This window comes from Leptopilina heterotoma, unplaced genomic scaffold, assembly GCF_015476425.1.
Source record: "Leptopilina heterotoma isolate Lh14 unplaced genomic scaffold, ASM1547642v1 Lhet_15, whole genome shotgun sequence".
In the NCBI taxonomy this organism is placed as follows: Eukaryota; Metazoa; Arthropoda; class Insecta; order Hymenoptera; family Figitidae; genus Leptopilina; species Leptopilina heterotoma.
The window spans coordinates 87,822-200,307 of NW_025110867.1; the positions used below are offsets into that span (position 1 = coordinate 87,822).

Below are 112,486 nucleotides of genomic sequence, written 5' to 3' on the forward strand. Positions count from 1 at the left end.
CAAGAATGTTTAAACATTGAAAAACAGAGGTTTCTACTCTCTAAACCCGGTTTTTAGCTCTGTTTACGAGAAAATTCATTTTTTCAATGTTTAAACATTCTTGTCCCACTTTTTCATTTATATGTCCTTTTAGGAAAAAACCTCAGCTTTCGTTTAAAAAAAAAAAAAATGGGACCTTTTTTCCAAAAAATTAAAATTTATTTTTAATTTTGATTTTTTTGGGTCAAAATTTTTTTTTTTTTAAATGCTTATTTTCAATCGAAAGAGCATGAAAAAACCTTTCTAAAATGTACCTTGCCAAATTTTTATGTTTAATAGTTTATGAGTAAAAAATTATCGAAATAAGCATTGTACTGAAAAACCCAAAAATTTAACCCCCTCCCCCTCGGAAAATATTGGACTAGGTAAAAAAATATTTTCACGATAAATTACTATCTTATAGTACTACAAAAGCCCCAAGTTTTGCTACGATTGGAGAAAAATTTTTCTCCACCCGGATCACTTGACATGGAATGCCTCATATATATAATGGAACATTATTAATTATTATTAATTTAATATATTAAATATAATATTGCATCTAAAATAAATAATATTTAAGGTAAGTATTGAAATACGATTTATTCTTATAATAAATGCATAACAAACAAACAAATATATAAATGTCACTTTATTTTAATCACAAACACACATATACACATGGTACTATTATTTATTAAAAATTGTAATTTTTATTATTTTTATTATAAGTGAAAAAACACAAACGCACAATAAAAACACTTGTAGATTTTTCAACAGCTAAATAAAAACGACAAATAACGCGAATCACATGTAACTGTAAGAATTTTTTTATTATTTTTATTATAAGAGAAAAAACACAAAAACACAAACGCGCAATAAAAACACTTGTAGATTTTTCAACAGCTAAATAAAAACGACAAATAACTCGAATCACATGTAACTGTAAGCACTGTTGTAAAAAAGGTTGGGTCTATACCCAGATAACAATAGTGCGTCGCACATAAGTGTCACGAAATGAGTTTCATTTTGTGCATGCATAAAATCTGCTTAAATGCATGAAAATAAACTACACATGACTAGCACGATATGCGTCTCATTTTCTGCGTGCGAAAATTATGTTTAATGCCATTTTTTAATGCGAGTACATTGTCGCACGATGGTTGCACGTATGTGATGGTAATGCGAGGCATTTTGTGTGTTCGAAAGAGCACCTTAAAGTTTTACATTACGTGACTTACGACAATTTGCGTTTTGTGCGTGAAAAAGTGCACCTTTAATGAGCGTTCTTCACACTATTGGGACTATTCACCCATTATCGATCTAGCTGTCGATGTATCAACACGTCCTCGTGGTCGTTGTTGTTATTTAGTTTGGTGATAGTGGTGTTAACTGAATATTTGGATTACAAGAAGTTTGTCAAAAAGGTAAGTACTACAACAAAATAATACATTTTTGTCCTTTAAATTTTAATTAGTAAAAATATTGTTGTAAAATTTTTTATTTTTTACTGTGTACCAAGAAGTTTAATACAAAACCTTCAAAAGATTTTTCTAGTTTACGAAAACATTCAATTATTTTCATCGCTTAATTTCAAATACTTTTAATGCAATATTAAATAAATTCCTCGAAAAATACAATTAATTTTAAGAAACATTAAATTATTCAATAAAATTAGTTGCAATAATTCAATTATTTTCATAAATAACTTTTAATTCAATTAGCTTGATAAACAACTAAATTTCTTCCCATAAAATCAATTACTTTAAGGAATTTTAATAAAATTTTTTCCAAAATTCAATTATTTTTATAAATATCAATATTCATCACAAGAATTCAATTCTTAAGAAAAATAATAAAATACTTTGCAGAAATTAAACTATTTTCAAAATTATATTAAAAATTCTTGTCAAGAATTAAATTATTGTCAAAAATTTTAATAAAATTGAATCCAATTCAGGGTGTCTACTAACTAATTCCGGGAAAAATTTTAATTATGCTGTAAAGCAGTTAATGACTGACGAACTTGTCAGTCAATTTTCCTGGCCCGGAAGCAAAAAAAGTGAGAAATTCGGAGACACTAAGATTTCCAATCTTCTGTTCGGTAAGTTTAACTTTTAATAGAGATTCATTATTTGATCTACTTAATGGATTGATTTTGCAATATTACATAAATTTTTTGTAGAATCTAGGAAAAATTAATTACTATGTTTATCATTAAAAAATACGTAAACTAAAATTTGTTCTTTAACATTAATTAAGTAGGTATATTTTAATGTTTTTATAATTGAATGTATTAATCTTCATATTCTTTCATTAATTCTGTCCGCAGTTAGAAGTTACTTTTTCTGTATGCTTTTGTTTTTTTTTTCTTTAAAAAATATTATTTGACAAATCGAAAATATGCGGGTATTTCTTCATGACTTATAATAAAATAATATTACAAATTAGAAATTTTTTGAAAACTTATGATAACAAATAAAAAATATACCCATTTTGTTTGTTGTATGCTTTTTTATATAACAAATTTCGTTTGACTCATCTAAATTATTATGCAAATTATTCTCCTTTTTATTTTTAAAAAATGCTAGAAAATTATTCATTGTTAAAAAATTTTGATTAAAAAGTAGGAAACATACCCATTTTATGCATAATTTTTATCTCTCAATAACAATATTGTTTACAAAATGATTTTTTTTCTTTTGTTAAGAAAAACATTAGATATTCCCGTTTCTTAATATTTTTGTAGAAAATTCTAACTTTCATAAGGAAATAATTTGCATCAATTTTATTTAATAATTTTAATTGTTTTAAGTTTTAATAAAATTTAAAGTTTTTAAAAATAAAGGAAAAAATATTTATGAAATAGAGTTGTCAATTAGAAAATTTAATTGAAAAAGAAACTGAAAATTTTTTTAATTTTTAGAAAAGAAAGAAAAAATTTTATTGAAAGAAATGTTCCAAAACAATAATTTCTTTTTTAAATATTTAATTATTATTATTTTCACATAGGAATTAAGATAGGTGTGCAATATTCGAATCGAGAGAAAATTCGATTCGAACTTGACAATTCGAAATTCGAATTGCGCAACATACAGCATACACATTATAGCACATTAATTCGATTTTCGTCTAACTTGGTTTTTCGAATTGGCCGACTTGATTCGAAAATCGAGTAGAGTCGAGTAATTCGAAAGACGAAACTTCGATTTTCTAATTGTCCGATTCGAATCGAAAGTAGACCGAGTCGAGTTGTGCAATTCGAAACGACGATTTTCGAATTGTCTTGTTCTAATCGAATTATCTCCGATTTGAATTTTCTGTTGTCGAGTCGATCAATGTTCGGTTCAACTCAATTAAGGGGTATCATCACCCAGAGCCTATACAAAATATGGTCTATTTCAATTAATTATTTTAAGAAAACGGTCCAGTACAATGTTGCTGGGTTTTCTCCAACGTTAAACACATGGGTTAAACTTAATTTAAAAATAAAACAAAAAAAATTTTTTTCAAAATGGCGCCTTTACACATCCAACAGTGAAAAAATTGTAAAAAAAACTGTCCGGAAGGATTTCTCCAACATTTTTTGACGGATTCAATTAAAATTTAGACTGTAGCTTTAAAACAACATTCTTTATCGAAGTACATAGGATTTTTTAGATCGGTTAATGCGTTTCCGTTTTATAACCATTTTTACCTTGATTTTTTAACAAAAAATAACATTTTTGTCATCGAAGTCATACCATTTTGCGAAAAATTGATATTTTTAAAATATCCTATGTACTTTTCTAGTAAATGTCATCCTCTTTCATAATTCGTTTGAATTTTTTGCCTAGGTGCAAAACGCAAAACGTTGTTTTAAAAAACGTGAACTACGTTGAACTGTTGTGAAAGCGCCATTTTGAAAACAAAAAATTTTTTTTTTATTTTTAAATTAAGTTTAATTCATGTGTTTAACGTTGCAGAAAACCTAGCAACATTGTACTGAACCGTTTTCTTAAAATAATTAATTGAAATAGACCGTATTTTGTATAGGCTCTGGGTGATGTTACCCCTTAAATGCACACCTCTAAATTAAGATTTTCAAAAATTTCAAATTCAAAGATTTTTGAAATTAATCAACTTTAAAAATGTTGTTATAAAACATACAGATAGCTATTACTCCGAGTTGTCGACTCGGAGTGATCGATTTCTTCATGTTTTCTAATATAATTAAAGATGATCGAGAGATAAAATCATTATTTTATATTATAAGAATAAGAATATTGTTACTGTAACGTCATCAAAATTATTTTTATATTCTATTATTATTTAAAAATTAAACTAAAATTTATTTTCAAATCAATTTTTATTAGAAAATTCTACGAGAATTAATTGAAGTTTTTAAAATAGTTACATTTTCCAAGGAATTCGATTAAAATTGAAATTCTACAACGCTCTAATACTTTTAATATTCAATTATTATTTAAAATTTTAAATAAAAATTTATTTTAAAATCAAGTTTTACTAGAAAATTCTACGAAAATTCAATTATTTAAATACAAAAAAAATTAAAAATAATGAAATTTCAGTAAAATTTTTATTATTTATGAGAATAACAGAATGTTTGCGTATAATTTTATTAAAATAGTAGATATTGAAAATTTTTTTAAGTAATTGAAAATTTGAGACGAATTTGATTAAATTTTTTGAAAATAATTGAATTTTGAAGAATTATTTAATTTATAAATAAAGATAATAAATAGTATTTTGTCGAGATATTCTTGTAAATTTTAAACATAATTGAATTTTGCGATAAAAATTTTATTACCTTTGAAAATAATTGAGTTTCTGCAATCATTTGTAACTTCTTAAAAATTGAAATTTTAGATCTTAATTGTAACTTAATCATTTAATTGTTTTTTCAGAATCAGCGAGACAGTGTACTTTTTTTGTTGGGCCTCACAGTATTTCTGAATTTAAAAACGAGATGCTCGAAGTGCTCCGAATTACCAAACAAAGATACAGGAATAGGAATAATAACAAGAAACAAGAAGAAAATTTTGAAGAAATGGATTCGGAGGATATATTAGAAGAAATTAAGCGGTTACAGGAATTGGATCAGGTCAATGATGTAGATGATATTTCTGCAAATGACGGGGACGACGAGATAGTCTCTGATGACACAGTATAATGTGAGTTCCCAAAATTTGGTTGGTACAAATTTTTAAAATTGTACCCTTATTTTAAAAAAAATTGTTTTATTTAATTTGTAAAATTCGTCATCTAATGATGACAGTTATAATTGTTTGATAGTCTCTGACGACACAGTATAATGTGAGTTCCCAAAATTTGGTTGGTACAAATTTTTAAAATTGTACCCTTACACTGAAAAAAAAGTTCATTGAATCAAGCAAATGCATTTTCTTAACCTAATTTACTTGAAACAAACCCATATTTTCTTATTGGAAGAAATTTATTTTCTTGTGTCAAGTAATTTTGAGCATTGATCGAAGTTATTGGAATAAGAAAATATGGGTTTGACATAAGTAAATATCTTACTGTTTCAAACGAACTGTTTTACATGCGCCAAGTCTCGAAAAAGTATTGAATCAAGAATATCATGTTCTCACGTCAAGTAATTTACCTTGAGTCAAATAATTTTTTTATTTCCTTTAAAGCAACTATTTATTTCATTCAACACCCATAGTCTTGAGCCAAGAAAATGGGAAGATTAATACAAGTTAATAATTGTTTCAACTCAATTAAAAATTATTTTGTTTCAAAGAAATATTAATTAATCTAAGCATTTCTTTTACTTGAAGCATTTCTATATTCTCATGTTTCAAAATCATTAATTTCTTGTGAGAATGTTATATTTTCTGGAATGAAATATTTTATTTATTCAATTCAATTAAGTGTAAGATCTTGAATTAAATCATTCTTTTGTTTCCTTTAAAAAAGTTTTTACTTAATTCAACGCTCATATAATCCTGATTCAAGAAAATACGAAGGTTAATATAAGTAAATATTTGTTTCAAGTTGATTACAAATTATATTCAATTAATCCCATATTTATTTGAAGAAAGAAATTCATTTTCTTGTGTCAAGTAATTATTAGCATTGAACAGAATTCTTGAATTAACAATTTAGTATTTGGCAGAACTCAATATGTAATTATTTCAACCAAATATTTTACTTTTCCGAAGTACCAAAAAGTATTGAATCTAGAATATCATGTTCTTAAGCGAAATAATAAAGTATTGTGTGGAGAATTCATGTTTCTTGAATCGAATCATTTTATTTATATGCTTTGAAACTTTTTTTTACTTAACACAATGCCAGTGTTCTTGATCCAAGAAAATATTTTTCTTCAAATGTATATGCAACTTAAATATCAGTTTTTGAAAACTGTCCATAAGGCTAACGCAGAATAGATCTGTAACCGGAACCGCAATCGTAACCGTAAGCGTAAGAATGAGTTAGAGAAGGATAAACAATATACCTATCCTTCTTTAACTCATTCTTACGGTTACGCTTACGATTGCGGTTCCGGTTACAGATCTATTCTGCGTTGGCCTTTACAGTTACATGTGATTCGAGTTATTTGTCGTTTTTATTTAGCTGTTGAAAAATCTACAAGTGTTTTTATTGTGCGTTTGTGTTTTTGCGTTTTTTCTCTTATAATAAAAATAATAAAAAAATTCTTACAGTTACATGTGATTCGCGTTATTTGTCGTTTTTATTTAGCTGTTGAAAAATCTACAAGTGTTTTTATTGTGCGTTTGTGTTTTTTCTCTTATAATAAAAATAATAAAAATTACAATTTTTAATAAATAATTGTACCATGTGTATATGTGCGTTTGTGATTAAAATAAAGTGACATTTATATATTTGTTTGTTTGTTCTGCATTTATTATAAGAATAAATCGTATTTCAATACTTACCTTAAATATTATTTATTTTAGTTGCAATATTATATTTAATATATTAAATTAATAATGTTCCATTGTATATATATCCCCACAGCACCGAAACTTTCCTAAAAAATTTATTAAATATTTACTTGCAATGTGCGGAATATGTAATTGCAATGTTTATTGAAAGTTGTGTAAAGAACAATTTTCACTAAACATTTCAGTTAAATATGCCGAATATTACAAGTAAATATTCAATAAATTGTTAGAAAAGTTTCGGTGCTGTGAGGGTATATATATATATTTATTTAAAAATGGTATTCACATATGACCGTAAATACGACCCTAAATACGGGCAAAAATACGGCTGTATTTGCTGTTTTAATTACACTACCCTTCTAAGGCCCGTATTTAGGGTCGTATTCACAGTCATATTTACGCTCGTATTTACAGTCGTTCTTTTTCAGTAGGGTACCCATATCAAAATTTAATCGGAGCCTTGTTATATTTATCGGTAACTACAAGGCCGGATATCACCTTCGCAGTTAATTATTTAAGTCAATTTAATTCAAATTACAATAGCGAACATTGGAAAGCCGCGAAAAGAATCTTACGCTACCTCAAACACACTAGTAATTTTGGTCTAATGTACGAGAAAAACGACCTTAACTTATTCGGTGTAGTTGACGCGGATTGGAGTTCTGACGTGGTTGACAGAAAATCATATTCCGGTTTCGCTTTCATATTTGCAGGCTCACCAATCAGTTGGGAAGCGCGAAAACAGAAAAGTGTAGCACTTTCGAGTACCGAGGCTGAATATATCGCTATATTCGAAGCTACGAAAGAGGCAATGTACTTACGCGGAATTTTGAGCAATATATATACAGAAAATGAATGTACTATATTATTCAACGATAATCAAAGCGCCGTGAAACTTATTCAAAACAACTCTTTCCACGCTAAAATAAAACACATAGACGTGAGGTATCATTTCGTTCGAGATATTTATGATTGCGGAATGATTGATGTCCAATATCTTTGCAGCGAAAAAATGCCAGCCGACATGCTGACTAAAGGTTTGAGTGGTCCCAAACATTACGAATGCATCGACAATTTAGGAATGACATTTATGTACGATTAAAAAAAGGGGAAAAGTGAAAACCAACTGCTCATATTTTTTTGAGAGGGGATGTTGGAAATAAGCCAAAATAAAATGAGCCCATATCTCATGAATCATCCTTATTATCTTGCCCTTTCCATAATACGCGTCGATGTATTGTTCAGTAGTTAACAAGACCTCTCGAGTTAACTGTCGTGAGACATATATGTATCGCATTTTCTTATTAAATAAAAGTTACTTATGAATTATATAAAATAAATTATCGCCTATTTATTTCACCATAAACCAACAAATAACAATGATTTTTTTTCAAAAAATGCTTCAAAAATAATAAAAATAATTTTTTTCATGTGGCAATTTTTTTGTGAATACAAAAACATATTTTCTACAAAAATGGTTTTTCGTTTCCGGTATCGTTTCGGTGTACACGCGTTTGGAAAGAGTTAAGATTTTTTTGAGAAATTTAAAGGTTTTAAAAAAGGGTGGGTAGTGTAGAGTATTGAGTGTGTAGTGTAATATTTGCGGTAGTGTAAAGGAAAGGCATGTTTGTATAGAGTAGTCAATGTATGAGTGATAAAAAAGGTAAAAAAGAGAAGTGTGTTTTGTGAGGTTAGGTTGCTTGAAGTGAGAGAGAAGAGAGAGAGAGACAGTGGAAAAATTTTGAGCATTTGAGTGATGAGGTAGATTTCTGGAATGGCTGAGTTTGACTCAAGTAGTGTTAGCGAGAATGATAAAAAGTCGCGAGTATTTGAAAGGGGGATAGGAAAGAATGGGAAAAAGATTACGTGTAAGGATTGCATGGATTTGTTAAAATTAGTATGGATGTTGAAGGATAGGGGGAAAATTAAATAGGGGTTGGAGAAATTGCAGGAAATGTGGAATGAATGGGATAGTAAGTGGAAAAGAGAAAAGGAAAGCATGTGGAGAAGAATGAATGGATTGGGAAAATTTATAAAGACGTACTTTAGACGTCCTTTCTTATGTCTTTTAGATGTCTTTTGGACCAGACATAGAACGTCTTTTAGTTGTCTTTTTGATGACTCAGAGAAATTATCATCATTGTCCCCGAATTGTCTGCGGACAAAAAGGGACGTCTTTAAGACATCTTTTAGACTTCCCTGTGCTCACTGGGCAGGAATTGGCTGAGAATAAGGTGAGAAGATTTTGCTTGGATGGATGGATGGATGGGTAAAAGTGGATGACTGGAGGGTGTAAGAGAGGTGAGAAAGGAGTAGAAGGTTTTTGAAAAAGGGTGGGGTGGGCGAATTTAGTCGAAGCCAGCATGGGCATAGAAGAAACTGGAAACGGAAGCCCGGCACTGGCGAATTGTAAGGTTGAGAGCGTTGTATGAAGAGAATGTTTAGTTGTAAGGATTTTTGTAAATATAGGTTAAGATTATTATGTATGTATTTGGGGGTCTCGAACCCTACCTACTGTAGGGAGAGTAAATAAACTACTAATAATAATAATATTTTCTACAAAATTACGAATAAATTGTAAAATTATTAATTTTTAAGAAAAATAAAAATCCAAAAAGGGTCAGATTATTTTCTGACCATTGGTTTCGTCTTTATTTATTTATTTGTTTATACACCCGTCTTAAGCCTACAATCTTGGCTATACAAGTGTTTTTACAACCGTAGAACATTCCTTACAAACATTTCTTAATACTAAATTTTTGCGCCTACAGAGCGACTTGAAAATTAGGAGTACTCGCATTTGCCTTGTACTCTCCGAGTACAACCGGTTTATCGACAGTCGAATTCTAATGGTGTGTACCGGACAATAATCGACGGTGCACATCATTATACTTCGACGTCACGGTTTCGTCTTTAAAAATTACTATAAAAATAATTTTACGGAAGTAAAATTGATCCGAAAAATCGGATCGACTTTAACATTCCCTTGAGAAATATTATTTATTTTAAGTTATGTTACCTAAATCATTTCTAGGCAGAAAATTGTAATTTTTATTCTTTTGAAATAATTAATGAAACCGCTGCCAATTAAGTTCAAAGACGAATTTATTGTGTTCATTTCGTGATCACGTTGCTTTCTCACGGAGATTTTTTCTTTAATTTAATTTAATTTTTTTTTATTATTTCATAAATTTTATTACATGTCTTTAAACAAAAAAAATTTTTTAAATTATATTTTTCATATAATTTGTGATTTTTAAAATAACAATAATTTCGTATTTCTGATCGAATTATTCTGCATTTCTTAACAAAATTTTTAAAGTCTTATTTTTCAAAATTTTAAATGTTTAAAAGTTTAATATATCCGGCTAATATGGACGAAAAATGTTCAAATGAGGATTCAAACGATAAGTCTATTAAAACTCTACAAAATTAGAGAAAAACATTTATAGGTATGGTAACATTCTTTTAAAGTTATGTGCAAAAAACGTTTTTTTTTTGCAAAATTCAAAATAAAAAAAAATTATAGTTAAACTTTATTAATCTATCTGAAAGTAATCTCATTTTATGTTCGCACGTGAAGAAAAAGAAAAAATCTTTAAATATAATCTCTAAATCTGAATTAGTAGTTTTCTATACTAATTTAGTTAGCTTACTAATTTGAAATAGTAAAAAATACGACTTACTAATGAATTAGTACTTTTTCAACTAGGAATTATAGTAGAAAACTACTAAAAATTAGTCAAAATTGTTACTTTTATGGCCATCCATAAACTATACGTTACCAATTTAGGGGGAGAGGGTATGAAAAGTATGAAAAATTGGTAACGTAATTTATTGGTAAACTATTTCTGCGGTACTAAGGAAAAACTTACATAACTAACAATTTTGTAAAATTTTAGTTTTTGGTATCAATCAACTCGGAAAGAAAAACTGCATTTAACTGTGTTAATAAAAATCAAATATAATAATTAATGACTGCAAAAAACGATAATTAAAAATCGAAGAATATGAAGAAAATTAAGAAATACTTGATAAAAAGTGATACGAAGTACTTTGCGTGCTCTGAAAATCGTACGAATCATCGAACTCGAGTATCAAATCCGTAGGAAAAACTTACACAAAGTGATATATTATGTTATTTTTCAATCGAACACATGGTCGAGCACGACGGTCGCGTACGAAATGAAAACCACGCATCTGCATTACTCGAAACATGTGTAAGTTCTTCTATCCTAAAGTTGGCCGAGGCACCACGTTACTGCACTTCGGTTACATTCAGCATTATTTGTCGGGTATGGTCGGAGAGGTACAATGGTATAACTACTCCCCACCAAGCGACATAGAAAATGTGTAAGTTTTTAATTCTGATCGTCGTGCCTAGCTCGAGTGCCCGTGCGAGAGAAACAACGCAAGTGACGATGTGTAAGTTTTTCCTTCGTATTTTCAAAAAGTAGACATCGTAAGTCACATTTTGCATAGAATTTGTTTAAATAATCAATTTTCTTTTGCAAAATTAGAATCAGCACATACATCACTTTCATTAGAGAAGTGCCATTTAATTATTAAATTTTTATTTCTAAAACGGAGTTCTTGAAGCAAACAGTTTTTCTCTATTTTCTCAGTTTGACAGGGATTGTACTTATGTAAGTTTTTCCTTAGTACGGCAGATTTTACAAATAGCTATAAAGCAGAAAAAAACGATGCGTGGAACATTTTTTATGACATTTTAATGTTAAGATAAAATCAGTTTTCAAAACCGTCTGATGCATGTGTTGCTTTTTTAATGGCTAACAGTACATAAATTTTAGAAATTTAATGAAAAATAATATATTCATGATAAACGCAAAACTTTGCCATGTAGTGAAAAATTTCTAAAAGACGGCTTCGTTTCTCAATACGTGGCATTGCAACTGGATAAAAGATAAAGAGGATTCTTTAATACAATAAATTGCTTTCTTTTGTAAAAGAAATTCAAAAATGAGATTCATATCTTTCATGTAAAAATTAATTTATTTAAAGAAAAGTTGCTGCCTATTTTTAAATTTAATTCTCTTAATCAGTTAAAATGTTTTTATAGATTGACACTCTTGGTCTTACTGGGGTTTCCATCTGGATTTGTATTATGGAAGAAATTACAGGTAGATTGTTAATTTTTTAGAATATAAAATTTGATATTATTAAATTATATTAACTGTTTTTGTAGCCCGACCAGGAAAATAATAGCAATTCAACAGTAACTAAGGTTGGAGTTTTTTATCTTTAATATATGAATTATTAATTTGTTAATTATAAATTGTTCCTTTTTTTCCTTTATTACCCTGGCAGATTTGATTAACCGAAAGTGAACCTAGCTGGGTGCACTTTCGGTGCACTTTTGGTTCTTTCATAAATACTTGTTAATTTGAGTAGAAAAGTACGAAATATGCATAAATATGATGAAATAGATAGATACAGAGTAGATTTATACAATAGTTATAATAAATAAAGCAATAAACAAAAAATAACAATCATAAAAGTGTAGTGATGCGTGTCACTTTTTTTTCTTCAATTTTAGTCAATTTTTAAAGTAAATAAATATAAGGGTGATTCTCCGCGTAGCGCACGATTTGGTTTATGAAATTAAAAAAAAAAAATTTTATCGTTATGGTTATTATCAATATATTTTTTTGAAGATAAAGGCTTTAAAAAGAAAAATCCATAGCGGGCCGGAAAAATTATTTATAATTTTTGTTGTAAACAAGTGTGGTAATTAACTAATTCACTGTTTGGATACATTCTGTCAAAAAAAATTTTGAAATTTTTTTTTAAAATCAATTTTTCTATTTGTTGATTAAGTTAATCAAAATGGAGAAAATATTAAACTTTAAAAACCATAAAATGTAGTCACACCCTCTGAAGGAAAAATTGATGTTTTAGACCAATTAAAAAAAAATTTAAACTCCTCCTTTCTAATAAAAGTTATTTTTATTCGTGGGTTCAATAGAACAAAATGGAAAAAATATTAAACTTTAAAAAAATATGAAATTTTACCACAACCCTTTCCGAATAAATAGGAGGAGTTTCAATCTATTTTTTTATTGTTCAGTAGATTTTATTTTTTCTTTTGGAGGTTGGAATTATATGTTTTATTTCTTAAATATTAATTTCTTCTCCATTTTGTTTAACTTAACCAACAAATAGAAAAATTGATTTTGAAAATGGGAGAAGTTTGTTTCTTATTTTTATTCGTCTAAATTGTTCATTTTTTCTTAGGGGGTTAGGATTATATGTTTTATTTTTCAAATATTAATTAGTTTCTCCATTTTGTTTAACTCAACCAATGAATTAAAACTTGGAGGAGTTTGAATCTGTTTTTATTGCCTAATAGCAGTCTATTTTTTCGTGAGGGGTAGAGACTAAATTTTATATTTTTTAAAGTTTAATATTTTCTTCTATTGAACCCACGAATAAAAATAGCTTCCATGGGGTTGGGACAAGTCACACCCAGAAAGTCTCCCCCGGACAAGTTCTCCCAGGACAAGTCTCCACAGAGACATAACTCCCCATGGGACAAGTCTCCCCAGGACAAGTCTCCCCGGGACATCTCTCCCCAGTAAAAATTATTTATTTAAATGGTGGCACATTCAGGACAAGTCTCCCCGGGACATCACTCCCCAGTTAAAAAATGTTTATTAAAACAGTGGCAAATTCAGGACAAGTCTCCCCGGGACATCACTCCCCAGTTAAAAAATGTTTATTAAAACAGTGGCAAATTCAGGACAAGTCTCCCCGGGACATCTCTCATGTTTTTGAGGTCGCTCATTGTTTAAATTTACTCGATTCGTTTGAATTTTGTTACTCAGGGGCAGGGACCGTCACGGAATCAAAACAAAATTAAAAAATACTTTTGTTTTGATTCGGATATGGGTATCAGAATCAAAATTCCACTCTATTTAGTTCTGATTCCAATATCAAAATCAAAATTCCACTCTATTTCGTTTTAGTTCTAATATCAAATCAAAATTCCACTCTATTTTGTTTTGGTTCCAATATCAAAATCAAAATTCTATTCTATTTAGTTTTGATTCCAATATCAAAATTCTTTTTTGTTTTAATTTTGATAAAATACAACTGCGCATATGTATAAGTCTCATTGAACCTAAATTTTGTTGCAAATGTCAAATATATCAAAAGATAATATCGTTTTTACATATGAAATCTGAAGTAGAATTCGAATCGACTTCTGTTTCTATAAGAAAACCGAATTGCAGTATTACAGTATCAGAATCAAAATAGGAAGTAAATTTTGTTTCGTTACAGTATCAGAATCAAAATAGAAAGTGAATTTTGTATCGAAATCATAGTAGAAAGTAAATTTTGTTTCTTTACAGTATCAGAATCAAAATAGGAAGTAAATTTTGTTTTGTTACCGAATCAAAATCAAAATACATTAATAATTTCGTTTTGTTTTGAAATATCGTAACGAAATAAAAGTTTGATTTCCGTGACAGTCCCTGCTCAGGGGTTTTTGGGGTAACAGATTATGAATTTGCAATTGGATTTTCAAAATTCAAAATGGCGGATCCAATTTGGCGGACAATGATTATTTAAATTTACTAGATTCGCTTGAAACTTGTTTCACAGGGGTTTTTTAAGTCGCTGATAATGAATCTGCAATTGTATTTTTAAAATACAAAATGGCAGATCCAATATGACGGACAAAAATTATTTAAATTTACTAGATACGCTTGAAGATTTCCTATCTGTCATCTCAAATTGTTTCATCAACACACGGAGAAAAATGGATAGTTAAAAGTAGATAGTTAAAAAATATATAATCAAATTTATTATCTGTATAGTTAGAAATATTATCTTCCTGAAATATTATATATTCCCGTTTAGTATATCTAGATAATCAAATTTATTATCCTGGATAGTCAACTTGCCGAGCGCTTGCGCAGAAGTTTGATTACCGATCACACGCAAAAAAACGGCAATGCCTGTTTCAAATGACGTGAAATTGGTAAACATTCATTTTCTAACAAATTTTTCTCTGTTCACAGGCACTTTTTACAGAATCTGACAACGTACATTTGTCACAAATGTTTTTAATTGTCTGATTCAAAAGTTTTTGTTAATCCATGCAGAAACGCAATTGCAGGATTGGAAATACAAAAGGAATTTAATGACAGGTGGCTATACATATGTTGCAGCCACTTTGCCATTAGAGGGCAGAAGCATACAGGGAGCGTAAAGGATCAGCTGTCAAAATGATTCGCATTACATTGCTATGGTAATTCCAATCCTGCAACCGCGTTTCTACAGTAATTGTCAAAATCTTTTGAATTCAGACAATTAAAAACATTTGTGACAAATGTACGTTGTCATATTTTGTAAAAAGTGTCTGTGAACAGAAGGAAATTTGTTAGAAAATGAATGTTTACCAATTTCACGTCATTTAAACCGGTCAGTGCCGTATTTGTTGGGTGATAACTGTTGGTCGCACATTATCGAGAAATTTGAGAGACCATCGAACACCGTTAAGTAGTTTTATATTATTCGAAATTTAAAAACATTGTCAAGTTTTTTTATACTGAATTTCAGATATAATATTGCTTAAAAAATATATAAAACTTACGATTAGCAACATAACCTTTAAACCTGTCAAAAGGATTTAAACATTTCAAGGGTACCGTTAAATTAATGTATTTTGTTCTTTAAAATTTTCAGATTTTCCATAAAAAATTATTTATCTAGGAAAAATGTTCACTAATTTCTTAAAAAATTAACTTTTATCATCAAATATTTCTTATTGCCAATAGACTTTAATCGGTCCAATATCGGTCCAATATTGGTTGCCGTGCTGGGCGCCGATTGACTCCCAATATTGGACCAATATGGGCTGATGCTTGGGATGTAACGGGTTCGCCAAGCATCGGTTGTTAATATTGGTCCAATATTGGCCGAATATTGGCAACCAAGAGAAAAAAATTTTTTAAATAAATTTTTTAATTAAATAGTAATAATAAAAAATTAATGTTTATAATTTTTGTTGAATATATTTATTTTTTTAATTATTTATTTTTAATAATTCATGTAAATAATAAATAATTTATTATTTATAAATTATAATTATTTAAAAATGCAGCAGCTATTAGGAAATAGCATTCTGCAAAAAAATTCTATCATTGAAAAATCAATGATAGGCGAGAGATATCTGCGTCATTAAATAGATTCGCAGATATACTCTGGTCTCGCGACGAAACTCTCGATACTTATATACACTGGAGTCGCCGTGTCAGTTGCGAGAACGGTTACAGCGTCCCTCTTGCAGCAGAGATAAGAATTGTCACGTAAACTGCTAAATCGCTTTACCAACGCCTTATTATACCCGCAGTTTACGTGACAATTCTTATCTCTGCCGAAAGAGGGACGCTGTAACCGTTCTCGCAACTGACACGGCGACTCCAGTGTATATAAGTATCGAGAGATTCGTCGTGAGACCAGAGTAAGGTAAATGCGTCAGTGCTCGGCAGCTTAAGGAATTTTTCAATTTTAAAATGACTAATTAGCAGTTTCAAAGACAATTTTTCCAAATGAAACAAATTTTATTTATTAAAGGGGATTATAAAGAAGAGTAATTAATATCACTTTTTATGAAATTACATACTATATGTAATATTTATTTGCATTTAAAGTCGAAAATATGCAAATGCGTTAGTGATCGGCAGGTACGAAAACTGACTGTGTCAGTAATCGGCAGCTGTTTGCGTTAGTTACCGGCAGTGCGCTGATTGGTTGGTTCAGTGGTCGTCACTTCTGTGCCTTAGTTACCGTCAGCTACATTATAATGCTGTTTTGTCAAACCGTTTTTATCTGCCGAACACTAAAACATTAGTCTTTTTTATTCAATTGCTTTAGTTATCGGCAGCAAATTTAAATATACTTTATTTTTATTTATCAATGAGATTTTGCCTGACGAATACTAAAATTTACGACCATTAATATATAAAGAATTTAATATTGCAAAGAAAAAAGTCTTATTAACGTTATGTTATTAGAATATGCAATTAATTTGGCCCATGTCGATTTTTAGTGTTCGTCAGTCGTGCCGATTTCACAAGCAAGCTGAAAATTTTGCTTTAGTCACCGTCATTGCTATTTTATATAAAATTGTAAAAATAAAAATAGTAAAATAAATAATTAAATAATACTAAAAATAATAATAAATACAATAAACACAAACTTATCTTTCGAAATGCGAAAAGTTGTCAAAGGCAATGTTTTTAGTTTTTCGTCGTTTCTTAACCTCAAACTTAAGGTTTTTGCTACATTCTATCGCGTTCGCGTACCTATCACGAAAATATTTTCAATTTTCAATTAAAATGAAATAATGACTCAAAACAATTGTTGTTATCCGATGTCGCGATATTGAAACTTACCAGAAATATTGTTTATTCATGCATAAAATGACTGTGTGTCTTATTTTTTGGTTAAGTTGTGACAACCTGCCGACGACTAAAGCACTGACGAGCACTGACGCATTTACCTTATATCTGCGAATCTATTTAATGACGCGGATATCTCTCGCCTATCATTGATTTTTCAATGATAGAATTTTTTTGCAGAATGCTATTTCGATTATTTCCTAATAGTTGCTGCATTTTTAAATAATTATAATTTATAAATAATAAATTATTTATTATTTACATGAATTATTAAAAATAAATAATTAAACAAATAAATATATTAAACAAAAATTATAAACATTAATTTTTTATTATTATTATTTAATTAAAAAAATTTATTTAAAAAAATTTTTTTTTCTTGGTTGCCAATATTCGGCCAATATTGGACCAATATTAACAACCGATGCTTGGCGAACCCGTTACATCCCAAGCATCAGCCCATATTGGTCCAATATTGAGAGCCTTTATTGGACCGATGATTGGTCTCTTGGCTCCCAATATTGGACCGATATTGGACCGGTAAGAAATTTCTCACTGGGTATTCACTTATGGCGGCGCAAGTTTCGTTTCAAATCACTCTACAGGTCACAATTCTTTACCAAAACGCTTTTTCTTTTTTTCTAAATCTTCGTAATTAAATTCTCTATCGATCTCTCGAGCCTTATTTTTGAATTTTTGTTTTTAAACATTTTTTAAATAACAATAAGTATTAAAATAATCAAAAAATCGTAAAATATATTTTCCTTAGTTTTATTGATTAAGAAAACTATTTAAAAAACCTATTAAAATAATGTTTAATTGATAAAAAATAAAAAATTATTTAGTTAAAAATTGTTATACAATAAAAAGTTATTATTTTGTTATAAACTGTACTTAGGCCTAGAAATTACTAGTTTCTTCTCAATTGTACAATTTTTCGTGAGTAATACATCTACTGATGATAAAAAAACAATTATTTATTAAAACATTGTTTAAACAATTAATTGTTACTATTTTTTACATAAAATATTTATACTTAGGGTAAGAAATTTATATTTGTTTCTTATGTAATTTTTTTAATTTTTTCATAAGTTTCATTTGGGTTAGAAATTTCTAATTTTTTCTAAACAATTAATTAAAAAGTTGAAAACTATAAACTGTTTAAACAAGGGTTAAATAATTAATTTTTAGTTTTTCTTTTATACTTGAATACTTTACTTATGAAAAATTGCACAATTCAGAAAAAATATAAATTTTTAACCCTAAGTACCGTTTATAACAAAATAATAACTTTTTATTGTATAACAATTTTTAACTAAATAATTTTTTATATTTTATCAATAAAACATTATTTTAATAGGTTTTTTAAATAGTTTTCTTAATCAATAAAACTAAGAAAAATATATTTTACGATTTTATGATTTTTTTAATACTTATTGTTATTTAAAAAATGTTTAAAAACAAAAATTCAAAAATAAGGCTCGAGAGATCGATAGAGAATTTAATTACGAAGATTTAGAAAAAAAGAAAAAGCGTTTTGGTAAAGAATTGTGACCTGTAGAGTGATTTGAAACGAAACTTGCGCCGCCATAAGTGAATACATGCACAAGTCTCAGCACGCCGCGCTGGACACTTTATTTTTTTTCTCGTAAAGTTATTGTTGTCCCATAATTAAATTTACAGGAAGTATTCTTTACTTTATTGACAATATTTACAAAAAAAAAAATTTCAAATCGAAGATATATTTTTTTCAAAATTTGAATTCAAAAAATTTTTTGAAATTTTTTTCGGGCAAAAAAAATTTTTTTTTAAATTTTTATTTTTTTCTTTAAAGTACTTCTTATTATGAGTATTTTCCAAAAAAAATATCTTAATCGGTTAACAAGAAAAAAAGTTATGTGCCTTTTTTGAAAAACCGACCAAAATTTTTAGTAAGAGGTAACTCAAAAAATTTTGAAAATTTTGAAAAAACTTTTATACACTTTTATTCCATGTATAAAAAGGAACAAATTCTGAAAGTATTTTTAATATTGCTAAAATCATCGAAAATTCTTATGATCACTTGGCGTGGAATTGCTCAGTTTAAAAATATTAAGTCTTATGATAGAACAGTGTTAAAAGAATTTTTCAAAGCTAAGCTAATTAGATTTGGAACAACAATTTCTTGATTGCTGTGTACTTCTGATAGATTTTCTTTGTATTTTGCTTTATTCTGACTATTCTGCCTAATAGATGGTAATCATTTTCAAATTTCAGGCGACTAGAATTGATTAAATAATTTTTGTCCGCTAAATTGGATCCGCCATTTTGTGTTTAGAAAATCCAATTGCAAATTCATAATCTGCGACCCCAAAAACCCTTGGAGTAACAAAATTCAAGCGAATCGAGTAAATTTAAAATAATTTGTCGGCCATATTGTATCCGCCATTTTGAATTTTGTAAATCCGATAGCAGATTCATAATTTGCGACCACAAAAACCCCTGAGTAACAAAAATTAAGTGAATCGAGTAAATTTTAGAAAAATTTGTCGGAGATATTGGATCCGCCATTTTGAATTTTGAAAATCCAATTATATGTTTGTCATAAGCGACCTCAAAAACATATAAACACTAAGTTCTGTTAGATTTCATAGCCATGGTAAATATCGATGCACCATAAAAAGAATTGAATAATTTTTTCCTAAAATTAGCGCCATTTTGGAGCAGCCATTCTGTTTTTTAATTTCCGCTTTTGGATATTTTGAAAGTTCAATAAGTTTGTGCCAAATTGTGACACTTGTATTCATGTGAAACAAATATTTTCAGTAAGAAATAATTATTTTTAAAAAATTTTTTTATTTTCTTTTTGCAATTTGCTGCACACAATTCGCCCTATTTTGTTTTTTTTTGGTTAAGATCACCCAGACGTGAGATTACATGTACACCGTTTGTGCACCTAAAAAAGGACGAAATTGCGCTTGAAGGAGTGCCACCACGGCAATTTTAAATATTTAGACTTAAATTTTTTTGTATCCTACATGCACAAAAATGGCGCTTTTAGATAGCTGAAGACAGGGAGTAAAGTCACTCCTTTGTTCGACCATATAAAAATGGCGTCCATTTTCTCCCATGTGCAAACATAACCGCTGACCCATGCGTTATTTTTGCCCAAGGGAGAAAACGGTTGCCATTTTCATATAAGTCGAATAAGTGAATGACTTTTACTCCCTGTCGTCTGCTATCTAAATTCGCCACTTTTGTGCATTAGAAATAAAAAATATCGTACGTAACATGAGAATAAAGGCAGCCAATTTGTTTACGATGATTTTTGTGACACGAGTTTTTTACAAATACTTGAATATATAATATAGGACGGTTTAATTTAATTTAATATCGAAGTCGTATTTTGCTAGAAAAAAAATCGGCCTATTCTTTCCCTTGTCACAGTAGACTTCCCCCTTAATCCTAAATGAGCCACGGTTTTAATAAGTAATTTTTACTGGGAAGAGATGTCCCGAGGATACTTGACCTCGGGAGACTTGTCTTGAATTTGTCACTGTTTTAATAAACATTTTTTAACTGGGGAGTGATGTCCCAGGGAGATTTGTCCTGAATTTGTCACTGTTTTAATAAACATTTTTTAAGTGGGGAGTGATGTCCCGGGGAGACTTGTCCTGGGGAGACTTGTCCTGAATGTGCCACCATTTAAATAAATAATTTTTATTGGGGAGAGATGACCCGGGGAGACTTGACCTGGAAAGACTTGACCTACATGTGCCACCGTTTAAATAAATAATCTTTACTGGGCAGAGATGTCCCGAGGAAACTTGACTTCGGGAGTCTTGTCTTGAATTTGTCACTGTTTTAATAAACATTTTTTAACTGGGGAGTGATGTCCCGGGGAGTGATGTCCCAGGGAGATTGGTCCTGAATTTGTCACTGTTTTAATAAACATTTTTTAACTGAGGAGTGATGTCTCGGGGAGACTTGTCCTGGGGAGACTTGTCCTGAATGTCCTACCGTTTAAATAAATGATTTTTACTAGGGAGAGATGTCCCGGGGAGACTTGTCTTAAATTTGCCATTGTTTGATTAAACATTTTTTAAATGGGGAGTGATGTCCCGGGGAGACTTGTCCTGAATGTGCCACCATTTAAATAAATAATTTTTACTGGGGAGAGATGTCCTTGGGAGACTTGTCCTGAATGTGCTACCATTTAAATAAATAATTTTTACTGGGAAGAGATGTCCCGGGGAGACATATCCTGGGGAGACTTGTCCTTAATGCTCCACTATTTAAATAAACAATTTTTATTGGGGAGAGATGTCCCGGGGAGTCTTGTCCTCGGGAGACTTGTCCTGAATGTGCCACCGTTTAAATAAATAATCTTTACTGGGGAGAGATGTCCCTAGGAGACTTGTCCTGGGGAGACTTGTCCTGAACTTGCCATTGTTTTAATAAACATTTTTTAACTGGGGAGTGATGTCCCGGGGAGACTTGTCCTGGGAAGACTTGTCCTGAATGTGCCACCGTTTAAATAAATAATCTTTACTGGGGAGAGATGTCCCTAGGAGACTTGTCCTGGGGAGACTTGTCCTGAATTTGCCATTGTTTTAATAAACATTTTTTAACTTGGGAGTGATGTCCCGGGGAGACTTGTCCTGGGGAGACTTGTCCTGAATGTGCCACCATTTAAAGAAATAATTTTTACTGGGGAGAGATGTTCCGGGGAGACTTGTCCTGAATTTGTCACTGTTTTAATAAACATTTTTTAACTGGGAAGTGATGTCCCGGGGAGACTTGTCCTGGGGAGACTCTTGTGTCCGTAGCCAAATCGTGTCCCCCACCCCTAGCGGCTAAACTATTTGACCTAAAGAGCTCAAATTTGGTACAGATATGTATTTTCACTCGTAGATTACAGGAAAAATATAGCGAATGTGATTGGACGTGATGGGCATAGCGTTGTCAAGGAAATAACAAGATTTTTGGCCAAAAATACATAAAAAGTGACTATTCCCCCCCTTAACTTCTAAACTATTCGACATGGAGAGCTGAAATTTTTCATGGTGGTGTATTTTTACTCGAATATTACAGGAAAAATATAGATAACTTGATATGTAATGATGGCCATAGCGTTGTCAAGGAAAAACTAAAAAAATGTTTTAAAAAAATTGTTTTTTCCTAACTTTTACATTATTTGACCTAATGAGCTGAAAATTGGTATCCTAGTGTATTATTACAGTCTGACGACAAAAAATTTATTTAAGAAACTTTTTGAAAAAAATCAAAAAAAATTTTTTTAAATTTTTTTTAGTTTAAACACGTGGCATTAAATATTTTAAGGAAGAGTGAAATTTTAAGAGAATAAATGAGAGATTGTTTTCTGACTTTAATTTCTTAACTAAAAGTAAAAAAAAATTGGACAAGTGCGAGTTGTACTCGCACTGCAATGGCGGGTTCCGTACACAAATATTAAGGGGGGACCCCACCTTAATTTTGACCCCTTTAAAATAAAATTATTAAAGGAGGTAATATTTTTCTTCTTGCATCATTTTTAACCTGAAAACATATAAGATTGTCAAAAATATTTAATTTTAATTTTTGAAGAGGTTAGAATTTTTTTCTTCTGACCTATTGCATATTATTGCAAATCCATGCGAAAAGTTGTTTAGAATGCATAAAATATATATGCATGGAAAAAAATTTTCGTTAAAAAATATTAAAAACTGTAAGAGAAGATCGATTTTTAATATTCACATCTTTAAATTTTGCCGAAATTTCGAAAGCCGTAAATCTTTAATTTTTTTCCAAATTGTGTATATTTACGTAATTTGATGCTACTATTAAAAAAACATTGTTAAAATTTATATTTAGCTCATTTTCGTGGTAAATTCCATAAAAATCATAGTTCGAAGATTTTGGTATACTTTATATATACCGAAATAAATGCAAAAAGGCATGATTTTTATAGTTTTTACCATGAAAATAAGCTAATCGTCAAATTTAACAATGTTTTTCCGACTCAGAGCATCAAATTGGAAAAAATAAAGGTTCAGGACTTCCGAAATTTCGGCAAAATTTAAAGATTTGAATATTAAAAATCGATCTTCTCTTACAGTTTTTAATATTTTTTTACGAAATTTTTTTCCATGCATATTTTACCATTCTAAACAACTTCTCGCATGGATTTGCAATAATATGCAATAGGTCAGAAGAAAAAAATTCTAACCTCTTCAAAAATTAAATATTTTTGACCATCTTATATGTTTTCAGGTTAAAAATGATGCAAGAAAAAAAATATTACCTCGTTTAATAATTTTATTTTAAAGGGGTATATTAGATATACAATACTTTAATTTTTTTTTAGTTATTTTTTTTATCAAATGATTTTAATATATTTTTTTAATTGTTTATTTTAATTCTACCAATTACCGATAAATTTTGCAAGTATTGTTTTAATATTTGTGTACGGAACCAGCCATTGCAGTGCGAGTACAACTCGCACTTGTCCAATTTTTGCTTTTAATTCATAAAAGTATTTTGAGATTTTTGGACCTTTTGACTTTTGACAGCTCTATTGTCATCGGAAATGAAAATTTGCAAAAAACGCCCAACGGCATCTTAAAGTACATGAATGTAGAAATCTTTTAAGCCATAGAACGTTTAAATCCATCAAAGCAATTTTTGTTTAGAGCTCTGTCCGTGTTGACGTGGAATTTCCCTTATTTATATCAAATATGGGTAGTTCTACAAACGAAGGACGAAAATGAAGAAAATTTTGGCACAATATTTTTTTTACGTTCAGGTTTTAAAAAGTAGGTTAAATTCAAGTTAAAAATATTATCAAAGTTACCTAAAAGTGGCCAGTCAAAAAAATAAAAATGGTAAATTTTACATCTTAAGCACATGTGAATTCTGTCAGAAAGTGCCAGGAAACTGAGAATTTGGTCATTTTTCGTTTAAAAAATTGAAAAATAACGCTTAATAACAAAATAAAGCATACTGGTCAACAGGGAATAAGGTTCTACGACACCTCGAGCAACAAAAGTATAAAAACATAAAATATTTTTTTTTTAAATACGTGCCAGGAAACTGAGAATTTGTCTGACCAAATGGGCATTTCGGTCACAAAGTACACAATTTTATTTAATTGAACTGTAAGTTAAATAAGATGCAAGCGATATCATATTTAGTTAACCTTTACTAAGCACTGTGAAAAATGGTGAATTAATCGGAATGAAAATTCTTAATATTTTTAACGTTTTTTATGATGCCAGGAAACTGAGAATTAATTCGATGGACAAAATTCAAGATAATATCTTTTAAATAAAATATCCAGTAATGTAACAATTATTTTAATCTTTGTAAAGTACAACTATTTGAAATTATTATCCAAGTGTAAATTTTCATTTAATCGCTTAAAAATAATATTTATATAATTTATTAACTTTCATTTTCACATTGGGACATGCCAGGAAACTGAGAATTTAGCACTTGAATGCTTATTTTTTGCAAAAAATATTTTTTGAAACCGGGTAACGTTTTGTGGCATAATAGTAATCATTAAGCACTACAGTTTCCATTGAAAATAATTTTATTTTTTTCAAAATTAATGTAAAAAACAACCTTGGACATAATATATTCCCTCGTTTGTAGAACTACCCATATGCAATTATTTTTCATAATTAATTATTTTAATTTAGACCAATATCTCTTTAATTGCGTCAAATAATTATTTATGAAGTCCTTATACTAAAATTATAATAAATAAATTAATGTTCTTCCATTTGCACACGTAAAAGTATTAGCACACAAAAAAAAATTATCTCATTCAAATAATTTTTTTTATCTATATATTTATTTGATTCAAATAACTTGAATTATGCGAATATACGAAACTTAATATTTTTATTTTATTTATTTGGTTTATACACCCGTCTTAAGCTTATCTAGCTATACAAGTGTGTTTACATTTTCTCTTACATAATATTTCTTATATACATTTTCCTAATACTAAGTTTTGCGCCTACAGAGCGACTTGAAAATTAGGAGTACTCGCATTTGCCTGGACCACCCGTCTAATGGGTTTTCTCGCCAGTGGAGAGGGAAACGGTAGAAAACCTCTCCTGAGTACAACCGGTTTATCGACAGTCGAGTTCTAATGGTGTGTACCGGACAATAATCGACGGTGCACATCATTATACCTCGACGTCAAACCTCCCGCTCAGATTGTCTCACGTCCGGAAAAATACCAAGCCAAATGGGCGCGAACCAAGGGTACTATACCCTTGGTCCTTAAACGACCGCCAAGCGAGGCATCTATCCGACTGAGCTAATCTGTCGGTTTACGAAACTTAATAAATTAATGTTCTTCCATTTGCATACGTAAAAGTATTAGCACACTAAAAAAATTATCTCATTCAAATAATTTTTTTTATCTATATACTTATTTGATTCAAATAACTTGAATTATGCGAATACTTTTTTCTTAGAAAATGCAGGTTGGCAAACTTAGACTAAAAGAATTTAAAAAATTTGAAACAATCTTATAAACCCCTTCGCTGTTTGGAAAAATAATCATATGATTGGCCCAAAATGTTCAGCAAAATCTGGTAGATGAATTTTTATGAAACTTAGTATACAAGGGTTTTTGTCAAAAAAAATTCAAAATGGTGGATCCAATATATCGAACAAAATTTTTAAATTTTAAACAGATATTATAAACAAAAAAAAACAAAAAATATGCCTGACATTGACAGAACACTACTGCGGAGACGCATGCTTATTCCCGAAATCTTTTTTGACCAAATAGTTATTTGATATAAAACTACTTAACTTAAAATTCACATAATATGGACATTATTTGACATAAATTTCATTGCACACAAAAACCATTTAACATAAATATCATTTGTCATAGAATTCATTAAACAGAAATATTATGTTACATAAAACTCAGATAACTTAATTCCCATTTGACATAAAAATTATGTAACATAAATTTCTATTGACATAAAAATCATTTAACAGAAATTTCTTTTAACCTAAAACTCATTTAAAGTAAATTTTATTTGTTATAAAATTCATTTGACATCAATTTCATTTGGCATAAATGTCATTTAACGTAATTCTCAATTGACATAAATATCATTAGACATAAAATTAGCTTGACATAAATTTCATTTGACGTGAATATCATTTAACATAATTTTGATTTGACATAAAGTTCATTTGATATAAAAGACATTTAACACAATTCTCATTTGTCATAAAAGTCATTTAACAAAATTCTCATTTGACATAAAAATCATTTCACACAAATTACATTTTACATAAAAATATCGGTGCCAATATTTAAAAGTAACCAATTAGATATTATCAACAACATTGTGATTCGCCAATTTTGAAATTCGCGCCTATATTTCTAGTTCAAATGATCTTTATGTAAAATGAAATCTATGACACCTGAATTTTATGTCAAATGAGAATTATGTGTAATGACTTAACCGTCAAATGAAATTGATATCAAGTGAACTTTATGTCAAATGAATATTATGTTAAATGGGATTTATACCAAATGAAATTTATGTCAAGTATATTTTATGTCAAATGAGAATTATGTTAAATGGAATATATGCTAAATGAAATTTATATAATTTTAATTTTACGTTAAATAATAATTATGTTAAATGATATTCACATCAAATGAAATTTATGTCAAGCTAATTTTATGTCTAATGATATTTATGTCAAATGAGAATTACGTTAAATGACATTTGTGCCAAATGAAATTCATGTCAAATGAATTTTATAAGAAATAAAATTTACGTTAAATGAGTTTTATGTCAAAAGAAATTTATGTTAAATGATTTTTATGTCAATAGAAATTTATGTTACATAATTTTTATGTCAAATGGGAATTAAGTTATCTGAGTTTTATGTAACATAATATTTCTGTTTAATGAATTCTATGACAAATGATATTTATGTTAAATGGTTTTTGTGTGCAATGAAATTTATATCAAATAATGTGCATATTATGTAAATTTTAAGTTAAGTAGTTTTATATCAAATAACTATTTGGTTAAAAAAGATTTCGGGAATAAGCATGCGTCTCCTATTGCGCATGTCTGACATTGACAGAAAACTGCTGCGCATGCTTGATACTAATAGAACACTACTGCGCATGCGTAACATTGTCCGAACACTACTGAGCATGCCTGACATTGACAGAACACTACTGTGCATGCCTGATATTCATAGAACACTACTGCACATGCCTGACATTGGTACAACACTACTGCATATGCCTGACATTGACAGAACACTACTACGCATGCCTGACATTGACAGAACACTACTGCGCATGCTTGATATTCATAGAACACTACTGCGCATTCTTGATACTAATAGAACACTACTGCACATGCGTTATAGTAATAGAACACTACTGCGCATGCGTAATATTGACAGAACACTACTGCGCATGCGTAACATTGTCCAAACACTACTGCGCATGTGTAACATTGTCCGAACACTACTGTGCAATGCTGACATTGACAGAACACTACTGTGCATGCCTGATATTCATAGAACACTACTGCACATGCGTATATGTATGTACAATGAGTATATTATGTATATACGATACTATGAATAAATGATAAAAGTCGAACGACCGAACGATGAAGTACGGAAGTAGACGAACGACGGACGACAAAACGACGACGAATATGTTAATATTATAGGAGATTATAGGAGATTGTAGATTTCGGTTTCCATTTTAAAAAAGAGATAATTCATCAAAATAAAATATTATTGTTAATACACTATTATTGAAAATCTACAATTATATATTACCACATGAGGAGTATTGAGAGTGGATAATGAAGTGTTTCTCTTTATCAGAATCCTCACTTCTTTACCAAAATGAATTCCAAGTACAGCATTGCACTGTCAGTTAAAAAGTGATATTTTAATCTTGTTCTTGAAATCTTGTTTCTTGAAATCTTGTTCTTTTTCCTCACTCGAGGTATTTTTATATCTAATTTTTATGTATTTATCTGGAATTAAGAATTCTCTAAAGTTTCTGTAACATTTCAGTACTTTTTTTCTTAATTCAGCAGTCTTTTAGCCACGAAAAACATTTGGAATGATTGGACCTAATGCATTGGATAATTGAGCAACCAGTCCAATTGTCCAAATGCCGTTTGGACAATTGAGCGCAGACGGCTTGCTCAATCGTCCAAAATGCTATGTTAAAAAATCCTTTTTTACTGCAGCTAGGTTCACTTTCGGTTAATCAAATCTGCCAGGGTTTGCAAGAAGTTAAATTTTATACTATTTTTATTTTAAATAATAGAAATCTAATATCTAGATGTTTATTATGAAAAAAATTAAAAGTAAATTGTGCATTTTTTAGAATCAAAAAATTTCATACTATATATAATTATATTAACTGTTTTTGTAGTCTGACAAGGAAAATTCTACCAAATTAACAGCACCCAATGGAAAATTAACCATTGGCGCAATAATGGTCCTATATTGGGAGCCAGCAGTACCAATAATGGTGCAATAATAGCAACCAATATTGGGCCACTATTGCCAGAGTCTTGGGATGATCACGACTTTGCCAAGCATTGGCAGCCAATATTGGATCAATATTGGCTGCCAAGACAAATGCCGGACTTTCCAAGCGTTGGATATTCATTGGCAACAAATATTGGAATATTGGAAACTGTGGCGCACCCTGGTGGCACTTATCCAAAGTAATTTCGAGCATATACTTTGAAGCAGCGCGGGACATTTCAAAATCGAACACCAGGGTGCGCCAGAGCTTCTTTCACTCACCAGCAAGTTGTGTTACCACTTCTATATAAGAAGAGACACTTGCATTCTCAAACTTAGACGAATTTTGTCTTTGTCTGATTTTTATCACATTCTGTTTTTAACAGAGTGTTCTAATTAAATTAATTATTTTTTTTCTTTAGATTAGTAATTTAATTTTTTTTTTTTTTTTTTTTTTGAAAAATTTTTGCTATGTGTTGGTATTTGTAAAATATTGATTTCAAACGTTGGTTCAGTATTGGTAACCAATAAATAACCAAGCATTAATTTAAAGCATTGGTAATTAATTGGTCACTAATATTGATCCAATATTTGTTGCCAATGAATATCCAACGCTTGGAAAGTCCGGCATTTGTCTTGGCAGCCAATATTGATCCAATATTGGCTGCCAATGCTTGGCAAAGTCGTGATCATCCCAAGAGTCTGGCAATAGTGACCCAATATTGGTTGCCAATGTTTGACCAAGAAAAAACTGTTGGCAGACAATATTGGTCCATTATTTAGCCAATGGTGAGCATTGTCAATTTCCCATTGGGCAACTGAGGTTGGAATTTTTTAACTGTATAATATATGAATTATTATTTTTCTAAATTGCTTTTATTTTATTGCTTTCGAATAAGTAAGTTTTACAAAAAATTAGTAGAAATTACTATTTATTAGTAAAATTTACTAAATTCAAAGCAAAAAGTCAGTCACTTATTTAAATTAGTACACATTTATAATAATTCAAATTTAGAGAGTATTTTTAAATTTTACAAAAATCCCTGCCACAAACGATTTTTTATATTTCACTAGATCGGCGCAGGAAATATTACTAACTCAACAGAAAATAATGTTGGAACTTTTTATCTTTAATATATGAATTATTATGTTGCTTATTTTAGAAATCATGAAACATCAAGAGAATTTTTTTTTCTGAAAATTTATAGCATCATATGAATATATTGTTCTTTGTCTTTAAAAAGCCTTTTGGGATTTGAAAAAATGTTTATCTGATTCAGCTATAAATCCATTAAAATACAATTGAATGTCCGTCTTTTGGATTTTGCATTTCTGATTATTTTAAAATTTTACAATAATCCCTTTTGTACAAAAGCCTTTCTATATTTTCTTATAGATAGTCACAAAAGGAAATAATGATCTTCTACGTAAAAGAAAGGTTGGAATTTTTTAGAATTATATGATTTGCTGATTATGGGTTACAAAAAAATGGTCATATCGTGTTTATTCAAAGTTTCCTGTGTTTATTGAAAGTTTAGGTGTCACTGAATAAGAATATACCAGTAAAACATTTTTTCATTCGGTCATTCCCTTAAAAAAACGAGTTTAAAGTGTCAAAAACCGTATTTTTAGCACTTATTGAGGCAGCGTAACAAGAAAACGCAACATGATAAAAATCTCTACAAGAGCTTAAATAAAAGCTTAAACCTTCAACTTTGAGGCTCAGAACTGAAAAGTACTTAAATAATCAATGAAAACCTCCTTAATTAAGCAGTCGCTACCTGAAATTGTCAAAAAAAGCTAGAACAGGAAGCAATTGGTAAAAATCGATTTCCTTAAGCGGATTCGGTTGCAACTTGTTATTTGAAGTTTTTTGAGGTTTCTAATGACGAATTGGAACTTAGATTTAAAAATTTCAAAATGGCGGACTGAAAATAATGAATTCACTCAATTTTTCAAAATTTGCGTTAATAATTTTAAAAAATTGAGTCCGCCACTTTGAAATTTTTCAAATCTAAGTTCCAATTCGTCATTAGAAACCTCAAAAACCTAAAATAACAATTTGCAACCGAATCCGGTTAGGGAAATTGATTTTTACCAAGTGCTACCTAACCCAGCTTTTTTGATAATTTCAGATAGTGACTGCAGGTTTTCAGTGCTTATTTAAGTACTTTTCAGTTCTGAGCCTTAAAGTTGAAGGTTTAAGCTTTTATTTAAGCTTTTGTAGAGATTTTTATCATGTTGCGTTTTCTTGTTACGCTGCCTCAAAAAGTGCTAAAAATACGGTTTTTTGAGACTTTAAACTCGTTTTTTAAGGGAATGACCGAATGAAAAAAAGTTTTTCTGGTATATTCTTATTCTGTGACACCTAAACTTTCAATAAACACAGTAAATTTTAAATAAACACGACATGACCATTTTTTTGTAACCCAGTGATTATAAATTCTTCCTTTTTTATTGTTATTTTTATTTTTAATTGTAAAGTTAAATTGTATATTCCCCAGTAGCACGTAATGTTCTAGTGACATTAACAACATTAAGACAATATTGGTAATTTTAAGGCAGTGTTCTCAATATTGCTGTAATATTACTTGCTACTGGGGTTATATTTATGTTAAATAATAGAAATTGTAAAACATTTTACAAGGTACGTCCTGAGGCACCATCTCTGAACAACTTTGAGTTTTATCAATACGATGGCGATATTTTGATTGCTTTAATAAATGAATCCCATCTAGACCCAGATGAAATGTATCCTGTTCACCTTATAAAAACCGATAGTAATATAAACATAATTATTAATAATATGACACAATCCAACAGAAGAACTGATTATTATATTAATGACACGGTTGGAAGTAAATACTATATCGAAATTAAGGCTTGTAACGAAGCAGGATGTTCTGATCCTTTAAAAATCGCAGAATTTGTTATTAATTATGAAAAAGGTGCGAATCACCTTTGAAATAAGTATATTTTTCATAAATAAAGAAAATTCTAAAATTTATATTTAAAAATTTTTAAAGAATGAATGACTTTGTAAAATTGAAAAATTTAATTATGGATGGAAGAAAGTGTGATTACTTTTCTATAATTCAGGTCAAACGGTGTAATAATAATCGTTACACATTAGGCTATAGTTACAGTTTTTTTGTATCTGTTATAAATATTTACAAATTTATACTTATCTACTAAACGGTTTTAAAACCTTATAGAAACGCCCAAATCACTACAGGGTAGGATTAGACAGAAAACTGCTACGAATCATACATGCATTTTATTATGGGATTTACCAAAAACTACTGCAAGTCTCATTAAATATTATATGATGGTGTATGATGGAAAAAACTTTCTAAAGAATGAATCACTTATTGTTCCACGCGATATTCAAAGTGGTCATGATTTTACGGGACTCCAACCTCGGACCACATATCATATTCAAGTTTATCGACAAAATAGCCAAGGTTTATCTGAACATCCAATCATAGGAACATGCACGACAACATCATAGGTATGCATTAAATTTAATATTTTTTCATTCTTTTTAAAAATCAAGAAACTCTAAATTTAATGTGCTTCTCATTAAAATATTGCATTATTTCTCACTATTAACATGTAAATAATGCAAATAATACTTAATAGCATATCATTTTTAAGTTAACAAACATTTCTGCTATACAAACACTTGTCTACACAACCGGTCAAAATTAAGAGACCACCCATTTTTAGATGATTGAAAAACATTTTTAAAACCTAAAATGTATGGGAACTAAATTTTTTTTCTTTTTATTTTTTTAAAGACGTTAAAATTATGAAAAGAACAAGATCTTTTAGAAGTCATTTGGCCAATATTTTATTTAGATATTTTTAATAAATCGTCATTTTTAATGTTTTACAAAAATTTGAATAACTTCTAAAATAATAAACGCTTTTTAAAGATCTTAGGCTTATTTCACAGGTGATTTATTACACTAGAAGAATTACTTATAGGCATTAATGTGTACCCAACGGGAAGTTGCCAATGTTAACGATTGGTTCAATAATGGGCCATGCTTGGTACCCAATGGTTTTTTCTTGGCAAAACAATTGGCAACCATCATTGGACCACCAATGGTTTAAACTTAGGATGATCACGCTACTGCCAATGATCGGTAGCCAAGCATCGGGCCAATATTATTTGCCAAGGAATTGCCAAGGAGACAAAATCGATTTTCAAAAGCTTGATTTTTTATTGGCAGCCAACAAAAAACCAAGGTTTTGAAAATTGATTTTTTTTAATTATTAATTAAAATTTATTTTTAAAAAATATATTTTTCAAAAAATTATTTAAAAAAAAATATATTTTTTAAAAATATATATTTTTTTAAATTAATAGAACATATTAATTTAATTTGTCACCTCTGGTAAAACAAAGATGAAAGACTGATAAATTCCCTCACTTTATATCTTACAGTGGAGGGATAACTGTGAATGTCTTTGCGAGAGAGGAGCAGGTACTTATATAGAGCCAGTGAGAAAGGTCACAAGCGAGAACAAATCACTAGCATGCACTCTGGCGGCGCTTGTCGGAAGTGGCGCAACGTTGGTTGCCAAGCGCTGTGTCGATAATGTCAGGATATGCATGCGCGCCAGAAAACAGTTCCGACAAGCGCCGCCAGAGTGCATGCTAGTGATTTCTTCTCGCTTGTGACCTGTTTCACTGGCTCTATATAAGTACCTGCTCCTCTCTCGCAAAGACATTCACAGTTATCCCTCCACTGTAAGATATAAAGTGAGGGAATTTATCAGTCTTTCATCTTTGTTTTACCAGAGGTGACAAATTAAATTAATATGTTCTATTAATTTAAAAAAATATATATTTTTAAAAAATATATTTTTTTTTTAAATAATTTTTTGAAAAATATATTTTTTAAAAATAAATTTTAATTAATAATTAAAAAAATCAATTTTTAAAACCTTGGTTTTTGTTGGCTGCCAATAAAAAATCAAGCTTTTAAAAATCGATTTTGTTTCCTTGGGAACTAATATTGGCCCGATGCTTGGCTACCGATCATTGTCAGTAGCGTGATCATCCCAAGCTAAAACAAATGGTGGTCCAATGATGGTTGCCATTAATGTTCCAATAATGGAACGGAGTTCGCCAAGCATGGCCCATTATTGAACCAATCGTTTACTTCCCATTGGGTAATTTTTTCTTAAAAAATGCAGGCCGTCAAGCTTGGACCAAAAAAATTCAAAAAATATTTGGAACAATTTTTCTGTACTAAACACTATTCTAGAAAATATATAAAACATCATATGGTGTAGATTTTTCAAGAAAATTTAATAAAAAACATATATGTTTGAATTTTAAACATTATTTTTCTGTTAATAAGAATGTTCCAAATTTCTTAAATTTTTTTGGTCCAAGCTTGACGGCCTGAATTTTCTAAGAAAAAAATTACACGTTAATGCCTATAAGTAATTCTTATAGTGTAACAAATGACCTTTAGAATAAGCCTAAGACCATTAAAAAGCGTTCATTATTATTTAAGAAGTTATTCAAATTTTTGTAAAACACATTGAAAATGACGATTTTTTAAAAATATCTAAATGAATTATTGGCCAAACGATTTCTGAAATATCTTGTTCTTTTCAAAATTTTATCACCTATCAACAAATGAACAGAAAAAAATTTTAGTTTCAATAAATCTTATGTTTTAAAACCTTTTTTATTCGCCTGAAAATTGGTGGTCTCTCAATTTTGACCGGTAGTGTATATTTAAATTTTATTATATTAACAATAGTTTATATTAGTGTTTTACAATTTACAAGAATAACATTATCAGGGTTCTTACAAAAATCTTTGTTCAAAATTCCAAGTTTTCCAGGTCATTTTTCAGACAATTTTGTTATTAATTGTCACTTCATTTAAATCAATTTCAAATTTATAATGCAGTAGTACCTCCTACAAGAAACAAAAATGAGATTTTACTGTTTTGCACAAAATTTAAAACATTGTACAAAAAAGTTTAAGAATTTAAAAAGAAAAATGATTCTGAGTAATTTTGAAATTATCAAAGAGAAAAAAAGAGAAAAATGATGTTTAAACTTATTAAAATTTTAGGCCTTTTTTATGATTTTTAAATAAATTTTTAAAATTCCATTACCTTTCCATAATTCCTAGGTGATGTAAAAACTCTGATTATTTAGTTTTGTAGTTACGTAAATAATACATAAAATTCATAGGTAGGGGGGAGTGGGGCAAAGGCGCTATGCGGGGCAAAGACGTTTTTTAAAATATCTCCTTTATTTTATATTATTTATTATTATATATTATATCAAATATTTTAAGAAATATAACAAAAAAATTGTTTTGCAAAAATAAAATGATAATTTTACTGAACAAACTTTTATTTTTTAAAACATAAGTTTAAGTATTTAATTTTTAAAAACGTAACATGTAAATAAATTAAATATTTCTCTACACAACTGGCGTGGTGTTATAGTTTAATTTTGTATCCAAATATTTTAAATTTAAAGTAAAAAAAAGTTTTTTATGTGGGGCAAAGGCAACATTGAACATAATTTGGTTAAAAACAATTGAATATTCGAATTTTCTATGTATTAATTCACAATATAAGGTTAAAATAACTAAAAGTTTTTATTTTTTATTTAAATAGTTTAATTCTTTTAAGGGGGTATTCTGGTCTAGAGACCTCAATTTTAAGGCGTTTTTACGAGTGGGATAAAAAAGAAAGTTTAACATTTTTAATATTTACTTTTTTTGCAAGTTGTTTATTAATGTTCAAAGAATACAGAAAAAAATTAGGAAAAAAATAATCAAAAATTTTAAAAGTTATGAACTGGTGAAGTGGGAATTGAAAAAAAATTCTTGTTGACACGATAACTCAAAATCTACTAAACCGATTTACTTCAAATTTTGCAGAAATGTTCTTTGTATATCTCTTTATGGTCGGAACCTTGGATTTTGAAAAATATTTTTTTTTACTATTTTTAAAAAATTCAAAAAAGTTAAAAAACAGAATCAGAAAACACCATTTTTTTTAAATCGTCGCCATTTTGCTAAAAAATGTTATTTTTTCTTTTCCAAGGTACCGACCATAGCGAAGCCTTTAATAATCAAGAATTTCTTTGAGTTTCTTGTTTTAGAACATTACAAAAGTCTCCACACTGTCAACCAGTACGCACTTTCTTTTTTTCAGTCCCCACTTCATCAGTTTATAACTTTTAAATTTTTTTATTATTTTGTTTCCTAATTTTTTTCTGTACTCTTTAAACATTAATAAACAACTTGCAAGAAAAGTAAATACTAAAAATGTTAAACTTTCTTTTTTATTCTACTCGGAAAAACGCCTGAAATTGAGGCCTATAGACCAGAATACTCCCTTAATAATATGTTGTTAACCTTAGGTTTCGTAAATATTATACTAATAAATATCACTTGTTAATTTTTTTACGGCTTATAAATGCTTTCTTTTAGAAATATAAGCGAAAACGTCGCTGCCCCAGCGTGTGGGGCAAAGGCATTTTTTAAATTGTTTTTAAATTTCATTAAATAATTTATTTATAATTATAGGTAATATACTAAATAACGACTATTAAAATTTCTTGTTGATTAGTTTTAGAATAATGAAAAACAAAGCCGCATAAATTAATTGCTTAATTTAAAAAATATACATCGATATAAATGTAAACCTAGCGCCTTTGCCTCACTCTCCCCTATTAAAAACGATATTTAAAGAAAATCGATAAAAACTATGACTTATTCTTATGTTTTATCCAGGTTCATAAACCAAAAATAAAGTGAGCAAGAAAATAGCAAAAAAGAAATACGTATCACGTAATTTTTATATAAAAGTTTTCATAAAACAAGATGTGTTTTAAAATTCTGGGAAAACTTCTAACACCAGGCTGCCTCTAAAGGCAGATGGTTCTACTTTATAAAATAATTTTGTTAAAACATGTAACGTTGATTTTTAAATAATCACGTTATAAAGACCAAATTAAAACCACATTAAAGTTGAATTCAATAAAAGTAATATAAACAATAGAAAGATGTTTCATTTCTTCAAAGTAAAAGTAAATAATATTAATTTAAGTGATTACTCTGCGATTGTGATTGGTGATACACATACAGTAAGAAAAGCTATAACCATATAATAAACTAGCTGTCGGACCCGTCTTCGACGGGTTTTACTTTGATAGGGTGTCTACCAACCGGGAAATAGGCGGGAATTAAATTTTACTGTGAAAAACTAATAATTAGTTACCATTAACTATTTCGTTAGGAAAATATCACTATTTGAATCAGTGACAGACTTTTTTCTATCAAATTTGTTATTCAGGAACAGTATTTGTCAACTTGTAGTACTGTAATTAATGTATTAAAAATTAATCCTAAATTCTGTGGAAGAAAGGCATAACAGCATAACTGACATTTTTATCAAATTTGAGATAACATCAGATTTGTATATATTTAATATTGCTCTTCAAAGTTCAATAGCTGAAAAATCATTAAAATGGTTATTAATGTAGAAAATAATGGAAAACATAATCGCATAATTGCGTTTTTGACAAAAGGAGACCAGCATAATAACATAACTGCATTCAGCTTAAAAAACAATTGACATAATTAAAAATGAAAATAACCTTTATGAATAAAAACAATAAGAATTTTGTAATAAAATGTTTTCAGTAAAATACATTTTTCGTACTTTAAATTAAATATATTTATTTTAATAAAACTGGAACAAATTTTTTATAGCATAAATTGTGCATTTAATTATGTACTAATTTTTAAGGGTATTTCTATTCTAAAAAATTTTGGAAAGTATTTAAAAAAATAAATTGAAAAATTCTTCAAGTTGAACAGTAAAGTAAATTTTTTCTTCGTTTCAATAAATTAAAAACATTTTATAAAAAATAAATTTTATAACTAAATAAACTCTTATAATTTTTTCTAACGAATTAATAGTTTAATTTGTCTTTGTATGAACAATTTTTTATTATGAAAAATCAAACCAAAATAAATTGTGACATTAAAAGTGTCTGAAGTTGGACTCATATACAATCTGAACTTGCATAACCGCATAAGTGCAATAAAACTCATGATTTCGATGAAAAATTATCAAAATTTATATCAAATCGTGTGTTTTATTAAATGTTATAAAAGAATTTTGAAAATATATTAAATAATAATACTAAATGCAAAAGACCGAACAAATCTGTTAATTTTCTGAATTGACAGAAGTGAGAGAACATTAAAATTAATTTATCTCGAAATCATGACAAATGCAGTTATGCTGTTATGCCTTTCTTCCACAGAATTTACACCAGCTTTTGGAGTCAAAGTAGAGTCCCTACGTTATACGATTGCTAAAACCTAAATAAAATCTATATGTTTAAGCTAAAAGTAGGGCTTAAATTTTGACTGGGGTCTGTTTACATAAATATTACATCAATAAAAATTAAAGTAAAAAGCAGTTTTTTAAAACAAATTAATAGAATAAAATTTTTTAATTTGGTAAGAAAATTCCCGGTTTTTCCTGGTCAAATTAAATACCCGGCTATTTATCCCACAGCAAAATGTGTCTCATTGAGGAAGCACGGTGTGACTCGCACGTCATGTGCCTAAAGTGCAACAAAATCAGAACGAGTGACAGCTAAATGCGTCTCATTATGCACGCACCGCGTGACTCGCATGTCCTGTGCCCGAAGTGCGACGCATGATTGTTATCTGGGAAGATGTTGTACTCAATTATAGAAAGTTTGAAAGCATTTTTTAAAAAAATGTAAAATTTGAAAATTTTTGATTTTTTTTATTTGTAAAAAACAGTCCACGGTATGGAACCATTAATAATACAAAATTGGTAGAAATACAGCGTAGAAAGTACAGTTACTATTTTTACATTATTGAACTGCTTTTAAGGGGACATTCCAGTTCAAAACAGGCAAAAAGAAGGCTTTTTTAGTATATATTATTAAAATTACTATGACATTTATTTAAAAAATTTCTGTTACATGTAATAAATAATTTATTTAAGAAGTTGTAAAAAATTTTTTTTTCATTTTTATTTCAAAATGGCAGCGATATACGCCATTTGATGATATACGCATGATGACGCTGAATCAAAAGCCGTTTGATTTTTTAAAATCGCTTCAGAAGAACTCGAGATATCACTCTCACCAGATCAAAAAAAGACATTTTGAGAAAAACGCATTTAAAGTTTTTGTTCATAAGTTTCGAAATTTTTTTTAAAAATCATCGGATTCGCTTGAAAATTGTTACTCAAGAGGTTTTTGAGGTCGCTAATTACGAATATGGAATCAGATTTTTAAAATTCAAAATGGCGGATCCAATATGGGGGACATTTTTTTTCAAAATCATTGGATTTGCTTGAAAATCGTTAGGGGGGGGTTTTTGGGGTCGCTGATTACGTATATGACATCATTTTTTCAAAATTATAAATGGCGGATGCAATAGGGTGGACGAAAAAAAAATTAAACGAAAAAAAAATTAAAATAAAAAAATTTTCTTTTCCGACATATTGGATCCACCATTCTGAATTTCGAAAATTTGATATCTAATTTGTGATCAGCAAAACCACCCAGTGAGAAATTTCTCACCGGTCCAATATCGGTCCAATATTGGGAGCCAAGAGACCGATCATCGGTCCAATAAAGGCTCCCAATATTGGACCAATATGGGCTGATGCTTGGGATGTAACGGCATCGCCAATCATCGGTTGTCAATATTGGTCCAATATTGGCCGAATATTGGCAACCAAGAGAAAAAAATTTTTTTAAATAAATTTTTTTTAATTAAATAATAATAATAAAAAATTAATGTTTATAATTTTTGTTGAATATATTTATTTTTTTAATTATTTATTTTTAATAATTCATGTAAATAATAAATAATTTATTATTTATAAATTATAATTATTTAAAAATGCAGCAGCTATTAGGAAATAGCATTCTGCAAAAAAATTCTATCATTGAAAAATCAATGATAGGCGAGAGATATCTGCGTCATTAAATAGATTCGCAGATATACTCTGGTCTCGCGACGAAACTCTCGATACTTATATACACTGGAGTCGCCGTGTCAGTTGCGAGAACGGTTACAGCGTCCCTCTTGCGGCAGAGATAAGAATTGTCACGTAAACTGCTAAATCGCTTTACCGACCGCCTTATTATACCCGCACTTTACGTGACAATTCTTATCTCCGCCGAAAGAGGGACGCTGTAACCGTTCTCGCAACTGACACGGCGACTCCAGTGTATATAAGTATCGAGAGATTCGTCGCGAGACCAGAGTATATTTGCGAATCCGTTTAATGACGCGGATATCTCTTGTCTATCATCTGCGAATCTATTTAAAGACGCGGATTTCTCTCGCCTATCATTGATTTTTCAATGATAGAATTTTTTTGCAGAATGCTATTTTCTAATAGCTGCTGCATTTTTAAATAATTATAATTTATAAATAATAAATTATTTATTATTTACATGAATTATTAAAAATAAATAATTAAACAAATAAATATATTAAACAAAAATTATAAACATTAATTTTTTATTATTATTATTTAATTAAAAAAAATTTATTTAAAAAAATTTTTTTCTCTTGGTTGCCAATATTCGGCCAATATTGGACCAATATTGACAACCGATGATTGGCGATGCCGTTACATCCCAAGCATCAGCCCATATTGGTCCAATATTGGGAGTCAATCGGCGCCCAGCACGGCAACCAATATTGGACCGATATTGGACCGATTAAAGTCTATTGGCAATTTCTCACTGGGCAAATACATTTTTGTTTGTCTTTTTTAAAAAATGCAAATGAGAAAACATTTAAATCATTCGATTGCTTATCCGCATACAAAAACATCTTTGACATGGCGAAGAATAAGGATGTATAACTTTTGTTTTACTTCGAATTTTGCAATAATATTTTAGGAGAGTATACTAGACACTATAAGAAATCCGAAAATAAAAACAAAAAAAAATCGATTTTTTTGACATTTTGAACTGGAATGTCCCCTTAATATCAAAATACAGTCAACTCTACGAATAGTGCCGCTATCAATAGTGCCACTTCTCCTCTTTCTCGCTCGAGCTCTATCCCCACTTTAGCGACTCAGCACGGCTTCTGAATTTCGAGTTTCCCCTAAGAGAGAAATATACAAACAGTGGGGGTACTACAGTTCCAAGAAAAGTCGTAAACGCTGTGCAATTTTGCGGCACTATTCATAGAGTTGACTGTAAGTGAAAAAACCAAAGATTGATATTTATCATCGGGTATGAATGTACAAGAAATTGTAGAAAGGTCATATTGCATATAATTCGGATTATTAAAAATCACCTAAAGAAATTAAATGTTGTGAAAAAATTTGAGCATGAGAATTTATACAATCAAAAAATTGAACAGATATATTAAGTAGGGGATGTTATTGGAATTTCACAAACATGTAATGTACCTTTGACCGCTACTTTAATTTTTTGAAAAAATTCAATATCTCCTGTTCTAATTAATATTTTTTAAATCTGTAAATTTATAAACCTTCCTTGGGACAAGGTCTAAGAACGTTCTGCCAAATTTGGTTTCAAACGGTTTAGCCGTTTTTAAGTGATGCGCGAACAAAGATTCTGTGACATAAATACACACACATACAAGAAATTTTTTATTAGTATATTTAGAATCCTTGATGCTCAAAACGAATAATTATGTGCAAAATTTAAAGTTCTGAGCAATGTACAGACAAAAGTCTGATTTTATATATATAGATTAGTTTTGGGTCCAAGTCGATTTTTCTATAAGTTTTTGAATTGAATAGTTTTCTATACAGACTTAAGGGGTTACACCACTGTAGACATTAAAAAAAATTTTTTATTTTTTTATTAGCTTAAAAAATTTTTTGAACCTTCTAGAATAAGGAAAAAAAGGATTTATACATGTCTGAAATCGATTTTATTGAAATTTCAAGCTTTTTTACCGGAGAAGAATTTTAACTTACATAAAACATGCATTACAAAAATGGCTCCAGTGCGGACATTTTGGAATATTTATTAATTAAAATTTGTAATTTTTAAGTTGAATATATAAGTTAATAACTACTTAAAATATTGTTACTGTATTTCCTTTCCTTACACTAAAAAAAAATTATTGAACAAATGCTTCTTACAGCCCGCTGTAGTAGTGTTGCTCTTTTAACGCGTTTTTCTCAAAACACAGTTTTTGAAATCTGCAAGCAGTATAACTCAAACAATTTTCAATATTTTCAATCGGGTTTCTTTATTACATTTCTAAAATTAAATTTTGAACAGAAATACGTAGGGGTTTTTTGATAAGTTAATTTACACAATTGTTATAAACAATTAAGTGTCGTTTTTTTTGGTCGAAAAATGAGTTTATATGCGATTAGATTTAGAATTCCTTTTTTTCGTACTTTCTTTAAAAAAATTTTGATTTTTAGCGTTGTTTTGAGCTTTTGAGTTTTTTTGACCGCATGTAAGGGGGCAGTTTGGGTCTTTTGCATGTACTTTGAAGAATTTTTTTTCATAGTGTTTAAATTTTTACATAAAATTTCTTTCTATATTTTTTGTTGTTAATAGCGAAAAAATGGTGACTGTAAAAAAATCTCGAAAATCTGGTTGACATGATATCTCCAGTCAGAACAGACGGAATCAAAAAAATTCAAACGGATTATTAAAATATAGGTAAGTGGTGTGACACGGCTATTCTACACGGAAAGAAAAAGTCCGTCAACCATTAATGGATTAGTATATTACTTTGAGACGGGACTCTTTTTCCGTTGATGGTTACTTAACTTTACTTAACGATTGAAAACGAGTCATGGATTGATTAGAATGCCAGTATGTGACCAATTGTTTTAGATTTAATGCTGAATTGTTATCAATGGCTGTTTGAATGTTTACGAATCATTAGTGAAAGTTTGTGAAACGTTAGTTGACTCGTATTCTAAATCGGCGCTCTTCACTAGCGCATTGTTGCGCAGTGTACCGATGCGCATTTCTTCCGGTTTCTCTATAGTCCATGTGTTTTTGCTGTCTGCTATACATATCCCTATATACTATTATGTGTAATGTGAATATTTAACTTAACTAATAATTTGCAGTTGAATTGCGTCTAGAAATTGACCTCGATGAAAATATATTTTCTTTTATATTTCTCGCTAATTAAAAAGTAGTTATTAGTGCAAAATCATTTCTCACAAGTTGTGAAAAATTTTGTTATTTGGTATATAAGAACAGTTCGCTTCTAAACTTAAAGTGTTATAAGTGTGCGTTTCTACGTGTAGTTATTATAAGTGCGAAAATGAGTTGGTCTAAAGCGTCTAAGAGTGTAAATAAAATATCGGAACTGCGCAACGAAAAAAATGTGTTCATTCTGTACCAAATAGTGTCTAAAATTAGGGATAATTCTGAAAGAAGTTGAATTTTTTGAATGCTTTTGATAGTCATAGAAAATTTAATAGACAGTTTTCTAAATTTTAGTGAACGAGTTTTATATATTGATGACAGTTTTCTAAATTTTGGCAAGCAACTCGTCACTGATTGTGACTCAAAGTATGTTATCCATTCAATGATTTTGTGTCCCGTCTCAAAGTAATATACTAGTCTATTAATGATTGACGGACTTTTTCTTTCCGTGTAGTCGTGCACAAAATAACATTCTAATTAACATTGTTTCTTCTATATTTCTTTATAATTAAATTGTAAACAATTATATTTACCTCAATTTCGTCAATTACGTTCAATGTTATAAATTTTATAATTTTCACCTGCAAACTCGTCACATCGATGCTTAAATTCTAGAATAAATTGGGAAACTAATCGTTCCAATTTTTTGTTTTCATTGAAAATAATCGCGAGAGTAAAGACTCTCGCCTCTCGTCAACTCCACATTCAACAGTTCAACTCACGGAAAAGGCAGACAACTGAAGTCGTCGTGGGAAGTGCTTCCTGGCATATATAGTCGGAAGTGATTCCCGATTATCCAAGAGTGACAGGAAGACGAATTCAGAGACAGCGACAAGTCACCTGTCAAAACCAGCCCGGTGACACTTCTGTAGATAGTATACAAATATAATAGGATGAAAGTTGATCGTCGCCACCTAGAGAAATGGTGGCGCTGGCTGTACTTTCAGGCCGACTTTTCTCAAAATGCATGGGAAAGTACGAAAATATTTAATTTTCATGTATTAGATTGAATCAGGGACCGTCACGGAAATCAAATTTTGATTTCGTTACGATATTCTAAAACAAAACGAAATTATTATTGTATTTTGATTTTGATTCGGTAACGAAACAAAATTTACTTCCTATTTTGATTCTGATACTGTAACGAAACAAAATTTACTTTCTATTTTGATTCCGATACTGTAACGAAACAAAATTCACTTTCTATTTTGATTCCGATACTGTAACGAAACAAAATTCACTTCCTATTTTTATTCCGATAATGTAACGAAACAAAATTCACTTCCTATTTTGATTCTGATACTGTAACGATACAAAATTTACTTTCTATTTTGATTCTGATATTATAATACTGCAATTCGGTTTTCTTATAGAAACAGAAGTCGATTCGAATTCTATTTCAGATTTCGTATGTAAAAATGATATTATCTTCTGATATATTTGACATTTGCAACAAAATTTAGGTTCAATGAGACTTATACATGCGCAGTAGTATTTTATCAAAATTAAAACAAAAAAGAATTTTGATTTTGATATTGGAATCAAAACTAAATAGAATGGAATTTTGATTTTGATATTGGAACCAAAACGAAATAGAATGGAATTTTGATTTTGATATTGAAACCAAAACGAAATAGAGTTGAATTTTGATTTTGATATTGGAACCAAAACGAAATAGAGTTGAATTTTGATTTTGATATTGGAATCAGAACTAAATAGAGTGGAATTTTGATTCTGATACCCATATCCGACCCTCCCTAGGGGTTTCAAGACCTTGCCGTTGGTGGGAGGTGCACGAGGGGCTTTTACCCAGTGGGAGGCTACTTCTCGATATCTCTCGTGGGGACTGAGGGGGCGAACCCTTCAAAATGGGTCGGCCGCTACAGAAACCGAATCTTCTGTGTTTCGCTGGGCAGTGTCTCAGGGCACGGGGATTTAGAGGGATATCGAGAGAGACGGGATGGACAGAGGCTTAACCGCGGGTCCATTCCGAAGACTTCCTACTGGTGGAAGTCTGACCAAGAAGAAACCCTTCCATGGTTACGTTGGCTGTGCCATGGCGATTGAGGCGCGAGTCTCTGCCACCCAATCCGTGATGAACTCGTGTCCATGGATGAATGATACTAGGGTTAACAAATCCGTCGGGTTCTTCCGTGGGGAGGGGGTTGGACGGGGGACGACCTTCGCTGGGCACAATTAACCGTAAACCGTAAAGCTCGGGAACGGTTGTGTTACAGGAAGGGCCCGTCTTCTGGACGACCCGTCCCCGGGGTGGGGCTTGAATGGAGGTATCTTGAACGAGACTCTGAGATACCAGGCGAACTTTCAGATGTAATTTAGCCTTTTCCTTAAATAGAGGCTCTTTAAGGAATGACCTTTCTTTCCTCTTTTCTCGTGGGACCATAATGGATACTACAGAAACTAATAAAAATAAAACCACACACGTGAGCGTCGAAGAGCCCTTTTGGGGGATCACGATGCTGGCGATCAAGGTGTGGACGCGACAGAGGGGACCGTGAGTCAGTCTTAAATATGGCTGCTTCCGGGATCTACTGTATGCAGATTAACTTGCATCATTGTAAGGGCGCTTCGGCGATTTTAGCCAAGAACTTTGCAAGGATGCAGGCAGCTATAGCCTTTGTTCAAGAACCTTGGGTTTACAAGGGTAAGATCAGAGGTCTAAGTGGCGGTGGGGTGCTAGTCAGTTCACCACAGGAACCAGTTCCAAGGGCTTGTCTGATCTATAAAGGTCTAGATGCTTTCCCTCTATTGGAATTAACTACCAGGGACTTAGTTGTTGTTAAGGCTAAGTACCTAGAAAAGAACGGAAATAAAAGGGAGGTATTAGTAGCTTCCGCATATTTTCCGGGATCGGGGGATGACCCCGCACCACCTGCAGAGGTGGAGAAGTTGGTAGATTACTGTCAACGGCAAGGTCTCCCATTAATAATAGGTTGTGATGCCAATGCGCACCATGTCGTATGGGGCAGCACTGACATTAACGATAGAGGCAGAAGACTTTTAGATTTTCTGTTAGATACAGATTTAGATATTTTAAATCAGGGTAATGAGCCGACTTTCGTTACTGTTAACAGAAAAGAGGTGTTGGATATTACGATCTGTTCCAAGTCTTTTTGTGATGGCGTGAGGGACTGGAGGGTGTCTGATGAAGATTCCCTCTCGGACCACAGGCTTATTACGTTTAGATTGGAATCGAAGGATCGGGAACAGGAGTGGGGACGTAATCCTAGGAGTACCGACTGGGCTTCATATAGTGAAGACCTCAAGGCCTCCATGGCATGCTTCCCCACTTCCTATGGAACGATGGAGGAGTTAGAGCTTGCAGCGGAATATCTGCGAGATTCTATTATCTGTTCCTTTGAAAGGAACTGTGTAGTTAAGAAAATGGGCTTCAATGGGGGCGGTAAATGGTGGACTCCCCGTTTGGAGGAACATAGGAAAACTGTAAGAAAGCTTTTTAATAAAGCCAAGAAACGTAGGCATCAGCGAGCATGGGATGAATATCATACCGCTCGCGATTCTTATAAGAAAGAAGTAGATAGGGCAAGGGGTGTCAGCTGGAGAAGTTTTTGCGAGGGAATCGAGAGGGTACCAGAAGCTTCAAGACTTCATAAAGTACTAGCTCGAGACCCAATGGCAAAATTAACTACTATTAAGCTGCCTAATGGGCAGTATGCCCAGGATAAAAGGGAGTGTCTAAAGCACCTGATGGAAGTAAACTTCCCGGACTTTAGAGAAGGTTTGGAGAACAGCCAGGGCATAGGACCAGGTAGGAACCGAGGATATCGGGAACACTGGAAACTAGCAGCCAGGGTTGTAACTCCGGAAGGGATTGATTGGGCAATAAGCACTTTCAAACCATTTAAGGCTTCAGGGGGGGACGGTATATATCCGGTTCTTTTGCAAAAGGGATTGGATTGTATTAGAGTACCCCTGTGTAAAATTATGAGAGCATGTATAGCTCTTGGTTATACACCGGAGTCTTGGAAAAAGACGAGGGTTGTGTTTATTCCGAAGGCCGGTCGGTCAGGCTATACTGCGGCGAAGGACTTCAGGCCAATCAGCCTAACTTCCTTTATATTAAAGACGTTAGAGAAACTGGTGGATAAGTTTATTAGACAGGAATGTCTTAGAGATTTTCCCCTACATCAGGGACAGCATGCATATAGAGCAGGCTTCTCAGTAGAAACAGCCCTCCATTCGGCAGTAGGTAGAATAGAGGGACAAATTAGCAGTGGTGGTTATGCGGTTGGTACCTTTCTTGATATCGAAGGTGCCTTCCCTAACACCTCTAGCAAAACTATCTGCAGGGCAGCCAGAATGCGAGGTGTGCCCGAGCCGCTAGTTAAGTGGATCGACAGCATGCTTCGCGAAAGGGCCCTGGAGGCAGAGTATGGTGAGGCCAAGGTAACCGGCCTTGTCTCAAAAGGGTGCCCACAGGGAGGAGTTCTCTCTCCTTTATTGTGGTGCTTAGTGGCAGATGAGTTAATTAGAAACCTCAATAGCCAGGGATATTATACGCAAAGTTATGCGGATGATTTCCTTATAATTATAAGAGGGCACTCAATTGAGACCCTCTTAGAACTTACGGAACGTGCGCTTAAGATTGTCAAGGATTGGTGCAATCTGACTGGACTTTCTGTAAACCCAGAGAAAACGAATATAGTAGTTTTCACAAGAAAATATAAGGTACCGAGTTTGAAGAAACCGATATTTTATGGAAAAGAGATTTCCTTTTCAGAATCGGCTAAGTATCTGGGAGTAATCCTGGATAAAAAGCTGGTTTGGAGGGAACATTTCGAATATCAGTATAGCAGGTTTTGTACCGCGTTTTGGGCGTGTAGAAGGGCGATAGGGTCATCATGGGGACTAAGGCCTAATATGGTCAACTGGCTCTATCAGATGATCTTAAAACCAAGGTTTCTTCACGCAGTGGTTGTCTGGTGGTCCAGGACTCAACTGATAACGGTTAAAGAGAAACTGGGCCAACTGCAAGCAATGATTTTCAGGGGTATTACGGGGGCAATGAGGACCACGCCAACAGCTGCGTTGGGATTCATGCTTGCCGAGGCACCTCTGCATATTGCCGCGGTGAAAAAGGCGGCTCTTACTATGAGCAGGTTAACTGCGCAGGGAAGGTGGAAGGTTGGTGGTATACACACCAAGCTTCCACGCTCAATTCTATCAATACCAGAATTAAGTATGGTGCAAGATAGAATGATCAAGAGGGTGAAATTTAAACCCCGCTTTAAGATCATTACACCTTCCAGAATGGACTGGAAGAAAGGTTTTCCACTTGGGGACGAAGTCTGGTATACAGACGGCTCCAAGATGGACTGCGGTGCAGGCTTCGGAATTTATCGGAAAACTGGCTGCATTAAAGTGGCTGAGTCATTAGGACAACATGCCACGGTCTGGCAGGCAGAGGTCTGTGCGATTTTAACTTGCGCCCAAATATCCATTCGAAATGGAACAAAGGGCAAGAGGATTAGTATTTGTGTGGACAGTCAAGCGGCCTTAGGGGCTCTGAAAAATCCCACAATAGAATCAAAACTCGTCTGGGAATGCCGCAGCGTACTAGATGAGTTGGGTTCAACAAATAAACTTTCATTGATTTGGGTACCGGGTCACTCGGGAATCAAGGGTAATGAAAGAGTAGACGTCTTGGCGAAAACCGGTTCCGAGACGAAATTTATAGGTCCTGAACCAGCAGTGGCAATAATGCCATGCTTGGTTAAGGGAGCCATAGAAAGATGGGGTGAAAAGGAACATGAGAAGTATTGGGCGAACGTTGGGGTGGGAAGGCAAGCGAAAACTCTGTTGGGGTTAGCACTCAACAAGAGGCGAGCGAGCGATCTCCTAAAACTCGATAAGATCAGAGTTAGAACCGTAGTTCGTCTACTTACGGGTCATGGACTATTGAACTACCATCAGCATAAAATAGGCAGACAAGTTTCACCTATGTGCAGACTGTGTGGGGAAAGTAACGAAACTTCAACTCACATATTATCTGAATGCCCAGCGTTAGCTAGGATCAGGCTATCTAGCTGGGGTCAAGCAATTATTGACCCTAAGCAGGTGAGCAACCTATCGATAGAAGAGATACTGGACTTCTGGAGAAGAACAGGACTCTAAGGGGTTGCTATAAACGAGCGAGCTGGAGTCTGGTACAATGGGTTCTATAACCTAGGTGCTTACTTTCCCCTCTTGAGGAAAATCCAGCTCGATCTCGGTATTAGATTAGATTAGATTAGATTAGACCCATATCCGAATCAAAATAAAAGTATTTTTTAATTTTGTTTTAATTCCGTGACGGTCCCTGGATTGAATTTAATCATATTTTTTTGTATATTATATTGATCCAGTAACTTTTAGACATATTTTGTAATATAATTAACTTCAGAAAAGAGAAAAATATTTTATTTATGATGAAAATTGTCTTCTAACTCATGGCGGGAAATTTAAATAAAATAATAATAATATTATTATTTATTAATTTTTATTAATTGTTTCATAAAATTAATTATCAATACTATTAAATATTACTTAATTAATAAGCAATAATTAATATATAATAATATTATTATTACTTTATTTGAATTTCCCGCCACATTTTGAAAAAAGTCGGCCTGAGAGTACAGCCAGCGCCACAGTAGTCGCCGTTCAATATTTGACCCATTTCTAACTTGAAGTGTCACAGGGCTGGTCAAAACATTGGTTGCGGCCATATTGGATCGGTGGCTTAAGGCCAACGCAGAATAGATCTGTAACCGGAACCGCAATCGTAACCGTAAGCGTAAGAATGAGTTAGAGAAGGATAAACAATATACCTATCCTTCTTTAACTCATTCTTACGGTTACGCTTACGATTGCGGTTCCGGTTACAGATCTATTCTGCGTTGGCCTGTAACATCGGCTCGTACGCAGCGCTCATGTGGCGCCGCGTGTAACTAATTACCGACGGTTCAGAGACAGTTATCGACGAGTGATAATTGACTAACGAACTTTAGCTTAATAATTCCTCTGGGACTCACCTCGAAACTAAACGAAGCGCGGAGAAAGCGACGCGTTCGTGGCTAGGCAGGGTTGCGCAGTTACGCGTAACTCGAGGTTTTCTACGTATGTTGCATGAGGTAACATACGTATGTTACCCCCCACTCTCGAAAAATACATGGATGTAACAATGTAAGGACGTAACATACTAGGTAACATACAGTAACAAACCCAGGTAACATACATGAAGTATGTTACGTACCCATCCCTGTGGCTAGGAAGACGGCCATTTTTTGATAGGCATTCTCGTTCTGGCTGTCATAGTGTGTGCGTCACAATTGTGATATTTTAAATAAAATAAAAGTAAAATAATTTTGTGTCAAAAATGAGTCGTGGGTCGCTCCGAGGCAGACGTCGAATCGACGGTGAGTCCCCTTAATATTTGAATGAGCTGTTCCTCTGACCAGACTCAAGTCTAATTGTCATAACAGTAAAATCGAGTCTTGTTTAGGCGCCTTGCCGCCAAATAATGTTAACAACTTTTGATCAAGTAATAAAAATAAATCAGTGTTGTTCATTGATCATCCTTACTCCCACCCTCTCCGCGGTTATGAGTAATTTAATTAACGATAAATGAGCAGTCGGCATAATATGTTAATCTCTTGGTTTGGTCATTCCGTGTCAAAATGGCCTGGGGCCATGGGCAAATCCATACTCTATGAATAATCAAAATAGATTTTGTCTCTGAACCAAATTTAATCTCTTTGTTTTTGAAAAAAAAAAAAATAATTCCAAATTAAAAATAATTAAATTAAAATTCAATTAAAAATTATAAATTAACTTAATATTAGTAAAAACGTGTTACAGTGGTTACAGCCTGAACTAAAATCATAATTTTTAAATAATTTAAAATCTGTTTTTTAAACAATTTTAGTTGCAAAATAAGGGTTAAAAAGTAAAAAGTCTGCCATTTTGTTATTTTTCAATGAAAATTTTTTATTATAGTTCAGGCTGTAATCACTCACCTATATTTTAATAATCCGTTTGAATTTTTTGATTCCGTCTGTTCTGCCTGGAGATATCATGTCAACCAGATTTTCGAGTTTTTTTTACAGTCGCCATTTCTTCGCTATTAACAAAAAAAATATAGAAAGAAATTTTTTTTATTTAGTTTAATATGTGTAATAATATCTATGTAAAAATTTTAAAATGTTTAGATAAATTTCACTATGAAAAAAAAATTCTTTAAAATACGTGCAAAAGACCCAGACTGCCCCCTTAAGAGCCTACAACTTAGAAATTTGACTTTCTAACAAAAAATGTTGTAGAGAAAAATTGTTTGTATTTGCCTAATCTAAAATAATATAAAGTTAGAAATTTGAAAATTTAAAAAAATTGAGTTTTCAAAATTTTGAAACTACAGTCAGGTCTCGCAAAATGTCGTTTTCAGTAAGTGTCGTTTACTTATTTGCCTCACAAAGTGTTGTCGTTCAAGAACCCGACAAGTGACACTGTCCCCACTTTTTTTTACCCTCTCCAATGCGAAAAATCGACTTTGCCAAAACAGAAACCAAGGAAATGACAACTTTTACTGAAGGGGCATGGCTTAGGCTAATGACACTTACTGAGACAGACGGTCCCAAAAAATTTCCAGTGACGACACTTAGCGAGACCTGACTGTATACTTTAGTTTTTGTATTTTTCAACGAAAATGTCTGGATAACGAACTTAGTCTTCATTTTTACACTAACTTTAAGTGAGTTAAATTTAAAAACGATACGATAAGTTTTTTAAAAGTTTTCATGGGAACAACATTTTGTGTCTACAGACAGACAGACACCATCGCCAAACCATGTTTTTTGGGTTCAGGGGACACCAAAACGTGAAGATTTCATAAAATTAGCAAAAGTCAAAATTCGCACAAAACTAATATCTTCTCATATGAAGAGAATGTAAAAATACCGTGCGTGCAAATTTTTTTAATGTACTATTTTATGACATTTTAATGTTAAGATAAAATTGATTTTCAAAAAATGCGCATGATGCATGTGTTGCTTTCTTAGTGGTTAACAGAATATAAATTAAAACAAAAAATTTGCAATTAAAATATTTCAAAACGGCGCATTTTTTCTTAGTACGTGGAATTTCAGCTGCATGAGAAGTTAAAGTATTTTTTAATATAATAAATTTTAAATTGCTTTCCTTCGTAAAAGTAATCAAAAAATGAATAGAATTGCATTTCAGTAAGTGTATTTATAGCAAAGTTGTTGCCTACTTTTAAATTCAATTCGATTATTAGTCGAAATTTTTTTATAGATTAGCACTCTTGTCTTCACTATTGTTTCCATCTGGGTTTGTATTATGGAAAATATTACAGGTAGATTGTGAATTTTTTAGAAAAAAATTTTTATATTATTGAATTATAATAACTGTTTTTGTAGCCCAACCAGAAAAATGATACCACTTCAACAGCAACTAAGGTTGGAATTTTTTATCTTTAATATAAGAATTATTATGTTTCTGATTATAAATTGCATCTTTTTCTATTGGCTTTTTTTCTTTGCAAATACTTTAGCATATATACATATTATAAACGCAATTTTTGAATTTGGAAAATCTAACATCAGATTTGTAATCTACGATCGAAGAAACCTCCGAGTAATAAGTTTTAAGCAAATCTGTTGAGCTTATAAAAAATGATCCGCCATGTTAGTTCGGCCATTTTGAATTTTGTAATTTTAACTTCAAAACGTAATCGTCACTATATCTACAACGAAAAAAATCTCGATGGTATTATTAACTATGACCCTATAGTTAATCTTAACCTAGTAAAAGTAATAAGGATTCCTAATCATTATGGTTAGGATCGCTAGGTTGATTCAACAAATCCAAGCCTGGCAACCCAGTAATGAGGGGTGAATTAAAGTGGATTGGTACTTTCATGCCCTTAAATTCCAAACCAATTCCGTTTTTGTCCACAATCGTAATAAATTCCTTTTCTATTGTTAAGTTGATAATTTCTATCCAATTCAATTCTTTGTAACCACGTGACCAGAATCTGAATTCACTTTAATGCTGTTTAAGGGAATCATTTGTTGTGGAGTTAATGCCTTTTAATTAACATTGAATTCTTTAAAGGGCACACCGAAAAAATCTCGATGGTATTATTAACTATGACCCTATAGTTAATCTTAATCTAGTAAAAGTAATAAGGATTCCTAATCATTATGGTTGGGATCGCTAGGTTGATTCAACAAATTCAAGCCTGGCAAAAACAACCCTGCAAATCCTAGTCAAATTGACTAGGATTTTAGTAATTTTGCCTATTTCCATAATGCGCACGCGTCTGCTTTTGTTCTGACAGTGTTTACCTCTATATCTTTCGCGTCATTTATCGTGATTTCGTAAAACGGTTGTTTATCATTACTCGCGTCTATTTTTTGTACATAAAATGGAGTTCTTACATATATCAAAATTGCTGGTTTCTCGGAACCTCTGGAAATATAGATAGTCCATGTTTTAGAAATTAAACTATTTAATTATATTAGTCAATTCTTCCAGACTTTTTTGGTTAGGTTTCAATATAAATCGTCGAAATTTTTACGCACGTGGTGACAACATTTTTACTATTTTAATCGCGCAGTGTGTTTGAAAATTTACCTTTGCAATAATTTGTGTATTTAAATTTATTTTCATTTAAATGGCATAAATAATTAAAAATTAATAGTTTTTGCCAAGTAGATAAAATTGTGTACTTGAAAGATATAAAACATCATCTGATTAAGTATTGTATTTTGACTCGAAAATCTAGTATGTCTATTAAAAAGTTAAAATACCAAGTCGTGTTTAGTGTCGTGGTTATCGTTCAGGATTTCAAAGTGCGTATTCATTAGGTTCAGGTGTTCGCCCCCCCTCGTCAAATATTTATTTCATAAGTTTAAATTAATTCCAAGGTATATAAATGCAAAGCAAAATATACACTGAAAAAAATTTCTGGCACCCGTATACCAGGAATTGACTAGTTTGCCTGGTTACGAGAGGCATCCGTTAGGACAACCTAGTTAAAAGACTAAGGTCAAGCATATAATAGTCAGAGTGACTAGAAAATTAGTTAATGTGGATAAGAAAAATAGTCAAATTGACTAGGATTCTTAATCGAATTTCTATTATCCGATAACAAACAAAAAGTAAAGATTAAATAAAAAAAATAAATAATATTGCTTAGAACACATTCATATAACACATTCGTATATATAACACCTTATATGTATACGTCTTAGAATTAACACGGGGGGACGCGAACACCTAACACTAACGCATACGCACATTGAAAACCCGGAACGCTAACCACTACACTAAACACGCACGTGTTGCACTAAATTTTTTATCAGATATTAGAATTTCCAGTCAAAATGTAATATTTAATCAGATATTTTATTTATTTGAAAATACACAATTTTACTTGCTCATCAAGAACTATTGCTTTTTATTTATTTATGACATTTATACGTCATTAGTAATTATTAAAAAATTAACAAACAATAAATGTTAACATTAAAATGCAAGCATTATTATAACGGTACAACACTTAAGCACAGTTATTAAAATACTAAAAAAATTTGATTCCACTTGTGTGAAATTTCAGGCTTTTCAGGTTAGCTATAAAGTTTGAACGAATTAAATTATCAAATGTATAATAGCTTAATTTTAATTATCTGTTTCGATTTACTCAATGAAAACGGCAAATGTGAAATACGCAGAAAATATATCTTTTGCACAAAAAATAACTAAAATTTTCAAAATAACTAATTATCCTAGTTGATTTGACCAGGGAATGCAGAGTTACATTTACATAAAGATTGAATTTATGGAATTGATCAGGGAAACTGGTTGAATTTACTGGGAATCCTAATTAACTTTACTAGGTTAAGATTAACCCTGAGTTTATAGTTAATAATATACCATAAAGATTTTTTTTAATGTAAATATGTTTAATAAAATAATTAATAATAATAATAACACAGCCACACAAAAAAAAAGTTCTGATCTGGGGGTCTCACTATGTAGACTTTATGTTTTTTGGGTCGCTGAATCCGAATCCGAGGTCCATTTAACCTCATCAGATCAGGATTTTGAGATAACCTCAAAAAACCAATATGGCGGACACATTTTTGAAAAGTTCATTGGATTCGCTTGAAACTCGTTACTCGGAGGTTTTTGGGGTCGCTGATTACGAATTTGAAGTCTGATTTCAAAAATTCAAAATGGCGGATCCAATATGTCTGTGTCAGCCATATTGGATCCGCCATTTTGAATATTGAAAAACCGACATCAGATTCGTAATCAGCGACCCCAAAAACCCCAGAGTAACGAATTTCAAGCGAATCCGATGAATTTTTCAAAAACGTGTCCGCCATAGTGGATCCGCCATTTTGAATTTTTGAAATCAGACTTCAAATTCGTAATCAGCGACCCCAAAAACCCCCGAGTAACGAATTTCAAGCGAATCCAATGAACTTTTCAAAAATGTGTCCGCCATATTGGGTTTTTGAGGTTATGTCAAAATCCTGATCTGATGGGGTTAAATGGATTTCGGATTCGGATTCAGCGACCCAAAAACCATAAAGTCTACATAGTGAGACCCCCAGATCAGAACTTTTTTTTCTGTGTGGCTGTGTAATTAATTAATAATTTGACAAAATAATTAATTATATTTACTTTTTCTCTTTTATTGGATAATAAGAATTTGATTAAGAATTCCAAATAATTATGATACACAGTGTAAATCTAATATTATTATCCTAGCCAATTTGACTATTTTTCCTGATTACATCGACTAATTTTCCTGGTCACTTTAACTATGCTTATTACTTTGACTAGGATTCCATAGTGGGTTCCTATCGTAACTAGGAAACCTAGTCAATTCCTGGTATACGGGTCCTAGGCATTTTTTTCGGTGTTGACACAAGAAAATAAATTTCTTCCAATAAGAAAATATGGGTTTGTTTCAAGTAAATTAGGTTAAGAAAATGCATTTACTTGATTCAATGAACTTTTTTTTCAGTGTATGTTCAAATACAGTAATTAATTTTTTTCTTTTTTCTTTTAATTAGTTTTTCTCTTTTATTTGATAATAAGAATTTTATTAGCAACTTCAAATAATTATGATACACAGTGTAAATCTAATATTATTCTCCTAGTCATTTTTGATTAATTTTCCTGGTCACTTTAACTATGCTTGAATTTTATTACTTTGACTAAGGGTGAAGTCCCATGGCAGCGTTTTGCATTGCGTTTTGTAACTAGGCCATAAGTGTGAGAGAGATGAAGATATATGTTCGCTATATTTGTACTCATCGCCTAGTTACAAAACGCAATGCAAAACGGTGACATGGGACTGCACCCTAACTAGGAAACCTAGTTAATTCCTGGTATACGTGTCCTAGGCATTTTTTTCGGTGAAGAAATAGGATTTTTTATTATTATGAAGAAAACAAGTAATATTCTGCCCCACACTATGCTTATTAAAACAAAATGTAATGTTTCCAAGTTATTGTAAACAATTTAACAATCTATCCTATTGAAAATTACTCTAGAATAACTGCTGAAAAAGATCCCACACTTGTCAAATTAAATGCATTATCCCAAAAAGTTTGGTAAGCACTTTAATTTCGATAAATATTCATATTTTTTTTGTTTAAAACTTTAAAGTTGTATAACTTTAAGGGGGATCCCTCATCAGAAGTGTGCAAAATATGTCAAAATTCAACATTTTTTTCTCGTTTATTTTATTATAAAAGTTAAAAAGCCTTTTTGCATAATAAAAAGTATAATTTAAAGTATAAAAAACAATAAACAAAATTTTATTTTTTATATTATGTTAGGCTGTACCCAGGTGCGATTTTTTGGTCGGCCCATAGTTGGGCTAACTTTTACAAAGTCGGTCCAACTTCTCGTGTCAGAGGTTGGGCCAACCATACAGATGATAACGGTCGCCGTCTAATGGCGACGATGGTTGGCCCGACAACTCATAAGGAAGTTGGCCCAACTTACAATGCATATGTTGTGTCAACTATACATTTCAATGGTTGGTCCAAAGACTGACGCCAAAGTTTGCACAACTTTAGATGCGTAAGTTGGGCCAACCACAATTTTCAAAGTTTGGCCAACTTCAACAGCCAAAGGTAAAAAATTATTAAAAAACTACATTATTTAAACAATTAACACGTTATTATTAGCGGGAACATCAGATATAACCTTTACCTATTATTATTAAACACAATCTCATACATACATTTTTGAAAATATCTAACGCTCGCTGGGATCGAACCCCTAACCTAACGCACCAAAGACTTATACACTGACCACTACGCTACGCTCACATGGGAGTGCATAACGCAAAATGTATATTAAAGCTGCAACAGTCGGGCCAACCGTGGCCCAGAGTTCGGCCGACCAAGAAAGTTTAAGTCATTTAAACTGCATTTGACAAAGTTTTGCCAACCGTTGGGCCAACCGTGGCCCAGAGTTCGGCCGACCAAAATAATGTAAGTCAATTAAACTGCGTTTCACAAAGTTTTGCCAACCGTCGGGCCAACCGTGGCCCAGAGTTTGGCCGACCAAAATAATGTAAGTCAATTAAACTGCGTTTCACATAGTTTTGCCAACCGTTGGGCCAACCGTGGCCCAGAGTTTGGCCGACCAAAATAATGTAAGTCAATTAAACTGCGTTTCACATAGTTTTGCCAACCGTCGGGCCAACCGTAGCCCAGAGTTCGGCCGACGAAGAAAGTTTAAGTCATTTAAACTGCGTTTCTAGAGTTTTGCCAACCGTTGGGCCAACCGTGGCCCAGAGTTCGGCCGACCAAAAAACTATAAGTCAATTATACTGCTTTCGAAACCGAAACTGAAAGTCTTTTAAACTACGTTTTGATGAGTTGTGCCGACCTTTGTCGCCAAAGTTGACCCGACGGTTGGTTAAACTCTGCATTTAATGGTTGGCTTGCAAAGTCGGGCCAACTGTGGGCACTAGTACTTGCCAAAGTTGGGCAAACTCTGGCAACCAAAACTTCGCTTGCCAAAGTTAGGTTAACCTTGGGCCAACCTTCAAACTCTGGCGGCCAACCTAAATTCGCACCTGGGTAGAAAGCATCAAAATCGATGCTTTTATTTTGAGGCGTTCCGCGGTTTCAGGTCTAGGGCCGTTCCTAGTGGTCTAAAATAAAAACCCAAAAGAACTTTTACAGTTGAGATACTAATCTAGTGGTCATATTTAAAATTACCTTAAAAAATCAAAATTTTAAAAAATGACACTACTTTTAACGCAAAAAAATTGAAAAATTACCTTTTTTTCTCGACATTTTGTATTAAAAAATTTTATTTTTCAAATTTTTTAGGTATACCCACTAAAGAATATATTTTATTCAAAACAAGTATGTAATCCCCGCTTTCTCGGCGCGTTTTTGAGACGCACCGAGTAACCGCGGATTACATTCTCGTTTTGTATAAAATGTCGTGTGTACCTCGGACGCACGCATTTCTCGTCCTCGCTTGTTTACAGTACTCGGCTTCGCCTCGTACTGCAAAATCAAGCTCGGACGAGAAACTTGCGCTTTGCGTCCTCGTTGCACAATGTACTATTTTAACAATATGCAAAAAAAATTAGAAGGAAACATCCATCCGTTTACTTAGAATCCCTGCAACCGATTTAAAAAACAGCGTTTTGAGAAAAACACAGTTAAAGTTTAAGTACGATTTTTTCAGATTTATTGTTAATTGGTTTTTATAATAGCTTACCAAATTTTAATTTGCTATCCTAGGTCAATAAAGTAAGTTATAAGCTTCCTGATAAGCCTTTTCATGTTCGTCGCGAGCCTTTTTATTGTCAAAAACCATACAAATATGAGTAATTCAATGTATTTGTCCAAAAACATGAACTGATATTTATAATAATATCTCGCGAACCGAATAAGATTTTTTAACGCTTTTGATCTTAAATTAAAGATAAGACTTAAAGGATCACATCTATATAAGTTTTAAATTTTGGCTACAATTTTTAAAAAATATGCCAGTGTTTAAAAAATTGTCAAAAAAACTTTAATTTTTTAATTTTCTTTTTTAAATTTGTCGACTGTTAAAATCTTTGTGTAATTTCTTAAAATTTTGAATTGTATATTATTATTTAACATAGAATATTATAAGCTTTCTAACGGTAGATTTCTCAAGTTTCTAACATTATTTTTTTCAGGAATATCATGATTTAAAGATTGGTATGTTTTTGGGCCATGCGCGTGGAGCCACTTCGACGGTAGTGTGATGTACTATAACTTTTGATAGGAGCTAAATTTCGTCATAAAATTTAAAACCTTTATTCTAGAGATATTAAGGATTTTAAAAAAGTAAGAAAAAAAATTCGAAGAAAAATTTTTTTCTCATGAGTAATTTCCCTTAAAAAAATTTTTTTTTGTAGTGTCTTTATAATTAATTCTTATTAATATGAATTATATATCTCAAGGATAAAAAAATTAAAAGTACCTATCATGGAAAAACAGGGTACCCTATTTGACTCGCCTACCTCATTTTGTCCCACTCCCTCCTACATATGATATGCTGATTATAAGTTACTTTTCTTTTTAATGCTATTTTTATTTATAAAGTTAAATTGTATACTATTTTTATTTTAAATGATAACATGTAATTCTAATATTTTTAAAACGTATACCTGAAAAACAATCTCTAATAATTTTATAGATTTTTTTGGTATCTTTATAAATTAGTAAACTCAAAATTAAACGTTTTTTTTTTTTTTTTTAGGTGGCCTTACGTGATAACAATTGCTTTTCTCTGCGGTTCTCCTGCGTTAATAGTTAAAAATTTAAAACTATTTCAATATAAGAGCGGAATTAACAGCACAACAATAATAATAAAAAAAAAATGTTTACTTAAGTGTAAAAAGTCAAAAGATAAAATTGTAAACGGATATAAAAAAAATAAAATAAACGCGTATATAATAATGAAAACATAAAACTGTATAAAGACAAATACAAACATAAAACATATTAAAAAAAAGGTATAAGGACAAATAAATCACATAAAGAATTAAAATTGTATAAGGACAAATAAATCACATAAAGAATTAAAATTGTATAAGGACAAATAAATCACAAAATAAATTAATAAGAAACGAACAAACAAATTTAAAAGCTGTTTAAATTACGCTTTTTTGGCGGCCGTCGAGGTCCTTCCTCGACATAACCGAGATTATGAAGTTCTCGTCTTGCCGCCAATTCTCTTCTGACTGGGTCATCAGCGATACCATGTTCTCCAAGGTAACTTGACTGTTTACACCTTCGAACATGGCCCGCCTCTCCAAGTCCCATTTTCTGCATGAGAAGAGGGTGTGCTCCGCGTTGTCCTCAGAGAACTGGCAATATGCACACACCTCGTCCTCGCGTAATTTAAAGCGACACAGGCACGAGTTAAAACACCCGTGACCTGTGAGCGTCTGAGTCAGATAATAGGAAACCTGACCGTGTTTCCTATTTATCCAGGTGGCGAGTGCCGGGATAAGGCGATATGTCCATCGACCTTTTTCCTCACCATCCCATCTTTCTTGCCATCTTTCTATGAGCCTGTGCCTCGCTTCTTTGCGAATCAGGCCCTTGCTTGGTCTTATTTCCTCATCCAAGGAACTTCTTTCTTTAGAAAAGAGAAACATTTCTTCCCTTTCCCTTGCCAAAAGATCTGTTGGCGGGACACTTGCAAGGATCTGCACAGCACTCGTAGATACCGTCTTATATGCAGAGATGATACGCGTTGTTATCGATCTCTGCGCCGACAGTACCTTTTCACAGATGGTCACACATCTTTTACTTCTCAGGGATGGGGCCCACGCTGGTGCTGCATAGAACATTTTAGCGTGGGCGACACTCGCCACCAGTCTCCGTTTTTGTTCACGGGGTCCGCTTACGTTCGGCATTAACCGTGAAAGATTAGCCGCACACTCGATCGCCTTATTTGACGCCGTAGCCATGTGGTGGTGGAAGTTTAACCTTCCATCCAACTCCACACCAAGATATTTAATTTGCTTACTCCACTTGACCTCGAATCCGTCTACCATGATTCGTGGGAGCTCATAACCACGTCTGTCTGTGACCATCAATGCCACGGTCTTTTCCAGGGCCATTTCAAGACCTCTGGTATCCAGCCAGCTTTTTGCTAGTCGCAGACATTCGTTTACCAATGTCCCAAGAGCCTCCTCACTTTCGGCAGTGCACACGAACAACGCGTCGTCGCGTCATCAAAGCCGATGATCACCGCACCTTCGGGTAGATCCATTCGCAGAAAATCATCGTAAGATACATTCCATACAAATGGACCCACCCTCGAGCCTTGAGGAGCCCCACACTGCATCTCTTCCTTGAGAGTGCAGGTGTCTCCCTCATATATAACCCACCTGTCGCTAAGATAATTATCCATTATCCGCAACAAGTAGGGCGGCATGTTTTTCTTTTTCATCGACTTGATGAGATCTTTCCATCTTGCGGAATTAAACGCGTTGCGTATGTCAATTGCTACCAACGCGCAGAAGCTCTTCTTTTTTTCAGGTCCCAATTTGTTTTTTCCTGCTTTGGCTATGTCGACAACTGCCTGGATGGCATCAACTGTGGACTTGCCTTTACGGAAACCAAATTGGTGATCTGATAGACTATTCTCTCCGGTCAAGTGGCTTTGCATTCTCTGCAGAACCATATCCTCTAGGAGTTTACCCATCGTATACAACAGGCATATAGGATTGAAGCATCGAAGCAAAATGTGGGGTGAAGTGTCGATAACCAACTTCAGGATCTCGTTACTTATCCGATCGATTCCAGGCGCCTTGCCTGTTTTCAATCTTTTGCCTGCTTTTTGTAGTTCACTAAGTGTGAAGAGTTCTTCCTCTTCGACTTTGCAAAAACGCCAGTCCCTTCTAAGGTATGGTTCTGCAGGAGGAAACAAAGAATTTATTATCTTTCTGACCCAATCGGGATTGTCCAGGCCGGGGGTCTTTTGCCTCGTCGCTAATTTCTTAGTAACGATTTTAAAAGCCAGACCCCATGGATCCTTATCGACTTTCTCGATTAGGTCCTTCCAGCTACGGCGTCGCGACTTGCGGATCTCTTTCTTGAGGTTCTTTTTCGCCTCCTTGAAAGCCTCTTTCAGCAAGGGATCTCCCTTAGATCGGGTATATGTCCTTCTTGCTTTGAGGCATTCCTTTCTCAAGGAGGCTAGCTCCTCTGACCACCAGTGCAAGGATTTTCTTACGGGAATGGCGCCTTTGCGTGGCATTGACGCATTGCAAGCGGTGACTATCATGTTCCTCACCGCTCGCACCTCCCTATCCAGACTGCTCGGCCTCTTCACCCAACCCAAGTCCTCAATTAAAAGGGCTTCTCTTAGGGACCGGCCGAACTTTTCCTTGACGAGTCTCTTCATATTCCACGAGGAGGTTTTGCGACTAGGAATAATAATTTGCACTCCATAGTCAGGTCGGATTTACCAAGCTTTTCTTCAATGCTGAAGTCACCTCACTCTCTGTAGTGGCTTCATCCAGGTCTTTGATTTCTAGAGACCTCAGGAGACCCTCCTGTTTAAAGGTTCTTCTAATTTTTTTAATCACGGTACCAGTGTCTTCTGGTTTAACCTTTGATTTTATCAGCGGCAAGATACCCTCATAAGATTTTGGGTCTCTTGCCGTGATCTTTTCCGCTTCCGTGGTTCTAAGCTTCAAAGGGCGTTTTGAGAGCTCTGTTTTCTCGCCTGGGGGCTTTTTTCTTGGAGCCCGTTCCCTTCTCTTTCCAACAACCTTAAAGCCGTCCTCATTGCCCGCTCCGTCTTTCAAGACGGTCTCGGCATACGTCTTACTAGGACTACTTGAGGACGCCTCTTTTGCTTTAACTAGCGACTCAGGATTAAGCTGTGGAGCATCCTTTCGCTTAATCCTCTTTTTACTTTGAGTCGCTTGTTGTGGACTCTTATTCGGGCTTCCGCCTTCCCTGGGGCGCTTGCTCACCTTCTTTGCCTTATTACAATCTGCAGCTGCTGCACTATCCAAAGTTGCAGCAGCACTCCTTGTTTGCCTTAGAGTTCCTACAGCTGGAGTCCGTGGCTCCTGATCCCTGAACGGTTTAGGGATAAAACGCAGATTCCTACAAATTGTATAAAACGCACTCTCCAAAACCGCCACGCCATCCTGGATGTCCCGACTGACGTTCTTTTGGCGCTTGAATGCCTGGTGCACGCTCTTAAAAATAGCCAGGAATTGGTTTGCAAAATTTGATTCGTAGCATGTCAGCTGGCTATCTATTTGGCTCCCTCCAAAATCCTTGGAGCCATCTGCACCGACTATCGGGGCTTGCACCCGATCAGAATCGGTGGTGGGATTACCCTCTTTCGAGGTACCCACTTGGAGTATTTCATTAAAAATTTTGTCCATGTCATATGTCTTGTTGCTTTGTCCCGTGTCGAGGGACAATCGGGCCTTAACAGGGTACTACCATCTGGCCAGGATGGTCTCTGAACCGCCTCCGTTTGTTACATAGACGTTATAGCATTGCCGGAGCATTGATGCGACGTCTATGATATCCAAGGGCACGTGAACATGTATGTTCGGACGTGGAGGTCGATGTGTCTCTCCAAGATAGCAGGAAGTTTCCGCAAAGGGAGTGCATCCTGGTATCTCTTCACAGAGTTTACCCTCTTTTTTTTCTAAAATGTTAAAAATAATCTAAAATATTATTTTTGTATGTATTTAAATTTTTAGAAATATAAATTAAAAATACTGAAAAAATTGAATTTGAAAAAATTAGAAGCTAATTTTAAATTATTTTATTTTTAAATTGGCCTTTAAAGATTTATTTTCTTTAAAAATTGATTTTCAAAAATTATAACAAAATACTTTAAAGAAATTAATTATTTTTCAATTAAATTCTACAAAATTTCAACTATTCAAAAGAATTTGATTATACATATAATTATTTCAAAAATTTAATTATGCTTTAAAAAAGGATTCAAAAACAATTTTTTAATAATTTTTTTATAGTTACTTTTTGCATTATCAAAATCAAAATAACTTGCACTTTTTTACTAAAAATTGTAGTATTTTGATATTTGAAGTTTGAAGGAAAAGACGAAAAAGTGACAATTTTTTAAAGTAAGTCGAAAAAAGTCTCAATTTTGTTAATTTCCCTGAAAAAAATTTTTTATGACATTTCCCTGTCTATGGTGTTAATATACAGTGGGGCAAACCAGACATACTAACGGTTTTTTACTCTTATGACTAAATGAATCAACCGATTTCATTTTTCGATGTGTTGTTTAAAAGATCATTTAATTGTGCAACTTTTTTCCAGAGACACCTACACTTTATCTTCATTGTTTAATTGCTGCGTTAACTTAAAAATATTTGCCAACTGACCGGTTTGACCCACCCCCTGGGGTAAACCGACCAGTTAGGTTTTTATCTATAAAATTGCATTTGTATAATCTACTATAACAAACATAATGAATCATGTGAACAATGGTTGTAATAATGTTAATAATAATACAGGATTGGATTTTAATTAAATAAATAATTTTTTTAATAACAAACAAAAATGTTTGAAATTATCAGGGAAACAGTATTAAAGGGTCTAATTCTCATTGGGAGCGTTCACAAATGATGTCACGTATTTGGGAGTAGGGGGGGTCTCTACTAAACCTGACACAATGTATTTTTACAAGTGAAATTGCGTGACAGGGGGGAGGGGTGGTCTAAAATCCCGAAAAATTGTGTGACATCATTTATGAACGATTCCATTGGAAGACAATTTTTTTTCATTGAAAGTAAATATTTTAATGAAAAAAACATTCTAATTAATAATAATTTTCATGAAACTCTGATGCAATGAAAATATCCTATGTCCGGTTTGCCCAGTAGGCTAATTTTGAGAATAAATATTTGTTTAAAAATAAGGTATACTACACATGGTTACCTAATAACACTTTTTTTAACAGATATTTAATCAATATATCTGTCTCGCATTGAAAAACGTTTCATTAATTTCTTAATGTTAAGGGGTTATATACAGTCACGATTTTCAAAAAATCGATTTTTTTTGCATTTTCTTAAGGTATATATATTTGCCTGTTGTGAAAAAAATTTTATTAAGATTCGAGAAATATTTTCGAACTAGCAGACAAAACTAGAAAGGCGCGCCATGGGGTGTAAAGCAGGTGCAGCGTCTTTAAACTCGCTTTTCTCAAAACTATGTTTTTCAAGTCGGTGAACACGATTTCTCAAAAACCGCTAAACCGATTTAGCTCTAATTTTTACACAAGCTCAACAAATACTTTTTGCTGTCCTTGATCATTGATTTTTTTAATAAAATAAAAATTCTAATTTTAATCAACATTTAAAGACGATTTTTTTCTTCATAACAATGTACTTTTTTTTCTTTGGCTGCCATTTTGTCAAAAAGTGATATTTTTTTAATTCCAACGATCAAAGACTACATTTTCTCATACACTAACAGAATCTATTTAACTTTTTGATCTCAGATGATTCTATCAATTGTTATCTTGTTCACCGCAGGGCACTTTTTTTTCGTGGATCTTTGGAAGATAACCTACAGAGACCAAAAAAATAATATTTTTACAAATGAAATATATTTTTTTAAACTTTAAAAGATGTAAAACATTATAGGAAAACTTTCGCTTTAATAAGTAAATATTCCTTTTTAAAAAAATCCCAAAAAACTGCATTTTTCCGACCGCTTGACTGTATATGACGGGTTCCACGTCAAGTGACCCAGGTCCAAATTTTAAATGTTTGGGATCGGGTTAAAAGTTTGCACAAACAGTAGTCCTATTCGATACAATTAAAAATACCAAATATTATTAATTTATTTAAACAAATATAAAAACTGGAGGGGGTCAAAGTTTAAATTTTTGGTCTAACATGGAATATTTGAAAAATTTGTAGTTTCTTTAAAACAAAACAAAAATACGTTTTCTATTTTGGGTTTTTCTGCTGTTTTTCAACACTTTCTAATAGTGTAAACAAATGTAGAGAAAAAAAATTGTTTGACCTTGAAAAATTAAATTAAAAAATAAGATTCCATTTTTTCATCAAATGGACAGTTTTTATTTTTTTTTAAAAATTTTTATCATAAAGGTGATGTTTTTTCCTAAAAAAATGTATAGGTCAAAACGTGGAACAAGAACTTTTAACTGGTAAAAATAAACATTTACTTCTGCAATCCACCGCCCCTGCGCGTTGTTGGACTGTAAATTGTTTATAACAATTTAAATAAATTATTTTATGCTTTATTAATTATCTGGTGGTCATATTGGATGAATTTAAATTGAATTAGATCACGTGCAGCAACGGAATAAAAAAATAAACGTCCTTTTTTAAAAAAGTGTATTAATTTGTTAACTTTGATTTTAAAAAAATTATAAATAATAAAAATTTCCAAAATCGGCCTCGAAGGATGTCTTAAGAATTTATTCCTCTTTAATTTAAGACAAAGAACACTCAAATCGGTTAAAAATTGTAAGCTATAGACATTTTTTAATAGTAAATTGTAAAAAAAAATTCCACTGTGGGCCGGTGCACTGCAGAAGTAAATGCTTAATTTGACCAGTTAAAAGTTCTTGTCCCACGTTTTGACCTATACATTTTTTTTAGGAAAAAACCTCACCTTTATGATAAAATTAAAAAAAAAAAATCTGCCCATTTGAAAAAAAAATTCAATTTTATTTTTTAATTTAATTTTTCAAGGTCAAACAATTTTTTTCTCTACATATGTTCACACTATTAGAAAGTGTTGAAAACAGCAGCAAAACCGAAAATAGAAAACGTATTTTCGTTTTGTTTTAAAGAAACTACAAGTTTTTCAAATATTCCATGTAAATTTTTGACCTGGGTCACTTGACGTGGAACCCGTCATATGTGACCTGGTCTATGAAAAGGGACCTTACGTGTCAAAAAATCATTTTTTACTTTTTTGTTGATTCGGATAGGGTTTAAAACGCTCTTTAAGATGGTGAAAACCAAAAAATCATAAGTTGTTTAGAAGTTTTTAAAAAAATTTTTTAAAGTCAAAAGAAACAAGAGTAAAAATTCGAAAAAAAAACTGATTTTTTGTTATTATGCAAATTAAAATAACGAAGACGATAATTTTTTATTATTTAGAATAGTTGACAGTTTCTTTGACAACTGTCAAGAGTTAAAATTCAAATTTGATATCATATTTGTAATCAGCGACCTCAAAAACCTTATTACTGTCTTTTTACAAAATCGATCACTGTTAAGAGAAGTTGACAGCTGTCAACTGTCAATTTAACATCATATTCGTAATCAGCGACCTCGAAAACCCTTACAAACATGTGTCACTTATTTATACTTATTGTTACTAGTTAGAAAACTTAGATTATTTTTTCTATGTTTGGGGAGTTTGTTATTAAATTATATACACAATTATTAAAAAAAAAATTTCATTACTTGTATGTTTTTTATTTTGATACTGTGATTCACGGTGAAGAAAATAAGCCTAAATTAATTTAAAAAAAGTGACCGACAGATTAGCTCGGTCGGATAAATGCCTGGCTCGGTGGGCGGATCAAGGGTACTTGGTTCGCGCCCATTAGCCTGGGATTTTTCCGGCACGTGAGATAATCTGAGCGGGAGGTTTGACGTCGAAGTATAATGATGTGCACCGTCGATTATTGTCCGGTACACACCATTAGAATTCGACTGTCGATAAACCGGTTGTACTCGGAGAGGTTTTCTACAGTTTCCCTCTCCACTGGCGAGAAAACCCATTTAGACGGGTGGTCCAGGCAAATGCGAGTACTCCTAACCTCAAAGTCGTTCTGTAGAAACGCAAAATCAAGTTGGTATATAAGAGTGTGTGTTCTGACAGTTGGCCAAGCCTCAAGTCATTTAAGAAAAAAAAAAAAAAAAAAAAAAAATTTAAAAATATTAATATTTAAAAAAGTTACAAGGGTTTTTCTAAGTTAAACTTTAACTACTGTTTTCTCGAAAACTTGTTTTCGCACGTAAGGTCCCTTTGGGGTCGTCCATATACCACGTGGACAGTTTTTCAAAGATTTTTGACCCCCCCCTCCCCCTTGTGGACACAAAAATACATGGGATTGTGGACATTTTCAACCTTTTTTTTAACCCCCCTCCCCCCAAAAGTGTCCACGTGGTATATGGACGACCCCTTTTCACTGTCCAGGTCACATATAACCCCTTAAGTACTTTGTGGTGAGTAAAACAAAAATAATAATTAATTAAGTAATTCCCACAAAACTCAATGTTAAAACTTAAAAGTTAAAAACAAAGACGCTTATTACTTTTTTCACAAATACCAACAGGTATAAAAAATTTAACTACATTTTTTTAAAACATTTATCTAACAGTGGTACAAATTTCAACAAATTGGTAATATTAATTCTATTTGCGAAAGAACCTCCTTATCATCTTGAAGAAGATCTGTAATTGCCTTAACGTTTTATAAACATTTTACAATATAGCATAGTAAATACGAGTTTAAAAAAAGTAATGTTTTGTAACTGACTTTCAAATTTTTTTCGCTGATAACGAATTCTTGAAATAATACATAGTTTTCCAGAAAACTGACAATTTGAGGAAGTAATTATAAAAATAAAAAAATATTATTATATTTATGTCGTAAAACTGCTCAGTGTGTTAAATTTAATTTTTAGTTTTCGTGTTTTTTCAAATTCTTCAAAAAAATTTGTAATCTTTTTCTAATATTTCAGAAGAAGAAAAAACGGATCATAAAGTCTTAGTCACATTTTTATATACACACAATAAAATAAGGTCTTGAATATCATAAGACAAGAACAGAAATATCGCGCGCGCGTAGCTCTGCTAGTTGTTAATAAATTTTCCAAAAAAATTTTTTGGCTTAATATTTTCAGGTATTATTCTTAACTACATTAAGAGTAAAACAAATATATTTTGGTTCAAAATGAAAATTTTTTAGATTTAGGTGATTCGTTTGGGAAATTCTGACCCTTAAAAGGAAATTCAAACCAATTGAAATGATATTTTTTTATTCACGATTTAAAAAAGAAAATTCTCAATTAAATTATTATTGTCTTTTGTATGTACAAAATATTTAATTATTTATTTCTCTGCGTTTCATTGTAGTTTTTATTTTAAATAAGATTTTCAAATAATTTTGTTGTAAATTCTACGTATAAGAAAGTGAAATTCAACGTGTTTTATTTTTCATAATAAAGCTTAATGCTCAATAATATGTGAGTAATAAATAATAATACAGCAAAGATATTAATATTTGAATGTTGAAATATTTTGGAAATAATAGGTAATACTTGGTAATAAGTGGTAATACTTGGTAATAATTGGTAATACTTGGTAATACTCGGTAATACTTGGTAATAATGATAATAAGTGGAACAGGGAGTCAAGTGTACACTATTTGAGCCGTTCGCTAGAGAAACGACTTAAGTCGACTTAAGTTTTTGACGAAAAAATTAAATTAAAGATTCAGAAACGAATTACTAATATAATTTACGTTTTAATTATATCGCTCATTTTTCCCAATACAAAGGTATTATCAAAGAATACTTCAAAAGAAAAGAAGGTCGAGTAAACAATGTTTTGCTACTTTAATAACATTATTTTATAAAAAATGACTTAAGTGGTTTTTCCAGCGAACCACTAAAAATGATACAAAATTAAGTATTTTATGAAAGAACACTTTTATTTTAATGCATTAAAACATATTTATTATTCTAAAAAGTCTTACGATATATTTTATAGTAATATTCAATTAAATATCAACATTATAATGCACAAGTTTAGTTAACAAAATGAAAAAATTACTCGCTTTTGTAATAATCCAAAATTTTTGAAAATTTCAAATTTATAGCAGTGAAGGCTTGTAGGAAAAACCTTCTTTAGTATTTAAAAAAAAAGAAAATTGAAATCGGTGGAGATTTGTTTGTCGGCAGAATTTTGTCCAAAACACTGCATTTCTTCCCACTGTGCGCGGTAGCAGAGGACGTGAACGCGCGCTTGCGTAAGTACTTCAATTTCGGGACCCAGAAAGTTTAAGCACCTCAATTAATTCATAAATAGTGACCTACAACTTTAGAAACTTAATATATGTAATTTATATGTCTTGTAGAATACACTTAAATTTTTAAAAACCGCTTAAGTCGACTTAAGTCTTTTTTCTAGCGAACGGCTCATTTTTACTAGTAAATTCCCCCTCGGTTAATTTATTTTATCGCTTTGCACATAATATTTCAACATTCGAACAATATTTCTCTAAATTTTAATTTAAAAATATCAAGAATTGAGCGAGATAATGAGATTTTCCTCAGGCGCCTCACATAGTGGGTGATTTGGTCGAATTTTGTATCAAAATCGTAGAACTCTGAATCGGAACGTCATAAATGAATAAAAGTTTTTGGAGAGTACTAGAACCAAAAGGGCGCCCACTCCTTGTCATTTGTGACAAAATAAAACTTTAATATAACGTTAATTTAATAAAAACATATGTTTATATTTTACAAATTATTTTTCTGTTAATAAGATTGTTTAAAAGTTTTTGAATTTTTTTAATCCAAGTTTGACGACTTGCATTTTCTAAGAAAAAAATTACACGTTAATGCCTATAAATAATTCTCATTCTGGAAAAAATCACTTTTAAAATAAGCCTAAAATCATTAAAAAGCGTTTATTATTTTAGAAGTTATTGAAATTTTTGTAAAACATTGAAAATTACGATTTTTTAAAAATATCTAAATAAAATATTGGCTAAATGATCTTGTTCTATTCAAAATTTTATCATCTTTTAAAACATAAAAAGAAAAAAAAATTAGTTCCCATAGGGTGATGTGGGGTGATGTGCAACGTTTTTTTCGTTGGACGAAAAACATGTCAAATAATTAAATTTTTAAATATTTTAAAATTGAATGACTTAGAGGCATTATAATAGAATATTCCTGCATTATTAGATTTTCAGAATTTTAAAGTTTTCCTACAAATTTTTCGCTTTTTCAAAAACGTCTGTTTTTGCATTTTCCAAAAAAGTTGGGGTGATGTGCAAAACCAGTAAAATTCAGGTATGTAATGCATAAATATAGATGAAAATCTCTTTAATTATTAATTTTAGGCTTTTTTAATGCAAACTAATCGAAATCTGACCAAAAAAAATTACTAAGGTATAGTTGACCTCTAAAAAGTGGATATTTCACCAAAGAAAAAAAATTTTTTTTTGTTTAATTTTTTATTTATTCATAATTGAATAAGGAATATACTTAAAGGAAAATAACTAAGCATTTTTTATTCATCATGTGAATCGCAGTTATGTCACGTAAAAAGTAGTTACGTCCACCCCCAAAAAAAGTGTTGCACATCACCCCACATCACCCTAGTACATAATACGTTTTAGAATGTTTTTTATTCACCTGAAAATGGGTATTAGGTTGCGAGTTCAATCCCCGCGAGCGTTAAATATTTTAATATGTACGTATAATGTTGTATTTAGTGTGGAGTGTATGCGATAAATGTGTAATCAATTTAAGGTAATTGTCGACATGTTCTCCTGTAATAAACAATTTTTTTAATGAATGTCATCGTTTGATGACGTAATTGCTCATGGTTGGCCGGACTAACTTTACTGAAGTTAGGCCGACCATGGTTATCAAAGGGAACCCAACCATTCGTTCTTAAGACCGGCAAAACTTTGGCATCCATAGAAGGCCCAACTTAGTTAGCCAATGGTCGGGCCACCCTGTGGATTGATCACGTCGGCTGACCATTCCTGCCACGGTTGGTAAAACTTCGGCATCCATAGACGGCCCAACTTTGGTGCCAACAGTTGGTCCAATTGTATCAACCACTGGTCAGCCGACGCGATCAATCTACAGGGTGGCCCGACCATTGGCTAACCAAGTTGGGCCGACCATGCACACGGTTGGCCCGACTATGGGCCGACCGACAATTCGCACCTGGGGAGAGAAATTTCTATGAATATTTACCGTGATGCCACTTGAAACTGTGTTCAAAGTGTTGTGACGAAGAGTTCGTCCCTTAATTAATTTTTGTTTAATTGTTTATTATTTCTATTTTTGAGGTTAAGTCGTTTCATTTAATTTAAATATTGCCGGTTTTCGTTGAGTCGCCGATTGCGAATTTTGGACAAGTTTGAGGAATTGCAGGTTTGACCATAGGACCGACCGAACGAGGGAAGCAGTGCTGAGTGCAGGTGAACTGGGGCCATTCCAGTTTCTGACCTGATTTTGAGAAGACCTCTTTAGTTCCCGGCATTATCATTTAATTTATAGTGAGCGTTGTCTCACAATAGTATTAATTAGTTTGAATAAATATTAGACAGTTAAATTAATTGATTTGTAGTTTCTTTGTGTTTTTTTTTAATTATCATTTCGTGTTGTTTCGTCGAGACCTGAGAGCAGAGGAGGAAGACAAGTAAGTATTAGACCGCTGTTTTCGCCGTTTCCAATCCATCAACGACGTCGTTTGGTATCCGCCGTTGTCCCTGGCTGAAACCTCACCTGAGTTTGTTGTTTAATTGATTCGAGTTTGTTTATTTAATTGACCGATAGATACTGGGTTCTTTGAACCAAAAGTCGCGTTACAGTGTATTCCTGCAGTTTTTAGCGTGCTGCCTCTACAATCTGTAATGCAAAATTGTAGAGGCAGCACAGTAAAAACTGCAGGAAAATACACTTTGAACACAGTTTCAAGTGGCAGCACGGTAAATATTCATACACTGAGAGAAATGAATAGTCAGATTTTGATGTTAAAAAGATGATGTTACACGATACTATCATTATGCTACTGCCAACCATCACAGATGCTAAAAAAATATAGTTATGCTACCCCGTACTACCAAGATGTTACTCCTGATGATATTGATGGTAACGGTGACTATCTAGATAGCTGTCTGTATACGTAGCATTAAAGATGGTCACTCTAACCACAATTATGTTACCCACTACTATAAATTTCTCTCCGTGTAAGAATAAATAAGTGATACATGTTTGTAAGGGTTGTCGAGGCCGCTAATTACGAATATGACGTTAAATTGACAATTTAACAGTTGACAGTTGTCAATTCAACTATCAACTTTTCTAAAAAGTGACAATCCTCTATATTATATTAAGTTAATGTACGACCGACCGACCGACTCACACCTCTTTCTATTCTGTCTAACTATCTTTGAAAATACTTCACTCACACATGTCCAAAAAACACATACCCATGAATGTTACACATATACACAAAACACATACATGTCATGTCACGCATGCGCAGTAGTATTCCATGAATGTCACGCATGCGCAGTAGTGTTTTATCAATGTCACACATGCACAGTAGTATTCTATCAATGTCACACATGCAAAGTAGTATTCTATCAGTGTCACGCATGCGCAGTAGTGTTATATTAATGTCACGCATGCGCAGTAGTGTTATATTAATGTCACGCATGCGCAGTAGTGTTATATCAATGTCACGTATGCGCAGTAGTTTTCTATCAATGTCACGCATGCGCAGTAGTGTTCTATCAATGTTACGCATGCGCAGTAGTGTTCTATCAATGTTACGCATGCGCAGTAATTTTCTATCAATGTCACGCATGCGAAGTAGTGTTCTATTAATGTAACGCATGCGCAGTAGTGTTCTATGAATATCAGACATGCGCAGTAGTATTCTATCAATGTAATGCATGCGCAGTAGTGTTCTATGAATATCAGGCATGCGCAGTAGTTTTCTATCAATGTCACGCATGCGCAGTAGTGTTCTATCAATGTCAGGCATGCGCAGTAGTGTTCTATGAATATCAGGCATGCGAAGTAGTGTTCTATCAATGTTACGCATGCGCAGTAGTGTTCTATGAATATCAGGCATGCGCAGTAGTTTTTTTATCAATGTCAGGCATGCGCAGTAGTGTTCTATCAATGTCAGGAATGCGCAGCAGTGTTCTATGAATATCAGGCATGCGCAGTAGTGTTCTATGAATATCAAGCATGCGCGCAAAACACCCACACATGTATACTTAACATATACACTAATCACATGTACATGTATACTCACACATGTACATAAATTATATACACATGTATACTGACTCATGTGCAGATATAAACTGCTACATATACACAAATCACATATATAGATTTAATAAACGATTGATAATATAAATTGTTGAATTTTTTAAGGTTCGTTGATGCACGTAGTGTCTGTTGAAATTTTTTTAAATATACGTAAGTACCTCACTCGCTAATGCTTCGCTGTCTGTGTTGTAAGGGAAATTATTTATTTACTTGTGTATTTACTTATTCCCAAGTGCGAAATTAAAAACGGCCCAAAACTGGCCCAGTGACGGCATAGTCAGTGCCTACTCTTGGCAGACAATAGTGGCCCGACTGTCGGGAGGTTAACCGCGGTAGGCCGTCGGCAGCCAATCATCGGCCGATTCTCGGTAAACATTAATGGCCCATTATTGGCTGCCATTACTCCCCAGTGTTGAAAAAATTTTTAAAAAAATATATTTTTTATTTAATTAACTAATTAATTCATAATATTTATACAGTTTATTTCCCTGAATTAATCGCAAACTTACAAATATTTGAAAAATTCTTACCGCTCGCGGGGATCGATACCTGAACCTGACGCACCACAGCCTAACACTCTGACCACTCTGCTACTCTGACGTGAAGTCGAGGAAGCAAAAGGGTTCTTATAAGCTACACTACACTGGCCGATACTGTGCCATTATTGGGCCGAGCTACGTCCCAATATTGGCAATTATAATTTACCATCATAGATACAAAATGATAGACATTAATATGGCATTCCTGAGCCAAGGTACGTCCCAATTCTGGCAATTATAATTTGCCACAAAATGTTTTCCATTAAAGTGCCACTAATGTGCCATTAACAGGCCGATCTTCGTCACATCACTGGCAATTGAATATTGCCATTAAAGATTGATCAACTTTGCCATGAATGTGCCATTATTGAGCCAAGCTACGCCCCAATACTGGTAATCATAATTTGCCTTCAAAGATACAAAATTTTTGCCATTAAAGTGCCACTAATGTGCCTTTAATGGGCCGATCTTTGTCACATCATTGGCAATTGTCTTTTGCCATTAAAGATTGATCAACTTTGCCAATATTGTGCCATTATTGAGCCAAGCTACGCCCGAATTCTGGCAATTACAATTTGTCATCAAAGATACAAAATGTTTGCCACTAATGTATCATTAATGGGCTGATCTTCGTCACATCACTGGCAATTGAATTTTTCCTTTAAAGATTTATCTACTTTGCCAATAATGTGCCGTTATTGGGCCAAGCTACGCCCCAATTCTGCCAATTATAATTTGCCATCAAAGATACAAAATTTTTGCCATTAAAGTGCCATTAATGGGCCGATGGTCGGCACATCACTGGCAATTGCTTTTTGTCATTAAAGATTGATCAACTTTGCCATGAATGTGCCACTATTGGGCCGAGAGCTGGCCCAGTCTTAAAAAATTTGAAAATCTGACCATCGGCGCCATCATTGGCCCATCAATGGGACGTTTTGAACACCAGTAATGGCCCAGTAACTACTGCCAATTCTCGGCAGACATTACTAGACCAATTATGGGCCGTTTTTGCAGTCTTGGCATTTCGCACTTGGGTTTGTTTGTTTGACAGAAATCAACAATAATTTTTTAAATGGATAATCAGTGAAAAATGACTTATATTTCTGTAAGTGTAATTTTCAACTGACTTTTAGTAAAATTATTTGTTTGACAGAAGTTTACAATAATAAATAAATCACAATAAAATAACAATCAGTGAAGAATGACTGATATTTTAGTACTTTTCAACTGATTTTCAGTAAAATTCCACTGATTATGAATCCAAAGTCACTTTTTAAAAATACAAAATGGCGAATCCAGGATAGCGGACGAAAATGAAAGATTTATAAGAGAATACGTAAAAATAACATTTCGTATAATGTACAATGACAATTTTTTAAAATGTCACTTCATAATTTTTGTCTTATTACACAATGATTTTAAATAAAATAATTTATATTTTTATAAATATTAATAATTTTTTACATTTTCTAACCACTATAAGGTTTTAATTTTGTAAATGTTCAAGCTCTAGTTTAGAAAGAAAAATTTATATTATTATATAACAATATTAATTAATGTCTAGACTTGCAAAAACCCAAAGTCTAGACAAATTTGTCGTAACAATATTGTTACAATATATATTGTAACAATATTGGTGACGGTGACGTGCGTAAGAATAATGCAGTAAAAATTTCAAAAAAACATTTCTCAAAAAAATTAATAAAATAGCATTTTTATATAGTTTACGAGATAAAAATTCCTGAAAAAAAAGTGTTGAAATTATTTGATTGAAGAGCGTTCACAAATGACGTCACGCAATTTTTCGGGATTTTATAACCCCCCCCCCTCCCTCTGTCAAACAAATTTCATGCAATTTCACATGTAAAAATACATTGTGTCACGTTTAGTAGAGACCCTCCACCCTCCCCCAAAAAACGTGACATCATTTATGAACGCACCCTTGCAAATATCTTGCAAAATATTAAAAATTTTGTAAAACTTTTTGGCACACTTATTTAGGACCCTAAACACTATCAAATTACAAAGTACCCAAGTATCACGGAATATAACCTTAAATTTAAGGGAATATTGCATTTCATATTCGGAATATTCCAGTGGAACGTTCCAGAGATCTTAAACCCCAGTAGCACGTAATATTGGGAACATTCCAGCAATATGCCACGACATTGAGGCAATATTGGTAATGTTAAGGCAATGTTCTCAATATCGCTGTAATATTACGTGCTACTGGGGAAGTAATATTAAAATGTCCGCTGCACAGGAATATTCCAAGATAACATTTAGGGAATGTTCCACGATTATATCGAAGTAATATTCCAGGATGATGTTGAAGGAATGTTCTACCGTAATATTAATGGAATATTCCAGGATGATGTTGAGGGAATGTTCCTAGATAATATTAAATATGTTGAAAATACCATTGAAAATCGTTTTTACTAAAGAAAGAAGATAAAGAGAAAAAAAGTCAAATTTTTTCAAAGTATGCACGGAGAAAAATGGATAGTTAAATTTACTATCTAGATAATCAGGGTGACGATCTTGGATACTCAACTATAGGACAACCATCTAGATAGTTAAATTTAGTATCTTGGGATAATCAAACTTACATACTAACTGACATTATCCAAGATGTTTACTTTGACTATCCTAGATAATAAACGCAAGTTGCTGTGTTTATATACATCTAAATTGATCAATAAGAAATATTTAATGATAAAAGTTAATTTTTTAAGAAATTAGTGAATATTTTTCCTAGATAAATAATTTTTTATGGAAAATCTGAAAATTTTACAGAACAAAATATGTACATTAATTTAACGGTACCCTTGAAATGTTTAAATCCTTTTGACAGGTTTAAAGGTTATGTTGTTCGATGGTCTCTCAAATTTCTCGATAATGTGCGACGTGTGCGACCAACAGTTATCACCCAACAAATACGGCACTGACAGGTTTAAATGACGTGTAATTGGTAAACATTCATTTTCTAACAAATTTCCCTCTGTTCACAGGCACTTTTTACAAAATCTGACAACGTACATTTGTCACAAATGTTTTTAATTGTCTGAATTCAAAAGATTTTGTCAATCCATGCAGAAACGTGGTTGCAGCATTGGAATTACCGTAGCAATGTAATGCGAATCATTTTGACAGCTGAGCCTTTACACTCCCTGCATGCTTCTGCCCTCTACTGTCAAAATGGCTGTAACATACGTCTTGTGGCCTGCCATTACATTACTTTTTTATTTCCAATCCTGCAACCGCGTTTCTGCATGGATTGACAAAATCTTTTGAATTCAGACAATTAAAAACATTTGTGACAAATGTACGTTGTCAGATTTTGTAAAAAGTGCCTGTGTGCAGAGAAAAACTCGTTCGAAAACGGTTGTAATCAGTAATCGGTAATCAAACTTCTGCGCAAGCGCTCGGCATGTTGACTATCCAGGATAATAAATTTGATTATCTAGATATACTAAACGGGAATATATAATATTTCAGGAAGATAATATTTCTAACTATACAGATAATAAATTTGATTATATATTTTTTAACTATCTACTTTTAACTATCAATTTTTCTCCGTGTGAAATTTTGGAATATTTTCAGGGAATATTCTGGGAATATTCCCTTAATATTCATTCAACATTACCTTGGAATATTCCATTAATATGACGGTGGAACATTGCCTCAACATCATCCTGGAATATTACTTCGAAATTACCGTGGAACATTCTCTCAATGTTATTTTTGGAATATTTCTGTGGGGCGGACATTTTAATATTACTTTAAGATCCCTAGAATATTCCGAATATGAAATGTAATATTCCCTTCATTTTAAGGTTATATTCCGTGCTGCTTGGGTATAAGCAAAACCAAAATTTCGTCGGTTCATAGAGCCATGGAACGCCCCATATAGCATTTTAAGATGATTCACATTGTGAACAAGTTAAAACCTACGATATTGGCTGGTTTTAATAAAAAATTTAGGGGAAAATGGGTCAAAAGTACAAAAAGATGGGAAAATATTATTTTTGAAATATCTTTTTTATTTTTTGTGCAGGGGAGCGTGGGGTAATGTGAGCTTTTAAATTTCACGTACTTAAAAGCCTTAAAATTCGCTGCAATGTCTAGAAAATCTTCTACAACCTTTGTTTATATCATTCTAAAACAAACGATTACATTCTTGACAAATTTTTAGTAAAGACAAGGGAAAATGTATTTTTTTAGTTTTCGTTGTAAAATGCAAAATATTTCTAAACATCACCATAAGTAGTTAAAATCGTATTATTTAGTTATGCTTTTTCATTATATTATAGGTGAATATGTGTAGATATGTATACTTGTATAAAAATCGAGATAATAATAAAATTTGTTAATATTTTAATTTTTTTATTCAAATTTTGGCCTGTAATAATTCTGTGGGGTAATGGGAGAATTAGTGTCGGCCCAAAGAATCTTCGTTACTATGTTAGGGCTTTCGTTATTTCTTTCAAAATTGTAAAAGATATGAATATTTCCAGGGAATATTCTGGGAATATTCCCTTAATATTCATTCAACATTACCTTGGAATATTCCATTAATATTAACGGTGGAATATTGCCTCAACATCATCCTGGAATATTACTTCGAAATTACCGTGGAACATTCCCTCAATGTTATTTTGGAATATTCCTGTGGGGCGGACATTTTAATATTACTTTAAGATCCCTGGAACATTCCACTAGAATATTCCGAATATGAAATGTAATATTCCCTTCATTTCGATGGGTTAGTCGAAAAAAAGGACACCTCGAATTTTGGTTGAAAAAGAGGACACCTCGCATTTTAGTTGAAAAAAAGGACACGTCGAAAATATTCATTTTACATCAACTTTCGTTTGGCGATACTAGTAGTGATGCATTACGAGCGAATATCGAGAATCTCGCGAAAAATACAATGAAAACAATTGAATGTTACAGTTTCATCTCTTTCCTTTTATGAAAGGACAAAGTCTCGTTGTGCATCACTAGGCGATACTATGTGTAATGTAATTGTTTTTTGTAATAGAAGATTTAAGAACATATTATCTTCATAGTTTTTTGAGCACAAAATATCATAAGTCAATTACTTTACACATATCGTTCACTCCAAGTGGAATGTACGTATGTTTAAAGAACATTTTAGAAGTTACGTATCTTCCACGTTCAGTGAAGAAACCACGTATCTTTCTGTTCCGTGCAAAAACTACGTATCTCTGTCAGTCACTTTAGAAGATCTACATTTTATTATTATTATTATTTTTTTTATTATTATTATTATTATTTTGAAGTTAATATTTTGTTATGAAGTAATAATTTTTTCAAAAGTTGATGCAATAAAATATATATTTTTTAAAATAATTTAATTTTTTTTCTTAAAAATATTAGAATATTATTAGAAGTTTTTAAAGCGACTGACAGAGATACGTAGTTTTTGCACGGAACAGAAAGATACGTGGTTTCTTCACTGAACCTGGAAGATACGTAACTTCTAAAATGTTCTTTAAACATACGTACATTCCACTTGCAGAAAACGATATTATCGTCAAACAAAAATGCATTTAAAATTAATATTTTCGAGGTGTCCTTTTCTTCAACTAAAAAGCGAGGTGTCCTCATTTTGAACCAAAATTCGAGGTGTCCTTTTTGTCCACTAACCCAGAGATAAAATTATTCCATTTAATTGACTTAAGTAATTTGTATTTGGTTCAAATAATTATTTATTTGATACCATAAATTAAAATATTTGCGTCCAGTAAATATTTACTTAGTTCAAATAAATAAAAATAAATAAGTAAAAACAAATAAGTTTAAATACAACCGAACGAGCGTTAGTGAGTGAGGTATATGTCGCTAGTTTTTAATAAAACAGAAAGTAACAAGTTTTTCGAGGTCGCTGATTACGAATATGATATCAAATTTGAATTTTGACAGTTGACAGCTGTCAAAGAAACTGTCAACTTTTCTAAATAAGAACAAATTATCGTCTTTGGTATTTTAATTTGTATGATACCAAAAAATCAGTTTTTTTTGTATTTGCACTCTTGTTTCTCTTGACTTTAAACAAACTTTTAAAAAACTTCTAAACAAATTATAACTTTTTGGTTTTCACCATCTTAAAGAGCGTTTCAGACTCTATCTGAATCAACAAAAAAGTGAAAAATTATTTTTTTTACACGTAAGGTCCCTTTTTATAGACCAGGTCACATATTGTATTATACAAAAAAAGAATTTTTTCATGAAAATCGGTTCAGCCATTTAGAAGGAAATCAATTTTTTTTTCAATTTTTCAAACAAATTGTTTAACTCAAAAACAAATTTTTTTTCGAGTTGAAACTTGGTGAAAATAAGTTTCATAATAAGTCAAAATTATTCCCTAAATATGGAGCCAATCCAGGAGGGGGAACTTTTTACATGCTTATATACTGCTGCGGCCTTTATATAGTTTGAATTACAACGAAAAATTCGGTTTTCTTCGCAGTTAACACATAGTATATGAATAATATGATTTTCTGATTATACCCAATGGGAAATTTACAACTGGCGGAGTACTGCGCCAGCACTGGCAGTACTGGCATAACTCTGGGATGATAACGCTGTCTAACGCTGGCGAAGTACTGCCTGCCAGTGCTGCCAGACAGTATTGCCGCAATAAATGCCGTATTGTTATTAATTAGTCGTAAATTAATAATTATAAATAATTCAACAACAAAATGGTAAATAATATTAATAAATAGTTATTATTCATAAAATACTTCTCTTCTTAAAGAAATTGTATTAAAGTTGGAGACTAACAATGGATATAGTTAATTAAGTAGAAAAAAATTGTTTATAACATTTAAAAATTAAATAATAGACAATTACAATAAGTGTGCATTAGATTTTTATATTTTACTACCTAAAGATTGGAATCTAGAAATATCGCAAACCTATGAAAATAAACAAAATTGCTGACGAGGGGAACCGAACCTACGACCTACGGACTAACGGACTAACGCTCTAACCACTATGCTAACGACACATGTGTACAGAAAAGTATTAATATCTCAGTATCATTCAGACATACAATTATTGAGTCAAAGATGAGAAAAAAATAGGGATACGTTAGAAATAATAAAATGAAATAAAATAAAATAAACTAAATTTTTAAAAATTAAATTACTTTACTTATTATTGTATTTAACATTTTACGTAATTCTTAAATTACGTGGTAATTTTTTAATAATTTTTTATTCATAGTAAGAAGTATAATATAGTATTTTAATATGATCCAAATTATTATTGAGATTAAAGTTTAAATTTTGTTTACAATTTTAATTTGTTTAAATAATTTATTATTTACAAAATTAGACAATTATGTTAAATTGTTATTATTAAATTTAATAAAAATAAAAAATGAACAACTGAAAAGTAAAATATTAATTTTTTTCAATAAATTTATATTTAATTTATATTTATAAACATTCATAAACTTTTTTATAATTTTTTTCAAGTTTATGTCAAAAAAGCAATGTTGGCAAAGAGCGTCGTGAACAATTTTTCTATACTCAGCCAGCACTTGCCGCCGTGGCTTGTCCAAGCTTTGGCGAAACAAAAATTCTGTACTGCGCCAGCACTAATTGTCGAGGCTCGGCTAGACTACTCCGAACAATCGTCTGAGTACTAAGCCAGTGGTGAACATCGGCACTACACTGGCATTTCCCATTGGGTAGGGGAAACCGAGGTGAGTTGAAACGATTTTTACATTATCCAGTAGGGGAGAGTGGGGCAAAATGGGGTAGGCGGGTCAAATGGGGTACCTCTGTTTTTCCATGATAGGTACTTTTAATTTTTTTATCCTTGATATATATTATTCATATTGATAAGAAACAGTTATTATTTATGAAGACACTACAAAGAAAATTTTTTTTTAAAGTTATATAACTTTAAAGTTTTAAGCAAAAAAATATGAATATTTGTTAAAATTAAAGTGCTTACAAAATTTTTTGGGATAATGCATTTAATTTGGCAAGTGTGGGATATTTTTCAGCACTTATTCTAGAGTAATTTCCAATAGAATATACCCTTGGTTCTACAGCGTCCGCCGAGCGAGGCATTTATCCGACTGAGCTAATCTGTCGGTCGAAGTTAAATAATTGTATACTCCCGTGTAGAAATTTAACCATGGCCCAAATCGGGGCCAGATCTTATGATCATTGTGTAGGCCATAACATGGCATGAAACACCTTCCCAGATCGGGCCCAAGTCTGGCCAGACTTGGGCCCGATCTGGGAAGATGTTTCATGCCATGTTATGGCCTAGATATGGCAATTTCTACACGGGCTATGTTTATTTTAAATAATAGAAGTCCTGTAATATTTTATAAGGTACCTAAGGAACCATCTCTGGACAACTTTGGGATTTATCAATATGATGGCGATGTTTTTATTGCACTTAAAGGTCATTTTCATGGAGAACCATATGTAACGTATCCAGTTTTCCTTGTCAAAACCAGTAATAATAAAGAAATAAATATTGGAAATATATCAGAAAATAATTTGGCATTTGAGTATTATATTAATGAAACGGTTGAACCCACATACTATTTCAAAATTAAGGCTTGTAACGAAGCAGGATGTTCTGATCCTTTAAAAACCAAAGAATTTGTAATTAATTATGAAGAAGGTGCGAATCCTTCTTGAAATAAGTACAGTGCCGCTCAATAACTTTTGCCCACCCTTCAGCGATTGAAGGCTTTACAAAAAGTTTTGTATTTTGTTTATTATTAAAGATAAAAAGCTCAAAAAGGTCTCTTTCTAAAGCTCTTTTCCTGAGCTTTAACACTGTATCCCAGGAGGAAAAGTCGGACGAATGTCGGATTATACAACCGCCTGGGATCCGCGCCCGTACGGACCGCCAGCACCGATGGTCTGTACCGATTCGGATCCTAAAATGCAACCGGCGCGGAACAGATTAGGCTCCGACTTTTGGATCCGCCTTTCTACTTTCGTCAGTACTGGCGCGGTACTGGATTTGTTCCGCCTGCAGATTTCATTCTTCTACGCGCGTCGGAAGAATGACGGATGTTAGGTCTGTACTGGCTCGGTGCTGGGCCGGATCCGACTGCGGATCTCGTCATTTATTGTTATAGTTTACATTATCAGTATAATCATAAATTTATTTTATTATTATAATTAATTATTACAATAACTAATTGCATTTATTATAATATTATTATTAGTTAACCAATAAATAAATTAATAGTATTCATGCAAAGGAAGAATATAAGAAACTTAATTTTTTCATTATATATATAAAAATCCAACTTTATTATTGTGCAATTAAATAAATAATTTTTAATAAATAATATATTAATTTGAAAGAAGTAAAATATATTTAACTTGAAAGAAAATGTAATCAATATATTATAATGCCTACAATAAATAACATATTAAATACAATATATAAAAAAGAGATTATTATTAATTAATTTATTATTAATTAATTAATAATCTCTTTTTAATTTAAACAATATATTAAGTAATTATTTATTGACACTTTTCTGCAAATTAAATAATTAAAAAAATGTGTTGTGCATTAAAATTTTATTCAATTTAATACTATTACTTATATGTTATAAATTGTTTTGCAGTGAAGTTATGTTCATATTATTCGATATATTATGTAATAAAATATTAAAAAACATAATAATAAAAATATAACATTTTTTTTAAACGAAATATTGAAATATTCATAAATACACATTCAGTAAAGTATTGAAAATATACCGGTATTACAACAGTTCGTATTTCCAAATTGCCTATTGCCGCGTAGTAATTTTACAATGTTCATTTTAGCTAGTGAGACTTGAAAGCATTTAAGGTTTGAGAGTTCCATGCGAGCGTAGCATAGTGGTTAGCGTGCGTGATTTCGGTTCGTAAATATTCGGTTAGGCGTAGGTTCGTACCCCCAAGCGTTAGGATTTTTCAAATGTGAATATAAAAAAATACCGTTAAGTGTATAAAAAAATGTGTGAAGTGAACTATCAATGAATTGTTATCAGTATTTATCTTTTGCAATTACTTATTATTTTTTTATTGATATTTGTTGAAATTATCATTTTGATCCGAGCCGGTTGTCAGGCGGTAGAATGCCAGCATTGCCAGCGCACATCTGGCTAGGAAATGAAAGATCCGCAGTCGGTACAGTGCCGGGTCCCAGCCGGTTGAATTACCCAGTGAGAAATTGCCAATAGACTTTAATCGGTCCAATATCGGTCCAATATTGGTTGCCGTGCTGGGCGCCGATTGACTCCCAATATTGGACCAATATGGGCTGATGCTTGGGATGTAACGGCATCGCCAATCATCGGTTGTCAATATTGGTCCAATATTGGCCAAATATTGGCAACCAAGAGAAAAAAATTTTTTTAAATAAATTTTTTTTAATTAAATAATAATAATAAAAAATTAATGTTTATAATTTTTGTTTAATATATTTATTTGTTTAATTATTTATTTTTAATAATTCATGTAAATAATAAATAATTTATTATTTATAAATTATAATTATTTAAAAATGCAGCAGCTATTAGAAAATAGCATTCTGCAAAAAAATTCTATCATTGAAAAATCAATGATAGGCGAGAGAAATCCGCGTCTTTAAATAGATTCGCAGATGATAGACAAGAGATATATCCGCGTCATTAAACGGATTCGCAGATATACTCTGGTCTCGCGACGAATCTCTCGATACTTATATACACTGGAGTCGCCGTGTCAGTTGCGAGAACGGTTACAGCGTCCCTCTTGCGGCAGAGATAAGAATTGTCACGTAAACTGCGGGTATAATAAGGCGGTCGGTAAAGCGATTTAGCAGTTTACGTGACAATTCTTATCTCTGCCGCAAGAGGGACGCTGTAACCGTTCTCGCAACTGACACGGCGACTCCAGTGTATATAAGTATCGAGAGATTCGTCGCGAGACCAGAGTATATCTGCGAATCCGTTTAATGACGCGGATATCTCTTGTCTATCATCTGCGAATCTATTTAAAGACGCGGATTTCTCTCGCCTATCATTGATTTTTCAATGATAGAATTTTTTTGCAGAATGCTATTTTCTAATAGTTGCTGCATTTTTAAATAATTATAATTTATAAATAATAAATTATTTATTATTTACATGAATTATTAAAAATAAATAATTAAACAAATAAATATATTAAACAAAAAATATAAACATTAATTTTTTATTATTATTATTTAATTAAAAAAAATTTATTTAAAAAAATTTTTTTCTCTTGGTTGCCAATATTCGGCCAATATTGGACCAATATTGACAACCGATGATTGGCGATGCCGTTACATCCCAAGCATCAGCCCATATTGGTCCAATATTGGGAGCCTTTATTGGACCGATGATCGGTCTCTTGGCTCCCAATATTGGACCGATATTGGACCGGTGAGAAATTTCTCACTGGGTATACACGGAACGGCTCTTCGCGGCCGGTTACCGGGCGGTAGAATGCCAGTTCCGAGACGGATGGCCAGCCAGCTCCTGGCCAAGTCATCTTTTGGTAGAATACCAGTTCTCGGGCGGTAGGCAGGCGGTTCCCAGCCAGTACCACTACTCCGGCGACGGTACAGGCGAGGATCCGCGCCGGTTGGAAATTTCCCAACTGGGATAAAACGAAAATTAAAAAAATTAATTTGTTAATGTTTAAAAAATGTTATTGCAACATAAAATTTTTCGTTCTTTTTAAAGTGATACAGTTTCATAGGAAATGGTCGCATATTAATCAAACACATATTTTCTAAAAGCTAGTTTTATCACCTTTAAAATGCATGTTTTAAAATTTTTATACGATAATTTTTAAGAAAAATATGATTTTTTGTTTAAAAAATTAGCCATTTTTTTCAATTGTTGATAACTCAAAAACGGTTACTTTAGGAAAAAAATTTTAAGGGCATAAATTGTTCCTTTTTGTGTGCAGAATTAGAAAAAAAATATTAAAAATTTTTTTTTAAAACAATTTTTTTGACTTTTTTTGAAAAAAATTTTTTTCTTTCGTTTTTTATATTTTTATGTTTTAATTGTAGAAACTCGCTTTTTACACTCACTTGTGACAATTTTCGCAAGACTGAAATTATGATGACAATCGTCAAAGTAATTAAGAACCTTTAATCCGTTTATAAACAATATAATAAATAAGTATTATATCAAAAGTTATTTAAATGATTGGTGAGTTAAAATTATTGAAAAAAATTAAATAAATACGATGAAAAATTTTCTTGCTTGTTGTGGTAAGTGTAAAAAGCGAGTTTCTACAATTAAAACATCCCAAGCAGCACGTAAGCTTATCTTGACATCACTGTAATATTACATTGGAGATTCGTCATATTACACTTTAATATTACAGTGATCTTACTGGGATATCAAAATGTCCGCCTGGAGGTAATACTACGTTGTTATATTAAGAGAATGTTACCTGGTAATATTAAGGTAATATTACACTGTAATATTAACGTAATGTTAAGGTAATATTCAGATAAAATTAGAATAATTTTATAATTTTGAAAAAAACATTTCACAAAGCTGGACTTGAACCCTGAACCTTGTGCACAGTAATCAAGAGTCTTACCACTGAGCCAAACGTACTTATAGTGTATTAAGATTTTTGATGAAATATGAAGAACTTTAAAAAACTTACAAAGATTATATACCGTCGAGAATCTTAATACACTACACGGAAAAAAAAGTTCCCAGATGTTTCAGGAATTATTTCCTAACTCTTGGATACGTGGTAACAGCTCTGAACTAGCGACGAACATTCAATGGTAATCAATGAATGTTTGAAAGAAATTCGGGAACTGTATTAGAAAAAGCTATAAATAGTCCATTAGTCTCTTTTTCATTACTTTCTCATGTAAAGTTCATGGCGCTGGCCGCAACTGTTTCTGAAATTTTCGGGAACTCGTCAAGGAATCTTGGTGCGCAGAAACTGTGCGCACCAGTCTCAACAAGTCTCACCGTCAGTAAGACTTGCGTGCCTTATATATTTACTTTATGCTGAGGTATTTAACTCGCCTGTTTAGCTCAGCTGGATAAGACGCCGGACTTCTATTCTCGGGTACGCGAGTTCTGTTCCAGCCGCCGTCGATTTTTCTCTAATACGGTTTTTTCTATTTCAGAAACTTAATAAAAAATAAAAATTGTATGTGACCTTCAAGGATAAATGTGTGTGTGTGTGTGCGGACGTGTCAAGGAGGGGAAGTGGAAGGGGGGAAGCAGAATCCATTTTTTCTTGCATTCGCCTAACTTTTCGATTTTCTTGAACAGTTCCCGACTTTTTCAAGAACATGATTACATGATTACTATGCACATGGTTCAGGGTTCGAGTCCAGCTTTGTGAAATGTTTTTTTCAAAATTATAAAATTATTCTAATTTTATCTGAATATTACCTTAACATTACGTTAATATTACAGTGTAATATTACCTTAATATTACCAGGTAACATTCTCTTAATATAACAACGTAGTATTACCTCCAGGCGGACATTTTGATATCCCAGTAAGATCACTGTAATATTAAAGTGTAATATGACGAATCTCCAATGTAATATTACAGTGATGTCAAGATAGGCTTACGTGCTGCTTGGGATAAAAATATAAAAAATGAAAAAAAAAAATTTTAAATATTTTTTTTCTAATTCTGCATAGAAAAAGGAACAATTTATGTTCTTAAAAATTTTTTCCTAAAGTAACCGTTTTTGAGTTATCAACAATTGAAAAAAAAATTGCGAGTACAACTCGCACTGCAATGGCGGGTTCCGTACACAAATATTAAAAGAATACTTGCAACACTTAACGGTAATTGGTAGAATTAAAATAAGCAATTAAAAAAATACATTAAAATCATTTAATAAAATAGAATAACTAAAAAAATTAAAGTATTGTATATATCTAATATTGTAAACAATAATAAGCAGAGGAACAAAATTTTCAAAATTATAGTTCCTCTGCTTATTATTGTTTACAATATTAGATATACAATACTTTAATTTTTTTTAGTTAATTTTTTTTATCAAATGATTTTAATATATTTTTTTAATTGTTTATTTTAATTCTACCAATTACCGATCAATGTTGCAAGTATTGTTTTAATATTTGTGTACGGAACCCGGCATTGCAGTGCGAGTACAACTCGCACTTGTCCAATTTTTTTTTATTTTTAGTTAAGAAATTAAAGTCAGAAAACAATCTCTCATTTATTCTCTTAAAATTTCACTCTTTCTTAAAATATTTAATGCCACGTGTTTAAACTAAAAAAAATTAAAAAATTTTTTTTTTTTAAATTAAAAAAATTTTTTTTTTATTTTTTTTCAAAAAGTTTCTTAAATAAATTTTTTGTCGTCAGACTGTAATAATACATTAGGATACCAATTTTCAGCTCATTAGGTCAAATAATGTAAAAGTTAGGGAAAAAAAAATTTTTTTTTAATTTTTTAGTATTTTCTTGACTATAGCCATCATTAGGGGAGAGTCTCCAGTTGTGAGACACCTCCAGTTGTGAAACAGTCAATTTTTTTAACATGCAATATTAAAAAGCCGATTGGTTTATATAAAAACATTTCTTTTTATATGAGCCAACTTTTTCGTGTACGCCGAAGCGGATATATAAACTGTTTTTGTTAAATACCAACACTGTGTGTGATAATCGACTAAAAAGCGTTTTCTCAATAAATGCAAAGTACTTTTTTTCCAAGTTAATTAATTGGAAAAGGTAAATGTAATGCATTTTCTTTTAGTGTTTTCCTTATATTTTGTGATGCAATATTGCATTGTTTCAATCTACGGTTGAAAATAATTTAATTTTCCTTTTTCAAAATAGCGCATATCACCAGTTGTGAGACGGTGTCAACACCCATCTGGGCAGCATAAAAAATACGACTTTGCAGGCATACTATTTAAATGTTGTTTTCATTTTTTTTCTAGTATTTTTGGGCATGTCAAGTGGAAAAAAGTCAATTGATTCAGAAGAAATCAATTTTAATGCTCTTGTTGAAGCTATTAAATTGTGTTTATTTGATAGTCATATTTTGGCGAATAAATATTATTATTTAGTATATAATAATATATATTATTAATATATTTAATTATTTCTACTAAACATAACGTTTTATGTCAAACTTATTAAATTTTAGCAATTTTTAATGAGTGTCTCACAACTGGAGACATTTTTTTTTTTTTGACAAAAGCGATGTGCTCGGAAAATGTATCGAAAAATTTTTTGAGTTCATCGATACACTACACTTTCTTTTAATAAAAGTTGCGTATTTCTGTTACCTTTCGAACGGTGTATTTTATTTACAATTTCGTTTACCCGTTTACAATTTACGGGTCAAAAATAAAACCCGTCTCACAACTGGAGACTCTCCCCTACATATTGAGTTCTCTATATTTTTCCAGTAATATTCGAGTAAAAATACACCAGCATGCAAAATTTCAGCTCTCCATGTCGAATAGTTTAGAAGTTAAGGGGGGGAAGGGTCACTTTTTATGCATTTTTGGCCAAAAATCTTGTTATTTCCTTGACAACGCTATACCTATCACGTCCAATCACATTCGCTATATTTTTCCTGTAATCTACGAGTGAAAATACATATCTGGACCAAATTTGAGCTCTTCAGGTCAAATAGTTTAGCCGCTAGGGGGGGACACGATTTAGCTACGGACACAAGAGTCTCACCAATAGGGTTCCGCCGTTACACCGTAGGTGTACGGAACCCTAAAAATGGCTAATTTTTTAAACAAAAAATCATATTTTTCTTAAAAATTATCGTATAAAAATTTTAAAACATGCATTTTAAAGGTGATAAAACTAGCTTTTAGAAAATATGTGTTTGATTAATATGCGACCATTTCCTATGAAACTGTATCACTTTAAAAAGAACGAAAAATTTTATGTTGCAATAACATTTTTTAAACATTAACAAATTAATTTTTTTAATTTTCGTTTTATACAGTGTTAAAGCTCAGGAAAAGAGCTTTAGAAAGAGACCTTTTTGAGCTTTTTATCTTTAATAATAAACAAAATACAAAACTTTTTGTAAAGCCTTCAGTCGCTGTAGGGTGGGCAAAAGTTATTGAGCGGCACTGTATATATATATTCATATTTATAAAAAGTTCAAAAGAATGATTTTGTAAAATTGATCATTTTCGTCATACGTGAAAGAAAGTAATCACACTTTCTTCCACCCATGACGAAAATTATCATATCAATGACTATAGGATAATATGTATAAGTGCAATGATTATTATTACACCGTTTGAGCTGAATTATTATATAAAATTAATCAATTTTCTATAATTCAGCTCAAACGGTGTAATAATAATCGTTGCACTTACATATTATGCTATAGTCAGACTTTTTTGGATCCAGTATAAGTATTTAAAAGTTTATATTTTCTTTAATGAACGTATTTAAATCCTAATAGAACTGCCTGCATCACTAAAGGGTGATATTAGACAGAAAAGTGCTACGAATGATACGTGCATTATAGAATGGAATTCACCAGAAACTTTTGGAAGTCTCATTAAATATGATATGACTATGTATAATAAAAGCAATAATGTTTTATGGAATGGATCATTACTTGTTCCACACGAAGTTGTAAGTAGTCATAAATTTCAGCATCTTCAACCTCAAAACACTTATGATATTCAACTTTATCGACAAAATAACCGAGGTTTATCTACACATCCAATCAAAGGATCATGCACGACAACACCATAGGTATGCATTTAATCTTTTGTTATTCTTTTTAAAAATCAAGAATCTCTAAATTTAATGTGCTTCTCATTTAAATATTGCCCAGGCAGAAAAGTTGGAGATGTGCCAGCACTAACGACCGGCATGGTACCGAACCGGTTGTAAAGACGGACTTATGCCGGTACCGGCAAAAAGGTACCGGACCGGATATGAAATAAATACCGGCCCAGTACCGGCCCGGTGGTAAATGTGGATTTGTACCAGTACTGGTAGTGTGTACCGGGCCGGTTGATAAAAAATATCTGGCCCAGCACCAGCCCGGTACTGTCATTTCGCTCTGTTTTATACCGCCGGAGGAGATTTGCCGGTGATAATATATTTACCGGCGTAGCACCGGCCCGAAACTGTCATTTCGCTCTGTTTTATACCGCTGAAGGAGATTTGCCGGTTATAAATTTTTACCGGCCCAACACCGGCGTAGCACTGGCCCGAAACTGTCATTTCGCTCTGTTTTATACCGCCGGAGGAGATTTGCCGGTGATAATATATTTACCGGCCCAGCACCGGCCCGGTACTGTCATTTCGCTCTGTTTTATACCGCCGAAGGAGATTTGCCGGTGATAATATTTGTACCGTCCCAGCGCCGGCCCGATACTACTATTTGGTTTTGTTTTTATACGGACGAAGGAGATTTGCCGGTGATAATATTTGTACCGGACCAGCACCGGCCCGGTACCACCATTTGGTTTTGTTTTTATACGGACGAAGGAGATTTTCCGGTGATAATATTTGTGCCGGCCCAGCACCGGCCCAGCACAAAAATTTACTTAATACTTTCTACTGGCACAGAAGTTTTGCCGACAAAAATATTATTACTGGCCCAGTGTCGTCCCGGTTGTTTGCTAATGTTAAACTAGCAGAAAGAGAATTAAAGAAGAGGAAAAAAAATTCAAAAATAAATTTATTAATTAATTTAATAATTTAATTATTAATAATAAATTAATTAGTTAGTTATGCCGGCAATTATATTAATACCGAGTAGGTTGCTTATTGGTGCCGGCCCGGTACTGCTGCCAGGTGGAATGTCGGTTGGACTTTATAAGCTCACTTTGCATTTACTTTCCATATGCAGGTTTAGGTTAGCGGATGTGGTGTCGACTTTGCAGCCTCAGGGTCCTGAGTTCAATTCCTCGAGTCTTCAGATTTTTCTATAATTGTTTATGTCTCTGTTTCAGCATTTAATATATTTACTGTTTCCAATTTAAAATTAATAATAACATTGATAATAATAATAATAATTAAACAATTAATCAGACTGAAATATAATTTTTTTAACCGGCCCGGTACCACACCGGTTGTTTTTTAGTGCCGGCCCGGTACTGCGTCAGATATTTATTAGTGCCGGCCCGGTACGGTTGCCGGATACCTACCGAAGTTATCATCCGGCAATTTACCGGTACTGCGCCGGTGGAATGAACAGATTTATGCCGGTACTGGACCAGTACCTAGCCGGTTGTGCAGCCGGTAATAAACCGGCACTAAATGCCTTCCAACAATAACCGGGCTAGTACCGCCCCGGTGGACAATTCGGTACCGGCCCGGTACCATCCCGGTCGTCAATTTCTACCTGGGTGCATTCAGACAATTCCAGTAAAATTTTGTTAATAATTGTCACTTTATTTAAAGCAATTTCTTTAGAATTAGTACGAGAGTACATGAACTTTTAAAAATTCCATACCTTTTCTATAATTTCCAGATGATGTAGGAAATAATTATATTTAGTTTTGTAGTTACGTAAATAATGCATAAAATTCATAGGAATTAAAATACAATATTTAATAAAAATTTGATAAGAATTATATGTGTTATTCTTATTTTTATTCAGGTTTATAAACCGAAAATAAAGTGAACGTGAAAATAGCAAAAAAGAAACACGTATTACTTAATTTTTATATGAAAGTTTTCATAAAACAAAATGCATTTTAAAATTTTGAGAAAATTTCTATCACCAAGCTTAAAAAGCAGATGGATCTATTTTATAAAATAATGTTGTTAAAACATTAAAATTGAATGCAATAAAAGTAATATAAACAGTAGAAAGATGTTTTATTTCATCAAAGTAAAAGTAAATAATCCTGTGCAGAAATTGACGCACTTCCCAGTAAGAAGCGAAGAATTGAAAATAATTCAGAAGTTAATTTCTTTTGAATAGGCGAATTTCCAAAATAATCCAATTCCCCAGTGCACAGTGGTCTAGGAACATTTATTTTTGGCCAAAATTCATCATTCTCAAAAAATAAAAAATTTAAGGCAGTCAAGTATGAAATTCACTGTTTTTGGGATAGCTGATTACGAATGTGAAGTCAGATTTAAAAAATTTTAAATATCGGATCCAATATGGCGAACATAAAAGTAAAATAATTAATGGATTTTAATAAAACTACATATATTCAAGGGTTTTCAGGGTCGCTGATTACGAATATGAAATCAGATTTTAACTCTCTGCTCATGCTAATGACCGTTATCGTCAAAAATCGTCATTCTGGACGCCTGGTGGGGACTATGGGAGTTACGTTCTTTGGCGATAGAGTGGGGATAAGTTAGCATCAGCAGACGGTTAATAATTTGAAATAGCAAATCCAATATGGCGTACATAAAAATAAAATAATTAATGAATTTTAATAAAACTTTTTGTTTAAGGGTTTTTGGGGTCGCTGATTATGAATATGAAGTTAGATTTTAAAAATTTAGAATATCGTATCCAATGTGGGATAAATTTGTTTAAATTTATGCAATTGACCCTACTTTTGTCACTCTTCTGCTTCTCAAGTGGACGCACGCACTAATACTAGTAAAGTGTCAGTGAGTGACTCTAGATCTTTCACAGCTATCTGACTGGTATTAAGGAGAGTTCAGAATAGAGTCAAAGTCGGTATGAACGCGCTGATACAACGCGCTCGTCCTATGTATTCCATATGGACGAACGCGTTAATATCAGCGCGTTCATACCGACTTCGACTCTATTCTGGACTCTCCTTTAGAAACCAGCGTACGTCAACACGCACGACCAGGGAGCGCAGATAGAAAAGTTTTAAAATTTCTCTTCTCCCATATTACATTAGCAATAACTTTAAATTTTTAAAAACTAACATCGAATTCGTCATCAGCACCCCAAAAACCCCCGAGTGACAAAATTAAGGTCAATTGCATAAAGTTAAAAATTTTTGTCCGACATATTGATTATTGATCCGACATTTTGAATTTTTGAAAACTAATATCGAATTCGTAATCAGCGGCTCCTAAAACCACCAAATATCAAAATTAAGGGCAATTGCATAAAGTTATAATTTTTGTCTTCGATATTGGATCCGCCATTTTGAATATTTGAAATCTAACATCGAATTCGTAATCAGCGATCTCAAAAAACCCCCGAATAACAAAATGTAGACGAATTTAATAACATTTTGGTATGTTGAAAAATAGTAACCAAATCGTTCAAATTTTCTTTCATATTTGGTCCGCTATCTTGAAATTTTGAATTCTAGTTTACGTTTCTTAAAAGTATACAATTTTTTTGCATATATGGTTGAGATTTAAATTTTATTTCCAAACGATTTATGGGTAAAAAAATTATGAAACTTGAAAAAATGAATTTTTTTTTTGAGTTTTTCAAAATTAAAACCGTCATATTTAATAAACGTCCACGGGGACGTTACTTATGACGCCTTGACAGGAGACAAAGTTAGCGAAGACTTAAGCAATTAGTCCTTTTGTTGAAAGCGATTTATCCTTAAGAAGTTGGTTGGCAGCTTTACCTAAATTTAATACGACCGAAACCGCTACTGTTAATATCGACGATCTTGCCCGGGTACATGATCTGCATGATATGGTGTAGATTTTTATTTTTTGAGCTATTCTAACGAAAATGTGTAAAAACCCTGTTTTTTGCTCATTTTTAAAGTCATGAAACGTCAAGAGAAAATCTTTTTTCTAATTTTGAATTGCTTCTTTTTTAATGCTCTTTTTATTTTTAATTTTGAAATGTTAAATTGACTGGTATAGTCCCTTTCGACCATGCGCTACGGGCAGTTATCCGATCCACGCCCTCAATTGTATACTATGTTTATTTTAAATAATAGAAATACTAAAATATTTTATAAGGTTACTTTTCCTGCGAAACCATCTCTGGAAAGCTTTAAGATTTTACGTTACAATGCAATGGTAATTTTTTGATTGCACTTAATAATGAAGAACCTGCAGACCCACATGTAACGTATTAAATTTACGTTGTAAAAACCAGTAAAAATAAAGAAATAAATATTGGAAATATAACATGGAAAAGTAGGCAAATAGATTATTGTAATAATGACACAGTTGGAACTGTATACTATTTCAAAATTGAGGCTTCTAACGAAGCAGGATGTTCTGATCCTTTAAAAACCTCAGAATTTGTAATTAATAATGATGAAAAAGGGGCGAATCACCCTGGAAATAAGTATATTTTTTATAAATAAAGAAAATTCTAATAGTTAACATAATTCATATTTAAAAATTTTTTTAAAAATACTTCAAAATTTCAAGTTTTTCAGGACATTTTTAAAAAAATTCGAATAAAATTGTTATTAATTTTCACTTTATTCAAAGGAATTTCAAATTTTTGCTTCCTCATAAAGGAAGCTTTGTATTAGCAAAATTTTGGATTGTCATTTTTTGACATAAATTTATAAATTTTTTCTTATTATGCCTAATACTTTAGTACTTTATATATGCACAGGAACTCCCCGTATAAATGTTCTAAATAAATAAAAAAAATTTCGACGTATTTTGACCTCCGAAGTCCAAAAAACGGATTTTAAAAATTTGTCCCGATGTGTGTGTGTACTAACATTATATTTGCCTCAATATCTCAGAACGAGAAAGAGCTAAAGGCCTCAATTTTTTTTTTAAATTGTAGGTCTCCCCGGGGGACATAAAATGAGAGTATTTTCAGCCCGATTCATGAAGTTTAACTATTTTTTTTGCATTTTTCATTTAGTAAAAAAACGTTTTTTGGACATAACTTAAAAAAATGTTAGGACACTTATAAATCTTTTTCTTTAGTTTTGTAGAGTTTTTTCACACGCATCTTTTGAGCCCTAATTGAACATTTGTCGTCCATATTAACCGGAGATATTAAACTTTTAAAAATCAAAAATTTTGGAAAATAAGACTTTTTTAAAAATTTTGTTAAAAAATGTAAAAGTTTAGTTTTGTTTTGTATTTAGTTTTGTAGAGTTTTTTCAGACGCATCTTTTGAGCCCCAATTAAACATTTTTCGTCCATATTAACCGGAGATATTAAACTTTTAAAAATCTAAAATTTTGAAAAATAAGACTTTTATAAAATTTTTTTAAATTATGTAAAAGTAACTTCAAGAAATTATTACCAACTTAAAGAGCATTAAAAAACGTTTCGATTGACCTATTTTTGAACCTGATTCGGGCAGAAGTTATGAAATTATTGGTATTTGAAAAATCAAAAATTGTGGAAAATATCATTTTTTCAACATTCTTGTTTATTAATTTATGTGTAATTATTAAACTATTATTACCATCTTATAGAATATATAAAAACACATTTTTTAGACCAAGATTTAATGATTTTTAACCCTTTTATAAAAAGTAATTCTTATATTTCAATTATTATTTTTTTTTTGAGGAATAGCAAAGTGTTCATGAAATGAACACCAAAATTATAAAAATGTACAACTTGGCAGCGGTTTTATGCAGTAGTACCTCGTACACGAATAAAAAATGAAGTTTTATTGTCTTTGCACAAAATTTAAAAGGTTTCACAAAAAGTTTAAATTTTTTAAAAAATGTGAATCCACACGGAGAAAAATGGATATTTAAGGTAAATATCTAGACGTTAAAGTTTAATATTTTTATTCTTTAACATAGGGACAGCTATCTGGGTATTAAAAGTAAATATCTGGATGTTAAAAGCGTTAATATCTAGCATGTGATTTGAATATTTAGATATTAAAGTTTAATATTTTTGATGTTAAGAGTTAATGTATTTTTTCAATATCTACTTTGTAACCAGACCTTTCTCAACAATAATAAATATCATAAACAAATAGGTATAATTTGCTAAACACGGGAATATTTATAGACAAATGAAATTTTATAAACAGAATTATAAACTCTGAAATAAATAAACAAACAACAAAAATAAATACTTACGATAAGCCAAAGATTTCTGGTCCGAACAATAATTTTGAAATTAATAATAACATTTTGACAAAATACAAAAAAAAGGAAATTTAAATAAACAAAATTGTTGAGCGCCAGTCCTTTCTTGGGACAGTGTCAAAAGAAGCGGATACTAAATATCCAAAATAAACACAATAATAGGTACTAAATACCAACAATTTATAAGTAAGAGCAAAAGCAAAATAATAGAACTAAATTCTATAAAAGACAAAAAAAAGAAAAGTTATTATTAAATTCCTTGAATTTATAAATCTCAACTTTAATATTAATTTCGATGCCGGTCGACTAGCAAAAGACGGAGGAGAGGGGATTCGAGAAAATCATATTCACAAATTTTATAATTAAATAACAATTTATTTTAACAATAAAATTATTGAAAAATAATACAATAAATTTACAATTATAAAACAAGTTTCTCAGTATCGCTAGGTCAATGAATAAATTGTGGTCACCCTATCAAAAAAAGTGACATAGTAAATGACGTTAAATTCCGTGTGAATAATTAAGTAAAAAGTGACATAAAAAACAAAGTAAAAAATGGAGTTACTAAGTACTTAAAAAATGACGTTTAAATTAACGTAATTTTTTGGGATAAAAAATGACGTCATTTTTAAGTCTTTTTTTATGTTGTTTTTTATTTAATTTCTTAATGATATTTTTAATTTTTTCTACTATTTAAAGTCTCTTTTATGTATGCGCAAATGATAAAAATATGTACTGTTGAAATTTTTTTTAATTTCAGTTTCGGATCAAACAGAAAATAAATTGATATTTTTAATTTAGTTGCAGGTAATAATTCTAAATGAAATGTAGTTTGTTAATTTAATTTCGGGTAAATCAAAATTATATTAATTTTTTTCATTAAGTGTCGAAGTAACATAAAATTAATCTCAGATTATAAATTTATTTTGTATTGTATCAAAATTAAAACAAATATTTTTGCTATGGTATTATTTAAATGGAAATAACAAAACATTATATTCAAGACTTTATTTAAAATATTTATAAATGCTATCAAAACTTAAAATTGCATATTTATTACAGTGATACCAAATGTGATTAATAAAAGACACTTTAAGAAACTTGAACATTTTGTCCGTCTTTTAATTTTCTTCTCTCGTAATATATTTTCTCAGATAAATATTTCCACGTTTTGTCTACTCTCCTCTTGCGTTGTGCACCTGTAATTTTTGCTTTGGTAACTTTTTCATAGAGCAAATCTGAAATGTAAGTAAAGAAAAATTTTTAATAGATTCAGAAAATTTATTTTTGTAAAATTAGAATTTTTAAAATAGAAACAAGTAATTGTGGTCTTAGAATGCAACAAGGGGATACGCGCCATGTTAACTAAATGGTACATATCTCCATGTTGAACGTAAGCCAGCTTAATTGTACTCAATTATTAAGAACGCATATAAATGCCAAACTGCCTACAAATTTTAATTATATTCAATATTATTATTTAATAGAATTGGTAAGTGTATAATTATCATTAACTCGAAAGGGTGTCTATGTATTTAATGATTAAATATTTGAAGAAGTTTGAGGTTAAAGTACGTTATGTATATGTACTTACTGTAATTAACAGATAAGGTGAGATTAATCTTGATCAATCTTCTAAAAACTGAACATAAGAAATATGTACTTTACTTTCAAATACACATTCCACTTTTAAAATGTTTAATTTTTCACAATTTCTCCCAACAAGATGACTCGATTTTAAAACACACGTGACAATTATTAGGAGAGGTTTAAAAAGTTTAAGATGATCGGAAAAGGCGGAAAGAATGGTTCTCAATTCAGTATTTGTAATTCGTGAACGGTAAGGAATACATATTTCTATTTCTTTGTACCATAAGGCTAACGCATAATATTACGAAACACCGTTCGAGAATCGAGAACGTAATCATAGAAAAGGACAGAAATATATTTGTGTCCATTATGTCGGGTTCATTGTATCGTCTACTCACAGACAGGCATCCACCCAGCTGTGAATGTGTCTTTACAATATACTAATTTGAGATGCTCCACACAACCTATATACATTGTACAATTTTATCTGTTTTACATTGAGAACCACCATCTTTATTTTGCCGGCCGGCATGAGTTTAATTGTTTTTAGAAAAATATATTTATTTCAAAAATGGCAAAGTCGAAATTAAATGTGGCTTACGCCTTATTTGGCAACGGTGAAAAACGAATCGTTCCTTTTTCGTCAATAGAAAACTTTTCACCAAAAACACTTAATGACTTCGTGAAAAATAAAAAATAAAAAATATGGTTCTATGGAAATAAAGAATCAAGCGATATTTTACGAAACGGTTATATTTTGTTGTTAGGAGGTAAGTGAATATAAACTATGAATATTAACATGTTTTTTGTTTTAAAATTACTAAAATACATTGTATGTAAATTTTTTACACAAATTATTTATTTAAACACTTTATTAAGACATGATAGTAAATGATTCAGGTTCTTAACCCTTTAATGGCCGAGTTTTTTGTCGTTATTATAAACGTATAATGTTTAGTAAATTCGGTTATTCTATTATTCAATATGAAAAAACAATTTTTTTTAACATGTTCCACCCCTTAAAACCACCCCTAACGTATATTACTACCCTAAAAAATTGATAATTAATCTAAGCAATAAATTAAATATTTTTTAGCTCCTGTCAGCTTTATAATTATTTATAAATATTCTCTGGTTGTTAAAAAATGAAAAAGAATTATAAATAACCACTTGAACATCACCCTCAAAGTCAAATAATCACCTCTTGACGATATTAATTTTTGTGAATATTTAAAAAAAATCTATAGATTCTAAATGCATCTAAATTATAAAAAAATGTTTCTAAGTGACACAGATATGGATAATAATGTTAATCACCCCCCCCCTTGGAACTCACCCCTATTTAATAATTATTCTTACATACTGTCAATAGTTTTGAACAATTAAAAAAGTCATTTCTATTAATTCTATACGTTTCGAAAATACGAAAAAATATTTTTATGGTGACTGGGTAATGATAGTAAATATAAACTACCCTTAAAAAAATAACCCTAAGGTCAAATAACCACCCTTTCATGATAAAAAGTTTTGTATTAGATTTTTAAAAATTATTAATTCTAATTGATTTTAACCCTTTAACGCCCAGTGGTACATACGCTGTACCACAAATGCATTAAAGTCATCATAACTTTGAAACTAATACATATTACTAAAAATTTTAAATTCTTAGCTCTAGTAAAACTCTTCCAGCAGATAATTAAAAAAAACAAAAGTAAAAAAATAATAATAAATAATTAAAATAATAATAAATAAAAAAAGTGTCAAGATACATTTTCTCCTATGACGGACGAAAAAATTTTAAAAAATTAGTCAGATTCGTTTAAAACTTGTAACTCGGGGGTTTTTAGGGTCGCTGATTACGAATATGAAGTTAAAATTGCAAAATTCAAAATGGCGGATCCAATATGGCGGACGAAAAAATAAAAATTAATGGGATTTATATGAAACTTGTCACTTGGGGGTTTTTGGGGTCGCTGATTACGAATATGAAGTTAAAATTGCAAAATTCAAAATGGCGGATCCAATATGGCGGACGAAAAATAAAAATTAATGGGATTTATATGAAACTTGTCACTCGGGGGTTTTTGGGGTCGCTGATTACGAATATGAAGTCAAAATTCAAAATGGCGGATACAATATGAAAAACAAAAAAATAACAAATTAATGGGATTTACATTAAATTTGATGCTTTGGGTTTTTGGGGTTTCTGAGGTTAAAATGTTAAGAATCATAATGGTGGATTTAATAGGGCGAATTATGTTTAAAAAAAGTAAGAAATTTAATCCATTTGTGAAAGGAAACCTGGAACGCTTGACTCGAACGAAAAAGAACAAATGATAATCAGCTGGCCAATCAATAAAAACAATTGACAACCCTGGAGCGCATGACTTGAATGAAAAAGAATAAATGATAGTCAGCTGGTAACAATATTCAAGTAAATCCTATTTAATTTTTAATTCTTGTCCGCCATTTTGGATCCCCCATTTTGAATTTTGCAATTTTGACTTCATATTCGCAATCAACGACCCAAAAAACCCCCGAGTGACAAGTTTCATATAAATCCCATTATTTTTTATTTTTTTTGTCCGCCATATTGGATCCGCCATTTTAAATTTTGCAATTTCGACTTCATATTCGTAATCAGCGACCCCAAAAACCCCCGAGTGACAAGTTTCATATAAATCCCATTATTTTTTATTTTTTCGTCCGCCATATTGGATCCGCCATTTTGATTTTTGCAATTTTGACTTCAGATTCGTAATCAGCGACCCCAAAAACCATTATATACCAAGTGTGGTTGAAATCGAATCGGTGGAAATAATTCGGGCTTTAAAGGGTTAAATCATAAAATGTTTTTCAGAATTACACAGTTATAGATGAAAATAATAATAAACAGCATCCTCAGAACTCACCCCTATTTAATAACTGTTCGTAGATACAATTATAGTTTTATTGGAGAAATTTGTTATTATCTTTGTATATTGGGTAAATGGTTTGATATATTTTTTTATCAATGTTGAACAATTGTGATTCTGAAAACTGGAAAAAGATAATTTATATTAATTTTAACCAATTTACGACATTTTACCTTTTGCAATTTTTATTCCTTTCTCTTTTTTTCTTTTATCGTTCCATACTGAAAGGATTCATTGGAAACCCCCGAGTAACAAGTTTCCAGCAAATATGATGAATTTTTAATTTATTGTCCGCCATATTGGATCCGCCATTTTGAATTTTTGAAAACTGACATCATATTCGTAATCAGCGACCCCGAAAACCCCCGAGTAACAAGTTTCAGGCGAATATGATGAATTTTTAATTTATTGGCCGCCATATTGGATCCGCCATTTTGAATTTTTGAATACTGACATCAGATTCGTAATCAGCGACCTCGAAAACCCCCGAGTAATAAATTTTAGGCGAATTCGGTAGATTTTTAAATTGTTTTGTTTTTTGGGGGTAGTTTTCATTAATTTTCTTTTTACCCCGAGGAAAATTTTTGTTATTAATTTTTTTTTACAAAGATTACAATATTTTTAAACATTTGTTACTGCGTAAGCCGAAAAAAATTTTTTTTCTTAAATTTATACCTTTTTTAAAATTTTTGTCATTTTTCGCGTTTTTTATAGGGGTGTATTTCAGAAAGGGTAGTTTTTTGGAAAATGAGAAGCATATGTATTAATTACTCTCGTTCACCCCTTCAAAATGAGACCTTAGCGGATTTGATCCGTTAAGTTTTAGGAAAGTTATGATTTTTTGAAGTAGGTGGTACGTATGTGTACCACTGGCCATTAAAGGGTTAATAATTATAATTAAAATCTGAAAAGTAGTTTAAAAGTATCAATTATTTATATTAATTTAAGAAATAAATTATTTACAATACCTACAAAAACATTTAAAATTTCGGAAAACAATTTTTTTATGAAATTTATATATACTAAAGCACAAAAATTTAATTTCATATATTACAATTAAAATTTTGTCATTTATATGGGAGTACCATAATATTTTTGGTAGTTACATTTTTAGTAATATTAATTTTAGTAGACCATGCATTTAATTTAGTTATTTAATCAAAATCAATTGTTTTTCAAGTATAAGAATGATAGAAATAAGGTAAGTGACCCAGAGCCTGCACGTTAGTTAAACAAATAAACGGAAATAAAAACTGTTTTGAATTTGTTTCTTTATATTATATTTTCTAGAAAGAGAAAAATTTACACTTAATATTAATATCTTGTTTTGAATTAAAATGACTGAACATATTGTGTAGAGACTGTTTATTTATTATTTAACACATCAATCAGAATTACAGAAACGTGGTATATTAAATATGTACTTGAAAATTTTTATTTTTTATTAAATGTTAACTTTTCTATAGCATTTTACATTAAAAAATCACTATGTAAAAGGATTTTTCAAAAAAAAATTTTACTCTTATTATTAACAATTGAAAATTTTTATTACTTCTTTTAACAAAATTAATAACAGAAAATCTTGCTGACAGATTTCAAAGATTCAAACGGCATTATTTTTGTCTTGAATCTAAATTTTAAATAAAAAATGTTTTTGTTTAAAGATATTGGATCTTCATAAAATAAACAATAGTTTTATTTATTAAAAAACAATATGCCGATTTAATATTTGAAATCGATAAAAAATTTTCCTGTTACTAATTTTAAAAAAAATTATCAAACATTTTCCAATGTTAATAACTATAATAAAATTTTTTTTTTGAAAAATACTTTTACATAGTGATTTTTCATATAAAAACTACAGGAAAATTATTAACATTTAGAAAAAAATAAAATTTTTCAAGTTTTAGATCTATTATGTTTCAAAAATTCTTACTTAGATGTTTTAGAAGCAGAAAAGAACCGTCTAAACTAAAGATTTAAGTTTTTATTGTTTTAATAAAACCAAGTATAATTATATTTAATTAAATAATCAATTTTGAATATATCATTGATAATAATTTTATAAAAATCTAAAGATTAAAAAATAATATTTCTTCCGCACGGCGTATATATGCAGATGCAGTTAATTATAATGCACTAAAACTTAAAAAAAATTAACATTGCAGACAAAAAATACGATGATTTGTAACTTTTCTTGTATTATTAATGGATTTATTATTATTTCAATTTTAGCCAATGAAGCGAATATTAAGGAGCAGAAAGCGCTTAAGCGTTTAAGTACACCAAACATCCGTAACTTAAGTTTCTCCTCAGATACAGGCAAAAAGAAGAAACAAAAGAAGGTAAAGTAATTTTTGACATTCCAACAATTACGTAAACATTTTATAAACTTCAATAGATAATTTTGTAATTAAAATTTTGTAATTAAAAAAAAACAATGGAATACATTATTTATTCAATTAGGAAATTTTTTTGTCATATATACATACTAGCTGTCAATTAAAAGTACACTATTTACAAAAAATGTTAATGCTACTTTTTTAATGCTTTAAAGAATTTTTTATTTTTTGGATATATTAACATTTTTACCCTCTAAACCACTAAAAAATATTAACAATTTTTAAAAATGAAACCTCAAACAAAAAATTTGATTAATTTTCTAGAAATATTTAAAAAATTTTGAGTTTACACTGCTTAATTGAAAGTAAAATAATTTCTGAAATAATTTACATATTTTAAAGTTCTTTGAATGAAGCTAAAAAGAATATTTAACTTTAAAAATTAATTGGGTGCTAGTGTCAGTTTCATATTTCATATATTTCATATCTTTAAGAAAATAAAAAATCACTAATTTTTTATAGGTTGTTAAGAAAAAAAAAACTTCCCAACCGCTGAAGCCAAACAAAGGGAGCATAATAAAATTTTTGAAAGACGTTCAGAATTATTAAAGCAACGAAAAACTTTTCAAGAATCTGACGAAGATTCTTTGGAAAATGAGGAAACTAATGGTAAGATTTTTATATGTATGTGCATGAAGAGGCAGACATTTTTATCCGTGCGTAACGACATTACAATTATGTATATCCTTTATATATTATGCCCCAAAATTTAAATTTAACATTTTCATACATACAAAAATGTCCACTTTTTCGTAGAATTGCCCGTATACATACAATATAATATTTTTCACAAAATTGAATAAATTATTTCTAGATACGATTCTTTCTCCGTCGACTTCAACGGACACACGCATTCTTTTTCATAATGATGATTTTGGTCCTACTTCAAACAATAGTAAGAGTTACTTTACAATCACTTCTTAAATACTAGCTAATAGAGTCAATTGGGGTAAATCGGGACAATATACCTATTCTTTAAAAACAACTGTGCAATTTCAAGTAATATTTCAGTTTTTTCAGAGTAAGTAAGCACATTTTTTTAAAATTCCGGAAAGTTTTAATAATAAATTTATACAATTTTATTAAAAGTAAAATTTCTAATCAACAATAAAAGTACATATTCTAATTAACAATAAAAGTACATATTTGTTATAGTATGTCAGTTTACTATCTATTTAATTTTTTTCAGTGTATTTACTATTTTATTTTTCCAGATTTGTTGCATCGAGGCTCAGATCGTTCGCCTCCAAATACGCGTCCGTCTACTGAAGATGAGGAAGACGCATCACATGACCGTACTGGCGACCTTTCATCCTCTGCATCTAGTAAAACTCATGGGCATTCACGCTCTTTATATTCAAATTCGAACAGGACAAATAGAAAAGTGTTGGATCGACGCTCAGTTCGTTCGCCTCCAAATACGCGTCCGTCTACTGAAGATGAGGAAGACGCATCACATGACCGTACTGGCGACCTTTCATCCTCTGCATCTAGTAAAACTCGTGGGCATTCACGCTCTTTATTTTCAAATTCGAATAGGACAAATAGAAAAGTGTTGGATCGACGCTCAGTTCGTTCGCCTCCAAATATACGTCCGTCTACTGAAGGTGAGTTGGAAGACACATTAGGTAACAGTAAGTTCCATAAATTTCTTTTAGTTTTTAATAAAATAAATTTTGAATAGTTGTTTATTAAACAGTTTTAAATTTAAAAGAACATTTAAAACAATTAAAAAATAAAGTATAAGGTATCTATAGATTTTATTCTTTTCGTGCATTTAAAACTTATAGTTGACTGATTTACACAATCAAGAGACATCAAATGAAAATTCTCGCCAAGTAGAGGTCCGTAATACAAATGCACATAATGCATTTCAAAGGGTAGAGGAAATTGTGGACAATGATCAAGTAAGTATACACTGAAAAAAATTAATTTAATTCAAATAATTAATACTTGTATATTATCAAATGAATATTCATTTGTATGGAATAACTTTTATTTAAATGGAATAAGTTATATTTAAAACAAAGAAAATTTAGTATTTAAAGTAAATGTTATTTAATTAATTTAAATAAATAAATTATTTTTTAAGCAATTGAAAAGATTTCATGAATATGTATATTATAATAATAACGTTGTTAAAAAATAAAAGCATATTTATAAAATTATTTTTTCTGTAGGTACATGTTGGTGAAAACGTTCATATTCACTTGGATGTATGGGAATCTATGAAACTTAAAAACGATTCTAAATTCGTCAAGGAATTAGCTGTAAAAATCTGGGGAAGAGAAGGTCTTCAAAAGAAATGTCTTAATTAAACAAGAGCTCATAAGCATGCAAATGAGGATGAGGTTAGACAGGTTCTAACGCCCTCAAAATACAAATTCGTAAAAGGTCTTACAAATATAAATCATTTTCACATTTTAATTGATATTAAAATTTGTCACTTAATGAATGAATAAATCATGAATGAATAAATCAGACAAATAAATAAGTTGAATTGTATTTATATGCGTTCTTAATAATTGAGTACAATTAAGCTGGCTTACGTTCAACATGGAGATATGTACCATTTAGTTAACATGGCGCGTATCCCCTTGTTGCATTCTAAGACCACAATTACTTGTTTCTATTTTAAAAATTCTAATTTTACAAAAATAAATTTTCTGAATCTATTAAAAATTTTTCTTTACTTACATTTCAGATTTGCTCTATGAAAAAGTTACCAAAGCAAAAATTACAGGTGCACAACGCAAGAGGAGAGTAGACAAAACGTGGAAATATTTATCTGAGAAAATATATTACGAGAGAAGAAAATTAAAAGACGGACAAAATGTTCAAGTTTCTTAAAGTGTCTTTTATTAATCACATTTGGTATCACTGTAATAAATATGCAATTTTAAGTTTTGATAGCATTTATAAATATTTTAAATAAAGTCTTGAATATAATGTTTTGTTATTTCCATTTAAATAATACCATAGCAAAAATATTTGTTTTAATTTTGATACAATACAAAATAAATTTATAATCTGAGATTAATTTTATGTTACTTCGACACTTAATGAAAAAAATTAATATAATTTTGATTTACCCGAAATTAAATTAACAAACTACATTTCATTTAGAATTATTACCTGCAACTAAATTAAAAATATCAATTTATTTTCTGTTTGATCCGAAACTGAAATTAAAAAAAAATTTCAACAGTACATATTTTTATCATTTGCGCATACATAAAAGAGACATTAAATAGTAGAAAAAATTAAAAATATCATTAAGAAATTAAATAAAAAACAACATAAAAAAAGACTTAAAAAATGACGTCATTATTTATCCCAAAAAATTACGTTAATTTAAACGTCATTTGTTAAGTACTTAGTAACTCCATTTTTTACTTTGTTTTTTATGTCACTTTTTACTTAAATACACTTTTTTTGATAGGGTGCAGCCAATAATTATTATTATTGCAAAATTACAACTTATATCTAAAAATATTACACATAAAATTGGGGAGAACGGGACAAAACAGTTCGTCAAAATTATTAGGTTTCACAAAATAAGGGACAAATTTAGTTGTAAATGGGACTAACTCATTTATTGAAAATAGGGGTTTTCTCAGTAAAATATAATATCCGGGACGAAATAAATGAATAACAATTATAAATGGAACAACTCCATTTATTAAAATTAGGATTTTCTCAATAGAATAAAATATAAGGGACAAAATAATTAATTAGCAATTATAAATAGAACAACTCTATTTATCAATCAGGGATTTTCTCAATAAAATCGAATATAAAGGACAAAATAATTAATTAGCAATTATAAATAGAACAACTCTATTTATCAATCAGGGATTTTCTCAATAAGATCGAATATAAAGGACAAAATAATTAATTAGCAATTATAAATAAAACAACTCTATTTATTAATTAGGGATTTTCTCAATAAAATCGAATATAAGAGACAAAATAATTAATTAACAATTATAAATAGAACAACTCTATTTATTAATTAGGGATTTTCTCAATAAAATCGAATATAAGGGACAAAATAATTAATTAACAATTATAAATAGAACTCTATTTATTAATTAGGGATTTTCTCGATAAAATTGAATATAAGGGACAAAATAATTAATTAACAATTATAAATGGAACAACTCTATTTATTAATTAGGGATTTTTTCAATAAAATCGAATATAAGGAGGGAATTTATTGTAAATGAGGCAACTTCATTTACAATTTACACACAAGATAATCATTGGGACAAAATTAACAACAATATAGATATATGTTTTTGGCTGAAATTATAATAAAAGAAAAACATAAGAAACACATGAGAAACTCTGGCAGCATGGTCGAGTGAGAGTAAAAGAAATTAACAAATTCTAAATCACACATTAATATTTTAAATAAAATAATATTCTGTTATATTTAAAACAAAGGAAAATAATTACATCAAAATTAATACAAACAGGAAAGTTAAGAAATTAACACGCTACTTATACATTCTCACTTGACCATGAGGCCGGCTGAACCACTTGTTACATTATAAAAAAAAAATTAAAGAAAGAAAATTACATTATTACAAAAAAATAGAGAAGGTTGTGACCTGACTTACATTTCGAAGATTGAAGTTCGTAATAAGGAAGAGAGATTGGTGAATTAGCGAACACAACTATCACACTTTAAAAAAAATAGAAATTATAATGAAATTGTAGCGAAGAGTACAATAGCGAACTGCTGTCCTGGTAGGCTGCTAAATCCAAAGAGGACGATACGAATATGAGGCTCCGGATCTTAAAAGGGCACACGCGCGAGCACACGGCAAATAAGTTGGCCCCTGGAGATAAAATTTTGAAGTTGTTCAAAATAAATTTTAAATTATTGTTTCTTGTACAGAATTTCAAGGCGAAACTTTTTTTCTAATAAAAATTTTTTATATAATTTCTCGTTTTCACGTAAATTGGAAAAAATGTGATTTTTTGAGTTAAGAAATTTTAATGAATTTTTGACTTCAATTTGTGACTACTTCGTTAAATATTAATATTTTTCCACGAAATTGACACACAATATTCTTCAAACTATTCCAAGAGTGAAACAATATCTGGAAATTTAAAAAAAAATTGTATGTCAAGGTAAATAATTATTTAAATAATTTTGTCGGAAAAATGATTCTCCTATTTTCAATTGAAAAAGTTGAGTGACGAATTTTTGTTTTCGGAAAACTTTCAGCGACAAAAATGTTCATTAGTATGTTAGGAAGTTTTTTGGAAAATATCTCGCCATTTAATAATAAATTAAAGACGATAGAGCAATTTTAACATCGTCGCGCTCTGCTGTAAATGTAAACAATGTCTAACTATATATACATTGGTCTTGTAATGGCGGCCATGCTACACGTGCGCCGCCACGCCGCAATTTTACAGCAAAGCGCGACGATGTTAAAATTGCTCTATTGTCTTTAATTTATTATCAAATGGCGAGATATTTTCCAAAAAACATCCTAACATATTAATGAACATTTTTGTCGCTGAAAGTTTTCCGAAAACGAAAATTCGTCACTCAACTTTTTCAATTGAAAATAGGAGAATCATTTTTCCGACAAAATTATTTAAATAATTATTTACTTTTACATACAATTTTTTTTTAAATTTCCAAATTTGTTTCACTCTTGAAATAGTTTGAAGAATATTGTGTGTAAATTTCGTGGAAAAATATTAATATTTAACGAAGTAGTCACGAGTTGAAGTCAAAAATTCATTAAAATTTCTTAACTTAAAAAATCACGTTTTTTTTCAATTTACGTGAAAACGAGAAATTATATAAAAATTTTTTATTAGAAAAAAAGTTTCGCCTTGAAATTCTGTACAAGAAACAATAATTTAAAATTCATTTTGAACAACTTCAAAATTTTATCTCCAGGGGCCAAATTATTTGCCGTGTGTTCGCGCGTGTGCCCTTTTAAGATCCGGAGCCTCAATTTTCCTGATGAGCATGCTGCCTTGATTCCTCCTCTCCGTTCACCCCGCCGGTTACCATGGTCCCAAAACTTGTATTAGTCCGCCGAAAACAGGAGCGTAATTACTTTCGAAAATAGTGACACCGAGGTATAATTTAAGTTGTAATATCTCGCTTCCTGAGATTTTTACTTTTCAATTCGTATTTTCCTTGTCGTCAACCTCCAGAATTCTCTGATTGTCACTCGTGAAGGGAAAGGTAATTAGTCAAAATTAATCAAAATCAAAAATGGGAAAAGTTGAGATTAGTGACATGAGAATTCGGGCCTGGGCAAAAGGTGTCTCTTTACAATATAGAGAAATGACAGGGACCATCCTGTTCAATAGTCAATTTCTTAACAATTTTGAGGTTTTATTAGAATTCGGCAAATATGAAAAATAATTCTAATTTACTCAAAGGGTTATTTGTGAGATGACTTTTGGGTAGGTTGAATTTAAAAAGTGACAGGTATATCAAGTCAATTCGATTTTCGTTTGGTTGACGTTGTAGTTTTCTGCTGTGAGTGAACGGAAAATCGAATCTGCGCAGGTGTGATGATCGATCTTTTCTGCTCGTAAGGCGATTACCGGGAAACGTCTTAATTTTGAATTCGCTCGGAAGTTTATCATGAAAAGGGAATACAATAAAATAAATAAATTCTATAAATAAATATTTTGACCAGAACTGAGAAATTGCTGCAGCCATTGTTGATCGGCGCGAGGGAGTTTGTTTGTTTATAATTTTATAAATTAATTTTGTTTACAAATTTCTCTAAAATTTTTGCCACGTCACAACTTTTAAATATCCAGTTTTCTCCGCGAAAAAAATTTGGAATAAATTATATTATCTAAGAGGAAAAAAGCAAAAATTGAAAAATGTGTAAACTTTTTAAAATTCTAGATCTTTTCTATGATTTCTAGAGAACTTTAAAAAATCCCATACTTTTTCAATAATTTCCAGATTATATATAGGAACTCTGATTATTTAGCTTTGTAGTTACGTAAATAATACATAAAGTTCATAGATATTATAAAACAATTTAAAGAAAATTGATAAAAACTAAGACTTATTCTTATTTTTATTCAGGTTCCTAAAGCAAAAATAAAGTGAGCGTGAAAATAGCAAAGAGAAACACATTTCACGTAATTTTTATATGAAAGTTTTCATAAGTCAAGATGCATTTTAAAATTATAGGAAAATTTCTGTCACCAGGTTTAAAAAGCAGATGCATCACATCTATGCAATAGTTTAATTAAAACTTTATTTAAAAATTGTATTCAATAAAAGTAATAAAACTACTAGAAAGCCGTTCTATTTGATCCTTAATATTTACTTCCTGATTCAAAAGTCCAATGCAGTGTTCATGAACGTAATTAAAATAAAAAGAAACAAATTAAAATCTTATTTGTATTGTGACGCTATGATATTTATCATTAGTTTGCACTGAAACTAAACTCTCTTTATATATTTTTCCTTTAAAATTAAGTCATTTAACGTTTATTTTGATTAATATGTTGTTTTTTCTTTCACCTTTTACATATATCTTCCTAAAATCGAAAAAAGAATTTATTAAATATCTGTGGAACGATAAACATATTCAACTGATTTACTTTAGGCGTTCTCTCTGAGGTTATTTAGAGAAACGGGGAAAAACCGCCAGCAACTGTTACAGAGAGTTAAGGTACAC

General features: G+C 31.2%; 4 protein-coding genes across 6 annotated transcripts; all 4 read left to right on the forward strand.

The window, feature by feature from the left end:
- The first annotated feature begins 1,069 nt into the window (after positions 1-1,069).
- On the forward strand, positions 1,070-5,553 carry LOC122498430. The gene is made up of 3 exons (XM_043606148.1): positions 1,070-1,445; positions 1,979-2,122; positions 4,926-5,553. Exons 2-3 carry the CDS (start codon positions 2,032-2,034, stop codon positions 5,189-5,191), a joined length of 357 nt encoding a protein of 118 aa, XP_043462083.1. The 5' UTR covers positions 1,070-1,445; positions 1,979-2,031; the 3' UTR covers positions 5,192-5,553.
- A 5,792-nt stretch (positions 5,554-11,345) lies between these two features.
- Positions 11,346-36,983, forward strand: LOC122498469 (usherin-like). Its single transcript, XM_043606202.1, has 7 exons — positions 11,346-11,378; positions 12,034-12,094; positions 12,160-12,198; positions 30,327-30,368; positions 31,578-31,878; positions 32,146-32,441; positions 36,717-36,983. The coding sequence occupies exons 5-6, from the start codon at positions 31,680-31,682 to the stop codon at positions 32,439-32,441; spliced, it is 495 nt and encodes a 164-aa protein (XP_043462137.1). The 5' UTR covers positions 11,346-11,378; positions 12,034-12,094; positions 12,160-12,198; positions 30,327-30,368; positions 31,578-31,679; the 3' UTR covers positions 36,717-36,983.
- Positions 36,984-52,267: 15,284 nt separating this feature from the next.
- Positions 52,268-93,748, forward strand: LOC122498437. Of its 2 annotated transcripts, none has more exons than XM_043606158.1 (6): positions 52,268-52,419; positions 52,493-52,553; positions 52,618-52,656; positions 83,268-83,340; positions 91,378-91,676; positions 93,538-93,748. In XM_043606158.1, exons 1-5 carry the CDS (start codon positions 52,400-52,402, stop codon positions 91,674-91,676), a joined length of 492 nt encoding a protein of 163 aa, XP_043462093.1. In that variant the 5' UTR covers positions 52,268-52,399; the 3' UTR covers positions 93,538-93,748. The 2 variants fall into 2 exon arrangements, with proteins under 2 accessions (XP_043462093.1, XP_043462092.1); XM_043606157.1 differs by having other exon boundaries at positions 52,274-52,419; positions 83,268-83,565.
- A 10,775-nt stretch (positions 93,749-104,523) lies between these two features.
- On the forward strand, positions 104,524-107,736 carry LOC122498436. 2 transcript variants are annotated; one of them, XR_006301227.1, is made up of 7 exons: positions 104,524-104,738; positions 105,258-105,404; positions 105,610-105,690; positions 106,010-106,402; positions 106,586-106,702; positions 106,976-107,189; positions 107,500-107,736. XR_006301227.1 is itself a non-coding variant. In XM_043606156.1 (6 exons), exons 2-6 carry the CDS (start codon positions 105,390-105,392, stop codon positions 107,111-107,113), a joined length of 744 nt encoding a protein of 247 aa, XP_043462091.1. In that variant the 5' UTR covers positions 104,524-104,738; positions 105,258-105,389; the 3' UTR covers positions 107,114-107,307. The 2 variants fall into 2 exon arrangements, 1 of the variants encoding a protein (XP_043462091.1); XM_043606156.1 differs by lacking the exon at positions 107,500-107,736 and having other exon boundaries at positions 106,976-107,307.
- The last annotated feature ends 4,750 nt before the right edge of the window (positions 107,737-112,486 follow it).

Coding starts and splice junctions, on each gene's coding strand:
- LOC122498437 (XM_043606157.1), top strand. CDS start 52,400: ATGAATAGAATTGCATTTCA. Junction 52,420..52,492: donor ATGAATAGAATTGCATTTCA/GTAAGTGTATTT, acceptor ATTTTTTTATAG/ATTAGCACTCTTGTCTTCAC. Junction 52,554..52,617: donor TATTATGGAAAATATTACAG/GTAGATTGTGAA, acceptor CTGTTTTTGTAG/CCCAACCAGAAAAATGATAC.
- LOC122498469 (XM_043606202.1), top strand. CDS start 31,680: ATGTATCCTGTTCACCTTATAAAAACCGATAGTAATATAAACATAATT. Junction 31,879..32,145: donor TGTTATTAATTATGAAAAAG/GTGCGAATCACC, acceptor AAAACCTTATAG/AAACGCCCAAATCACTACAG.
- LOC122498430 (XM_043606148.1), top strand. CDS start 2,032: ATGACTGACGAACTTGTCAGTCAATTTTCCTGGCCCGGAAGCAAAAAA. Junction 2,123..4,925: donor GATTTCCAATCTTCTGTTCG/GTAAGTTTAACT, acceptor TTGTTTTTTCAG/AATCAGCGAGACAGTGTACT.
- LOC122498436 (XM_043606156.1), top strand. Junction 106,403..106,585: donor TATACGTCCGTCTACTGAAG/GTGAGTTGGAAG, acceptor TAAAACTTATAG/TTGACTGATTTACACAATCA. Junction 106,703..106,975: donor AAATTGTGGACAATGATCAA/GTAAGTATACAC, acceptor TTTTTTCTGTAG/GTACATGTTGGTGAAAACGT.